This window comes from Jaculus jaculus, chromosome 5 (assembly GCF_020740685.1).
Source record: "Jaculus jaculus isolate mJacJac1 chromosome 5, mJacJac1.mat.Y.cur, whole genome shotgun sequence".
NCBI lineage: Eukaryota > Metazoa > Chordata > Mammalia > Rodentia > Dipodidae > Jaculus > Jaculus jaculus.
Window position 1 is genome coordinate 106,219,455 of NC_059106.1, and position 144,179 is coordinate 106,363,633.

Below are 144,179 nucleotides of genomic sequence, written 5' to 3' on the forward strand. Positions count from 1 at the left end.
CATAATCACGCTGAAAGTCATAATCCAAGTCACAGAAGGAGCCATACATCTCCTCTGCAGATCGTTTCACATCTGCTTTTCCTCGGTTCGCTTTGGCTCTGCAGCCAGATCTAAAACCTGGCCAGCGCTCATCCTCCCGTCCTCTCCTGCTACAGCAGCTAGGGCATTTCTCTCATCAACGTACTGGACAAAGGCAAAGCCATATGAACTGAACAGCCAACAATTTTGCCCTACTTTGAGAAGGCCTCCACATCAGACTTCTTGACTACAGGAGTGTTGAGATTCCCAATGAATACACGGGAATTCATAGAGCGAGGATCTTTCTTGTTGGTAACATTGCTAGCCATTTTCTTTGAAGATAAGGTTCCTCACAAAGCTGAAAAATGTAGCTGAAGATCAAAACAATCTCACAGAGTGAAAGAGACGGGATTCGACCCTGAATCTCCTGCTCGGGACGCCTAAGTGAAGCAGACTGGGCGGGCCAGAGACGCGCACACAACCGTCAGGACTTGTCTCTTCACAAAATCGGCTCCACCTTTTCTTAAAAAAAAATTAAAAAAAAATTCGGGCTGGCTTAGCGGTGAAGGAAGGACTGACTAGAGAGAGGGCTCCACAGTTAAGGAGCTTGCCTGCAAAGCCTGAGTACAATTCCCAGTATACACATAAAGCAGGATGCACAGCATGGCGCATGCGTCTGGAGTCTGTTGGCAGTGGCTAAGGCCCTGGCCTGCCCATTCTATCTGTCTCTCTTCTCTCTGCTTGCAAATAAATAAATAAAAACAGAAAAGCGGGGGGTGGGAGAGAAAAATTCTTAAATAGGGCATACTCGAACTTTCTGTTCTGCACTTAAAAAAAAAACCCTGGAACTGGAGAGATGGCTTAGCGGTTAAGGTACTTGCCTGCAAAGCCAAAGGACCCAGATTCAACTCCCCAGGACTGACGTAAGCAAGATACACAAGAGGCACATGCATTTGGAGTTTGTTTGCAGTGGCTGGAGGCCCTGGTGTGCCCATTCTCTCTCTCTCTATCTGCCTATTTCTGTATCTCTCTTCTTCTTTCTCAAATAAATTAATTAAGTTAAAAAATTTTAAACCCCACCTGTTTTAAAACAGCTAAAAGCACTTCTTTACTTTTTATTGACAATTTTCGTTCACGTACATAACATATTTTGATCACAATCCTCTCCCGTTACCTTCTTACGCCCCCCCCTCCATCCCCATTCCACTAAACCACTTATTTCCTCTTCTATTTTGATGTCTTTATTATTATTGGCCCTCTACCATCATCCATGATGAAACATTAATGGCCCCAATATTGTACAGGTCTTTTGTAGTAATGGCAGCTGTTATGAGGTCATGAATGCAACAGCCACTTTGTGTCCAGAAGACAATGTTCCAAAGCACTCTCCCATCCCCTGGCGTTCTCTGTACCCCCTTTCCCATAATGTTCCTTGAACCTTGAAGGGCATGATAGAAATGTCTCATTTAGTGCTCAGCCCTTAACAGTCACTTACTTTCAACACGCTGACAAATTTTGAGCCTCTCCAGTTGTCCCTACCATCTTTTTTCCCAAAAATTTATTACTTTTTTTTTTTTTTTTGAGGTAGGCTTCTCACTCTTGTCTAAGCTAACCTGGAACTCAGTCTGGAGCCAAGATGGCCTTGACTTCACAGCACTCCTCCTACCTCAGCCGGGATTTAAATCATAAGCCAACATACCTGGCATTTTTGCTTTTCGAAACCAGGACTCATATAGTACAGGTGGGCCTTCCTTGAACTCTGTGTGGCTAAAGATGGCCTTGAACTTGTGATCCTCCTGCCTTTACCTCCCAAGCGCTGGGATTACATGTGTTCAGGCTATGCCTAGCTTATATTTTATCTTTTAGAGACATGGCCTCACTATGCAGATCAGCTGGTTTTGAACTCTCAGTCCTCCTGTCTCAGCTTCCCCAGTAGCTGGGATTAGAGGTATGTGCCTCTGAGCCTGGCTTTCTTTCTTATAGTCCTTGTCACATGATGGAGGCCCTCTTGCTAGTAGAGTCCTGAGACAGCACAGGGCATCACATGGCAAGAGGAAGGAGTTCCCTGCAGGTGTAACTCTAATCCCACTGTGCACAGACCTCCCTATCTCATAGACACTGTGTCATGGCTCAGTTTAAAGCTACTAGATGTTATCTGTATCCAGCACTCTCAGATCTAGGTAAAGAAATTCCCTCATGTCCCCTATTGCCCACTCTTGGAAAAGCAACATCTTGTGGACCTAGGAACATGGTTGTTTTGTTTTGTTTGAGACAGGGTTTCACTATGTAGCTATGCAGATCATTCTAGCCTCCAGCTCAGAGATCCCTGTCTCTGCCTCCAAAGTGCAGGGATTACAGACATGCACCGCAGCGCCAAGCTCAGGGGCTTTTTCTTCTTTCTCCCTTCTGTTATGTGAAGACCAATGAGAAATTACAATCTGTGAAGGAAGTCAGCCTCCAGAGCAGTGAGCAGCAAATGTTTACTGCTTTTTAAACCACAGAGACTATGGTATTTCATTGTAACAGCCTGAATTCTGTAAGAAACAGAAATATGGTTTTTAAGCATATTTAATTTGGGGGCGGGGACGAGGGAGGGCTGGGGAGGCGACCTCCTCCCTCCACGATGCTGCAGAGGTCAGTCTGTTCAACAAGGGGGAACCGCAAGGCATTCTGTATGTTCAACAAATAGAGCTCGCAATGACTTCCCCAAAGGATGGCGCCATCTCCATTCTGGGTTCTGATGATGCCACCACTTGTCACACTGTGGTCCTGAGGCACACAGGGTCGACATGCCTGACACGGCATGATGGAGCTGACACCAAAACTGAGATTCCCTTGATCATGAATTCCATAAATTCCTTTTCTGACCACACTCAGTGTGGAAGCCTGGAAGTGCACCATGTGGGAGGCTCCAGTGATAATAGGCAGCTGTCACAGAGACTTACCATCAACTCCTTAGTGACTTTGACAAACAAGATGAGGATATTCATTTAGTGACTTGTGTGTGACAGAATTAAATGACTGCGAAGAAAATAAAAACCACTTTCCAGTAATTTCTGGTGACTAAAATTTTTTTTAAAAGAAAAAATATTTTATTTATTTATTTGAGACTGAGAGAAAGAGGCAGATCAGAGAGAAACAGTGCACCAGGGCCTCTAGCTACTGTAAAGAAACTTCAGATACATGTGCCCCTTTGTGCATACAAATATATAATAAAATAAATGAATCTCTTTTTTTTTTTTTTTGTTTGTTTGTTTGTTTGAGGTAGGGTTTCACTCTAGCTCAGGCTGACCTGGAATTTACTATGTAATCTCAGGGTGGCCTCAAACTCACAGTGATCCTCTTACCTCTACCTCCCGAGTGCTGGGATTAAAGGCATGTGCCACCATGCCCAGCTGAAATGAATCATTTTTATTTATTTATTTGAGAAAGAGAAAGAGGGAGAGAGAGAGAGAATGGGTGCACCAGGTCCTCTAGCCGAATCCCAGATGCATGTGACACCTTGTGCATCCTGCTAATGTGGGTCCTGGGTAATTGAATCTTCTGGCTTTTCAGGCAAGTCTCCAGCCCATGATTTTTTTTTATTTTTTAAAATATTTTATTTTATTTTATTTATTTATTTAATAGACAAAGAGGGGGAGAGAGAAAGAGGATGGGCGTGCCGGGGCCTCCAGCCACTGCAAACGAACTCCAGATGCATGTGCCACCTTATACCTCTGGCTAACATGGGTCCTGGGGAATCGAACATTGGGTCCTTTAGCTTTGCAGGCAAATGCCTTAACCACTAAGCCATCTCTCCAGTCCTCCTATGAATCATTTTTTTAAAGTCAATAACCAACACCTCATAAATTGGCACATGCCTATAATCTCAGCACTGGGAAGGCAGGAGAATTAGGGTCATCCTTGGCTACATAGTGAGCTTGCTGCTGAAAACAAACTTCAGAGTGAAACCCTACCCTGAGAAACCAAAATATTAAATAAATTAATTAAAAAATGGTAGTTATTAACCAAGTACCATTCTGAATGTCTTTTTAAAATATTTACTTTGAGGGCTGGAGAAATGGCTTAGCGGTTAAGCGCTTGCCTGTGAAGCCTAAGGACCCCGGTTCGAGGCTCAGTTCCCCAGGTCCCACGTTAGCCAGATGCACAAGGGGGCGCACGCGTCTGGAGTTCGTTTGCAGAGGCTGGAAGCCCTGGCGCGCCCATTCTCTCTCTCTCTCCCTCTATCTGTCTTTCTCTCTGTGTCTGTCACTCTCAAATAAATAAAATTTAAAAAAAAAATATATTTACTTTGAGAGCAAAAGGAGGAGAGAGAGAGACAGAATATGGGTGTGCCAGGACCTCTTGCCACTGCAAATGAACTCCAGATGCAGGTACCACTTTGTGCATCTGGCTTTATGTGGGTGCTGTGGAAATGAACCTGAGCATGCAAAGAAGCACTTTTAACCACTGAGCCATCTCCCAAGACCCGAATGTGTCTTTTATTCAAGCAAACTAGGTGAGAGTGCCAATATCCACTTAAATAGCAATTGGCTAGAGAGATGTCTCAGTGGTTGAGGCACTCGCTTGCAAAACCTAAGGACCCTTGTTTGATTCCTCAGTACCCACATAAAGCCAGATGTACAATGGGTGGCATGTGCATCTAATGTTCATTTTTGGAGTGTGTAGAGGCCCTAGCGTGCCCATTTTCTCCCTCTATCTCTCTCTCTCTCAAATAAATAAATAGAATATTTTAAAAATAGCAATCATTATTCAACCTGATGCTGTTTCACAACAAAAATATAATTTATGTCTGGAGAGATGGCTTAGTGGTTAAGGCACTTGCTTGCAAAATCTAAGGACCCATGTTTGACTCTCCAGATCCCACATAAGCCAGACACAAAGGTGAGGCAAGAGCAAGATCACACATGCCCACTAGGTGGTGCAAGCATCTGGAGTTCAGTTTCAGTGGCTGAGGCCCTGGTGTGCCAATTCTCTCTTTTTTTCTTCCTGTCTCTCTAAAAATAAATAAATAAATAACTTACATTTGTTAAACAGCCCTTCAAAGTTGTGAAGACTATTAATAAATAGCTGTATTTGTCATTTACTCATTATTCATTCATGTTTCTTGAAGTTCATTATAAGTCAGGCATATTTATCTATTTATTTAGAAGTAGGGTCTCACTCTAAGCCAAGATGTCCTGGAATTCACTTGGCAGTCTCAGGCTGGTCTTAAACTGATAGCAATCCTCCTACCTCTGTCTCCCAAGTGCTATGATTAAATGCATGCACCACCACACCCAGCCAGGCATATTCTTTTTGTTTTATTTTTTAAAACTTTTTTTATTGACAAATTTTGTTAAGTATAGACAAAACCCAGAATTCCCTCCCATCACCCCCATTGTCCCCTCATAAATTCACCCTCCATTGAATCCTTTCTTCTTTCCAATTAGTCTCTCTTCTCTTTTGATGTGTTCTCTGAAGGTTTTGTGTAGGTAGCATCAGCCATTGTGAGGTCCTGAATATTAAGGGCATTTTGTGTCTGGAAGACAGCACTATAAACAGTCCTCCCCTCTGTTTGGCTCTTACATTTTTCCTGCCATCTCTTCCATAATGGTCCCTGAGCCTTGGAGCATGTGATAGAGATGTCTCAGTACTGAATGCTCCACTGTCACTTCTTCTCACATTTTGAGTCACCCCAGTGGTCACTGCCATCTGAAAAGAGAAGCTTCTCTAACCAAAAGTGAGAGTAGCATTAACATATGGGTATAAACATAAATGGTTACAGGACAGTTTGGGGGGCATAAAATACCCATTTAGCTAGACAACAGAATAGTTACTCTGCTAAGGCTTATGACCTCTCCAGCCATAGGCTTTTAACTAGGTTTTTAGTACCAGGCATTTAGTCTCTCCTGTTGAACAGTCCTTCAGTCCAATCAGAGAACAGTTGGTTTCCCCCATAGCAGATATGCCGCCATTGCACCAGTTAACACATTTGGCCTGGTTAGCCAGCCATAAGGCTTGCAGGGTCCACTGAAATCAGGCATATTTCTAAGCCCTGAGATAAAGAATGAAATTTCTTGGGTTGCTTGCAATATAGAGGGAGGACAATCCACAAATAATGAAACATCTAGGGGCTGGAGAGATGTCTTAGTGGTTAAGGTGCTTGCCTGTGAAGTCTGAGGACCCAAATTTGATTCTCTAGGTCCCACATTAGTCAGATGTATATCGTGGTGCATGCATCTGAAATTCTTTTGCAGTGGATAGAGGCTCTGGCACACCTGTTCTCTCTCTTCCCCTCCATCCCTCTGTCTCTAATAAATAAATAAATAATTTTTTTTTTTTAAAAAGAAAGAAACATCTAGGGGGCTAAGGAAATGGCTCGGTCATTAAAAAACCTGCTGAGCCAGGTGTGGGTTAGTCTGAGCTAGAGTGAGACCCAACTTCAAGAAAACCAATAAACAAATAATTAAATAAACGGTTAAAAAGCCTGTTGTGGCCAAGCATGGTGGTGCACGCCTTCAATCCCAGCACTTGAGAGGCAGAGGTAGGAGGATCACTGTGAGTTCGAGGCCACCCTAAGACTTTATAGTGAATTCCAGGTCAGCCTGAGCTAGAGTGAGACCCTACCTCGAAAAACCAAAAAAAAAAAAAAAAAAAGGAAAGAAAGAAAGAAAAAAGCCTGTTGTATTTATAAAGCCTGCAGGTCTGGGTTAAGCTCCCCAACCACCCACATAAAGCTAGACCCAAAAGGTGGCAGCATCTGGTGTTCTGTGTACAATGACAAGAGGCCTTGACATGCACATGCACGTGTGTGCATGCACACACACACACACACATACACACATGTAAATAAATAAATCAATTAAAACTAAAGTAGGGGCTGTAGGGATGGCTTAGAGTTTAAGGGGTTTGCCTGCAAAGCCAAAGGACACAGGTTCAGTTCCCCAGGACCCATGTTATCCAGATGCTCAAGGGGGCGCACACATCTGAAGTTTGTTTGCAGTGGCTGGAGACCCTGATGCACCCATTCTGTCTCCCCCCCTCTCTCTCTTTCTCTCCACCTTCTCTATCAAATAAATAATAAAATAAAATAAATACTAAACAAAGAAAAGAATCATATACTTCCAGGTGTGGTAGTGCATGCCTTTAGTCCTAGTACTTGGGAGACAGAAGTAGGAGGATCACTGTGAGTTCAAGACCAGCCTGAAACTACAGAGTGTGAGTATGAGTTACTGGTAAACCTGGGCTTAAGTGGGACCCAGCCTCAGAAAAGAAGAAGGAGGAGGAGGAAGAGAAGGAGAAGAAGAAGGCAGGGAAGTAGAAGAAGATAGAGCCAATGTGATAGTATATTTATGTAGTCCCAATACTTAAGAGGTAGAATTAGAAGGATCAGGAGTTAAAAGCCAGGGCCGGGCGTGGTGGCGCCCTCCTTTAATCCCAGCACTTGGGAGGCAGGTGCAGGAGGATCATCATGAGTTTGAGGCCACCCTGAGACTACATAGTGAATTCCAGGTCCACCTGGGCTAGACTGAGACCCTACCTCAAAAAGGGGGCACTGGAGAGATGGTTTAGCAGTTAAGGCACATGCCTGCAAAGCCAAAGGATCCAGGTTCAATTCTCCAGGATCCATGCAACCAGATGCACAAGGTGGCACATGTGTCTGGTGTTCATTTGCAGTGGCTGAAAGCCATGGGTGCCCATTATATGCTTCTCTTTCTCCCTCCCTCCCCTTCCCTCTAATAAATAAATAAATTTTTTTCAAAAAGATCATAGTTGGGGGCTGGAGAGATGGCGTAGCGATTAAGCGCTTGCCTGTGAAGCCTAAGGACCTCGGTTCGAGGCTCGGTTCCCCAGGTCCCACGTTAGCCAGATGCACAAGGGGGCGCACGCGTCTGGAGTTCGTTTGCAGAGGCTGGAAGCCCTGGCGCGCCCATTCTCTCTCTCTCCCTCTACCTGTCTTTCTCTCTGTGTCTGTCGCTCTCAAATAAATAAATAAAATTTTAAAAATATTTTTTAAAAAAAAGATCATAGTTGGCCTCAGCTACATACTGAGTTCAAGGCTAGCCCTGGACTACATTGAGATTCAGTCAAAGAAGAGGAAGAATAATTAGAAGGAGGGAGAGGTGGAAGAAAAGGAAAAACAGAAGAATGCTAGGGAGATGGCTCAGGTGCACAAGCACGAGAATCTGAGTTTGAATCCCCAGTGTCCTTGTAAAAAAGCCAGGTGTGGGCTGGAGAGATGGCTTAGTGGTTAAGGCCCTTGCCTGTGAAGCCTAAGGACCCAGGTTCGATTCCCCAGCACTCATTAAGCACAAGGTGGCACATGTGTCTGGAGTTCATTTGAAGTAGCTGGAGGCCTTAGTGTGCCCATTCTCTCTCTCTCTCTCTCTCTCTTTCATAAATAAATAAATAAAATTTAAAAGCCAGGTGTAACGGCACATACCTGCAATCCCAGTGCTGTGGAGGTACACTGGGATTACACTGGGGCTTATTGGCTATTTTATCTAGCTAAACTCTAGACCCTGTCTCAAAAAAATTAGGTGGAAGCCAGGCTTGGTAGTGCATACCATTAATCCCAGCATATGAGGTAGGAGGATTGCCATGAGTTCGAGGCCATCCTGAGACTACAGAATGTGTTCCAGGTCAGCCTGGGCTAGAATGAGACCCTACCTTGAAAAACCAAAATAAATCAATAATAAATATGGTGGAGATAGCTCAGTGATTATATGGTGGAGATAGCTCAGTGATTAAACATATGTGCTGCACAAGCCTAATGACCTGAGTTCAGATCCCTAGAACCTACACAAGCCAACTACAAATAGTGCACACATATGTAAGCCCAGTATGCCTAAGGCAATGAGAGGCAGAGAGGGGATCCTGAATCGTAAAGCTTGTGGACCAGCTAATCTGGCATTCACAGCAGCAAACAAGAGAGGCACTGTGTCAGCTGAGATAGGCAGCAATAACTAGTATCCTGTGGTTATTTTCTGACCTCCACACATGCCATGGTATGTGCATGCCCATATACACATACACGCATGCACGTATGCACCATACACACATACACCATACATATGCACAATTAAGGTGAGAGAGACTGAAGAAGACACCTACACCGACCTCTAGCCTCCACACATATGCATGCACATGTGCACATATACATGCAAGCACTCCCTCACATGCACACACATCTACATCAAAAAGAAAAGACAAGGAGAAGATAAGAGAAACATAGACTATCATGCCATGATAACTATTATGAAGTAAAATGTCGGAGTACTAATACAGAGTGAGGGATACTTTAGAAATTGTGGTTCAAAAAAGCATCACTGTGAGGTTGGCATCTGACTTGATTTTTTTTAAATTTTTATTTATTTATTTGACAGAGAGAGACAGGGAGAGAATGGGTGCACCAGGGCCTCCAGCCACTGCAGACAAACTCCAGACACGTGCAGCCCCTTGTGCATCTGGTTTATGTGGATTCTGGGGAATCGAACCAGGGTCCTTTGGCTTTGCAGGCAAACAACTTAACCACCAAGCCATCCCTCCAGCCCTGATTTGATATTTTTGTTGTTGTTTATGAAGATGACATTTGGAAACACATTCTAATGGAGTGTGCAGTTATGGAGGAGAAGCTCACAGAAAGAGGAAAGGCCTTGTAACAGGAGTGGACTTGGCAAGCCTGAGGAACAGGGAGGCAAGTGTTGTTAGATCACAGTGAGGGAAGCCGAAAACATGAAGACATGAAGTGGGAGAAATAACTGGGGACTTGACCACATAGGCCTGTGTGCCCTAGGGAGGGCTTTAGACATTCTTCTGAAAGTGGTGGGACATTCCTGAAAGAGCGAGAGCAGGAAGTGGTATGATCTCACATACAGTCTCCAAGGCTAGCTCTTCTTGTTCTGTGTCAGAGGGAGAGCAAGAGGTGCAGGACAATGCCTATGAAAATGCTCCTGTAGGCTGGAGAGATGGCTTAGCGGTTAAGCACTTGCCTGTGAAGCCTAAGGACCTCGGTTCGAGGCTTGGTTCCCCACGTCCCACGTTAGCCAGATGCACAAGGGGGCACACGCGTCTGGAGTTCGTTTGCAGAGGCTGGAAGCCCTGGCGCACCCATTCTCCCTCTCTCTCCCTCTATCTGTCTTTCTCTCTGTCTGTCGCTCTCAAATAAATAAATAAAAAGAAAATGCTCCTGTAGGTTGCAGGTGTAAGATGAGTGTGGTGGCATTGACCAGTGGGGCTGGCAATGGTGGTACAAAGTGATTTGGGGTCAAGATCAATAGATTTTGTATGAAGAACCCAAGTAGCATTTGTTGACAGATATATAGGTTAAGAGGAAGAGAGGTCAGTAAGTATACAATGCAAGAAAATTTAAAAAATTATATGTATAGTATGGCCAAACTCTTTTTCTCTGTTTTTGGTTGCTTTTAACTTTTTAAAATTTATTTGCAAGCAGAGAGAGAGAGATAGAGAGAGAGAAATAGTGGGCACACCAAGCTCTCTTGCTGCTGCAGATCAACTCCAGATGCATGTGCTACTTTGCTGTCAATCAAGTAGCTTTAACCACTGAGCAATCTGCCCAGCCCTTTGGTTGCCTTGGAAACAGGTTCTCATGTAGCACAAACTGTTCTCAAACTTGATATGTAGCTGAGGATGGCCTTGATTGTCTGATCCTCTTGTTTCTACCTTCCTAGTAGTAGGATTATAGGCATGTGCCACTACACCTAGTTTATGCAGTGTTGGGGAATCAAACCCAGGGCTTCATGTGTGCTAGGCAACCACTCTACCAATGGAGCTACAGCTCCAGTCCTTTAAAAATGTTCTTAAATTATTTTGGTAGTAAGAAACAAGCATAGCAAAGTAGAAAAATAATCTTATAGAGGACACAGAATACATTGCAAAAAAGGTGGATGCTGGGCTAGGGATGTGGCTCAGTAGGCAGAGTGCCTGCCTGGCATGCATGAAGCCCTATGTTTGATCCCAGAACTACTTAAAACCTAGCATCATGGCACAAGCCTGTAATCCCAATGCTTAGGAAGTGGAGTCAGGAGGATCAAAAGTTCAAGGGTAAGGCTGGAGAGATGGCTTAGCAGTTAAGGTACTTGCCTGCAAAGGCTAAGAACCAGCGCTCAATTCCCCAGTACCCATATAAAGCCAGATGTACAAGGTAGCATAGGTGTCTGGAGTTTGTTTACAGTGGCTAGAGGTCCTGGCATGCCCATTCTCTCTCAAATAAATAAATAAAATATTTTTTGAAAGTTCAAGGTTATCCTCAGCTACACAGTGAGTTGAAGACCAGTTTGAGGCTACATGAGACCTGTTTCAAAAAGAAAAATAAAGCAAAATAAAAATTAAGTAACTCTCTAAGTCTTTATGAATATGGAGAAAAAATTTTAATGGATGCTGGAGCTAGGGAGATAGTTCAGAGGGTAAATGCTTGCTGTGTGAGCATGAGGACCTGAGTTGGGATCCTTAACACCTGTGTAAAAAGTCAGACATAGGGCTGGAGACATAACTCAGTGGTTTAAGGCACTTACTTGCAAAGCTTGATGCACGGGTTTTCCCCAGGACCCATGTAAAGCCAGATGCACAAAGTGGTATATGCATCTGGAGTTCATTTGCAATGGCAAGAGTGCCTGGTGAACTCTCTCTCTTTCTCCCCACCCCCCTTGTAAATCAAGTTTTTAAAAAGCCAGACATAGCTGGGCACGGTGGTGCACACTTTTTATCTCAGCACTTGGGAGGCAGAGGTAGGAGGATCGCCGTGAGTTTGAGGCCACCCTGAGACTGACCCTGAGGTCAGCCTGGACTACAGTGAGACCCTACCTTGAAAAAAAAAAAAAGCCAGATGATGACACCCACTTATAATCCTACTATGGAGGGAGTGAGGGGAAGCTACAGAGACAGGAGGATCCCTTGGACCTGTTCGCTAGCTAATCTAGATGAATAAGTGAGACCTTGTCTCAAAAAATAAGGTGAAAAAGCAATGAAAAGAAAAAATTCAAGCAAACCAAACCAACAACAAAAAATAAAGTGAAGGTCAGATCCTAGGACAGATGGTGGAGAATACTGGAGAGCACCCTGATACATCAATACATCTAGAAGGAGAGCTGACTGTCTATCATGAGATGGGTCACCTCTACCTCTCCTGCCCAGGCCCAGAAATCATTGCAGAGGAAGTGGTGACAGGAATACTGCTCTCACGGCTAGCCTGAAAACCAGCTCCAGGGAGATGGTAATGGATACTGTGGTCACTAAAATCTCATCAAAACAAATCATCACACACCTTTAATTCTAGCACTTGAGAGGTAGAGGTAGGAGGATCACCATAAATTCGGGGCTATCCTGAGACTACATAGTGAATTCCAGGTCAGCCTGGGGAAGACTCTATTTTGAAAAAAAAAAAAGAGTACAACTTTTGATTTAAAAAAAAAATCAATAAATAGTTGGGCGTGGTGGCCCTCGCCTTTAATCCCAGAACTGGGGAGGCAGAAGTAGGATTTGCTATGAGTTCAAGGCCAGCCTAGGACTACAGAGTGAGTTCCAGGTCAGCCTGGGCTAGAGTGTGTGATCTTGCCTCAAAGAAAAAGAAAACTAAACAAAAACAAAAACCAGGGCTAGAGAAATGGCTTAGTGGTTAAAGCACTTCCTGCAAAGCCAAAAGACCCAGGTTCAATTTCCCAGGATCCACAAAAAGCTGGATGCACAAGGTGGGGCATGCCTCTGGAGTTTGTTTGCAGTGGCTAGTGGCCTTGGCATGCCCATTCTCTTGTTCTCTATCTGCCTCTTTCTTTCCCTCTCTAATAAATAAATGAAATGTTTTTTAAAAAATCAATAAATATTTTTTTAAAGGTAAAGCTGAGTGTGGTGGCACATGCCTTTAATCCCAGAACTTGGGAGGCGGAGGTAGGAGGATCACAGTGAGTTTGAGGCCACCCTGACACTACATATTGAATTCCAGGTCAGCCTGGGCTAGAGCAAGACCCTTACCTTGAAAAACAATAAAACAAGATAAAGTAAAATAAAAAAATTTAAGGTAGAGAACAATTGAGGAAGACACTCAACATGGCTCTCTGGCCTCCACACACAGGAATACACACACACATACACACACGTGCCCACACACATGCAAACATGCATACATACACATATCACACACATGTAAAAATGGATGTTAATTGCATGAAATACAAATTACTTCTGAAGGTAAGAAAAGTAAGAGGCCACCGCAGGGGTAAGAGTCCCTGGTGCATCCCTCCTCCATTTCAGTAAATAAACAAGCAAATTCCAGTACCTAAAAAAAAAAAAAAAGAAAAGAAAGAAAAGTAAGAGGCCAGGGGCCATCCTGTAAATCCTAGGTCAGCCTGGGCTAGAGCAAAACCCTACCTCAAGACATCAAAAATAAAAAAAAAAAAAATTTAAAAAGTAAGAGGCCCTGAGACCTAAAGGAGATAGTAGTCTCTACTGAGGCTGGGGCTGTAATGGGTGGTGAAGGAAGATGGTAGAGTTAGTTACTTACTCCAGGTAGTGGGTGGATTGAGAGCTGAGCCTCGGGGCTCAGTGCTAGGTGGTGGGGAAAAAACCTGATCCTTGGAGAGGAGAAATTAGAAATTAGGCTCAAGTCCTGGTGGTGCCACTGTTGCACTGAGTTAATGTGACATGAGATAATGACATTTGTTAACCACTGTTTTTTTCAAAGTTAGGTCTCCTTCTAGCCCAGGCTACCCTGGAATTCACTATGAAGTCTCAGAGTGGCCTTGAACTCATGGCAATACTCCTACTTTTGCCTCCCAAGTGCTGTGATTAAAGGTGTGCACCACCATGCCTGGTTAGAGCCATTTTTTCTCAGATTTTTTTTTTTTTATTCTTTCAAATTTTGAGAGGCTATAGGTAAAGCTCAGTGACAGAGTGCATATCTAACATGCACAAGGCCTTGGGTTTGAATCCCAGCATAGCAAAAGTGAATAAATAGATAAATAAAAATTAAAGATAATAAAAAATAAACTGACCTCAGTGGTATCCTGAGCTCAGCTACAAGTTGTGTGCCAAACTACATATGAAACCCAGTCTCAACAAAACAAAACGATAATACATATTTTTAGCTTTGGCATAATGGTACATGCCTTTAATCCAACACTTGGGAGGACCATTGTGAGTTCAAGGCCAATCTGAGACTGGTGCAGGATTTGGGGGTTCAGGAGGAGTCTCCCAGAAGTTATGAAACGATTGATAAAGATGGACTCAAAGATAAGTTATGAATTAATAAGTTTATTTAGGGAGAAGTCACAAGTTGTGGGGTTTATTTAAGGAAGAAATCACAAATTGTGGGGTTTAGGAAACATACTTTCCTGTGGAAACACTGCATAGTTTATAAGGTTCATTTAAGAGAAATTGAGGTTTGTGGGAAAAAAACTGGAGTAGAGCCACAAGAATGTGCATTTAAGAGAAACGGAGACTTTTAAAGAGAGATTAAAGCTGCTGGCACAAGGAAAGTAAATCTAGGAGTTTGTGCGGAGAAGCTTGGGAAGAACCTGCACACTGTAGATGCAGAAACCAGAGGAAAATCGTGCGTGTAACCAGAGAGAGAAGTTAGCCCAAACTATAAAGCAGAGCGACAAGCAGTAAAGCCATCCAAACCAAGAAACAGTTTTATGCCCTGGGTGAGGGGGAAGCCAAACTCAGTGTAGCCTTGCAGCCCTAGTGAAGAGGTAGGAGAAGGAACAGAGAAGCAGAGCACAGCTGAGCAGACTGAGACAGGAAGAAGACAGAAGCCTTTAGGCAAGGGGAAGGCCAGATTGGCAGGTATAAATGAGGGCAGATCCCTGGCCCAACCTTTTTAGGGCTGTCTGCCTAGGTAGCGCTAAACTAGGCAGCAGGGGGCGCTGTAGATCAGTCTCCATCAGACAAGTTCCACTTTTGGCATGGCCTGTGGGGTGGCGTCTCATGGTTCTCTTTGAGCCTCAGCCTAGCTAACAGAAACTGCCTAAAAAAAGCTAGCTTTCTCCTATCCTCCCTCAAGACTACATAGTGAATTCCAGGTCAACCTGGGTTAGAGTGAGACCCTCTCCCCCCACGCCCAAAAAATATCCAAAATATTACTTGTTGACAAATCGTATTCACCAGAAATTTTAGTAGAAATTATACAAGAAAAAAAGCTGGCCGGGCGTGGTGGTGCACGCCTTTAATCCCAGCACTTGGGAGGCAGAGGTAGGAGGGTCGCTGTGAGTTCAAGGCCACCCTGAGACGACAGAGTGAACTCCAGGTCAGCCTGGACTAGTGTGAGACCCTACCTAGAAAAACCAAAAAAAAAAAAAAAAAAGGAGCAGGCGTCGTAGCCCACGACTTTAATCCAGCACTTGGGAGGCAGAGATAGGAGGATCGCGGTGAGTTCAAGGTCAGCCTGAGACTGCACAGTGAATTCCAGGTCAGCCTGGGCTAGAGTAAGACCCTACCTTGAAAAAACAAACAAAGCAGTAGGGCAAAGACTAGCAATTAGAAATTTAGGCTTCAGGAGCTAAGAGTGGTGGCCCTTGCCTCTACTCCCAGCACTGTGGAGGCAGAAGCAGGAGGGTTGCTTGTGAGTCTGATGTCAACCTGGGCTACATAGTTAGTTGCAGGCTAGTCTGAGCTACAGTGGACTTTGTCTGAGGTGGGGGAGGGCAGAGATTGAGAGAAACTCTAGGCTTGAGGGCTGGGAATGTTTTAGCTCCATGATATTTTTCCAGAACTGAAGCAATGAGATCGTTCCAAAGCACCTAAAATAATTACAAACTTTAAATCTAGTTTTGGACACATTGGAGGACTGAATTAGATAACTTTAGAATGATTGACAGCCCAGAATTTTGGATTTTAGCCATAATTTTTTTCACAATTATGTCTCCCTCTGCTGGCAAAATATAGTTTTACAGGGTAAATCCAAATCCTGTATTATTGCTTCTGGGAATTTGTAGGCCCCAGAATGAATGTCTTCTGTTTTCTTAGTTTAAAATCCTTTCATGGGGCTAGAGAGATGGCTTAGCAGTTAAGGCGCTTGCCTGCAAAGCCAAATAATGCAAGTTTGATTCCCCAGGACCCATGTAAGCCAGATGCACAAGGGGTGCATGCATCTGGAGTTCCTTTGCAGTGGCTGGAGGCCCTGGCGTGCCCCTTCTCTCTCTCTCTCTGTCTCTCTACCTGCCTATTTCTGTATATCTCGCTCAAATAAATAAAATATTGTTAAAATCTTTTCATTTATTTATTTTCAAGGAAAGTGAGAGAGAGAAGATGGAGAGAGAGGAAAAGGGAGAGAGAGAAGGGGCAGGCCAGGGCCTCCTGCCACTGCAAAGGAACTCCAAATGCATGTGCCATTTTGTGCATGTGGTATTATGTGGGTACTGGGGAATCAAATCCAGGTCATCAGGCTTTGCAAGCAAGTGCCTTAACTTCTGAGCCATCTATCCAGCCTTGTCTTCTTCGTTTGCTGGTAATGTGACTGCCACTGGGTCCTCACTGGAAAAAGATGCTGGTATGGGAATCCATAGGAGAAGAAAGGACTTGCATTATTAAGCCAGGTGTGGTGATGCATACTATCTGTATGTAATCTTAGCATGAGAAGCTAGAACAGGAGGATCCACAGTTTGAGGCTAAGACTACATAGTTAAAAAAAAAAAAAAAAAAAACTTTCAGTCAGGTGTGGTGGTGCACACCTTTAATCCCAGCACTTAGGAGGCAGATGCAAGAGGATCATCATGAGTTTGAGGCCACCCTGAGATTACATAGTAAATTCCAGGTCAGCCTGAGCTAGAGTGAGACCCTACCTCAAAAACCAAACAAACAAAAAACCACTTCCATTATCAAAGATGGCACTGTACCCAGTGAAGCTGTCATTCAAACTTAAACTGGGAAGCAGCTGATCTGCAATTTACCTCCATGGAAATTCAACCCATGGCGTGGGGGAAGGACTCCCAGAATAGCAGGGTTGGAGTCTTAGTGGCTAGGTTTAGTGGCTAGGTTTTTTACACACTTTTTTTTTATTTGAAAGAAAGTAAGAGAGAGAGCAAGCAGGGGAGAGAGAGGAGAAAGAGACAGAATGGACACACCAGGGCCTCCAGCCACTGCAAACAAACTCCAGATATATGCACCACTTTTTGCATCTGCCTTTATGTGGATACTGGGGAACCAAATTCTAGTCCTTAAGCTTGGCAGGCAAGTGCCTTCACTGCTGAGCAATCTCTCTAGCCCATGGTTGTTTGCTTGTTTGTTGGTCTGTTTATTGATTCGAGAGAGAGGCAGATAGAAAGAGAATTGGCATGCCTCTAGCCACTGAAAATGCACTTCAGATGCATGTGCTACCTTGTGCATCTGGCTTTATGTGGGTACTGGGGAATTGGACCTGGGTTGTAAGGCTTTGGAGGCAAGTGCTTTAACCACTGAGCCATCTTTCCAGCCCATGGCTGGTTTTTTTTGTTTGTTTGTTTGTTTATTTTTATTTATTTGAAAGCGACAGAGAGAGAGAGAGAGAGAGAGAGAGAGAGAGAGGCAGATAGAGAGAGAGACAGAATGGGCACGCCAGGGCCTCCGGCCACTGCAAACGAGCTCCAGATGCATGTACCCCCTTGTGCATCTGGCTAACGTGGGTCCTGGAGAATCGAGCCTCGAACTGGGGTCCTTAGGCTTCACAGGCAAGCGCTTAACCACTAAGCCATCTCTCCAGTCCTATGGCTGGGTTTTTAAAAATCATTTTCCTTCTTCCTCCTTTTTTTTTTTGTTCTTTGAGGTAGGGTCTCACACTAGCCCAGGCTAACCTGGAATTCATTATGCAGCTTCAGGCTGGCCTCAAACTCATAATAACAATCCTCCTACCTCTGCCTCTTGAGTGCTTGGATTAAAGGCATGCACTATTACACCTAGCTTCTTCTTATTATTATTAATTTTTATTTATGTAGTTTTTGTCTTTAATTTTCACTGACCTCTATACATATAGACAATATTATGCCATGATCCCACCACCCTACTTTGTCCCCCTCCCAAATCCCTCCTCTACTGAATTCTTTCTTCTTTCCAAGTACTCTCTCTTCTATTTTTTAACTTATTTTTTATTTTTTGTTTTTTCAAAGTAGGGTTTCATTCTAGCCCAGGCTGACCTGGAATTCACTATGTAGACTCAGGGTGGTCTTGAACTCACAGTGACCCTCCTCAGTGCCTCCTGAGTGCTGGCATTAAAGGCGTGCGCCACCATGCCCCACCCTGTCTCTTCTATTTAGACGTCACCATTTTCCCCCTCCAATTATGCAGGTCTTGTGTAGGTAGCATCAGCTGCTATGAGGTCATGAATGCCATGGCCACTTTGTGTCAGGAAGTAGGTTTGTGCAAGGAAGATAGTATTGCAAAGCACTCTTCATCTTCCTGTAGCCTTTACTTTCTTTCTGCCACCTCTTTGGCAATGGTCCCTGAGCCTTAGAGGATGTGATAGAGATGTCTCACTTAGTATTAAACACTCCACATAGTCCTTTGATGAGTTTTGAGTCACCCTAGTGGTCACTGCCATCTGAAAAGAGAAGCTGCTCTAACTGAAAGTGAGAGTAGCCTTAATGTATGAGCAAACAGAAGTATTTAGGAGGTAGTTTGGTGGGCATAATGTATCTCTGTATGACCTCCCAAGCCATATGTTTTTGATTAGGTTTTCAGTACCAGGCATGAATTCCCTCCCTGGGCTGGACCTCAAATCCAATCAGAGAGCAGTTGGTTTCCCCCATAACAGATATACCACCATTATACCAGTTGGCACATTTGTCCTGGGTAGCCAGCTATAAAACTTTCAGGGCCCACTGCTGGTTAATACACTGATGACTTTTCTCCCTCAACAGGCTGCATAGCTCTTTCCAGCATCATGTCAGCTAGTCAACACAAGGAGGCTTCCAGCTCAGCTCCAGCTTGATTTCTCAGTGACCTGCAGCCTAAGCATGTAGAGTCTTCAGCAGCAGGGTCTTACCATCTAGTCTGGTGGGTAACCAGGAGCTTGACAATAACTTGTATGTTTTGGGGACATCAGGGGCACTGAAATTTTCTTGTAACAATCAATCTATGGCTTCTGAGCACAACATTATCTACTTCCACAGAGTATTTCTGTACAAACTCTCTCTTTTCCAAGGAAGGGTCTCACTCTAGCCCAGGCTGACCTGGAATTCACTATGTAGGCTGTTTTGGTTCCTTTCCCTAGTTATTGCATCAGTTAGAAGTTTAGGGTCCTCCTTAAAAAAACAAGCTGGCTTCAAACTCACACTTATTTCCCTACCTCTATCTCACAAGTGCTGGGATTAAAGACATATACCACCATGCCTGGCTCCAAACTCTTTTTTCTAAAAATATTTTATTTTTATTTATTTATTTATTTGACAGAGAGAGAGAGAGAGAGAGAATGGGCACGCCAGGGCCTCCAGCCACTGCAAACGAACTCCAGACACATGTACCCCCTTGTGCATCTGGCTAATGTGGGTCCTGGGGAATCAAACCAGGGTCCTTTGGCTTTGCAGGCAAACACCTTAACCACTAAGCCATCCCTCCAGCCCCAAACTCTTTTTTTAACATATACATTATTTTGCTAGCAAAAAAGTTTATTTCCATATAGCTTATTCATAACATCATTTATTGTGATTAACTCTCCGCTCACCTTTCCTCTCCTCCATTCCCTCCCTTAACCCCACTTAGAGCATTTCACCCCCAGTATTCTGCCCTTCTACTTACCTACCTTACTCTCCCATTAAACCCTCCTTTCCCCTCCCTCCCTTGTGGCCTCTTTCTAGCTGCCTGGCCTCTACTACTGACTTACTCCAACTAACATACAGATCTAAACATTTGAAGTCAGGATCCACGTATGAGAGAGAACACGCAGTGCTTGACTTTCTGAGCCTCTTTTTTTTTTTTTTTTTTGTTTGTTTGTTTGTTTTTTGTTCCCTCCCCCCCCCCCCGCCCCCCAGGGCTGGGTCTCACTCTAATCCAGGCTTATCTGGAACTCACTTTGTAACTCAGGCTGGCCTTGAACTTAAAGTGATTTTCCTTCCTCACCCTTCTTAGTGCTGGTATTATACAGACAAAAGCCACCAAACCTGGCTTTTTTTTTTTCCTCATGTAACTCAGCTGGTTTTGAATTCTCTCTGGAGCTGAGGCTGACTTAGAACTTCTGTTACTCTTGCCTCCATCTCCCAAGTACTGGGATAACAGATGTACCACCATATGTGGTTTATTTCACTTTATTTTGGTTCCTTTCCCTAGTTATTTCATCAGTTAGAAGTTTAGGGTCCTCCTTAAAAAAACAGGGATGTTAATATTTCCCCTTTTTGCAGGACAGCTATGAGGGCCAAGCGAGGAGTAAGAGTGACACTACTTGGTTAAATGTGAATCACTCTACTAATATAAGGGTTTATTATTGTCCTTCTTTGTTTCACTTCATTATTTTTATAACTTTCTGCCCTACATGTCTTTTTTTTGGGGGGGGGTATTTTTTTTCTTTTCTTTTTTTTGAGGCAAGCCCAATGGACTTGACTTTTGTTATGAGAGAGAGCAAAAGTGAGAGAGACAGAATTGGCACATCAGGGCCTTAGCCACTGTATTTGAACTCTAGATGTGTGTGCCACCTTGTGTGCATGTGCAACCTTACACATGTATCACCTTGAGCGTCTGGCTTACATGCGCTCTGGGGAGTCAAATATGGGTCCTTAGGCTTAGCAGGCAAGCCTCTTAACTGCTAAGCCATCTCTCCAACCCGGGGGTGGGGTTGTGTGGTTTTTCAGTGTAGGGTCTCACTGTAGCCTAGGCTTACCTGGAACTCACTCTGTAGTCCTAGATTGGACTAGATCTCACAGAAGTCCTTCTATCTCTGTCTCCCAATTGCTGGCATTAAAGGAATGCACCACCATGTCCAACACTTTCCTTATTTAAAAAAATACTTTTATTTTTATTTATTTATTTGAGAGAGAGAGAGGGAGAGAATTGGCATACAAAGGCCTCCAGTCACTGCAAGTGAACTCCAGATGCATGTGCCACCTGTGCTTCTGGCTTGCATGGGTCCTGGGGAATTTAACATGGGTCCTTTGGCTTTGCAGGCAAGTGCCTGAACTGCTAAGCCATCTCTCCAGCCCAACTTTCTTAAAAATAAATCTGGGTATAGTGGCACATGCCTTTAATCCCAGCACTTGGAATGTGAAAATAGGAGGATTGCTGTGAGTTTGAGGCCACCCTGAGACTACATAGTGAATTGCAGGTCAGCTTGGACTAGAGTTAAGGAGTTTGCCTTCAGAGACATAGGACCTTAGTGCCCATGTAAAGCCAGATGTAGGATGTGGCACATACATCTGGAGTTCATTTGCAGTGGTGGAGGCCTTGATGTGCCCATGTTCTCTGTTTGTCTTTCTTCTATTTCTCTCTGCTTGCAAACAAATAAAAATATTAAAAAATGAAAAAAATTGGGTCAGATATGGTGGTTTAGGCCTTTAATGTCAGTATTGTGGAGGCTGAGGTAAAAGAATCACTGTGCATTGGAGACTAGCATGGGCTACAGAGTATTTCAGCCTCACCTAGAATGAGACCACGTCTCATTCCTATTCTTGAGAGATTTAACCCAGGGCCTTGTGTTTGCTAGGCAAGCACTCACCACTGAGCTCTATTTCCAGCCCTAAGTTTCTTTGTTTTTTCTGGAATTATATCACCACAGTAGTGAAATGTTGGTTATGTAGTGATCAGTATGAGTAATTGGTAATATTAAATGACTACCATGGATATGATTTTGTTACAGTGGTAAACAAGAATGGGAAACATTTTAATTCAATTTGATAGATAAATATATCATAAAATAATGATAAATAAAATCTATTGCAATTTTTAAAAGCCACAAACAAAACAAAAAACAATCAGACACAATGGCACATGCCTATGAACCTGACAGCTTGGGAGACTGAGATAGGAGAATTGAGAGTTCAAGGCCAACTTTGGATGTAATCCAAGACCCTGCCTCAACAAAGCAAAGTAAAATGGGCTGAGGAGATGACCCAGCAGTTTTTGCTTACAAAAGCAGTGCTTGCTTACAAACATGCCAGCCCAGGTTCAGTTCCCTAGTACCCATGTAAAGCCAGACACAAGGTGGCAAATGCATCTGGAGTTTGTTTACATTGGCAAGAGGCCCTGGATCTCCAAATAAATAAAAATATTTTAAAATGACAACATATAATAAAGAACAAACAGTGATACTAAGTCTTCATTGAGTAATAGGGAGGTTGACAAATATATATATATACATTATATATTGGTTTTTCAAGGTAGGGTCTCACTCTAGCCCAGGCTGACCTGGAATTCACTATGTAGTCTCAGGGTGGCCTCAAACTCATGGCACTTCTATCTCTGCCTCCCAAGTGCTGGGATCAAAGATGTGTGCCACCATGCCTGGCTTGATAAATAATTATTTACTAACAATTATACTGAATTATACAAAGGAAGGATCAGAGAAGGATGATGATAAGAACATACTACAGAAGGATATAACCTATATGAAAAAATCAAGACTTATCTTTTTCTTTAAGGGAGGACATGTTTATTTTGGTTCAGTTTCAGCAACTTCAACCCATGGTCACTTGGGCCTGTGGTGAGGAAATCATCATGGAGAAAATATGTGGCCAAGAGGGGAAGGGGATAGGGTCCTAATATACTCTTTAAGGGTATGCCCCAATGATATACCCCCAAAGTTCCTGCCATCTTTCAGCAGCACTGCCAGCTAGAGACCAAGCCCCTAACTGAGCATTAGGAAGACATCTAAGATGCAAATCCTAACAGCCACCAGTAACAAAAGGTAGCAGTTATATAGAGATCATTCTAAGAGCTACACCCAGAGAGTCTGTTCAGAGATGAGTGACAGGTATTCAAGCAAGGATGTATGTAGGGTGTACATGTCCTGAGCACAGGCAGGAAGCTCAGGGTGGTATAGATACAAGAAGCAAGGAGGTGAGCTATGCAGGGACATGGAAATGCCAGTATCTGCAGAATGCATCTTTCCAGGATCAGCACACAGCTGGCCATATTTCCAGGTAGCCTGGCTGTGCGTCTATCCCAGGAGCTCTTTCTCTGTCATGATTTGCCACAGCTCCACTGGAGGTGCCACCTTGAATGACTATTTTTATTTTTATTTATTTTATTTTTTTCTGGGAAAAAGAGGTTTATTTTGGCTTACAGACTCGAGGGGAAGCTTCACGATGGCAGGGGAAAACGATGGCATGAGCAGAGGGTGGACATCACCCCCTGGCCAACATAAGATGGACCACAGCAACAAGAAGGTGTGCTAATCACTGGCATGGGGAAACTGGCTATAAAGCCCATAAGCCCGCCCCCAACAATACACTCCCTCCAGGAGGCATTAATTCCCAAATATCCATCAGCTGGGAACCTAGCATTCAGAACACCTAAGTTTATGGGGGACACCTGAATCAAACCACCACATTCCGCCCCTGGCCCCCATAAACTGATATCCAAAAAATAACCTCAAAAAACCCATAATGGCACAGAATAAATATTCACACTGCAGTAGATGGCATTGGGCATAGCAAAGAAACATTCAACCAATACAAGATTTAAAACAACCAGGGCAAACATTTGTAGCTTCAAGTCCAACAACTCTAGCCAGTGTGAAATCTTTAAGTCCAATAATTCTAACCAGCAACAAGTCTCTGGCATTCCAATTCCGCCCCTCCAGCTAGGCTACTCACAGTCCTGGGAAACTTCATCGGGGCCAGCAGCTCCTCGGCAGCCATCTCATGGTCCTGGCATCTCCCCGGGGTCTCCACTGCAAGCCACGGTTCAACCTCATGGCCCCATGGGGTCTCTATGCAGGCAACCAGCAAACCTGCTTCACACTGCCCATGGCCATTTCCAAAACACAAGACCGTGTTGCAAACTCAATGACCCTCTTTCCAGCATTTCTTATACTCCACCATACCAGGTAGGTGCCAATTTGTTAATCCAGGGGGGATTAAAGCAGACTTTGAAGAACAGGACTCCTTGAGCACTCAGGCCCCTTCAAAAGAGTCTACATTATTCTTGTTGCCCCAGCGCAGGTTAGCTAGCCCAGTCTCAAAGGTTGTAATCTCTCAGTTGCAGCTGAACGGGCAACAGTTCACCCAAAGATTTTTCTTTTTGTGCCATATCCCTCTGCTCACACCAGTTCATTTCTACGCAAAGCAACCCTGCACAACTTTTCAGGACACAGGCATAACAGCAAGCTTTACATATACTACTAGCCCAGTCCAAGCAAAGCTCTTTCTCACCCTCATAAGCCAAACCTCACAGTCCATAGTTCTTACTGCATTCAGGTCTTGCAGCTCAGACCAGAATAGTCCATCAAGCTGTACTTACAGCACTGCAAGGCATCTCTTAGGCCAAGCTTTCAAATCCTTCCACATTCCTCTTGAAAATCAGCTCCAAAAGGCCAAAGCCACACAGTCAGGTGTCCAGCAGCAATCCCACTCCTCGGTACCACTTTACTGTTGCAGTCCAGTTTGCATTGCTGTTAGAAATCACCCAACCAAGAGTAGCTTCTGGGAAAAAGAGGTTTATTTTGGCTTACAGGCTTGAGGGGAAGCTCCACGATGGCAGGGGAAAATGATGGCATGAGCAGAGGGTGGACATCACCCCCTGGCCAACATAAGATGGACCACAGCAACAGGAGGGTGTGCCTATTTTTATTTTTATTTTTTTTTAGGTAGGGTTTCACTCTAGCCCAGGCTGACTTGGAATTCACTATGTACTACCAGGCTGGCTTTGCACTCCTACCTCTGCCTCCCAACTGCTGGGATTAAAGGTGTGTGCCACCATGCCCAGCTTTAGAACTATCTTTATTTATTGTTGGATTTTTAAGGTAGGGTCTCACTCTGGTCCAGGCTGACCTGGAATTCACTATGGAGTCTCAGGGTGGCCTCAATCTCACCACGATCCTCCTACCTTTGCCTCTCGAGTGCTCGGGTTAAAGGTGCGTGCCACCACGCCTGGCTAGAACTATTATTTTTGAGTGTGATGACACACACCTGTAATCCCAGGTTTTGGGAGGTAGAGGCCAGGGGATTGGGTGTTCAAGATCAGCTTCTGCTACATAATGAGTTTGAGTCTAGCTTAAGCTACATGAGACCATATCTTTAAAAAAAAATCCCAATATCTTTAGGAATTGAGATTCAAATAATGCATGGTAGCACAACTTTGTAATCTCACCCACACAAGAGGCTAAATCAGGAGGGTTGTAAGTTGAAGGCCTACCTGGACAACTTAGGGATATACTGTTGCAAAATAAAATAATAGGGCTGGAGAGATTGCATAGTGGTTAAGGCACTTCCCTGCAAAGCCAAAGGACCTAAGTCCAGTACCCATATAAGCTACATGCACAAAGTGGTGTATGTGTCTGGAGTTCATTTGCAGCATCTGGAGGTCCTAGCAGGCCCATTCTCTCTCTGTCTCTCTCTCCCCCTCCTTTTTTCTCTAGCTCTATCTCAAATAAATACATAAAATATCTAAAAAGTAAAATAATAAGGAGAATAGGGGTCAAATATACTGGCTGTGGTAATTAATCTTCATTGTCAACTTGACTGGATTTAGAATTACTACAGAGGGCTGGTTTAGAGAGATTAAAGTGCTTGCCTGCAAAGCCAAAGGGCTCAAGTTCAATTCTCCAGGACCCACATAAGCCAGATGCACAAGTTGGCACATGCATCTGGAGTTCATTTTCAGTGGCTGGAAGCCCTGGCAATCCCATTCTCTCTCTCTCTCTCTCTCTCTCCCTTCTTTCTCTAATAAATAAAACAATATATTAAATAAGAATTGCTGTGGAGGATGGGAGTGGAGGCATATGCCTTTAATCCCAGCACTTGGAAGGCTGAGGTAGGAGGGTTTATGTGAGTCCAAAGCCAATCTGGAACTATAGGTTAGCCTGGGCTAGTGTGAGACCCTGCTTACAAAGAAAAAAAAGCAAAAAACAACAAAAAAATACTATGAGCCGGGCATGGTGGCACACGCCTTTAATCCCAGCACTTGGGAGGCAGAGGTAGGCTCGCCGTGAGTGAGAAGCCACCCTGAGACTGCATAGTGAATTCCAGGTCAGCCTATGCAGGTGTTTCCAGACAACTTAAATAGAAAGGGAAGACTCACCCTAAATTTGTGTAATACTATTGCATGAGCTGGGGTCCTGAACTGAAAAATAAAAATAAATAAATAAAAAGGTGAAAGGGAGTGAGCAGAGCAATCATCTCTCTGCTTCCTGACTGCTGATGCAGTATGACCAGCTGCTTCACGCTCCTGCGCCATGCCTACTCCACCATGATGGATTGTATCTTCGAACTGTGAACCAAAATAAACCCTTCCTTCCGTAAATTGCTTTCATCAGGTATTTTGTCCCAACAATGAGAAAAGGAACTAATTCAATGGCACATGCCTGTGATCCTAGCACCTGGGAGACTGAGATAGAAGGATTGCTGTAAGTGTTCAAGGCTAGCCTGGATACAGTGGAGTAACGTGATCAAGAACATGTCTGTGGAGGCCAGGTGTGATGGCATATGTCTTTAATTTTAGGCTGAGGTAGGAGGAAACTGTGAGATTGTGGCCAGCCTGAGACTTCATAGTGAATTCCAGGTCAGCCTGGGCTAGAGTGAGACCCTACCCTTACCTAACACACACACACACACACACACACATACACACCACCCTTTAATCCCAGCACTGGGGAGGCAGAAGTAGGAGGATTGATGTGAGTTCAAGACCAGCCTGAGACTTCATAGTGAATTCCAGGTCAGCCTGGGTAAAAGCAAGACTCTACCTCACAAAACAAAAATACAAAAAAGAATTTGTCTGTAAGGGCTAGAGAGGTGGTTCAGAGGTTACAGACACTTGCTTGCAAGGCCTGGCAGCCTGGGTTCAATTTCTCCAGTGCCCATGTAAAGCCAGATGCAGAGTGGCACATGCATCTGAAGTTAGGTTGCAGTAGCAGGAGGCTCTGGTGTGCCCACTTATTTCTCTCTCTCCTTGCAAATAAATAATATATAAAAATACTTTTGCCAGGTGTGGCAATACATACCTTTAATCTCAACACTTGGGAGGCTGAGGTAGGAGGACTGCTATGAGTTTAAGGCCATCTTAAAACTACATAGTAAATTCCATGTCAGCCTGGGCTAGAGCAACACCATACCTCAAAAAAAAAAAAAAAATTTTTTTTTTTTTTAAAGAATATGTCTGTAGAGAATGGGTAAATGGGGAAAAGGGCAGAGGGAAGATAATCAGATTAGAGGCTATTGTAAGAAGCCAGGTCAGGAAAGATGATGGATCGGCCACGATATTGGGCATGGGAAGGAGAAGTAGGTAGATCTGAGAAATATTTTTTTCTCAATTTTTATTAAAATTTCCATGATTATAAAAAGTATCCCATGGTAATTCCCTCCCTCCCCCCCAACTTTCCCCTTTGAAATTCCATTCTCCATCATACCCCCTCCCCATCTCAATCAGTCTCTCTGAGAAATATTTTTAATTTAATTAGTTAATTTATTTATTTTGAGAAAGAGAGAGAGAGGCAGATAGAAAGATTGGGCACACCAGGGCCTCTAGCCACTACAAACGAACTCCAGATACATGTGCCACCTTGTGCATCTGGGCATCTGGCTTATGTGGATAGTAGGTAATCAAACCTGGGTCCTTAGGCTTCACAGGCAAAAATGCCTTATCCACTAAGCTATCTCTCCAGCCTAGTTTGAGAAATATTTAAGACATCAAGTTGATAGGATCTGGTGTTTGAATTAAAATGTTACAGTAAGGGAAATAGAAGTGCTCTTTACAAAGCTCTGTATCAGAGGATTGGATATGTAGGTCTGGAACTACAGAAGACATGGATTTAGAAATCATTCAGGAAAGAACTGCAGGGTGACACTGGAAGAGGACTCAGAGCCAAACCTTAGTAACTTCTGTTGCATTGTTGGGGTGGAGGGGGAATAAATGGTTGAGGAGACTAAGTTACCGGAATTCACAGGAGCCAAAGAAAGAAGTCTAGCAGATGGACACTGTGGTGGTTTGATCAGGTGTCCCCCATAAACTTATGTGTTCTGAATGCTAGGTCCCCAGCTGGTGGCAATTTGGGGATTGAATCCTCCCAGAGGCAGTGTGTTGTTGGGGGTGGGCTTATGGGTGTTATAGCCAGCTTCCCCTTGACAGTGTTTGGTACACTCTTCTGTTGGTATTGTCCACCTGATGTTGGCCAGGAGGTGATGTCCACCCTCTGCTCATGCCATCATTTTCCCCGCCATCATGGAGCTTTCACTCAAGTGTGTAAGCCAAAATAAATCCTTTTTTTCCCACAAGCTGCTCTTGGTCAGGTGTTTTCTACCAGCAATGCAAACCTAACTGCAATAGCCATAAAAGGCTTGGGCAGCAAGAGTTTGATAAAGAAGGGAGTGGATTGAAGGGGGCCCACTGGGGACTGGGGTATAGCATAGTTGGAAGAGTGCTTGCCTAACATACATGAAATCCTGTGTATGATCCCTAGCCCTCCATAAATGGGCTGTGGTAGTACACACCTACCACTGGGCTGGTAGAGATAAGATCAGAAGTTCAAGGTTACCCTGGCTACAGCCTGGGTAAAGGAGACCTTGAACTCCACATCCTCCTGCCTCCATCTTTCAAGGCATGGGATTCTAGGTAAGCACTACCATGCCTGGCTGGAGATGTTATTAAAGTTGAAGAGTTAAAAAATTTAGCCCTCTAGAAAATAATAATAATAATAATAATAATAATAAATAATAATGATGATGATGATGATGATGATGATGATGTTGGAAATGTTTGGTACAATTTCCATTCTATAAAGAAGGGCCTTGAGGTTCCAGATAAGGGCGTTCCTTCCATGTGGATCTCATAGAGGAAGGCAGCTCAGCTCATGATTCTACTCCAGTTCCACAGTGGACCATCAGTAAGATTCTGGCTTGGTCCTTGGACTTATGGGATGAAGTTACACTTCACCTGCATTTGAGAGGCAAAAATAGGAGAATCCCAAAGGGAAACAGTAAGCACAGACACGATCTGTCCAGGAGGTTGAAGGAAGTTAAGTCCTGTCAGACAGTGGAAGCCAGGCCACATGCCAACATCAAGTCCTTCGCATTGGCACAACACTTCATGATTCATTTCATCTGAGCCTTCCAACTCCAGATATTATGAGGTATTTCTCTCCTTGCGAACTTTTTTGCAAGTACATATATTTATGTGTGGTGTGGTGTATGCCATGTGTGTGTAGATATGCACATACCATGTGTGCATGTGTGGGGGCCAGAGAGCTTTGGGTATTCTTTCCTATTGATCATCCATGTATTACCTTGAGACAAGGGTCTCTCCCTCCACTTGGAGCTGTGTTTTATTTAGTGAGCAAGACCCAGCATCTCCAGTCTGCCCCCCTATGGACTGGGATTAAAACCGTGTGTGGCCACACCCAGCTTTTTACACTGGTTCTGGAGAGTCTCAGGTCCTCATGTTTAAGCAGCAAACACTTTTTTATTTTTTGGTTTTTCAAGGTAGGGTCTCACTCAAATCAAGGCTGACTTCAGCAAGCACTTTTAACTGCTGAGCTAACTCCACATAACTTGTTTTTTCTTTTTAAGACAGGGTTCTAGAATGTGTGCTCCTTGAGAACTAAACAATGTATCTCCTAGAATGGGCTTTGCAGCTAAGCAGTGCTAAAGGGGTGGGAAGGCATGGGTACAGGCAGCGCAGACTTTGGGTCGGCAGAAGATATGTAAAGCCGTGGTGGTATGGACCAAGGCCAGCATGCATGTGCAGACATGACAGAAGGAAGGTGAGAATTAAACCGTTATAGAGAAAGGAATGACATGGACTAGCAATATTTAGAAATTAAGCTCTAGGAGGCCTGGTGACGATCTGACATGTCCCTATCTGCAGGCAGACAGGAATAGTGGAAGACCGAGGATGGTGGTTGCTGAGGAAATAAGCGTGGGTGTTGCAACCTCAGCAGTCACAGGAGGGTTGTACGCAGGAGAGGGAGGGTCTCCCAGTCGCGAGGCTGGAGAAGGCATTACCAACCTGCCAGAACCCGGTTAACAAAGGCAGGACTACATTTCCCAGCATGCTTGGGTTCGGTGGGGTGACGGCGGGCGGTGGCTGCGTTGCACCCGACTGGTGGGCGCAGAACCTGGGTGGGCACCCGAGTCTGTCATCCCGGAGGGGTCGGCTGGGTGCTGGGGCGATGCAGCCCAGCCTCCCGCCCACCGGCCGCGCCGGGCTCGCGCCCCTCGCCCTGTGGCCCCGCCCCTTGCCCCACCCCAGCCGGGAGACTTAGCTGGGGCCGCAGCGCGGCGGCCGCAACATCACTCTCCCGCCGCTGCTCCGCCCCATCGCCTTCTGTTTTTCTCTCATTCTCCCATTCTCCCGTGGCGGCAGCGGGGAAGGAGGACGGGAGGCTGCAGCCGCCGCGCTGGCTGCAATGAATGATCCCCCGGCCGCGGGGAGAGGACTCAGGTGAGCCTGTGCTCCGGAGGGTCGGGCCGCCCAGGACCTGCAGTCCCCGGCCATGGATCCCTAGGGGAAGAAAGAGGGTGTGGAGAAGACATCTCTGCCTCCCACCCCCATCCTATTTCCATCTTCCTTTATTTCATTGTTGGCGAAGCTGTTTACGGCAGCGCTCCCTCTGCCCCGGCATGGGGCGGGCTCCGGGCACTGCCCTGAGGCTGGCGCGCTTGCCGGGGTATTCTGCCTGATTTTACCTCCCCAGCCGGTGCGCCAGGGACCGGAGACCGGTGGAGGCCCGGACTGCAGCAGCCTTGGGGCTACCTCTCAGCATCCCCACCCTAAGAGGCTGCATGCGGATTGAGAGCGGCGCCTGGGGGCTGGGCCGGCCCAGCTGATCCCGACCTAGAAGCCGGACAGGAAGACCGCCCAGGCTGCGGAGGGGCCGAGCAGGAAGGACAGAACGGCAAGATGGCCAGTAAGACCAAATCCAGCGAAGCCCTGAAGGTGGTGGCCCGGTGCCGCCCCCTCAGTAGGAAGGAGGAGGCTGCTGGTCACGAGCAGATTCTGACCATGGACGTAAAACTGGGCCAGGTGACCCTGCGGAACCCACGCGCGGCGCCTGGGGAATTGCCCAAGACCTTCACCTTTGACGCTGTGTATGATTCCAGCTCCAAGCAGGCAGACCTGTATGATGAAACTGTGAGGCCCCTGATAGATTCGGTGCTTCAGGGTTTCAATGGCACAGTGTTTGCCTATGGCCAGACGGGCACTGGCAAGACCTACACCATGCAGGGGACCTGGGTGGAGCCGGAGCTGCGTGGGGTCATCCCCAATGCCTTTGAGCACATCTTCACGCACATCTCCCGCTCTCAGAACCAGCAGTACCTGGTCCGGGCCTCCTACTTAGAGATCTACCAGGAGGAGATTCGGGACTTGCTATCCAAGGAGCCAGGAAAGAGGCTAGAGCTGAAGGAGAATCCTGAGACTGGTGTCTACATTAAGGACCTCTCCTCCTTTGTCACTAAGAATGTCAAGGAGATCGAGCATGTAATGAACCTGGGGAACCAGACCCGAGCAGTGGGCAGCACCCATATGAACGAGGTCAGCTCCCGCTCCCATGCCATCTTTGTCATCACAGTGGAGTGCAGTGAGCGCGGCTCGGATGGCCAGGACCACATCCGAGTGGGCAAGCTCAACCTGGTAGATCTGGCCGGCAGTGAGAGGCAGAACAAGGCAGGCCCCAACACTGGTGGAGGGCCTACCACACAGTCCACAGCTGGTAGTGGTAATGGAGGTGGTGGTAATGGAGGTGGCGGAGGCAATGGAGAAAGGCCTAAGGAAGCCTCTAAAATCAACCTCTCCCTGTCTGCTCTGGGCAATGTGATTGCTGCTCTGGCGGGCAACAGGAGTACCCACATCCCCTATCGGGACTCCAAGCTCACCCGGCTGCTCCAGGACTCTCTGGGGGGCAATGCCAAGACCATCATGGTAGCCACACTGGGCCCAGCTTCTCACAGTTACGATGAGAGCCTCTCCACCCTTCGCTTTGCCAACCGAGCTAAGAATATCAAGAACAAGCCCCGGGTGAATGAAGATCCCAAAGACACGCTGCTACGGGAATTCCAGGAGGAAATTGCCCGTCTGAAGGCCCAGTTGGAGAAAAAGGGCATGTTGGGGAAGAGGCCCCGGAGGAAGAGCAGCCGCAGGAAGAAGGCTGTGTCAGCCCCACCTGGGTACCCAGAGGGTCCTGTGATTGAGGCCTGGGTGGCTGAAGAGGAGGATGACAACAACAACAACCACCACCCACCCCAGCCCATCCTGGAGTCAGCCTTGGAGAAAAACATGGAGAATTACCTGCAGGAGCAGAAAGAGCGGCTGGAGGAAGAGAAGGCCGCCATCCAGGACGACCGCAGCCTGGTGAGCGAGGAGAAGCAGAAGCTGCTGGAGGAGAAAGAGAAGATGCTGGAGGACCTGCGGCGAGAGCAGCAGGCCACAGAGCTGCTTGCAGCCAAGTACAAGGTAAGAACTTCAGAGGACCCCAGCGGGAGAGGTCCCCACAAGAGTCTTGGCTGACAGGCTGTCCTTTGAGGGTTTGTGAACTGTCCTGAATTGCGGAATTGCCCACTGTCCTTGGAACGGTCAAATTACTGTGACACTGGGTACCCAGGCATACTTACATGCATGCATACATACCAAGCAAAGTGGTCAGGTGTGTTGAGCCAGTGAATGTGGGTGGTCTGATCTGCTGCTGTTCCATCTTCACAGGATAGGTCAGGCCTATGGGAAGGGCAGGTAGAACCTTACCTCTCTGAGTGTGGGTGCTCATTCCTGAGTGCTTCCTCCTGACACTTTGTCCTTCAGTAGCCTCTTCAGACCTCACGTCATATTAACAATATCTGACATTTGGAGAGCACTTAATAGTTTGTAAGATAACCCCATTTGTAGTGTCTCACTGGATCCCTATAATGGCCATTCAAGGTAGCAGTTCTTAAGTTCCCATCTTACAGGTGAGGAACTAAGGCTCAGAGAAGTGACAGGACCAAGGTTCCATATTAAAACGTGGCAGACCTGAGAGTGAAGAATTGAAAGAGTATGACGACTCTTTGATGGCAAGGCAGGACCATAAGTGACTTTTGCTTTGTGTAAAAATGGCCCAGTGGGCCATGGACTGGCAGGGCCAAACAGTGACAGGCCCACTCTACTTGGTGTCAATGGGAAGGAGATTCAAGTGGTCATGCAGGAGGTAAGGTGGAAAGAGTGCTGGGTTATACACCAGAGACCTGGAGTAGGCCTCCTAGGCTGCAGCTCACTGGGTGACCTGGTATGTTGTTTCCCCTTTCCTCAGGTTCCTTCTTGTGAAATAGTTTAGCATGGAGGATCAACTCCAATGTGACAATTCTATGACCTGTATTAACCTGAGAAACAAGCTAACTGGCTTGCATAATCAGACCTTCTTCTGATAATACCCAATTCCCCATTCCCCTGAGAGATGTCAGGGCCTCAGTGTCTTTCCCCTAAGAGCCTTCAGCCCTATGTGAAGCTAAGCTACTAAACCAATCACAGATCTGTGTCCTCTCTCTCTCTCTCTCTCTCTCTCTCTCTCTCTCTCTCTCTCTCTCTTTTTCTCTCTCTTTTAAGGCAGGGTCTCATGTATCCCTGGCTGGCCTTAAACTCACTGTTTAGTCAAGGATACCCTTGAACTTCTGATCCGCCAGCCTCTACCCTCCCCAGTGCTAGAATTATAGGCATTTGCCTCCACTCCTGGCTTTATGTGGCGCTGAGGATCAAACCCATGGTTTTTCATGCTAAGCAAGCATTCTACCAACTAACTATATCCATAGGTAGCAGATGCCTCAGCTCAACGTTCCAGGCATTTCCAGTTCCCTAGAGCCTTCATTGGAGGTTAGAGGAAGAGCACAGGGAACCATGAGGTTTACTTAGAGAGCAAAACACTGTCATTTCTTATTCATTCTTAGGAGTGTAGGCTGGGAGCAAGGAAGCCCAGCCCACACCCAGTGGAAGAGTGACAGCTGAGTCTTGTGCATTGTCTGTTAGGAATGTGCTGCTGCACCAGCGGTTCTGGCCTGGCTTGTTTAATATTTAATTTACCTTGTGAGCTCACAGGGTTGCTTCCTCAAGGGAAGGATCAGGAGTTGAGCACTGGTAGAGCCATCCTAGGAACAGCAGGATGTTAAGGCTATGCTGTTACCCTAGCCCTGCCTAGCAATCATGGAGGTGGGGAAATCTAGCAGGCAGGATGGTGGTCTTAAATCTTATCTGGTCCATCAGTCATTGGTTTCATTCCCAAGACATCTTCTGTCCCCTTAATGGGAGCAATGAAGCTAAGAAGAGAGGATAATGAAGACAAACACTTCAGGTGCCTGAGGAAATGGGTAGAAGGTCCAGAGTGAAGGGTTTTAAGAAAATGTGTATGGTCTGGAGATATTGCTTTAGTGGTTAAGGCACTTGTTTGCAAAGCTGAAGGACCCAAGTTCGATTCCCTAGGACCCATGTAAGCTGGCTGCAAAAGGTGACATATGTGTCTGGAGTTTGTTTGTAGCAGCTAGAGGCCCTGGCGTGCCCATTCTCTCCCCCACACCTACCTTTTTCTCTTTCAAATAAGTGAATAGAAATATAAAAATATTTATTTATTTATTTGAGAGAGAGTATGTACATGCAGGTGTGCCAAGGCCTCTTGCTGTTGCAAAGGAATTCCAGATACCTGTGTTTCTTTGTGCATCTGGCTTTACATGGGTACTGGGAAATCAAATCCTGGGCCAACAGGCTTTGCTGAGCCATTCTCAGCCTCAGCTGAAGGTTCTTGTTATTGGAAACTAGCTTTCTTCAGAAAGATTTTTGGATCTAAGACAATGTAAGGACACAGGTAATAGAAAAGTCAAGAGATCTAGGTGGCTGGATATAGTAAATAGTTTAGGCCTATAATCTTAGCACTCAGGAAGCAGAGAGAGACAGGAGAATCTCTGCAAGATGGAGGCCAGCCTGGTCTACATAGCAAGTTCTGGGCCTGCCAGGGTTAGACAGTGAGATCTTGCCTTTAAAAAAAGGCACTCTGTGTGTGGGGGGAGGGCACTGGAGAGATGGCTTAGTGGTTTAGACATTTGCCTGCAAAGCCTAAGGACCCAGGTTCAATTCCTCATTACTCACATAAGCCAGATGCATAGGTTGGCACATGCATCTTGAGTTTGTTTGCAGTGACTGGAGGCCATTCTATTTGTTTTTCTCTCTCTCTCCCTCCCTTCCTCCCTCCAATAAATAAATAAAATATTTTTTTAAAGGCAATCAGATTGAAACTGTACAGTGGCCTACACCTGAAGTTCCAGCTACTTTGATGATGGAGATAGGATACGAGCTTGAATCCAACAGTTTGAGGCCAGCCTGAGCAACTTGGTGAAACCCTGTCTCAAAAATGCCAATATATACATACAATCAGGGTAGCTAGTGCTGGGAATTTTTTTTTTTTTGAAGGTAGGGTTTCACTATAGCCCAGGCTGACCTGGAATTCACTAGGTGGTCTCAGGGTAGCCTTAAAGTCTTGGCGCTCCTCCTCCCTTTGCCTACTTACTCAGTGCTGAGACTAAAAGTGTGCACCACTACACCTGGCTATTTTTTTTTCTTTTTGTTCGAAGTAGTATCTCTCATGCTAGCCCAGGCTAACCTAGAATTCACTATGTAGTCTCAGGCTGGCCTTGAATTTACAGAATCTTCTTACCCCTGTCTCCCGAGTGCTGGGATTAGAGGTGTGCACCACCACGCCCAACCAGTACTGGAATTCTTACCCCAGAAGTATAACCCCTCTAAGCCTCGGGTTCCCTTTTGCTTTATAAAGAGAAGCCTGGAATATTTCCCCTGGGAGTGGGTGAAGTGGTCATTAGGCCCCTGCTTTTCAATGTAAGCTAAGGGCAGGGGAGCTTAGCCTGGGAAACTCTGGAGACTGAGTCCATATCCTGTGACTTCTATCACACTTATCCCAGGACAGTCAGCACTGAGTAAGGCCAGAATGAAGCCCAGACAGAGGACCCAGACTCTCCATGCAGCCACTTAGGCACCAGTGAGTTCAGCATTTGGCACCTCATGGTTCTGAGATGCTGGAAACAGTCCTGAGGGAGCAGCCAGTAGAGATAGCAATCCAATCCCACCTTTTTCCCAGGTTGCACTGATGGTGAAATGAGATTATAGCACTAGGGCATTTGAAATAGGTTGAAAGCACCAAAATGAATAGAATGACTTCTGTCTGCTAAGCAGAGGTCCAGAACTGACATCTTTGTTGTTAGTTTAACTCCTTCCTTACCCTGACATCCTAGCAGCATTGTCATATCCCTGCAGAGCAAGGCATAAAAGTCTCAGAGACCTCAGGAAGCAGGAGCTTGGGACCCTCCTAGAAATAAGCTGAGGTGTGGTGTTTTTTTTTTTTTTTTTTTTTTTTTTTCGGAGGTAGGGTCTCACTCTAACCCAGGCTGACCTGGAATTCACTCTGTAGCCTTGAACTCACAGCCATCCTCTGCTCCTGAATGCTGGGATTAAAGACATGCACCACCACATCCGGCTGCACTTTTGTTCCCTATTAGCAATTCACTTCTATCCCCACTTTCTAATTTAGGCTTCATCTCCACTCCCGTGTGCCATATCTCCTTCCTTCCTCCAGTTCACACTGTCCTTAGGGGCCAGCTAAGCGCAGCTGCAGTAACACAGTGCCTTGGTTTGCTGCGCCTGACTCATCTGACAGTCTGTCTTGCCTGCGGTGGCTCCCCTCAGTATATACAAACATCATGCCTGACTTCTAAAATCTCTTTATCTCCCCTTTTACTTTTACCACATTTACTATGTTTACTATGGGCCTTGGGATGCTAGGTGTACAGATAAGTGAGTTTGTGATTGTGACCAGCACTCTGTGTACCATTGATCATTAGCCAGCCACATACTTCTGTCATATCTTCGGGTGACTGAGGGGCTTCATAGCAATCTAGGCCTCTGAAGTAGGAGGAGTAACTGACATCACAGACACACAATGCTTAGTAAAGACTCAGCTATTTGAAACTGCAGAGAGAAAGCTCAAATGTTTGGGCATAGTACCCACACTGGCATGACTGGTGAGTGCATGTAGACAGGGAGAAGACCCCTCTCAACAAATTTAATTATGCAAGAAAATTTGTGTTTTTACTTTATTTTTTTATGAGAGAGCATGCATGGGGAGAGAGAGAGAGAGAGAGAGATGGAAAATTGGTGCACTATGGCCCCCAGCCACTGTAAACTCCAAATGCATGGCGCCACCAAGTGCGCATGTGCTACCTTGCATGTTTGTGGCGCCTTGTGCGTCTGGTTTATGTGGTTCCTGGAGAGTAGAACACGGGTCCTTAGGCTTTGCAGGCAAGTGCCTTAACTGCTAAGCCATCTCTCCAGCCCTAAGAAAATTTTTTTTTCTTTTTTTTAATTATTATTATTTTATTATTTATTTGAGAGTGACAGACACAGAGAGAAAGGCAGAGAGAGAGAGAGAGAGAGAGAGAGAGAGAGAGTGAGATGGGCGTGCCAGGGCCTCCAGCCACTGCAAATGAACTCCAAACACGTGCGCCCCCTTGTGCATCTGGGTAAGGTGGGTCCTGGGGAATCGAGCCTCGAACCGGGGTCCTTAGGCTTCACAGGCAAGCGCTTAACCGCTAAGCCATCTCACCAGCCCCTAAGAAAAATTTTAAGTGACTACTTTAATTTGAATTTTGTTTTTTGTTTTGAGGCAGAGTCTGTCTCTAGGCCAGAGTGACCTGAAACTTACTTTGTAGCTCATGCTGGCCTATAACTGACAGAGATACAGGGATTCCTACCTCAGCCTCTCCAGTAATGGGATTACTATAAAGTAATGGGTGGGTGCAAGCACCACACCCACCTTGAAATTAATAATAATTTCAAAACAATTTTCAAAACAATAATGTTTTGAGGGGTTGGAGTAGATAATTTCTAAAATTTTGATTTTAGTTACTTAAGAGGAAAGGAAGGTGTTTGGAGGAGACACAGGCTGCAGATAACACAAAGTGCAGGCAGAAAATGAGCAGTGGAACCAACCCAACATTGGGTTGATTTCCCAGGCAGTAAGTCAGGGGCTCTTGGCTAGAGCCCACCTTTCTCTGTGGTTATCGAAAGGAGACTCAAAAGGCACATTGGTCCAGTTTAGGTTTTTCATGCTGTGTGATGGCTGGAAGAGTGTTATCATATTGCCCTTGGTCATTTCCAGCCCTCAGATACATGGGTTTGGATGAAGTGACTTGTGATAATGTTCTCATTGTGAGCTGAGAACCAGGATCAAAGGCCTAGAGTTTAGATCAGGAGGAAGACTTTGATATTAACACTAGCCTGCCAGCCATTGTGCCTGGCCTGGGGCATTTCTTCTGGAGCTACCCAACTGGGGTTATGTTTGAGTGGATAAGAGAACTGTCCCTTTCTTCTTAGATCCAGCTCTATGCCAGTGTGGATGTCAGTGCTCAGAGGTGATAGGCCACCCCCACTTACAATTTGGTATATCTAGAATATTTATTTATCAGTCTATCTTTTTGGGGGGGGGGTTCAAGGTATGTATGGAATTCACTATGTAGTCTCAGGGTGGCGTTGAACTCATGGTGATCCTCCTACCTCTGCCTCCCAAGTGCTGGGGTTAAAGGCATGTGCCACCATGCCCGGCTGAAGCAACATATATGTGTATTTATATATGTGTGTGTATGTGTGTTTGTGTGTGTGTATTTACTTGCAAGCAGAGAGATAGAGAGAAGAGAGACATACAAAGAGTACACCAGGGTCCCCAGCCACTGCAGATAAACATGTGCCGTTTTATGCATCTGGCTTTACAGGGGTACTGGGGAAGCCAACAAGCATTGTTAGGCTTTGCATGCAAGTGCCTTAACTACTGAGCTATCTCTCCAGCCCTGAAAAGATCTTTTCTTTCTTTCTTTTTTTTTTTTTTTTTTTTTTTTGAGCTAGTGTCTCACTTTCGCCCAGGCTGACCTGGAATCCACTATGTAGTCTCAAAGTAGCCTCAAACTCATGGCAATCTTCAACCCTCTGCCTCCTGAGTGCTGGGATTAAATGTATGTACCACCACACCCAGTCCTGGAGCAGATTTTTATGTAGACCACCCAGGCTGGCCTAAAACTCACTAAGTAGTAGAGATTGGCCTTGAACTTTTGGTCTTCTAACTCCTAGATATTCCTAACAGAGACTTCCGGGCCTTGGTTAAGCTATTTCTATTGTACTAGGTAATGGACCTTCTTCCATTCTTCAGTGGACCAGTGGGAAAAATGCCAATGGTCATAGTAATAATAATGTTGCTGCTTTTTTTTTTTTTTTTAATCCCTGCACGCTTAATGTCAAACACTCTGATATGCTGCCCCTCTTTTTGGGGCATGTGTCTGTGGTGTGGTGGGTATGTAGTGGATGCATGTGTGCATGCCTACAGAAGCCAGAGGAGAACATCAAATGACCTCTTTTTCACTCATCCATATAATTCATTTTTTCAAAAAACTATTTTTTATTTTTATTTATTTATTTATTTGACAGAGAGAAAGAGTAAAAGAAAGAATGGGCACGCTAGGGCCTCCAGCCACTGCAAACAAAATCCAGACACGTGCTACCCTGTGCATCTGGCTAACGTGGGTCCTGGGGAATAGAACCTGGATCCTTTGGCTTTGCAGGCAAATGCCTTAACCACTAAGTCATCCCTCCAGAGCCATTCCTTTTTATTCCTTGAACTGGGGGTGCTGCTTTTTTTTCCAGTCAGACTGGCTGACCAGTGAGAGGCCCAGCAATTGTCCTATCTGTGCTCCCCACAGTGCTGGGGCTAAAGGCGTGCATGGCTGTGCTGAGCTATTTACATGGATTTTGGGTAATCAAGCTAAGGTGGTCTCAGGCCCTCATATTTGTGCAACAATCACTCTTACCTGCTGAACCATCTCCCCAGCTGTGGAGGTTTGATTCAGGTGTCCCCCATAAACTTAGGTATTCTGAATGCTATTCTCCCCAGCTGATGTTGATTACCAATTAAAGCTTCCTGGAGGTGGTGTATTGTTGGGGGCGGGCTTATGGGTATTATAGCCAGTGTCCCCTTGTCAGTGTTTAGCACACTGTCCTGTTGCTATTGTCCACCTGATGTTGGTCGGGAATGATGTCCATCCACCATGCTCATGCCATCATTTTCCCTGCCATCGTGAAGATTCCCCTTGAGCCTGTAAGCCAAGATAAACCTCTTTTTCCCACAAGCTGCTCTTGGTTGGGTGATTTCTAACAGCAATGTGAACTTGAGTGCAACAGTGAAGTGGTGCCGAGGAGTGGGATTGCTGCTAGACACCTGACTGTGTAGCGTTGGCCTTTTGGAGCTAATTTTCAAGAGGAATATGGAAGGATTTGAAATCTTGGCCTAAGAGATGCCTTGCAGTGCTGTAAGTACAACTTGATGGACTATTCTGGTTAGAGTTGAAAGATCTGAATGCAGTAAGAACTATGGACTGTGACGTTTGGCTTATGAGGGTGAGAAAGAGTTTTGCTTGGACTGAGCTGGCAGTTTGTGTGAGAAGCTTGCTGGTATGCCCGTGTCCTGAGAAGTTGTGCAGGGTTGCTTTGTGTAGAAATTAACTGGTGTGAACAGAGGAATATAGTACAGAAATAAATTCTTTGGGTGAACTGCTGCCCGTTCAGCTGCAATTGAGAGATTACAATCTTTGAGATTGGGCCAGTTGACCTGTACTGGGGCAACTGGAAGAATGTAGAGTCTTTTGAAAGGGCCTGAATGCTGAAGGAATGTCCTGTTCTTCAAAGTTTGCTTTATTCCCCACTGGATTAACAAATTGGCACCCTACCTGGTGTTGTAGAATATAAAAAATGCAGGAAAGAGGTCATTGAGTTTGCAACATGGTCTTGTGTTTTGGAAATGGTCATGGGCAGTGTGAAGCAGGTTTGCTGGATGCCTGCATGGAGCCATGAGGATGAACCATGCATGGATTGCAGTGAAGATGCCTGGACCACGAGATGGCTGCCAAGGAAAGCTGCATCCCGGTTGAAGTTTTCCAGGACTGTGAGTAGCCTAGCTGGAGGGGTGGAATTGGAACTCCAGAGACTTGTTGCTGTTTAGGATTATCAGAGACTTGTCATTGGCTAGAGTTATTGGACTTGGAGCTACAGAGTTTTGTGTTTGTTCTGTTTAAATCATATATTGCTTGAGTATTTCTTTGCTATGCCCAACGCCATCTTTTGCAGTGTGAATATTTATTCTGTGCTATTATGGTTTTTGGGGTTTTTTTTTTTTTTTTTGGTATTATGGCTCAGTTAAAAGATCTTGGATTGGGCTGGAGAGATGGCTTAGCAGTTAAGCGCTTGCCTGTGAAGCCTAAGGACCCCGGTTCGAGGCTTGATTCCCCAGGACCCACGTTAGCCAGATGCGCAAGGTGGCGCACGTGTCTGGAGTTCGTTTGCAGTGGCTAGAAGCCCTGGCGCGCCCATTCTCCCCCCCCCCCTCTCTGCCTCTTTCTCTCTGTCTGTCACTCTCAAATAAATAAATAAAAATAAACAAAAATTTAAAAAAGATCTTGGATTATGGGGATGTTTGGACATTATAGGAATTGATAAAAAAAACTATGGGGACTTTTAAAGTTGGACAAATGCTTTGCATCTTACATTGTGGATGGTTGTCAGTTTATGGAGGCCAGGGGTAGAATGTGATGGTTTGATTGGGGTAGAATGTAGTGGTTTGATTGGGGTAGAATGTGGTGGTTTGATTCAGGTGTCCCCCATAAACTGTTCTGAATGCTAGGTTCCCAGATGATGGAGATCTGGGAATTAATGCCTTCTGGAGGCAGTATATTATTGGGGGTGGGTTTATGGGTGTTATAGCTGGTTTTCCCATGCCAGTGTTTGGCACACTCTCCTGTTGCTATGATCCACTTTATGTTGGCCAGGGGGTGATGTCCACCCTCTGCTCATGTCATTGTTTTCCCCTGCCATCATGGAGCTTCCCCTTGAGCCTATAAGCCAAAACAAACCTCTTTTTTCTACCAGCTGCTCTTGATTGGGTGATTTCTACCAGCAATGCGAACCTGACTGCAATACTAACCCACTGACATGTTCTTATTTTTTGTTTTTGTTATTCGAGGTAGGGTCTTACTCTAGCCCAGGTTGACCTAGAATTCATTCAGGCTGACCTTAAACTCACATCATTCCTCCTACCTTGGCCTTCTAAGAGCTGGGATTAAAGGCATGTGTCACCATGCCCAGCCTTGTTCTTTTTCTTTTTAAATTTTTTATATTTAATTTATTTACTTATGAAAAAGAGAAAGAATGAGAACACCTGGGCCTCTAGTCACTGCAAACAAACTCCAGGTGCATGTGCCACCTTATGCATTTGTCTTACATAGGTACTGGGTAATCAAACCTGGATCCTTGGGCTTTACAGAGAAGTGCCTTAACCACTAAGCCATCTCTCCAGCACCCTGACATGTTCTTTATAATATACTGTTTTATTCCATCCTCTCAATAGCACCATGAAGCAGTACTGTTTTTATTTTGCATGTGACAATAAGGATCCTGAGGCAGATTAAGGAATGTCTCATGCCAAGAATGTGGTAGGCTAAAATTATGAGGCTGTGTGTGGCTGGTTCCACAGTCCATGGTCTTCCCATCCACATTGCAGCATCTGCTCAGAAAAGAAGGATTTATGCCAGATCTCTGGTTAATAGATCCCAATGGGAACTCCTGTCTCCTGGGATGCTTAACTCATCATTTCAGTAGTAAGGGCCCTAGGTTCAGTCCCTAGTACCAAAAGTGTACATGTCCTAGTTGAGGGAAATCTGGAGTTTATGAGATTTAATTGTATCCACTATTGTATTGGTAACCTGTGATTGGGACAAGTCTTCCTCTTGTAGTGAATATTAAGAAATGATCCAATCAGTAGATGCTCTGCGCACTATTTTCTGACTCACCTTGAAAGCAGTGGGCCAGGGGCCCAGGGTCAGCCTGTTCAGAAGAGAGGTAGTGAAGGATGGAGAATAATTGAAACTTGGCTAAGAGCCTAGAGGCTCTGTAACCCAGGATGACCCTCTGGGCCCCCGCAGTTACCTGTCCAACACTGGGGCTACTCAGTATGCATCCTTAGGTCACCTCCACTTTGCAGCCTGAATTTGCATCCCAGGTTTCTAGAACTCTGTAGAAAGCTATAAATGAGGGTAATAAAATATGGGTTGGTCGTGATGTTCATGCTTTGCTCACTGATGTAAAAGGGCTGACCTTTTTCTTTCTTCTTTTTTCTAAGTTTGATTAAGCATTTCTTGACAATCCCACCTTGTCTAGTACACAAAATTGGGACTAGAACACAGCTCACCTCACTGCCTGGCTGATATTTTTCCTAATTTCTAGTTGTTCTTTCTTCTAATGAGAGAATTCCTAGTACTTGAAACATTAGTCATTTATGTTGTATTTTGAGCTGTCCAAGGAAGAGACTCAGACACAATGTCCTGATTTATGTCCCTAGGGTAGAGAATCGCTGAAAATAGCACTATTCATCTGAAAATAGCCCTATTCATCCCCTCTTCTTCATCTCTCATTTCTTCTTCCCTTACTGCTGACTCCTCAAGACCCACAATCAGGGATCCTGAAAAGAAGAAAGAAGACTGATGGTAGACGTAGCTGTCATTTCTAAGAGACAGAAGCACGGTCTGTTGAACTGGTTGTTTTGTTTGGCTTTTTGCAGTATGTGTTGGGCACATACCAATGATACACCAAATCAGTGAATTACCATAATATTTACTTGTTGATTTTTTTTTTTTTCTTTCAGCGCTAGGGCTCAAACCCAGGCCTTTATACCCAGTCCTTGACTGGATTATTGTAATGATCATTTACCAAGCATTTTCATATCTGTTATCTAACTCACCCTTCTTACTCCAAGTCTGCAAGGGAACAGGTGCTCTCCCACTTTATAAATGAAACCTCTGAAGTCCAGAGGTCTGATGCCTTAGGCGTTGCAAGAGAGGGTGGCAGAGCACATGAGGGCAAACTGTCACTCACATGCCCAGTATATATATATGTATATTTTTTGAGGCAAGCCCAACATCGTGATGCATGTGCCACCTTATGCATCTGGCTTACATGGATCCTGGGGAATTGAACTGAAGGAATCCCAAGATGGGGACCCCACGCTCTGCCCGGATATGGTGACACCCCAAATCACTCACGAGAAGCGGTCTTGATGCAAACTGCAAGAGGATTTTATTCCAAGCGTGCTGGGGTCCACAGTCGTACACCACACAGGGGTACAGGACTGCAGAGCCCCAAATGCAGGAACGGGACAGTTTTTATAGGGTTTCTAACAAAGCCTGTGCATTGGACCAATCATTTTTTTAATATCAGGAGCCCGCAGGGTGCAAGCCAGTCAGTTTGTGCCACCCCATAGTTTCTAAGCCAATTAGTTTAATTTGTTCAAGCCCCTCGTGGACCAATCAGTCTCTTATGACCTTGGTGGTCAGCATTTGCGCAGGTCCTTGGGTGGGGGTAGCAGAGTGTGGTATCAGCCTCCTATGACCTTGGTGGTCAGCATTTGCGCAGGTCCTTGGGTGGGGGTAGCAGAGTGTGGTATCAGCCTCCTATGACCTTGGTGGTCTGAGGCAGGCTGCTACAGCTTATGGTGCAGGCTACTAAGGCTTACAGTGTGGGCTATTAAGGCTTATGGTGCAGGCTATTTACAGAAACCAAATAAGTGGTTCACTTCATTACTCATTTCCCATTCTTGAGGGCTATCTCATGCCCTTTTTACCTAGTTTTATATTAGGAGCGGGCTCTGATATAATGAGAAGAGGGATTCTTTACTTGCTTCCAACAGAGAGTAAAGCCTGGAGTTTGAGGTATGCAGGGGCCCGCTTAAGCTCCCTTTGGAACGTGATAGTATTTCTGGGCTTCTGAATTCTTGGGCCTTTCAGAACCAGGGTCCTTTGGCTTTGCAGGCAAATGCCTTAACCGCTAAGCCATCTTCTCCAGCCCAGACTGGCTTTTTTTTTTTTTTTTTTTAATGCGAGAGAGTGAGAGCAAGAGATATATTGAGAGAATTGGTGTGCCAGGGCCTCCAGCCACTGTAATCAAACTCCACACATGTGCGTCAACTTGTGCACATGTGCAACCTTATGCGCTTGTATCACTGTGTGTCTGGCTTATGTCAGACTTGGAGAGTTGAACATGGGTTCTTAGGCTTCACAGGCAAGCACCCTCATTACTAAGCCATCTCTCCAGCTCCCCAGTACTCATTATGTTACTCCACTATTGGTCATGTGAGTCCGTCCTTCCCATGAGCATTCAGGCTTTAGTCTTTCTCTGGGACTCATGATACTAACACTCTCCCTTAGCACATGGATCAAGCCCAAACCTACTTGTCGCATAAGAGTCCCAATAGACAGAAGTATCTTATGAGGTCGGCTTATTTTTTAAATGTTTGTTTGCTTGGTTTTTTGAGATAGGATCTCACTCTAGCTCAGGCACACCTAGAATTCACTATGTAGTCTCTCAGGGTGGCCTTGAACTCACTGGAGATCCTACTACTCTGCCTCTAAGTGCTGGCATTTAAGGTGCACCACCACACCCAGCTTGTTTGTTTCTTCAGGGAGTACTGGGAATTGAACTCAGATCCTCATGTTTGCAAGCACTTTACTAGCTGAGCTATCTCTCCAGCCCAGACTTCTTTTAAAAATATTCTTATTTATGAAAGAGAGAATATGGGTGTGCCAGGGCCTCTTGCTTCTAGAAATAAACTCCACACACTGCACTTTGTGCATCTGGCTTTATGTGGGTACTGGGGAATTGCATTCAAGTTCCTTTAGCAACTGAGCCATTTCCCCAGCCATGAGATAGGCTTCTGAGATAAGCAGAAACTACTTTAGCTAGACAGAAAGCTATGGTGCTTTGAGCTTGACTGATAGCTTGTGAGTCAACTAAGCTTGGGCAGGGAGCATGCCTCACTGGTAGAAGGCTTGCCTAGAATGCATGGGGCTCTGAGTTTAATCCACAGTGCTGCAAAAACAAAACTCAAAAACCAAACATCCATTGCTGATTTTCTCCAAGACATTTTCCTACCTGAACTCAGAGAAAAGCTGATGACTTAGAGTTAGAAAGCAAATGTTCAGATAATACCCTGCTCTGCTCAAGCAAATCACTTCACCTGTCTGACCTTTAGTTTTCTTTCAGGTCAAATGGAGACCACAATAGTGATATCATAAGGTTCTTCTGATGATTAAATAATATGCTTAAGGTAAAAGGAACCTGGTCCAGTGTCCAGCAAGTTGCAGTTGAGACTCCTATCTCCAACAGTCTGTCACAGAATAGCTGGCAGTGTTGGGGCAGAGTCTGTTTGGCTTCTCCGTCATGAGAGAATCTTATGGTCCCCAAAGACTGGCCAAAATTGGCTGTCTCCACTGTAGCTTTAAGATGAGTACTTAATGAGTACTGGGCCTTCTCCTCCCCTCCCCCCGTTCACACTCACACACTCTTTCTCTCTGCCTCTTTCTGTCTCTCCAATAAATAAAAAATGTGAAAATTATTTATTTACAAGCAGAAAGAGAAGGGGAGAGAGAGAGAGAGAGAAAGACAGAATGAATTAATAAGAGTATGACAGGGCCTCTTGCCACTGCAAATGAACAAACTCAAGATGCGTGCAACTACTTTGTGCACTGGCTTTATATGAGTACTGGGGAATCGAACCCAGGTAGTTAGGCTTTGCAGGCAAGTTCCTTAACCACTGAGGCATCTCCCCACCCCAAACTATATACATATCTATATCTATATGTGTGTGTGTGTGTGTGTGTGTGTGTGTGTGTGTGTGTGTGTTTAGGTAGAGTTTCACTCTAGCCCAGGCTGACCTGGAATTCACTATGTAGTCTCAGGATGGCCTTTAACTCACAGAGATTGCTCTACCTCTGCCTCCCAAAGGCTGGGGTTTAAAGGCATGTGCCACCATGCCTAGCTCCAAAAAAAATATTTTTCAAGGTAGAGCCTCACTCTAATCCAGGCTGACCTGTGAGTCGCTGTGTAGTCTCAGGGTGGTCTTGAACTCACAACAGTCTCCCCACATCTGCCTCCCATGTGCTGGGATTAAAGGTGTGCATCACCACACCTGACATCAAAAATATTTTTTATTTAATTTTTTTGAGGCAAGCCCAACAGACTGGCCTTTTTTTTTTTTTAATGCGAGAGTGACTGAGTGAGTGTGTGTGTGTGTGTGAGAGAGAGAGATTGGCACACCAGGGCCTCCAGCCATGGAACTCCAGATGCGTGTGCCCCCTTGTGTGCATGTGCAACCTTATATGCTTGTGTCACTTTGTGTGTCTGGCTTATGTGGGACCTAGAGAGTCAAACATGAGTCTTTAGGCCTTGCAGACAAGTGCCTTAACCTCTAAGCGATCTTTCCAGTCCCCCATCCAAACTATATTTAAAGAGAGTTTTAAGCCAGGTGTGGTGTCCCATGCCTTTAATCCCAGCACTCAGGAAGCAGAGGTAGGAGTATTGCCATGAGTTCGAGGCCACCCTGAGACATTGTGAATTCTATGTCAGCCTGAGTCTGAACTAGAGTGAGACCCTATCTTGAAAGACCAAAAAAAAAAAAAAAAAAGTTTTAAGACCTGTAAGCCCAGTCCTATGGTAAGTGAAGACTAGAGATTCTCTGGGGCTGTGTGCACGGTCAGCCAGTCTACCTTATATTTTAAGCATAATTGTAGAATTGAAAAATGATATGTGCATATGTAAAAAAAAAAAACTTGGGCTGGACATGGTGGTGGACATGCTTCATGCTTTAATCAGCACTTGGGAGGCAGAGGTAGGAGGATTGTCATAAGTTCGAGGCCACTCTGAGACTACATAGTGAATTCCAGGTCAGCTGGGGCTAAAATGAGATCCTACCTCAAAAAATCAAAAAAGGGGCTGGATGGGCTGAAGAGATGGCTTAGCGGGTAAGCGCTTGCCTGTGAAGCCTAAGGACCCCAGTTCGAGGCTCGGTTCCCCAGGTCACACGTTAGCCAGATGCACAAGGGGGCGCACGCGTCTGGAGTTCGTTTGCAGAGGCTGGAAGCCCTGGCGTGCCCATTCTCTCTCTCTCCCTCTATCTGTCTTTCTCTCTGTGTCTGTTGCTCTCAAATAAATAAATAAAAAATTAAAAAAGGGGCTGGAGATATGGCTTAGCAATTAAGGCATTAGTCTTCAAAGCCTAAGGACCCAGGTTCAGTTCCCCAGTAGCCATGTAAAGCCAGATGCACAAGGTGGAGCGTGTATCTGGAGTTTGTAGTGGCTGCAGGCCCTGGTATACCCATTTTCTTCCTCTCTTCCTCCCTCTCTCAGATAAATAAATAAGAAATTAAGAAAGAATAACTGTGATAATGAGTCTGAGGATTGCTCAATGGTTAAATGTGCTTGCTTGCAATGCAATCCCAAGGTTCAATTCCCTAGCCACCCGCTTAGAGCCTGATGGGCCTGCCTTTGCAACAGGAAGAGATTTTGGCATGCACACATGCACACACATGCTAATTTATAGATAATAAAAAATGATAAGCCAGGAGGGGTGGCATATGCCTTGGGATTAAAGTAGAAGTAGGATCCCAGAGTAGAAGAATTGCTGTGAGTTCAAGGCTATCCTGAGACTACATAGTGAATTCCAGGTCAGCATAGCCTAGAGTGAGACCCTACCTCTGGAAAAAACAACAACAACAACAAAAAAAATATAATGGGGGAGGGAGAACGATGAAAGAAACTTAATAACCATGGTAGGAAATAAGTGAGGTTTCTTATTTTACTTCTGAATTGATTTTAAGCAAGCACCTTTAACCTCCAAGCCATCTCCCCAGCTAAGGTGATTTTATTTATTATATATTTGCTTTACTTATTTACTTGTTTATGTACTTATTTATTTATTTAGACAGGATCCCTTGTAGTCCAGGCTGACCTAAAATTCAAGCTCATTATGTACCCCAGGCTGACCTTGAACTCCTGTCCTTCCGCCTTTACTTCCCGAATGCTTGGATTTATAGGCATGTATCACTCACTGTACCTGGCAAAATTTCCTTTCATTTGTCTTAAAAACTGCATCTTTTGGGCTGGAGAGATGGCTTAGCGGTTAAGCACTTGCCTGTGAAGCCTAAGGATCCCGGTTCAAGGCTCGGTTCCCCAGGTCCCACATTAGCCAGATGCACAAGGGGGTGCACGCGTCTGGAGTTCGTTTGCAGAGGCTGAAAGCCCTGGTGCGCCCATTCTCTCTCTCTCCCTTTATCTGTCTTTCTCTCTGTGTCGGTCACTCTCAAATAAATAAATAAAAAATTTAAAAAAATGCATCTTTCAAACTCCAGGTATATACTTATTCTGCCTGTGAATATTGAATGGAAACGTCTGGCTCTCTTCTTCTTGTAGACATTCTGAATTGTTCCCAGGCCTAGCCTCTTAACCTTTATTTCATCTTTGCAGTCTGAGGAGTCCTATTTTTCAACCTCTTACAATATCCCTGTGAAGTTCCCTGTTGCCCTCTCTGGTCTCGTTTGAGCCTCTGGAGACTCAGTAAGGGAACTGTACACAGTATTCCAGATTCAGCTGTATCATGGCCTATGCAAGGGGATAATGTGTTTTGCTTTCAAAAGCCTTCACTGAGGTGCCTGGTCAGCTGCTGCTGGATTTTTAGCTGTGGCAGCATATTAAAAACCAGTGTCTTCTGGGAGCAGTAAAGAATTACTCCTTCCCCCCTCTCCCCTTTCTTTTCTGGCACATAACTGATTGCCCACAGCTATCATTTAATGAGTAGTGTTAGGATCAGATAATTTTCATCAAATGGAGAATGGTAATTTTTAATTTTTTTTTTGAGGTAAGGTCTCACTGTAGCCCAGGCTGTCCTGAAATTCACTATGTAGTCTCAGGGTGGCCTCAAACTCATGGTGATCCTCCTACCTCTGCCTCCCAAGTGCTGGGATTAAAGGCATATGCCACCACACCCAGCTCCAATTTATTTATTTATTTATTTTTTGTTTTGTTCTTGGTTTTCTAAGGTAGGGTCTCACTCTAGCTCAGGCTGACCTGGAATTCACTATGTAATCTCAGGGTGGCCTCGAACTCTCAGAGATCCTCCTACCTCTGCCTCCCGAGTACTGGGATTAAAGGTGTGTGCCGCCACGCCTGGCTCAATTTATTTATTTATTTATTGTTTTATTTATTTATTTATTTATGTTTTTTGGTTTTTCGAGGTAGGGGCTCATTCTAGCCCAGGCTGACCTGGAATTCACTATGGAGTCTCAGGATGGCCTCGAACTCATGGCAATCCTCCTACCTCTGCCTCCCGAGTGCTGGGATTAAAGGTGTGCGCCACCACGCCCAGCTTCAATTTATTTTTTTATTTTATTTTTTTAAATTTTTATTTATTTATTTGAGAGTGACAGACACAGAGAGAAGGACAGGTAGAGGGAGAGAGAGAGAATGGGCGCGCCAGGGCTTCCAGCCTCTGCAAACGAACTCCAGACGCGTGCGCCCCCTTGTGCATCTGGCTAACATGGGACCTGGGGAACCGAGCCTCGAACCGGGGTCCTTAGGCTTCACAGGCAAGCTCTTAACCGCTAAGCCATCTCTCCAGCCCTCAATTTATTTTTTTATTAGAGAAAAAGAGGCAGATCAAGAAAGAGAATTGGCACACCAGGGCCTCTAGTCACTGAAAGTGAACTCCAGACACATGAACCACCACTTTGTGCAACTGGTTTTACATGGGTACTAGGGAATCAAAGTCAGATCATTATGGCTTTGCAGGCAAGAGCTGGGGAAATGGCTGTAGTGGTTTAAAAGCAATTGCTGTGCAAGCCTGATGACTGGAGTTTGGATCCCCAGAGCTCATGTAAATCCAGATGTACAGTGGCACACATCTGGAATCCCAAAGTTCATAGGCCAACTAATGTGACCTTCACAGTGGTAAAAAGTAAGAAGAGGGGCTGGAGAAATGGCTTAGCAGTTAAGGCATTTGTCTGTGAAGCCTAAGAATCTAGGTTCAATTCCCTAGGACCCATGTAAGCCAGATGTACAAGGTGGCACGTGTATTTGGAGTTCGTTTGCAGTGGCTAGAGGCCTTAGTATACCCATTCTCTCTCTCTTTCTCTCTCTCTCTGCCTGTTCCTCATTCTCTCTCTGTTTCTTCCTCTCTAAAATAAATAAATAAGTAAAAAGTAAGAAGACCCTATATCAAACAAATAGATAACTAGTACTCTGAGGTTGTCCTCTGACCTCCACATTGTGCTATGGCATGAGTGTGCCCATATACACACACACAATTTAGGGAGTTACTCATTTTCAGGGTTGCTTCAACCTTGAATAAAGGGGAGTCATGATGCCATAGTGATGGGGTGGGTGGTGAAATGAATAATGAAGGGCACAGGTGGCTGTGGTAGACATCATGAACAGCCCGCCACTCTCTGCTTGGCCTTATGTGAGGCTGGTGTGAGGCTCCTGCTTCTGCAATTCACTGGCACCTTGCACAGCCCCAGCCTCTGAAAACCCTTCACCTCTGTCCTGCTCTGTTCCCAGTGATGTGGCTCTCACAGGTGGCTGCCTGCTCCCCAAGTCTGACAGCACCCCCAGCTTTTTTTTTTAATTTTATTTATTTATTTATTTGAGAGCGACAGACACAGAGAGAAAGACAGATAGAGGGAGAGAGAGAGAATGGGCGCGCCAGGGCTTCCAGCCTCTGCAAACGAACTCCAGACGTGTGTGCCCCCTTGTACATCTGGCTAATGTGGGACCTGGGGAACCGAGCCCCGAACTGGGGTCCTTAGGCTTCACAGGCAAGTGCTTAACCGCTAAGCCATCTCTCCAGCCCAGCACCCCAGCTTTGAGAGTCCTTAGGCAAGTCAGCTGGTTCCACTGGGAAAAAATTCCTTAGTTTGCCTTCTATCCTCCTCATTTCATGATACCAACCTTCCAAGAGGCCTGAAGTGAGATCAGTGAGCAACCTGCTGCCCTGGTGTGAGGCAAGGGAGAGGGTGTGCTCTTACTGGCAGTAGTGACAATGCATTTTATGGAGCCAGAAGCACTACTGGTCTGTGCCAAGTACTCACAGGTCTTTCATATAGTTCTGGGCTCTCAGTGTGAATTGCTCCTTCTCGTTACTTATTAACTGTATGACCTGATGCTAGTCACTCTCAACATTTTTATTTGCTACATGAGGACATGAACAGTCCCTCTTTTAGAGACGGAGGAAGATAACAGTTGTTGGAGGCTTCCTTCAACATCAACAGTGTTCTGCACATGTTTATGGCGTTCTGATACATAGATGTGAGAAGTAAAGGGTGCAGCTTGCCATGGCCCCCAGCATAGTGGGTGGATTCAGAGCCTTTTGTGTTGTCTTGAATGCACATGCCACCTCTTGGGCCCTATTCCCCTCCAGATTTTGTAGACTCTCTTCCTTGAATTTTCCTTCTAATTTCCACATCAGCATACAATTACACCCTTGTTGTAGTCAGGTTCACATAGCTGGCAGAAAACACGTGACCAAGAGCAGCTTGTGGGGGGAAAAAAGGTTTATTTTGGCTTACAGACTTTAGGGGAAACTTCATGATGGCATGGGAAAACAGTGGCATGAGCAGGAGGTGGACCTCACCTCCTGGCCAACATCATATGGACAACAGCCACAGAAGAGTATGCTAAACACTGGCAAGGGGAAGCTGGCTATAACACTCATAAGCCCACCTCCAACAATACAATCCCTTCAGGAGGGCTTAATTCCAACTTGCCATCAGCTGGGCACATGGCATTCAGAACACCTAAGGTTATAGGGGACATCTGAATTAAACCACCATAGTCCTTTCCTGATGTCCAATTGGCAAGCTGTCTTCTTGAGTCAGTAATAGTTGTAAAGGCTTGGATGCCTGGTCATTATCTTTTTCTCCCCATCCTGGGACCTGGCTGCCAGGATTAGTTTGCCTTCTATCCTCCTCACAGGCATAGTGAACCAAGCAAAGAGATCAAGTGCTCTATAATCCCTCACGGGTTTCCTCTCTTTGCCTCCCATTGTCCACATTGGGAGCCTTGTACTGGGACTCCAGAGGCTGGAGGGGAAAACTCCGTTCTTACTGAGAGCCAAGAGACTCCCACCTGAGACGTACCTGTGTCCAGTCCTAGAATATCCACAGAGCAAAATCTGTGCTCTGTGGTCCTCTTAGGGGTGGATTTGGGAGGTGGAGGCAGGAGGATCAGAAATCTAAGGTCATCCTAGGCTACATAGTTTGAGTCCAACCTTGGTTGTATGAAACCCTATGAGAGAAAGAAAGAGAGCAAGAGAAGAGAGAGCATGCAGAGTCAGGTGTGGTGCCACATGTCTGCAATCCTAGCAGTCAGGAAGCAGAGATGAGAAGATCATCACAGGTTCAAGGCCAACCTGCTTAGTAAGTTCTACTTTACCCAGGGGTTACATAATGAGACTGTATCTCAAAGAAACAACAATAGGGTAGGAGAAGTGGTTCAGTAGATAAAGACACTTGCTTGAAAATCCTGAGGGCCTGGATTTGATTCCCCAGGACCCACATAAAGCCAGATGCAGCAGGTGGCACATGCCTCTGGTGTTCATTTGCAGCAGCAGGAGGCCCTGGTTTGTCCATACTCACTCTTTGTCTCTGTCAAATAAATAATACAATAATACATTTTGAAAAAGAAACAACAACAAAAAGGACCTATGTCTATAATCCTGACACTTAGGAGGGGGTAGAGGCAAGAGGATCTGCTCAGCTGTACTGCAAGTTCAAGACCACTCTGGGTTATGTGAAACATTGTCTTAAATAATCAAAAGGTCCCAAACTAGGGGTGCTGTGACTGTATTCAAAGACACCCTTCTGTCCCTAGGCCATGGAGAGTAAGCTGCTTATCGGGGGCAGGAACATCATGGATCACACTAACGAGCAGCAGAAGATGCTGGAACTGAAGCGTCAGGAGATTGCTGAGCAGGTAATGGTCTTAAGACATGTCTGGGTGGATTGGGCTATAAGCCACCATGGACTCAGGATCCTTGGATGACAGTGCTGAGAATCCAGCCCTACCACTCTGGATTCCATAGGTCTACTAGCCCAGGACCTTCCTCTAGAAGAAGGGGCCCTGCTGCTTGGTGGGTGACAGGAAGGGGTAGCTCTCCATGATGTCAGTCTCCACAAGGCACCTGGTCATGCCTGCTAATGCCATAAGGACTCAAGTTAATGGCCAACTGTATGGCTATTGCCTAAATCACTAAAACCACAGTTTGCTGGTTACCAACTACCTGCGGTGCTATATGAGGAAAGGAGGGTGGAACTTAGAAGTCAGTGTGATGGGCGTCTATATATACAGCTAAAGTATGCCCAGTCTTAGGGCTGAGATCTCCAGTCACAGACAAAGGCTTATCTATAAGAGCTGAGAAGATGGGTCCATGTCTAGGGTTCCACTTAGTACTGGGTGGAGCAGTGGATATAAGTAAGCCAGGAGGTACCCCTGTCTCCCTCCTAGCATCTGGGTTCCTGTGACAGTCAAAGTGAGCCAGCCTCTCTGCTCCTTTAGCTCTCCTCCAGTAGGTGCTATTCCTTAGAGATCCTCTTATCCTGCCTTGGCCTAGAAACGCCGTGAGCGGGAAATGCAGCAGGAGATGATGCTCCGAGATGAGGAGACCATGGAGCTCCGGGGCACCTACACATCCCTGCAGCAGGAGGTAGAGGTCAAAACCAAGAAACTCAAAAAGGTGAGGTGTGCTAGAGCAGGATGGGCCAGGGTGTGCTGAGGGTGAAAAGACTCTGTCCAAGAGAGTCACCTACCCAAGGGGCATGTGCATCAAGGTCCCCTCCCCACTGTTTATAAACTACCGAGCCCCTGCTATACTGTCTGGGAGGCAGGGGTCTGGTATCAGGGTGAAATAGAGCCTTTTGTCTTGATTTATAGGCTGCCAACTGTCACTTCTAGTATGAAGGTGCCATCTCCATAGACCTGGGTAACTTTTCCCTTTTCACTATCACCAATGAATCATAGCTTTGATAGCTGTGCCTGAAAAGGGAGAAGGGCCAGAGAATGTGAGAAGGCCTGAGAAGGAAACTCATGCCTGGGGAAGCTCAGGAAGGGAGAACAAGGTCCTCCACACCAAGTCAAGAGACAAGATTCTGGTCAGTAGGACTGTATGAAATCTGTGTACATGAGATGAGGGTCTAGGGTAGAAAGTAAGCAAGTTACCAGCTTCTATTCTGGAAAGAGTTTAGAGAGTCCCCAGGGCCCAGGGCTGCTGTTGTGGCTACCCGGAGCTGGGTAGGCCAGGCCCAGCCACTATGGCAGTTACCATGGTCACTGCTCACTGGGTTAGCAAGAAACAGGAAGGTAGTGCTGATCTCCAAACTCCACTAGGAGTGCGTTACCTTCACAACTTGTTCAACCTCCAACCCCAACCCTGTTTCTAAACAAGACTCAAGTCCTAGTTCCATTTTTCTGTTGATAGTTGTGTGACATTTTATCCAGTCTATGCCTGGGCAGGCTTCCTTCCTTCCTTCCTTCCTTCCTTCCTTCCTTCCTTCCTTCCTTCCTTCCTTCCTTCCTTCCTTCCTTCCTTCCTTTCTTTCTTAGTAATATTTTTTATTTATTAGAGGGAAGAAGGGAGGGAGGGAGAGTGAGAGAGAGAGAGAGAATGGGCACTCCAGGGCCTCTAGCTACTGCAAATGAACTCCAGATGCATGTGCATCTGGGTTTATGTGGGTTCTGGGGAATCGATCCTGGGTCCTTAGGCTTGACAGACAAGCGCCTTAACCACTAAGCCATCTCTCCGGCAACCCCCCCCCCCCCCCCACTGGGTTTCATCTACAAAAGGAGGATGTTAGACTGAAAGTTCTCTCAGGTCCCTTCCAGTTTGAACATTCTACGATGCTAACAGCAACTAAAGAGAGAGCAGGTAATGGCCACAGGCCCTAATGGGGGTGGGGATTAGAAGGAGCAGTGGACAACACACAACAGGACAGGGCAACACAAAGCCTTAAAGTAACCCATCTGATCCATAGGGAGTGGGGCAGCAGTGAGAGGCTCAGGCCAGGATCTTCAGCCTCATCCTGATCTGAGCCTGCAGCCCATGGGCCCCCCCCAGGGTGGTGACTGGGTCCTTTTGCCACACTGAGTAGCCTCTGAGCTGCACCTGTCCTCACCCAGCTCTACGCCAAGCTGCAGGCGGTGAAGGCGGAGATCCAGGACCAGCATGATGAGTACATCCGTGTTCGGCAGGACTTGGAGGAGGCACAGAATGAGCAGACCCGGGAACTCAAGCTCAAGTAGGGCTGGCTCCTCTTCCCGCTGGGGATCCCCATAATCTCCTTATACTCCTCAGGGCCTCTCTAAAAACTGCTCTTATACTAAAGGTCGCATCTCGACAGTATGCTCATTCATGCATCCTTATGTTTTTTGTTTTGTGGTCTTTTGAGAGAAGGTCTCATTCTGTAGCCCAGCGTGGGTGTCTAGAATTTGTAACAATTCTCCTGCCTCTGCCTCCGAGTGCTGGGATTACAGGTGTAGGCCACCATGCATAGTTTATATGACTTAAAAATAAAATATGTCTGAGGAAGAAGGGCTAGGCCAGGTCTGGAGATTGTTTGACTTGGATTAACTGCTCTTCCCCTGCCCAAGTGCATGATGGGTTCTGGTTAAATTGAACACTGAAGCCCTGAGCCTACAATCTTTGCATTAGAAGCAGTGGTTTTCAAGTTCCACTATTTCTTTAGGGATCTCTTCCCTCCCATATTTTGTTTTTCTACCTTCTCACTTGCCTCTACCACTGAGTCTCTCACTCCCCCCACTCCCTGTCTCTACCTCATTCCTGCTCCCCAGGTACCTAATCATCGAGAACTTCATCCCCCCTGAGGAGAAGAACAAGATCATGAACCGGCTCTTCCTGGACTGTGAAGAAGAGCAGTGGAAGTTCCAGCCATTGGTGCCTGCTGGAGTGTAAGTCTCTCTAGCCAGTCGTCTGGACCTAGGGACTTGCAAGCCCCCTCCTGCTGGGGGGTGGTAAGGGCTCGAGGCTCTGCCTACTGGGAGATAGATGTTGTGGAATCAGGGAATAAATAAGGGGATGCAGATGGAGGAAGAGCTTCGTAGCATATTTTGTAGGTGAAAAAAAAATCTCACCAGTCGGAGAGGAAAAGATTGTGTGTGTCAGTCATTTGACAGTTCCATTGATGCTAACATCTGGCCACTTCTGGTGGATATGAATTTGTGCACTTGTTTGTTACCAGAAACAGCAACCATAGTTAATACTTGCTAAGCTCTGCTATGTTGGACATTGTGAAAGATTGGAGTCAAAAGATAAATCGGGCTGGGAATGTAGCTCATTTGGTAGACTGCTTGCCTTGCAACAAGAAGCTCTGACTTTGATCTCCAGCATCACATAAACCAGCACATGACTATAATCCTACACTCAATGGTTAGAAGCACGAGGATCACAAGTTCAAGGTTATCCTCAGCTACATAGCAAGTTGAGGTCTGAGATACATGAGACCCCATCATGAAATAGATAAAGCAAAACCACAACTTGTGTCAAAAAGAACAAAGCAGTCTCTGTGGACAGGTTGGGAGGGATAGTGGTGGTAAGGGGACAATGTCACAGGATACTCCTTCCCACCCTATGGCTCTTACTATCTTTTTATCCCCTCTTTTACAATGTTCCCTGAGCCTTAGAAGGAGTGTTATAAGACTACTTTAATGGTAAACTCTCTGCAATCTCTGAATTTCTTTTTTTTCCCCCCCAAGGTAGGGTCTCGCTCTAGCCCAGGCTGACCTGATTTCACTATGTAGTCTCTGAGTGGCCTCGAACTCATGGCAGTCCTCCTACTTCTGCTTCTGAGTGCTAGGATTGAAGGTGTGTGCCACCATGCCCAGCTGTAATCTCTGAATGTCTGCTTTGAGCTATTTTGAGTATATTCAGTGTCTACTGACATCTCTCTGGAGCTGGTTGTCAGGCTAGCAGTGAGAGCAGCAAACATATTTAGATTGTCACTTCCTCTGTAATGTTTTGTGGGTCCAGGCAGATGTGATAGAGGTGGGTCATCTCATGATAGACAATCAACTATCTTTCTTGTTGTATGATGAATCTATGGCATTGTCTTTGTGGTGTTTTGAACTAGGCATCCCCTAAAACCTTGTGCATTCTGAATGCTTGATCCCCAGCTGGTGGCAAGTTAGGAATTGGAGCCTCCTGGAGGCTGTGTGTTGTTGAGGGGCAGGTTTATGAGTGTTATAGCCAGCTTTGCCTTACCAGTGTTTGGCACACTCTTCTGCTGCTATTGTCTATATGATGATGTTGGCCAGGAGGTAATGTTCAGCCTCTGCTCATGCCACATTTTCCCTTGTCATCATGGAGCTCCCACTTGAGCCTATAAGCCAAAATAAACCCTTTCTTCCTACAGGCTACTTTTGGTGCTTTCTGCCAGCAGCACAAAGCTAACCACAACAGTCCAAACTCCCCTCCAAAAAAAGAGAAACTGACCTCGCAGGGAATAACAATAACTCCACTAAGGAGGGCCCCCAGTGGATAGGGGGTGGAGAGAGATGATATAAGAGTATAACCTGCTTTGTGTGGTGCTGCACATCTTTAATATTCTGGCATTCCTGAGGCAGAGGTAGGAAGATCACTATGAGTTCAAGACCAGCCCAAAAACCAAAAAAAAAAAGAAAAGGGGTATAACATGACTAGCACCTGTTAGGGTCATACAATAAAATTCATAATTAAAAAATAGTAAGGGGTGCCAGGCATGGTGGCGCACGCCTTTAATCCCAGCACTGGGGAGGCAGAGGTAGGAGGATCACCATGAGTTCAAGGTCATCCTGAGACTACATAGTGAATTCCAGGTCAGCCTGAGCTAGAGTGAGACCCTACCACCAAAAAAAAAAAAAAAGTTAGGGGTCTAGTTGGAGGGAAGACAGGGACAGAGAAAGGAGGAGGCATAGGGGAAAAATAGAGAGAGGCAAAGTGACTATGATCTAATTATATTTTGTATAAATATAAAAATTATCAGGCTGGAGAGATGGATTAGTGGTTAGGACCCAGGTTCAATTCCCCAGGACCCACATAAGCCAGATGGTCAAGATGGCACATGCGTCTGGAGTTCATTTGCAGGGCTAGAGGCCCTGCCATGCCCATTCTTTCTCTGTCTCTTTCTCTCTCCCTCTTTCTCAAATAAATAAATAAAAATACAGTGTTTTTAAAAAACTGTCAAAAAATAGATGAGAGCCAGGTGTGGTGGCACATGCCTTTAATCCCAGTACTTTGGAGGCAGAGGTAGGAGGATTGCTGTGAGTTCAGGGCTACCCTGAGACTACAGAGTAAATTCCAGGTCAGCTTGAGCTAGAGTGAGACCCTACCTTGAAAAACAAAAAACAAAAAGCTGGAGAGATGGCTTAGTGGTTAAGATGCTTACCTGCGAAGCCTAAGGACCCATGTTCAACTCTCCAGGTCCCACATAAGCCAGATGCACAAAGTGACACAAGCATGCAAGGTCACACATGTGCACAAGGTAGGACCTGCTTCTGGAGTTCCATTACTGTGGCTAGAGGCCTTGGCGCGCCAATTCTTTCTCTCTCTCTCGCATTAAAAATAAAAGGGGAGCTGGAAAGATGGCTTAGCAGTTAAGTGCTTGCCTGTAAAGCCTAAGGACCCCAGTTTGAGGCTCGACTCCCCAGGACCCACATTAGCCAGATGCACAAGGGGGCGCATGCATCTGGAGTTCATTTGCAGTGGCTAACGGCGCTAGCACACCCATTCTCACTCGCTCTCTCTCTCTCTCTCTCTCTGCCTCTTTCTCTATGTCTGTCACTCTCAAATAAATAAATAAAAATAAGCAACAACAAAACAACCAAAACAAGTTAGGGCTGGAGAAATGGCTTAGTGTTTAAGGTGCTTCCCTGCTAAGCCAAAGGACCCAAGTTCAATTCCCCAGGACCCACATAAGCCAGATGTACAAGATGGCACGTATGTCTGGAGTTCATTGGAGTGGTTGGAGGCCCTGGTGTGCCCATTCTCTCTCTTCCCCTGCCTATTTCTCTCTCTGAAATAAATAAAGAAAAATAAAATATTTTATAAAAATATCAGTCTGGGGCTGGGTGTGGTGGTGCATGCCTTTAATCCCAGCACTTGGGAGGCAGAGGTAGGAGGATTGCTTTGAGTTCAAGGCTACCCTGAGACTACATAGTGAATTCCAGGTCAGACTGGGCTACAGCAAGACCCTACCTAAAAAAAAAAAAAAAAAAAAAGTCAGTCTGTTAGACTTGCCTCAAAAAAAGAAAAAAAATAGAAGAGGGACTAGTTGGGAAGAAGGGACTCAGTGGAGGGGCATACAAGAGGGAAAAATGAGAAGGTGGTGGGATTGAACCATCATCACAGTGTATTGCATAGATATATGGATGTTTGTTTTAAAGTTTAGAGCCGGGCATGGTGGCACATACCTTTAATCCCATTTGGGAGGCAGAAGTAGGAGGATCGCTGTGAGTTCAAGGCCACCCTGAGGTGACATAGTGAATTCCAGGTCAGCCTTAGCTAGAGCAAGACCCTACCTTTGAAAACAAACAAACAAAAGTTTTAAAATAGGGCTGGAGAGATGGCTTTGCAGTTAAGGTGCTGCTTGCCTTAGAAACAAGGACCTAGATTCAATTCCCCAGTACCCACGTAGGCCAGATGCACAAGGTGGTGCATGCATCTGGAATTCATTTGCAGTGGCTGGAGGCCCTGAGAGAAAAGTAAAATAAATAAATAAAAGTGAAATAAACCTAGCATGTACTGGGTTCAATTCTCTGTACCACCAATAAATAAATAAATAAATCATACATTGTCCAAACTTACACTCTGGGAAATACTGAGAAGTGATCAAATCCTGACCCAATGTTGGTGTGACCCAATATTTCTAGCCTCACTCTGAAGAGTAATCCACCCTCCCATTCTTTTTTTTTAATTTTAATTTTTATTTATTTTATTTTATTTATTTTTATTTTATTTTCTTTTAATTTTTATTAACATTTTCCATGATTATAAAATATATCCCATGGAAATTCCCTCCCTCCCCACCCCTACACTTTCCCATTTGAAATTCCATTCTCCATCATATTACCTCCCCATTACAATCATTGTAATTACATATATACAATATCAACCTATTAAGTATCCTCCTCCCTTCCTTTCTCTACCCTTTATGTCTCCTTTTTACCTTACTGGCCTCTGCTACTAAGTATTTTCATTCTCACGCAGAAGCCCAGTCATCTGTAGCTAGGATCCACATATGAGAGAGAACATGTGGCACTTGGCTTTCTGGGCCTGGGTTACCTCACTTAGTATAATACCTTCCAGGTCCATCCATTTTTCTGCAAATTTCATAACTTCATTTTTCTTTACCGCTGAGTAGAACTCCATTGTAGAAATGTGCCACATCTTCATTATCCACTCATCTGTTCAGGGACATCTAGGCTGGTTCCATTTCCCAGCTATAAATTGAGCAGCAATAAACATGGTTGAGCATGTACTTCTAAGGAAATGAGATGAGTCCTTTGGATATATGCCTAGGAGTGCTATAGCTGGGTCATATGGTAGATCAATCTCTAGCTGTTTTAGGAACCTCCACACTGTTTTCCACAATGGCTGGACCAGATTGCATTCCCACCAGCAGTGAAGAAGGGTTCCTTTTTATCCACATCCCCGCCAACATTTATAATCATTTGTTTTCATGATGGTGGCCAATCTGACAGGAGTGAGATGGAATCTCAATGTAGTTTTAATCTGCATTTCCCTGATGACTAGTGACGTAGAACATTTTTTTAGATGCTTATATGCCATTCGTATTTCTTCCTTTGAGAACTCTCTATTTAGCTCCATAGCCCATTTTTTGATTGGCTTGTTTGATTCCTTATTATTTAACTTTTTGAGTTCTTTGTATATCTTAGATATTAATCCTCTATCAGATATATAGCTGGCGAAGATTTTCTCCCATTCTGTAGGTTGCCTCTTTGCTTTTTTCACTGTGCCCTTTGCGGTGCAAAATCTTTGTAATTTCATTAGGTCCCAATGGTTAGTCTGTGGTTTTATTGCCTGAGCAATTGGTGTTGTACTCAGAAAGTCTTTGCCAAGACCAATATGTTGAAGGGTTTCCCCTACTTTTTCCTCTAGCAGTTTCAGAGTTTCAGGTCGGATGTTAAGGTCTTTAATCCATTTGGACTTAATTCTTGTGCATGGCGAGAGAGAAGTATCTATTTTCATCTTTCTGCAGATATATATCCAGTTTTCAAAACACCATTTGCTGAAGAGGCTGTCTCTTCTCCAATGAGTATTTTTGGCACTTTTATTGAATATCAGGTGGCTATAGCTACTTGGGCTTATATCTGGGTCCTCTATTCTGTTCCACTGATCTACATGTCTGTTTTTGTGCCAGTACCATGCTGTTTTTGTTACTATGGCTCTGTAGTATAGGTTAAAATCAGGTATGGTGATACCACCAGCCTCTTTTTTGATACTCAGTATTATTTTAGATATTCGAGGTTTTTTGTGATTCCAAATAAATTTTTGGATTGTTTTTTCTATTTCCATGAAGAAAGCCTTTGGAATTTTGATAGGGATTGCATTAAATGTGTAGATTGCTTTAGGTAAGATTGCCATTTTCACAATATTGATTCTTCCAATCCAGGAACAAGGGATGTTTTTCCACTTTCTAGTGTCTTCTTCATTTTCTCACTTGAGTGTTTTAAAGTTCTCATTGTATAGATTCTTTACTTCCTTGGTTAGGTTTATTCCAAGGTACTTTATTTTTTTTTGATGCAATTGTGAATGGGAGTGATTCTCTGATTTTATCCTCTGTGTGTTTGTTGTTAGCATATATGAAGGCCACTTATTGCTGTGTATTTATTTTGTATCCTGCTACATTGCTGTAGGTTTTGATCACCTCTAACAGCTTGCTAGTAGAGTCTTTAGGGTCCTTTATGTATAGAATCATGTCATCTGCAAATAATGATAACTTGATCTCTTCCTTTCCAATTGGTATCCCTTTTATGTGTGTCTCTTGCCTTATTGCTATGGCTAAGACTTCCAAAACTATATTAAATAAAAGTGGGGACAGTGGACACCCTTGTCTTGTTCCTGATTTTAGTGGAAAAGCTTCCAGTTTTTCCTCATTTAGTAATATGTTGGCTGTAGGCTTGTCATAAATAGCCTTTATTATATTAAGATATGTTCCTTCTATTCCCAGTCTCTGTAGGACTTTTATCATGAAGGGATGTTGGATTTTGTCTCTGCATCTAATGAGATGATCATGTGATTTTTGTCCTTCAACCCGTTTATATAATGTATTACATTTATAGATTTGTGTATGTTGAACCATCCCTGCATCTCTGGGATAAAGGCTACTTGGTCAGGGTGAATGATCTTTTTGATATACTCTTGTATTCTGTTTGCCCATATTGTGTTGAGAATTTTTGCATCTATGTTCATGAGGGAGATTGGTCTGTAATTTTCTCTTTTTGTTCTATCTTTGCCTGGTTTTGGTATCAGGGTGATGCTGGCCTCATAGAAGGAGTTTGGTAGAATTCCTTCTTTTTCTATTTCCTGGAAAAGCTTAAGAAGCAATGGTGTTAGCTCTTCCTTAAAAGTCTGGTAAAAAGCCGGGCGTGGTGGCGCACGCCTTTAATCCCAGCACTCGGGAGGCAGAGGTAGGAGGATCGCCGTGAGTTCAAGGCTACCCTGAGACTACATAGTGAATTCCAGGTCAGCCTGGACTAGTGAGAGACCCTACCTCGAAAAACAAAAAAAAAAAAAAAAAAAAAAAAAAAAAAAGTCTGGTAAAATTCAGCAGTGAATCCATCCAGGCCCGGGCTTTTTTTAGTTGTGAGATTATTGATAACTGTTTGGATCTCCATGTTTGTTATAGGTCTATTTAAGTGATTAATCTCATTTTGATTTAATTTAGGTAGGTCATATAGATCAAGGAAACCATCCATTTCTTTCATATTTTCATACTTTGTGGAGTATATGCTTTTATATTATGTCCCTGTGATTTTTTGAATTTCTCTGGCATCTGTTGTGATGTTACCTTGTTCACTTCTGATTTTATTAATTTGTGTCTCTTCTCTCTTTCTTTTGGTCAGCTTTGCTATGGGTTTATCAATCTTGTTTATCCTTTCAAAGAACCAACTCTTTGTTTCATTAATTCTTTGGATTTTTTTGTTTGTTTCTATTTCATTAATTTCTGCCCTAATCTTTATTATTTCTTCCCATCTACTGATTTTTGGTTTGCCTTGTTCTTCTTTTTCCAAGGCTTTAAGGCAAAGCATTAGGTCTTTTACTTGCAACCTTTCTAATTTCTTAATATAGGCACTTAAGGCTATAAATTTACCTCTTAGAACTGCCTTCATTGTGTCCCAGAGATTTTGGTATGTTGTGTTCTCCTTATCATTTGACTCTATAAATTTTTTGATTTCCTTTTTGATTTCTTCATTGACCCATTCATCATTTAGTAGTGTATTGTTTAGTTTCCATGATTTTGTGGATGCTCTATAGCCTTTATTGCTACTGATTTGTAGTTTAGTTCCATTGTGGTCAGATAGAATGCAAGGACTTATTTCAATTTTCCTGAATTTGTTAAGATTTGCTTTGTGTCCTAATATATGGTCTATTTTAGAGAATGTTCCATGTGCTGCTGAAAAGAATGTATATTCTGCAGCCTTTGGATGAAATGTCCTGTATATATCTGTTAGGTTGATTCCTTCTATGACCTCATTTAGTCCAGATGCCTCTCTGTTTATTCTTTCCCAGGATGACCAGTCAATTGATGAGAGTGGGGTGTGTTTGGTGTTATCTGTTACCTTAGTTCTAATAGTGTTTGTTTGATGAATTTGGGAGCCCCCATGTTAGGTGCATATATGTTTAGGATTGTAATGTCCTCCTGTTGGAGTGTGTCCTTAATAAATATAAAGTGACCTTCCTTATCTTTCTTTACTAACGTCAGACTAAAGTCTACCCTGTCTGATATTAGGATAGCCACCCCTGCTTGTTTTCTAGGCCCATTTGCTTGAAACACCGTTTTCCAACCTTTCACCCTAAGATAATGTCTATCCTTTGTAGAAAGGTGAGTTTCTTGGAGACAGCAAATTGTAGGATCCTGCTTTTTAACCCAGTCTGCAAATTTATGTCTTTTCGTTGGCGCATTGAGGCCGTTGATATTAAGAGATATTATTGAAAGGTGTGTATTTATGTTTGCCATTTTTGTGTGTGTGTGTGTGTTTCTGGTTCTACCTGCGCTCTCTTCTGTTAACTAGTATTTGAGTATTGCTTGTTTTTTCTAGGTTCCTTATATGTGTGCTTTTCCTTTTCTTCAGCATGGAGGATTCTATCAAGTATTTTCTGTAGAGCTGGTTTTGTCTTCAAATACTCCTTTTACCTGCTTTTGTCATGGAATGTCCTTATTTCTCCGTCTATTTGAATGGATAACTTTGCAGGATAAAGTAACCTTGGTTGACAGTTGTTATCTTTCAGAACTTGGAATATATCACTCCATGCCCTTCTGGCTTTAAAAGTTTGTGTTGAATAATCTGCTGTAATCCTGATGGGCTGGCTTTTGTAGGTAACTTGATTTTTCTCTCTAACTGCTTTCAATATTTTTTCTTTGGTGTGTGTGTTTGGAAGTTTGTTTATAATATGGCGAGGAGAGGCTCTTTCTCTGTTTTGTCTGGCTGGGGTTTTAAAGGCTTCCTGTATCTGCATTGGCACCTCTTTCCCAATTTGGGGGAAATTTTCTTCTATGATTTTGTTGAAGACACGTACTGCCTCTGGAGTGGAGTTCTTCTCCTTCTACTATGCCCTGAATTCTTATATTGGATCTTTTCATAGTGTCCCGAATATCTTTTAATTCCCACTCATACTTGTCTATAAGTTTGTCTTTCTCTTTGTTGGACTGCATTAGGTCTGCCACCTGGTCTTCTAGCTTAGATATTCTGTCCTCTCCCTCATCCATCCTACTGGTGAGATTTTCTACAGAGTTTTTTATTTCATTAACTGTGTTCTTCATTGCTAGTAATTCTGACTGGTTTTTCTTTATTATTTCTATTTCCTTATTTATGTCTTGTATTGCCTTCTTTATTTCATTAAATTGGTGTCCTGCATCTTCTTTGATTCCTTTGATTTCCTCTTTGATTTCTTCTTTGATTGTTTTGATGTGTTCTTTGACCTCTTTGAATATATTTATAATTATTCTTTTGAACTCTCTCTCAGGCATTTCCTCTAACTCTTTCTCACTGGAGGACATTTCTGATGCATCAATACTTTTAGGTGGATTTATATCATCTTGCTTTTTTTTTTTTTTTGATTTGACACAGGTTCCCACTCTAGCCAGGCTGACCTGGAACTCACTCTGTAGTCTATTGTTTTGTGCAGAGGAAAGTTATCAAGTTGGAATTTTATACATGGGGTGATTTTTCTAGGTTCTGTGTAGTTATATCATCAATGGGAAGAAAGAGGCTTGGAGAAGGAATGTGTTTTTCTTTTTATTTATTTATTTTTGGGATAGGGTTTTACACTAGTCCAGGCTGACCTGGAACTCCCTATGTTGTCTCAGGGTTGCCTTGAATTCATGGTGATCCTCCTACCTTTGCCTCCCAAGTGCTGGAATTAGAGGCATGTGCTACCACATCAGGCCTTATTTATTTATCTGTCATTTTTATTTATTTATTTATTTTGGTTTTTGAGGTAGGGTCTCACTCTGGTCCAGGCTGACCTAGAATTAACTATGTAGTCTCAGGGTGGCCCCAAACTCACAGCCATCCTCCTACCTCTGCCTCCAGAGTTTTGTGATTAAAGGTGTGCACCACCACACCTGGTTATTTATTTTTAATATATATTTTTAAATTTATTTGCAAGCAAAGACACATATGCACATAGACAAAGAGAATAGGTGTGACAGGGCCTCCAGCCACTGCAAACAAACTCTAGATACATGTGCCACTTTATGGACCTTGGCTTTACATAGGTACTGGGGAATCAAACCTAGGTCATTAGGCTTTGTAGGCAAGTGCCTTAATTGCAGATCCATCTCTACAACCCTGAATTTTTATTTTTATTTTATTTATTTACTTATTTTTTTGAGGTAGGGTCTCACTCTAGGCCAGGCTGACTTGGAATTCACTATGTAGTCTCAGGGTAGCCTCGAACTCATGGCGCTCCTCCTACCTCTGCCTCCCAAGTGCTGGGATTAAAGGTGTGTGCCACCATGCCCGGCATTTTTTTTTTTTAAATGTAAGAATTGCAAGAACAATGTAAAGAATTATCATTATACCCTGAACCAATTTTTTTGACTTGTGCATGTGTGTGTGCATGTATGTGTTCATACTTCTACGGGCACACTTTCTGGTGCAGGTGCACATGTGTGTGGTGCATGTATGTATAAGGGGTTGACATCAGGTGTCTTCCTGACACTCAACTGTATTTTTTTTTTTTTTGAGGTAGGGTCTCATTCTAGCTCAGGCTGACCTGGAGTTCACTCTGTAGTGTCAGGCTGGCCTCTAACTCAGAGTGATGCTCCTACCTCGGCCTCTTGAATGCTGGGATTAAAGGAGTATGCCACCACACCCAGCAACCTTATTTTTTGAGATAGGGTCTTTCATTGAAACTAGCTCTCACTAATTCTTGTTAGCCTGTGAGCCCTAGAACTCCACTTCCCCAGCACTGGATTATAGGTACATGACTTCTGTGGGTGCTAAGAATCTAAACTCAGGTACTTAAGTTTGTGTGGCAAGCAGTTTAGCAACTGAGACACCATCCCGGTTCCTTGGACCTTTTTTGTCTAAATTTGTACAAAACATTTTGTTTATTAGAGAGAGAGAGAGCAAGCATGGTGGGCACGCTAGGGCTTCTTGCTACTACAGATGAACTCCATACATGTACACCCCCACTTTGTGCATCTGGCTTTACATGAGTACTGGGGAATTGAACCCAACCTTACAGGGTTTGCAGGCAAGTGTTTTTAACCACTGAGCCACCTCCTCATCCTGAACCATTGTTTATTTTTATTTTTGTTTATTTATTTGAGAGGGAAAAAGGCCGATAAGGGAGAATGGGTGTTCCAGGGCCTCTAGCCACTGCAAACTAACTCCAGACACATGCGCCACCATGTGTGTCTACTTACATGGGTGCTGGGAAATTGAATCTGGGTCCTTAGATTTTGTAGGCAAGTGCCTTAACCACTAAGCCATCTCTCCAGCCTACGAACCATTTTTTAGAACATTTTTCTAGTTGGGCATGGTGACACATGCCTTTAATCCCAGCACCTGGGATAGTGAATTCCAGGTCAGCCTGAGCTAGAGTGAAACCCTACCTCGAAAAACAAAAACAAAACAAAAAAACTCTGTACCTCTTGTCTTTTTGTAGACATCATGACCCTGTACCTATATTTCCTAAGAATGGGGACATTGTCTTACATAGCCATAGTACAATGATTGACTTCAGGAAATCTTATATTAAGGCAATTCTATTACATTTTATTCATTTTTCCCCATTTCCCTAGTTGTGTTCTTTATTTCAATCTGCCTTTCCTCCCCACCTGAGATCCTTCATTACATTTTATTGTTCTGTCTCTTTAGTCCCCTATAACCTGGAACTGTGAAGGGCTTTCTGGGTTTTGTGGGGAAGAGCAGGGGGATGGGGTTTAGAGTCTTGCTCTCATGCAGGCTGACCAGGAATGACTTGGAATGTAGTCTCAGGCTGGCCTCAAACTCACAGTGATCCTCCTACCTCTGCCTCCCACATTCTGGGATTAAAGGCGTGTGCCACCATGCCCGTTTGTTTTTTGATGTATTTATTTGAGAGGCAGACAGACAATGGGCACAGTAGTGTCTCTTGACACTGCGAATGAACTCCAGATGCTTGTGCTACTTTGCGCATCTGGCTTTCCATGGGCACTGGGCCAGCAGGCACCTTTAGCTGCTGAGCCGTCTCCTCAGTGCTCTCAGGTTTTTTGTTGTTGTTTATTTGGTTGGTTGGTTCTTTTGAAGTAAATTCTCACTCTAGCTCAGGCTGACTTAGAACTCAGATCCTCCTACTTCAGCCTCCTGAGAGCCAGGATTAAAGGCATGAGTCACTGTACCCAGCCTCTTGTTTTTTGAAACTGGTTCTTATGTGTACAAACTCTTTATGTAGGTGAGGATGACCTTGAACTTGTGACCCTGCAACCTCCACCTCCTAAGTGTTCGGATTAGAGTTATATGCTACCATACATAACTTACGCTGTACTAGGAATTGAACCCAGGGTTTCATACATGCTGGGCAAGCCCTCTACCAACCGCACTACATCCCTAGCCCTCCACTATCTGTCTTAAGCAATGGAAGTCACTGGAAGAAAACAAAGCTCTCTTTGCCATTGGAAAACCTGAAAACTAATTTCTTAAAAGCTTCTGGCTTTAGCTTACCTCTATAATCTTTTCTTTTTGGTGTGTGTATGATGTGTGTATGTTCATATGTGTGAGTGCAGGTATGCATGCGGAAGTCAGAACTTTCAGATATCAGTCCTTGTGTTCCACCTTACTTTTTTTTTTTTCCCGAGGTAGGATATTGTTCTGGCCCAGGCTGACCTGGAATTCACTATGTAGTCTCAGGATGACCTTGAACTCATAGCAATCCTCCTACCTTGGCCTCCCAAGTGCTGGGATTAAAGGCACCAGCCACTATGTCTGGCCTTTGAGACAGGATCTTATGTATCCCTGACTGGTCTCCAACTCAGTATGTAGTTGAGACTGGCCTTAAACTTTACTACTGCCTTCATCTCCCAAGTGCTGGGATTGTAGGTATGGGCCACTAAACCTAGTTTCCCTCTTTCTTCCCCCGACCCCTTTGGTTTTTTTGAGGTAGGGTCTCGCTCTAGCCCAAGCTGACCTGGAATTCACTATATTGTCTCAGAGTGGCCTCAACTCACAGTGATCCTCCTACCTCTGCCTCCTGTGTGGTGGGATTAAAGGTGTATACCACCATGCCCAGCTCTTTCTTTCTTTTCCTTCCTTCCTTCCTTATTTTTTTAAAAATAATTTTATCAATTTATTTGTGATTAGAAAGCAAGAGGGAGAGAGAAAATAGGTGCACTAAGGCCTCTTGCCATTGCAAACAAATTTCCAAGTGCATGTACCACTTTGTACATTTGGCTATAGGTGAGTACTGGGGAATTGAAGCCAGGTCAGCAAGCTTTGCAATCAAGAGCCTTTAACTGCTGAGCCACCTCTCTATCCCCTCTCTTTTGTCTTTCTTTTTTTTTTTTCTCTCTCTCTCTCCCTCTCTCCCTATCCCCTTCCTTTTGCTTTTCCCTGTGCTGAAGATTGATTTTATTTGTTTTCCTTTTTTGAGACAGGGTGTTTGAGACAAGGGTAGCCTGGGCTGGCCTTGATCTTCCTGCCTTAGCCTCCCAGTGCTGAGATTATAGAAGTGTTTCACCATGCTGCCATGTCCAGCTGAAACAGATATTTATTTATTTATTCACTTATTTGTTTTAAACCAGTGGCAGTTAGAATAAAGTGAAACAATTCACCATCATTGAATTCCCAGTTAGGATTCTAAGTCCACAGCCAGTCTGAAGGCAGCCTAATGAAACAAAGGAGTTGCTGGTCAGGAGAGTCCCCAGACTCTTCCCCATCTCTCCTTTCATAGTTGAAGGTTGAAGCAGGAAGTCCTGAGCATGACATCCTCATGTAAGGAAACTCTGGAGTGTGAGGCATGGTAAGTATCTCCCCCTCCCCTTCAGCACTAGTTCCTGACATTTGTAACATGACCAAAACAGGGCTGAAAGGCACTCAGAAAAGCTGTCTCTCCAGAGCATATTTAACTAATCAGAGCATTATTCCAGTTGCTCAACTCAAGTGTGAGATATTTTGCTTTACTGTGTCCTCTGGTATTCTAAGATGAGAATATTGAAGACTGTGACACCTCAGGACCCATGTTCAACTCCCCAGATCCCACATAAGCCAGAGGCATAAGGTGATGCAAGTGTTCAAGGTCACACATGTGCACAAGGTGGTGCATGCATCTGGAGTTCAACTACAGTGGCTAGAGGCCCTGGCACACCAATTTTCTCATGTATACACTCACTGTCACTCTCATTGTCTCACATTTAAAAAGGCCAGTCTGTTGGGCTTACTTCAAAAAAACATTATTTATGAGAGTGAGAGTGAGAGAAAGAGAGAGAGAGAGGGAGAGGGAGGGAGAGAATGGACACACCAGAGCCTCTAGTCACTGCAAATGAACTCCAGATACATGCGCCATCTTGTGTATCTGGCTTATGTGGGTACTGGAGACTCAAACCTCAGTTCTTAGGCTTTGCAGGCAGCTTGGTTTTGCATTTGAACTCAGTCTTGCTATGTTATCTCAGCATGCCTCAAACTTTGGGCCTCAAGAGATGCTCCCAAGTAATTGGACCATATGCTATTATGCTATTACACTTGACTTCAGGAAGCTTTTTTTTTTTTTTTTTTTTTTTTTTGAGGCAGGGTCTCACTCTAGCTAAAGCTCTTGACCTGGAATTCACTGTATAGACAAGGCTGGCCTCAAACTCACAGTGATTCTCCTACTTCAGCTTCTTGAGTGCTGGGATTGTAGGTATGACAACCACACTCAGCTGAGAAAGCTCTTTTAGCCTCTCTGAACTTAAGTTTCTTCTTTGATAAGGTGGAGGTAATAATGCATGCCTTGCAGAATTATTGAGATTGACAAAGGTTCCAGAGAAACCAGGCTGCCTCTGTTCCTTAGAAGTCCTATTCAAGGACAGTTTGGTTTATGCTTTTGTTTTAGATTTAGATTTTTTTTTTTTTTTAGATTCAAACTCCTGAGTTTTGTGGCTAAATTTTTTAAGACAGGTATTCATGTAATCCAGGCTAGCCTGGAACTCCTGATCCTCTTGCCTTTATCCCAGACTAGCCTAATTGGTGAGTTCCAGTCAAATAAGAGACCCTGTTTCAAAAGAAGTTGCATGGGCCAGGTGTGGTGGTGCATGCCTTTAATCCCAGCACACGGGAAGCAGAGATAGGAGGATCGCCATGAGTTTGAGGCTACCCTGAGACTACATAGTGAACTCCAGATCTTCCTGGGCTAGAGTGAGACCCTACCTTGAAAAACCAAAAAAAAAGAGGTGCATAGTTTATCAGAGGATGATACCCAAGGTTGTCCTATGGCCTCCACATACAAACACCTGCACAAACATGTGCATACAACCCAAATATATGCAAGCATGTACCCCACCCCCTACACAAATACGTGCAAAAAGCACTGACAGTCTCTGCTTTTCCATTGTGTGGATTTTCTTTGTGTGTGTGTGTGTGTGTGGTCTTGTTGTGTTTTGCAATACTAGGGATTGAACCTAGGCAAGGGTTCTACCCCTGGGCTATATCCCCAGCTCTTTCCTCACTTTTTTTATTTTTAGGAAAAGAGTTTCAGGTAGCCCAGGATCTTGAACTGCAGATCTTCCTCCTCAAGAAAACAGGGCCTGGGTTGATGGCTGAGCAGTTATAAGTGTTGGCTTGCATGCTTGTTTCAGCAGCACATATACTAAAATTGGAACTATACAGAAAAGACTATAATGCATAGCCTTTGTGTAAGGATGGCATGCAAATTTATGAAGCATTCCATATTTTCAAGGTGTTTTCTTGCAAAGCATGCTGGCCTGGGTTCAATTTTCCAAATAAAGCATAATGTGGTGCATGCTTCCAGAGTTCATTTGCAGCAGAAAGAGGTCCTGGTGCACCCATTTTCTCTCTCAACTAAGTTAAATAAGATTTTTTTTTAAGAAAACAAAGAAAACAAAGCTGGGCATGATGATACACACCTTTAATCCCAGCACTGGGAGGCATAGGCAGGAGGGTCGCTATAAGTTCAAGCCCACCCTGAGACTACATAGTGAATTTCAGGTCAGCCTGAGCTAGAGCGAGACCCTACCTTGGGAAAAATAAAAATAAAAAGAAGGAATGGAAAAAATAAGAAAACAAATTCAGGGCCGGAGAGATGGCTTAGCGGTTAAGCACTTGCCTATGAAGCCTAAGGACCCCGGTTCGAGGCTCGGCTCCCCAGGTCCCATGTTAGCCAGATGCACAAGGGGGCGCACCCGTCTGGAGTTCGTTTGCAGAGGCTGGAAGCCTGGCGCGCCCATTCTCTCCCTCTCCCTCTATCTGTCTTTCTCTCTGTGTCTGTTGCTCTCAAATAAATAAATTTTTAAAAAATTAAAGAAAAAAGAAAACAAATTCATTCTAATATCTCTTCTTCCCTAAGCAGTAACAGCCAAATGAAGAAGCGGCCAACATCTGCAGTGGGCTACAAGAGGCCTATTAGCCAGTATGCTCGGGTTGCCATGGCAATGGGGTCCCACCCCAGGTACAGGGTAAGAAACTGGGAAGGAAAAGCCAGGAGGGCAGAGAAACCTAGTGGGAAGGATGCTCACAGCCTATACTTCCTCTAAATATCCCATAACCTTTGTGATTCCCCGAGATTAACTGTGTGCCTGGTATACGCTGAGACTGATGCTCACATCAGACATATTATCTTACCATAGGCTGAAAATATAATGTTTTTGGAGTTGGATGTATCCCCACCAGCTGTCTTTGAGATGGAATTCTCTCATGACCAAGAGCAAGACCCTCGTGCACTACACATGGAGAGGCTTATGAGGTTGGACAGCTTTCTGGAAAGACCTTCCATGTCTAAAGTGCGAAAGTCCAGATCCTGGTCAGTACTATTGTGGTCAAAGTGAGCCTTAAACTTAGGCAGGAGGACTTCATGGGCCAGCCAAGGTTGATAAGAGTTTGGGTTATACCCAAAGGGGCTGAAGGGGAGGAAAAGGAAGATCCTTAATTTCTGTCTCTTTTTTTTCTCTCATCTCCCCCTTGGGCCACCTCATTGCCCTTCTCCAGGTGCCAGAGTCCTCAGCGGCCTCCACCTGCCACCACACATGCCTCACTGGCCTCTGCTCCTCTGCACCCCGCAACAGTGGTGGACCATGATTGACAACCTTCAGTTAGGCTGCCCATCTGATATTCAGGACAGCCAGCCCTGGCTCATTTCATCCACCACTTGGTGCGTGTATGTGTGGTGTGCATGCATGTATGCATGCATGCGTGTGCACGTGTGTGTGTGTGTGTGTGTGTGTGTGTGTGCTCGTGCACGTGTGAGTATGTGTGTGAAGGGGCAAGAATTTGGCAGATGGCATCTCTGCCTGCTCTGTGCCTCCTTTATTTAATTCATGTTATTTATTTGTGGAGCTCAGTTAGTGAGGAGAGATGTCCTCATCTGAGCTGTCTGGGCTTCTGTGGTCACTGTATAGCCTCCTTTTCTCCTGGCTGGGGCCCCCCAATCAGACTTCAAGCTCCTCCCCATGTCAGCTGCACCTGGAAGGGAAGGTGACCAGTGCCTGAGAAGATAGTACTTTAATACCCATCTCATTCTGTAGTCTCCTTCTTTTCCTTCCCTGATGGTGAGAAGCCCCTAAACACTTTCTGGTACTGGAAAACTGCTGGGAGACCACTGAGGAAAGAGGCATCCTGTAGTATTGGGTGTGTGCTCATGGTGGACTGATCCTCCTTCTCCTCTTTGTGGGCTCCAGATAACCTCTTCCATCCTTGAGGGCACTTTTCCAAGGATTTCAGTGGCCTCACTAATACTCGACCCATGCTCTTCAGCTTTGGCAAGAACTCACAGCTTTCATGCTCTGCTTCCTTGCCCACTTCCAGCACCCTGGGATGAGGACTATGAGCCAACCAGTTGTTGCCACCTTGGGAACTGCAGGAGATGCAACAGTGTTGAGACCACATAGACTATCTTCAAGGGAAGTCCCTCCTCTGATACCTTTGTTGCTGGCCCCTTTGGTGAACAAGCTATCAATGAACTCCCCATTTTTGAGATGTGACTTCTTCCTGCTTTGATCATCATTCCCGGCAGCTGCCAGACCTTGGTCCATGGTGGGAGTGATGAACGTCATTCTGTCTCTGGCTAGATGAAGATACCAAAACGTGTGGTTCCCCTTCATGCATCACAGGAAAAAGAGACCCAGGCACAATCTTTGAAAGATTTGTCAATTACTCCATTTCTTAGTCACATTTTTGAGAGCACTATTTTGTTGAAAATTGATCCATTCTTTACTACTGTACAAATTGGTCCCTCCTCATCTTCATTATGACAGCCCAAAATGTCTTCAGCTATTCCAAGTGATAAGTAAAGTTCCATCCAAAAGAAAAGTTAACTTTTATTGCCTTTTTTCCATGTAAGACAAAAAGGTTCCCCCTTTTTTTGGAGACTGGGTTTTACTATGTTATTCTGGCTAATCTGTCAAATGCTAAGCATGCACCCCCACTTCTGGCTTGACCCTTTATTATATTGTATTTTTGTAGAAAAAAATTAAAAAATATTTTATTTTTATTTATTTGAGAGAGGGTGGGGGAGAATGGGCATGTCAGGGCCTCCAGCCACTGCAGATGAGCTCCAGATGCAGGTGCCACATGGTGCATCTGGCTTATGTGGGTCCTGGAGGATCAAACCAAGGTCCTTTTGGCTTTGTAGGCAAGTACCTTAACTGCTAAACCATCTCCCTATTTAAAAAAAAAAATTGAAACAAGGTCTCACCCTAGCCTAGACTGATCTGGAACACACTCTGTAGCCCAGGTTAGCCTCAAACTCAGAGCAGTCCTCCTGCCTCAGCCACCCAAGTGCCTGGACTTCAGGCATGAACCACTATTGGCATGATTCTTTTTTTTTTTCTTTCTTTTTTTTTTTTTTTTTTTTTGGTTTATTGAGGTAAGGTCTTGCTCTAGCCCAGGCTGACCTGGAACTCCTATGTAGTCTCAGGGTGACCCTGAACTCATGGCAATCCTCTTACCTCTGCTTCCCAAGTGCTAGGATTAAAGGCATGCACCACCACACTCGGTGATTCTTCATTTTTTTTTAAAATTATTTATTTATTTATTTGAGAGCAACAGACACAGAGAGAAAGACAGATAGAGGGAGAGAGAGAGAATGGGCACACCAGGGCTTCCAGCCTCTGCAAACGAACTCCAGACACGTGCGCCCCCTTGTGCATCTGGCTAACGTGGGACCTGAGGAACCGAGCCTCAAACCGGGGTCCTTAGGCTTCACAGGCAAGTGCTTAACCGCTAAGCCATCTCTCCAGCCCTGCTTCTTCATTTTTAAAATATCTTTACACATATGCAATCCCACAAAATTGCATATAGTCAATTGGAGTCTGAGGCAGAAGTATTGCCATGAAAATGAGGCTAGCCTGGGCTATATAGTGAGTTTGAAGCCAGCTTGGACTATATATCTCAAAAAAATTGCCTAAAGTTACCTTATATTGTAATTTAAACTAAAATTGTCAAGGTCTATTCCACAGCTATAGTAGAGTCCTTCCTTAAGTTACTTTCCTGCTAGCTCTCTAGGAATTACACCTATGTCTCCTTGCTAGGCAAGGGCTTTATCACTGAGCTAAATCTCCAGCTATTTCTGTTTGCAGTCTGTTTGTTTGAGACTGGATGTCATGTAGCCACATTGGCCCCAAACTGGGTATATGGATGAGGATGACCTTGAACTTCTTATCTTCCTGCCTCTACTTCCCAAATGCTGGAATTATAGGCATGTACCACCTTGCCTTTTGTTGTTGTTGTTTGTTTTATCTTGTTTATTTGAGACAGGGCCTCAAAATATAGCCCTGGCTAGCCTGGAGCTGTGCAGACCAGGTTGCCCTCAAACTTGCAGCACTTCAGCCTCTAAGTGCTGGGATGCCAGACATACACTACCAGATGTGACCCTTCTTTTTTCAGGCCTTGGATAAATTAAAAAGATGTTGATAAAATCAGGCTTGGTGGTAAATGCCTTTAATCCCAGTACTCAGGAGGTAGAGGTAGGTAGATATCCATGAGTTTGAGGCCACTTTAAGACCACATAGTGAATTCCAGGTTATCCTGGGCTAGAGAGCAAGGTCCTACCTTGAAAACCCAAAAAAAGTAAAAGAAAAAGATGATGAGCGCACAGTTTCTTATATAAGGAATTGTAATTTCTGTAGCAAACACTTAATAATATATGATCATATATTGGTTGAAAAATGGGAATTCTGTAATACTAAGGATCATAACTTCGAATATATGGACTTACTTTTGAAGTTTAAATTTTGGGGGCCAGGTGAAGAGGTAAATGCTAAGAACCAGCAAGGAAGTTAGGATAGCAGAGGCCTGAATGATGCAAGTCTTCTGTCCATAGATCATGAGCAATTCTGTCGTTTTTATAAGTTGTAAGAATGACAGAGCTGCAGAAGTGCGGTGTAAGGTCATTCTTTTCAGAAATAATTCTTACACTGCTCATGTTCTTCTCTGAGGATCAGCTGCTGTCTTTTATGCTGTAATTATTGGACTAGATGATTGAGCCACTGAATTGCTATTTGCTCCTGTCCTTCAAGGAAGTCTGTTTTCATAAAAGCGCAAGAGATTATTTAATTCAGGATGCATATCAAAAGTTCAGCTTTATCTGGGACAGGAGTTATGTGTAGAAATCTCCCAGGTGACCTGGGCATTGAAGGGTCTTTAGTGAGTGGTGTCTCCCACTGACCTCCTTCTTATTTGTGGATGAAGCTGCATGTGTGACCCCATTCATTACTTGGATACAAGGAATCTACATCGTCTTATCACTTACCTGCCCCTCACAGTCTTAGAGCACAATATACCCCACTTTACTACCCCAGTCTGAGTAGTCCTGAGGAGGAGCTCCTGCCTGTGGTATTGTGTGTGTGTGTGTGTGTGTGTGTGTGTGTGTGTGTACCTGTACAGGAGGCACTGCACTCAGTGTAATATATTCTGGAAACAGGGCCACCAGATGTGGCTGGATCTTAAGCTCTGTCTCTCCTTTTGATGTATCAAACATTTGATTGACAAAAGAAGGGCCTTGAATAGGACCAAATTTCCATGTCTATTGCAATGGTCTTTAATGAGGTTAATGCAGTGGCCCGTTCTTGTCATTCTATACATACGACTATAAGGGACATATGTAATATATAAATATATAAATATATATACATAAAGCATTGCCCCATCCCCTTGGTGTAGGATGGAGGCCTCTCTGTTGAGTAGAAATGCACCCCAGCTCAGTGCTGTAAGCAGCCCTCAGGCCCCAGCCCTGTTCAAATTAATACAGTTGACAATAAAGGAATGAGTATTATTGAGAGTTGCTTGCTGGCTTCTCTTTTCTTTGTCTCTTCCTACGTATATACCCTTTTTCATTTTCTTCTTTCTCTTTTGGGATTTTCCTGTAAGGATTCAAAAGTATTTGGAGGTTACCTGCAGTTATCAGAACATTGGCAAAGAAGTGACTATTCAATAAAAGTATATCCATTATGGCTGGGGGTGTAGCTCAGTTGCAGAGTGCAAAACAAACAATAAATAAATAGATACTAATCTGTCCAGTAGGGCTTAGGAGGCAGGTCCTCGGCTCTCATGGGAGGCCTATGGCAGCTGCTAGTAGTTCTAGCTAGCAGTCTCCAGCCAGCTAGTTCTAAACTATTATCCCACCTCAGAACTACCTGGCGAGCCCAGTGTGATGGCTGCACTCCTTTAGGAGAATCACTATGAGTTCAAGGTCAGCCTGAGGATACAGAGTGAATTCCTTGTCAAAGGACCTAGAGAAGACTGCCTCAAAAACAAACTGGTGGTTTCCAGATTAGCTATCAGGGACTAGAACAGGAAATGGTTCATGGAAAGCATACATGTGTGCCTGGCATGTGGTGAGAGCTAAATTCAAATAAAAAGCTATCTTTCATACTTGGTTGTCGCTCAGTGGTAGAGGATGTTTATCATGCCTCAAGCCCTGCGGTCTTAAGAACAGCACCATGAAACAAACAACAAATATAAAAGACTTGCCTGCCTGCAATCTGGAGGCCTCAGAGGAGGTGAAAAGTAGTTATCTAAGCCAGGTGTGGTAGCCCATGCCTTAAAGCCCAACACTTGGGAGGCTGAGATAGGAGGATCACTGTGAGTTCAAGGCTACCCTGAGACTACATAGTGAATTCCAGGTCAGTCTGGGCGAGAGCAAGACCCTACCTCAAAAAGAAAAAAAAAAAAAAGAAAAGAAAGAAAGAAAAAACGTAGTAGTTACCCAAAGCCTGATACCTTAATTCCCAAGGAAATGCTAAGGCTCACCTGATGCAGAAATACCAGTGACTAATTGTTTTGGTTCTGAGGCTTTCTTAGAGAGACTTTCTGTTCAGTGCCTCCAGCAGGCTCCCAGCTGGATGGTTCCCCTGTGTAGAAAACATTTGCAGGGTGTTACACTGAACCCTTTACACACATCAAGGTTGTGTATTCATCCTGGGTGGTGTCCAGAGAAGTGTTAGGGAAATGAACAAACTCAACTAACAATACAGTAATGAAGTCGGATTTCCTGGCCCCCTGGCCCCAGAACCCATATTCTTTTCTTCTGTGGTACACTACTTCTCTAGCCCATAGTTATTATAGGCAAATAGCCCCTTATATGTTTCCAAAGTAACAAAAGGGCTGGAGAGATGGCTTAGTGGTAAAGGCGTTTGCCTGCAAAGCTTGAAGACCCAGGTTCAATTCTCCAGGTCCCATATAAGCCAGATGCAAAAGGTAGCACATATGTCTGAAGTTCATTTTTAGTGGCAGTAGGCCCTGGCATGCCTATTCTCTATCTGCTTCCCTGTCATTTTCTCTCTCTCAAATAAATATGGAAAAATTTTTAAAAGTACAAAAAAGTTTTAAGTAACAAAAGCCAGGGATAGAGTGATTAATCTTCATGGACATGGTAGGAGACAAGGCCAGATTTCTAGACCTCCTAACCTGGGTTTATTTTTGTGGTTCTATTTATGTTGATAAGGAAGCTGCAATGCTTCACCTCTTTCTCCAAGATTGATCTAATCCTCACAGACTCACTTCCTTCTATTCTTAGAGCCTACTGGTAGAATGGGTGTTTAAATTTTTTTTTGTTATTTTTATTTATTTATTTGAGAGAGACAGAGAGGGACAGAAAGAGGCAGATAGAGATAGGGAGAGAGAATGGGCACGCCAGGACCTCCAGCCACTGCAAACAAACTCCAGACGCATACGCTCCCTTGTGCATCTGGCTAACGTGGGTCCTGGGGAGTCAAGCCTCAAACCAGGGTCCTTGGGCTTCACAGGCAAGCGCTTAACCACTAATCCATCTCTCCAGCCCTAGAATGGGTGTTTATTAGAACTCTGGACTACAACTGATTCACTTGCTGTATTAGTCAGGGTTCTCTAGAGGAATAGAACTGCTAGAATGAATTATATTAAAAAGGGAATTTATTGGATTAGTTTATGGTAGTTGCAGGCCTGAGAATCAAGGAACCCGGCAGCTGCATAGTCCATGTGGCCAGATGTCTCAGCAGTCCCAATCCAGCACTGAAGGCATGGAGGCTTCCTGAGGAGCTGCTGGATTTCAATCCACGCAGGTCTTCAGTTGACACTGGCCCTCAGTGTGCACTGGTCTTCAATCCACACTGGAAGGCAGCAAGCAGCTCTGGCAGCCAAGTGGAAGGAAGGAAGGAGCTCTTTTCACCCATAGCTTCCTTATATAAAGTCCCCCTCTGAGAGGGGTCTGCCCCTCTAGGGGAAGGGCTCACTCTGGGGAAAGGACTCCCTCCTTCAGTGAATCCTTTCTGGAAGTAACCTTGGAGACCCACCTGAAAGGGATTCCTAAACAGATCAAGTTGACATCACCTTACCTATCACAAGCCCACCCAAACCATATCTCCTTACGTCATACTTAATTTCCAAATAAAAACAGTTAACAAGCTCATAATTCTTAGCATGGTATAAGTATCCCATGTACAACCAGAAACACAAAATCTTCCCCCAGCACAAAGCAAGGTTCCTTGAGGAATGCTAAGCCTCTAATATAATAGGTCTAATATAAATTTAACAACAGTTAACTAGTCATAATCTAAATATTGGTGTAGATATGTACAAACACTATCAAGGTAGGACAAAAACGTGGTAATTACAGTCCTCATTTCTGTAACTGGTCACGTGGCTTTAGCTGGTATCGGCAACTACATTCTTCTACCACCCATTCTGTATTTCCCCCACCTTCAGCAAGCACCTCAGCTGGACCTGGTTCAAAATGGTCTCCAAAATCCAAATAGGCCCACTAGACATTGTGCTTCTTTCTTAGTGGTAGGAGGAGCCAGGTACAACAATGTATCCTTCACCTTAGAAGGACTACATCTACATACCCCATACCACTGAACTCTTTACCTGGAGGGGTAACCCATACCTTCATTCCTGAAGGATCTCAGTCATTTATCATACAACCTCAATTGGGTTGTTGCAGTTGTCCAGTGACTTTGGTAACAGGGCATAGTAACACCAAGAGATACCCTAAAGGATGTCCTGCACTCCAGATGTACTCTTTCTTACCTCCATTGTGCAGGAGCAGCCTGATTTTCTCCTGGTAGTCTGGATCAATCACCCCTGCTATCATTGTAACTCTTCTCAGCCTCTTCACTCAAGGGCATCAGGATCCCAAAGTGGCCAGGGAGAAGTCTTAGCTTCTAGTTCAATGGAATATTTTTTTGTGCCTCCTGGCAAAAGCACTCCCCCTCTGGCACCATGACCTCTATGCCAGCAGAGTATAAGGTTGTGGAAACAGGAAGCAAAAATTTAGCTAATGGGTCACTTGGTAAGTGGGACCATTCCCATTTCCACCTCTTGATTCCTGGACCTGTGAATGCAGGCTATAGGAGAAACAGTACCATATATAGGACGCTGATTCAGAGCATATGCAGCCTGCTGGAGGACACTCCCCCAGCCCTCCAAGCTATTGCTACCTAGTTGGCACTGTAGCTATTTCTTTAAAAGCCCATTCCACCATTCTATCAAGCCAGCTGCTTCAGGGTGGTGGGGCACATGGTAAGACCAGTGAATTCCATGATTATGAGCCCACTGCCGTACTTCCTTGGCTTGAAGTGAGTTCCTTGGTCAGAAGCAATGCTGTGTGGAATGCCATGATGGTGGATGAGGCATTCTATAAGCCCACAGATGGTGGTTTTGGCAGAAGCACTACATGCAGGAAAAGCAAATGCATACCAAGAATAAGTGTCTATTCCAGTAAGGACAAAACGCTGCCCTTTCCATGATGGAAGAGGTCCATTGTAGTCAACCTGTCACCAAGTTGCTGGCTTGTCACCCCAAGGAATACTTCCATACCAGGGGCTCAGAGTTGGTCTCTGCTGCTGGCAGATTTGGCATTCAGCAGCAGCCATAGCCAGGAAGTCCATGTTGTTGGGCCCATGTATAGCCTGCATCCCTGCCACAATGGCCACTTTGTTCATGGGCCCACTGGGCAATGACAGGGATGGCTGAGGAAAGAGGTTATCCACTATCCATAGGTCAGGTCAGCTTATCTACTTGATTATTAAAGTCATCCTTTGATAAGCATTAACATGGGACACAAGTATCTTTATATGCTTTGCCCATTCCACATACACCTTCCCCAAGTGTCCTTCTCACCAACTTTCCAACTGTGCTCCTTCCAAGTCTCAGACCATCCAGCCAAACCATTGGCCACAGTCCATGAATCAGTGTATAACCACACATCTGGCCATTTTTCTTTCCAAGCAAAATGCACAACCATGTGCACTGCCCAAAGTTCTGCCCATTGTGAAGACTTCCCTTCACCACAGTCCTTCAGAGTTGTCCTAGAAAGGGGCTGTAATGCTGCAGCTGTCCACTTCTGGGAGGTGCCTGCATAATGTGCTGAATCATCTATAAACCATGCCTTTGTCGTCTCCTCCTCAGTCAACTGATCATAGGACACATCCCATGATGCCATAGGTGCATGCTTGGGAACAAAGGCATTGTAACAGGAGTAGCAGCCATAGGCATTTGGGCAGCTTCCTCATGTAACTTACTTGTGTCCTCAGGGCCTGCTCAAACTCTATCACATTCCTACTTGATGATCGATTGCTGCTGTGCATGTCTGACTTTATGGCCTGGTGGGTCAGATGACACCCAGCTCATAATGGGAAGCTCAAGTCACATAGTAACTTCATGGCCCATTGTCAAATGTTCAGTTTCCACTAAGGCCCAATATCAGGCCATGAGCTTTCTCTCAAAGGGAGAATAATTGTCTGCAGATGATGGTAGGGCCTTGCTCCAAAGTCCCAAGGACCCCTGCTGTGATTTACTTATGGGGGCCTACTAACACCTCAAGTACCATTGGATCCACTGGACTATATGGCCCAAGGGGCAGAGCAGTCTGGACCTGTTGAAGAGCCTTTTCTTGTTCTGGGCCCCACTGAAAACTAGTAGCTTTCTGAGTCACTTGGTATATGGGACAGAGTAAGACACCCAAATGAGGAATGTGCTGTCTCCAAAATCCAAATCGTCCCACTAGACATTGTGCTTCTTTCTTAGTGGTAGGAGGAGCCAGGTAAAACAATGTATCCTTCACCTTAGAAGGATTATATCTGCATACCCCATACCACTGAACTCCTAGGAATTTCACTGAGGTGGAAGGTCCTTGAATTTTGAATGGATTTATCTCCCATCCCCTGATATGCATATGCTGTACCAACAACTCCAGAGTGGTTGCCACCTCCTGTTCATTTGATCCAATCAGCATAATGTCATTGATATAATGGACCAATGTAACACCTTGTGGGATGACAGGTCAAGATCCCTGAAAACTAAGCTATGACACAGGGCTGGAAAGTTAATATAATCTTGAGGTTAAACAGTAAAGGTGTACTGCTGACCTTGCCAGCTGAAGGCAAATTGCTTCTGGTGGTCCTTAAGGACAGGTATGGAGAAGAAAGCATTTGTAAGATCAGTAGCTCCATACCAGTTACCAGGAGACGTGTTAATTTGCTCAAGTAAAGAAACTACATATAGTACAGCAACTGCAATTGGAATCATCACCTGATTAACTTTCTGATAATCCACTGTCATTTTCCAGGATCTGTCTTCTGAACAAGTCAAATAGGAGAGTTAAAGGGAGATGTGTGGGAACCACCAGCCCTGCATCCTTCAAGTCCTTTAATATAGTGGCATTAATTTCTGCAATCTCTCCAGGGTGGCTATACTGTTTCTAATTCACTATTTTCCCCCATGGTAGAAGCCTCAATGGCTTCCATTTGTCCTTTCCACTCCACAAGTCAGGGAACCAATGTCAGGGTTCTGCCAACTCATTTATAAGTATATCTATCCTAATTGTGCATTCTGGGACTGGGGAAATAATCACAGGGTGAGTTTGGGGACCCACTGTCAGTCTAACATTTGCCAAAACTCCATGGATCACCTGACCTCTGTAAGCACCTACTTTAACTGAAGGGTCATGATGCTGTTTGGGGTCTCCTGGAATCAATGTCAGTTCAGAGCCAGTGTCCAAGAGACCCTGAAAGGTCTGATTATTTCCTTTCTCCCAGTGTACAGTTACCCTAGCAAAAGGCCATAGGTCCCTTTGAGGAAGGATAGGAGTAAGCTTAATACTGAAACTTTTGGGGGTTGTAGGAGGGTCCTTCCTCAAGGGGACCAGGCCATCCCTTCAATCAAGGAGCTCAGAATCTGTAAACTGGCTATATCTGGAAACTGGTTAAGAGGCCTTGATTCTCTGTTGCTATAATTCAAACTGGCCTTATGTTCCTTTACTCAGGAAATTTTCTGCTTATACAGATTAAGCAGAAGCTCAGTAGGCTTCTTATCTATTTGACTTCTAGGAACACCATGATTAATCAGCCAGTGCCAAAGGTGCATATAAGTCATACCCTTATGTGCATTATTTTGCCTAGTCTGTCTATTATGAAAAACATGCTCACCTCACCTTTGGTGATGCAGTGCTCCCACTTGGCCCTTGTTACCCCAAGACCCAGTTAGACCTATTATATCTAAGTCACCTAATACAGCAGCTGAAGCTCCCACTGTGATGTCTTCTTTACATAAAAACAAATGATTTGGATTACATCATTAGAAAAATAACTTTGAAGATATATTTTGCTGAAGGGAAAACTGAGAACAATTTTATGAATGGGATGAACATTCTCCAGTTGATTGACTACCTGCTGAAATTTGAATGTTAACATTACCCATCTGGTACAGTTACCTAGTGATATATCTACTCTCACAATATTTCAACATGCTTGTCTTGATTAAAGAATTCAAAGTGGAGTACTGCAAACCTGATATGGATAATAAAAAGAAAAAGACAAGGACAAATGAGATGATAGGATGGCACAACCTAGTGGTCGATCAGGGCACAGCACTTGAGGAGCTGGGTCATCATCATCTGGAGTTTTAATGGTTGGACCTAACTTTAGGGTTGGAAAAAAAATTACATGTGGCAATTACACAAAAATTAGATGTGGCAAAATACACAAATAAATATGTGGCAATTAAGCTGGAGCCCATGAAATCCAGAGCACTGCAGCTACATTTGGACTACAAATTCTACAAGCAGTTAGGATCTGGAGATGGCACACCTCAAGTTTACTATTTTGGCCCTTGTGGTAAATACAATGCTATGGTGCTGGAACTGTTGGGACCTAGTTTGAAAGATTTATTTGACTTGTGTGATAGGACATTTCCTCTGAAAACAGTTTTCATGATAGCTATACAACTGATTTCTCGAATGGAATATGCCCATTCAAAGAACATGATATACAGATATGTCAAACCAGAAAACTTTTTAATAGGACAACCAGGAACTCATACCCAGCAAGTTATTCATAGTATAGATTTTGGTTTGACAAAAGAATATATTGATCCAGAGACAAAGAAACATATACCATACAGAGAGCACAAGAGCCTTACAGGAACAACTGGATAAACACACATTTAGGAGAAGAACAAAGTAGAAGAGATGATTTAGAAGCCCTAGGTCACATGTTCCTGTACTTTCTGAGGGGCAGTCTTCCTTGACAAGGCTGACACATTAAAAGAGAGGTATCAGAAGATTGGAGATACAAAGAGAGCTACACCAATACAAGTGTTATGTGAAAATTTTCCAGAAGAAATGGCAACCTACCTTTATTACGTAAGAAGGCTAGATTTTTTTTTTTTCAAAAGCCAGGATATGATTAGCTAAGAAACTTTTGACTGACTTGTTTGTTCATAAGGGATATATGCTTGATTATGAATATGACTGGATTGGCAAACAATTGCCTACTCCAGTGGGTACCATTCACCAGGGTCCTGCTCTATCATCAAACAGAGATGCACATCAGCACAGAGGTAAGATGCAGCAGTCCAAAACCCAGGTTGTAAGTTCTACAAATGGAGAGTTAAACATGGATGACCCCACTGCAGGGCATTCTAATGCCCCCATCACAGCCCCTACAGAAGTAGAGGGGATGGATGAAACCAACTGCCAGAAAGATTTAAACATGTGGCGCTGCTATATTTTCCAAACAAAGGAAAAGGAAAACCATACAGTATCACAAATGACTGTGGAAATGGGAGGATCATGGGGAGACATTGACGTGTTCATCTGCTGTCTGAGGATTAGAATCATCTCTGTAATGACCTGTATATTTTCAAAGACACAGTCTTAGAAATAAAAAATGTCAACAACAAAATGAAGTTTCATACTTCAGTTTGTTCTTGTCTTAATTTCATTTTTGTCCTAGTTTAATGTTTATGGAAGCTTTAAAGTTTTGTCAAAACATGAGCGCTTTGCCCATCAGTGAATGGAATGGACCAGCGCAGTGCTATTGATGTGTACAGCTTTGTAGGACAGTTTTCAGAAGCGCTTCTCCTAACTAATTATATACCTAATTTGATTTTTTTATGTCTTCTGTAAAAATATAATCAGACAAATTTCTTCCCAGTGGACTGTACAATGAGTAAAATGATTGCCCAAATACTGAAAACAATGCCTTGAGAAGTTCCTGATTTGTGACATGTGCATCAACTTCACAGTGACTCATGGTACTGTCCTTTAGAAGTCACGTTAACATTCTTTGTGAAGTCATGGCACAGCCACTGCCCAGCGATACTGAGAAAAGGGCCATGTGGGGTTGGCAGAAGCTGGTGAGCGGAGTGATAAGAAGTCCAGGAGAGCAGCTTCTGCCTCAGAGTTCGCAGGTCTTCCCACAAGCTACTGAGCATCTTCCCATCTCTGAGCAGACATCAGAATGACACAGAGAATGGGTGTGCCAGGAGCTCCCACCACTGCAGTCTCCAGATCCATGTGACACTTAGTGCATGTGGCTTTATCCTGGAAAAGAAAACATCTGCAAAAATGAACCCATGTGTCACTGGAAACAACACTACACAGCCTTCCATGCAGGATGTGTTCCAGCAGAGTGGAGATGGAGTCCCCAGTCCCATTCCTACAGGGGCAGAGAAGTGCTTGCGGGACACCCCTGGGACCTCGGGAGTGAAGGCGAAGGACTGTGCAGGAACGTGTGGCACACAGCAGATGAAATCCACGGTGGTGATGAAGGATGGCCTGGCATCCAGATTTGAAAACGGAACTCCATGTGCCATGAGCACTTCTGAGGATCCACCTCTGACAGAGAGTGAGCCTGATGGTTCTGATCTGGAGACTGAAGTGGACCCTGAGTTGTACCCAGGGGAGGAAGATTCATATGTACGGAGCAAGTCGGAACTGACACGTTCTGAAGGCCCCCTTGGATCACTTGAATGGTGCCCAGTGCCCCCTGAAGAGTTGACTAAGGCATTTGATTTCTGAAGAAACAACTCAGAAAACCAAGAAACAAAGGAAGAACTGCAAAAGAGGTGGGCACAATGGCCCATGCATGTAAGCTGAGCTTCCAGGATGACTGAGGTGGAAGTGTCACTTGCCTCCAGGAGTTTGAGTCAAACCTATCTTAAAGAACTAACCCTGTTTTATAAAGGAAAACAGCAATTAATTCTTAAATGTAAAAGTTCTTTTATGTAACTCCTTTTATATAGACTTTGAAAAGGATCCCACCCAATTCCATAATAAAACAGAAATGGATATTCTAAAAAAAAAAAGAAGTCCAGGGTCTAATGAGCTCTGCTGTTGCTGCACCACTATGTGCAGTACGTGTTCAACAGTGGGAAAAAGCACTTATATTAACAATGAAAATATTTGTATAATATAATTTTATGCTTCCAGATAATAATGTATGTTAGAGAGCAAGAGTTGAATATTTTGAAACTGATGTATGTTGGAGTTTAAAGAACTACACTAAGGAAAGGAAAAAAAATGTGAACGTTGTTGCAATGTGTAAGGTTGAAGCCTAAGAAAGTCCAATTGTAGCCTACTGCTAAATGGTCACATTCTCCCCTGAGGAGAAACTTTCCAGTGTGCCATGAAATGGTGTCTCTTTAGTGTTTTGGTCTGTGATTAAAAAAAGAAAAGGCAAACTTCCACTAAGATGGCAGCATAGGAACCATGCCAAAGCAGCCTAACGGAGAAAAAGCTAAAGAAAACCCAGCAAAATACACACTTTTACTAAAAAGTGAGGAGTATGAGAAATTAAAACAGCATCAGAGAAGTAGGAGAGCCCCAGAGCATCCAGAGCCCACACAGGCAGGCTGAAGCAGCTCCAGCAGCAGAAGCAGTGGTGGAAGCTGCAGCTCCAGCTCCAGCAGCAACAGCAGTGGCTCCAGCAGTGGTGGCTACAGCAACAGACCCAGCAGCGGCACCTTCAGCAGTGGCAGCAGCAGGTCCAGCAGCGGCAGCTTCAGCAGCAGCAGTGGTGGGTCCAGCAGCAGCAGTTTTAGCAGCAGTGGTGGACCCAGCAGCATCAGCTTAAGCAGTAGCAGCAGCAGATTCAGCAGTAGCAGCAGCGGTTCCAGCAGTTGGGGTGCCAATCTGCAGGGCCACAGTTGCCAGGCTTGGTTTTCCCCACAGGAAAAGCCAGTGCCCAGCTCCAGAAAGCAGAACAGTGGTCCAGTGACCCAGCAAGCCTACTTAACTGAGACCAAAATCATCCAAAAAGGTAACTGGGATTGCACCAGGGAAGAGTCTCAGTTGGTCACAAGCTGACTTGGAACCCTCAACAGATAAGAAATCTTAACCTCTTTGTTGATAGAGGATCTGGTTGTTATAACACCTACTCTTGCATAAATACTTAGTGCTGTTGTTGATTGAATGTGTTCAGATTTTGTTAAATTTTAGAATCTACCTGTACTTTGTTCCATTCGGCCTACTTGAATACTCCCATAGCAGGCAAACTCAACCCCTAGGAGCACTTTCCTAATATTCTGATAGTGCAAAGAGCCACAGTTAACATGTTAATCTCCTACACTGAAGATATATAACATCAGATCAATTCATACAGCTAAGAATACCCAGCAAACTAGAAAATCAAAGCATTAACTTAATCCAAGATGCAAAAATATATACATTATAACACAAGGAACACCAAAAATCAAAACAATATAAATCCACCAAAAAGTATTAATGCATAAGAAATGACCTCCAGTGAATATGAGTTGGAAGAAATGCCTGAGAAAGATTTCAAAAGAATGATTGTAAATATGTTCAAAGAAGCCAAAGAGCAAATCAAAGGAATCAGAGAGGAAATCAAAGGAATCAAAGAAGATGCAGGACACCAATTTAATGAAATAAAGAAGGCAATACAAGACATAAATAAGGAAATAGAAATAATAAAGAAAAACCAGTCAGAATTACTAGCAATTAAGAACACAGTTAATGAAATTTTAAAAACTCTGTAGAAAATCTCACCAGCAGAATGGATGAAGGAGAGGACAGAATATCTACGCTAGAAGACCAGGTGGCAGATCTAATACAGTACAAGAAAGAGAAAGACAAACTAATAGAAAAGTATGAATGCAAATTTCAAGATATTTGGGACACTATGAAAAGATCAAACATAAGAATTCAGGGCATAGTAGAAGGAGAAGAATCTCACTCCAAAGGTATAGTAGGCGTCCTCAACAAAATCATAGAACAAAACTTCCCCCAAATTGGGAAAGAGGTGCCAGTACAGATACAGGAAGCCTTTAGAACCCCAGCCAGACAAAACCTGGAAAGAACCTCTTCTAGCCATATTATAATCAAACTTCCAAACACACACACCAAAGAAAAAAATATTGAAAGCAGTTGGAGAGAAAAATCAAGTTACCTACAAAGGCAAGCCCATCAGGATTACAGCAGATTACTTAACACAAACTTTAAAAGCCAGAAGGGCTTGAAGTGATGTATTCCAAATTCTGAAAAATAGCAACTGTCAACCAAGGCTACTTTATCCTGCAAAGCTATCCATTCAAATAGACAGAGAAATAAGGGCATTCCATGATAAAAACAGGCTAAAGGAGTATTTGAAGACAAAACCAGTTCTACAGAAAATACTTGAAAGAATCCTCCAAGCCAAAGAGAAGGAAAAGCACACACATAAGGAACCTAGAAAAAACAAGCAATACTCAAATAGTAATTAACACAAGAGAGCAAAGGTAGAACTGGAACCACAAAAAAAAAAAAAATGGCAAACATAAATATACAACTTTCAATAATGTCACTTAATATCAATGGCCTAATGCCCCAACCAAAAGACATAGGTTTCCAGACTGGATTAAAAAGCAGGATCCTATAATTTGTTGTCTCCAAGAAACTCACTTTCTACAAAGGATGGACATTATCTTAGGGTGAAAGGATGGAAAATGGTGTTTCAAGCAAATGGGCCTAGAAAACAAGCAGGGGTTGCTATCCTAATATCTGACAAGGTAGACTTCAATCCAACGTTGGTCAAGAAAGATAAGGAAGGTCACTTTATATTGACTAAGGGCACACTCCAACAGGAGGGCATTACAATCCTAAACATATATGCACCTAACATGGGGGCTCCCAAATTCATCAAACAAACACTATTAGAACTAAGGTCACAGATAACACCAAACACAGTGGTAGTGGGTGATTTCAACACCCCACTCTCATCAATTGACAGGTCATCCCAGGCAAAAAGAAACAGAGAGGCATCTGGACTAAATGAGGTCATAGAATGAATGGAGCTAACAGATATATACAGGACCTTTCATCCAAAGGCTACAGAATATACATTCTTTTCAGCAGCACATGGAACATTCTCTAAAATAGACCATATATTAGGACACAAAGCAAATCTTAACAAATTCAGGAAAATTGAAATAATCCCTTGCATTCTATCTGACCACAATGGAATCTCACTAAAAATTAATAGCAAGAAAGCTATAGAACATACACAAAATCATGGAAACTAAACAATACACTACTAAATGATGAATGGGTTAATGAAGAAATCAAGAAGAAAATAAAAAACGTTTTAGTCAAACAATAATGAGAACACAACATACCAAAATCTCTGGGACACAATGAAAGCAGTTGTAAGAGGTAAATTTATAGCTTTAAGTGGCTATATTAAGAAATTAGAAAGGTCACAAGTATTCGATCTAATGCTTCACTTTAAAGCCTTGGAAAAAGAAGAACAAGGCAAACCAAAAATTAGTAGACAGGAAGAAATAGTAAAGATTAGGGCAGAAATTAATGAAATAGAAAAAAAATTTCAAAGAATTAATGAAACAAAGAGTTGTTTCTATGAGAGGATAAACAAGATTGATAAACCCTTAGCAAATCTGACCAAAAGAGAGAAGAGACACAAATTAATAAAATCAGAGATGAAAAAGGTAACATCACAACAGATGCCAGAGAAATTCAAAAAATCATAGGGACATACTATAAAAGCATATACTCCACAAAGTATGAAAATCTGAAAGAAATGGACGAGTTCCTTTATTTATATGACCTACCTAAATTAAATCAAGATAAGATTAATCACTTAAATAGACCTGTAACAAGCATGGAGATCTGAACAGTTATTAAATATCTCCCAACTAAAAAAAGCCCAGGACCAGATGGATTCACGGCTGCATTTTACCAGACCTTCGAGGAAGAGTTAATACCGTTGCTTCTTAAGCTTTTCCATGAAATAGAAAAAGAAGGAATGCTACCCAACTCCCTGATACCAAAACCAGACAAAGATAGAACAAAAAAAGAAAATTACAGACCAATCTCCCTCATGAACATAGATGCAAAAATTCTCCACAAAATATTGGCAAACAGAATAAAAGAATATATCAGAAAGATCATTCACCCTGACCAAGTAGGCTTTATCCCACAGATGTGGGGATGGTTCAATATACACAAATCTATAAATTCCTAAGGCATTCTTCATGGAAATAGAAAAAAACAATCCAAAAATTCATTTGGAATCACAAAAAACCTCGAATATCTAAAATAATACTGAGAAACAAAAATAAGGCTGGTGGTATCACCATCCCTGATTTTAACCTATACTACAGAGTATACTACATACTACATACTACATAGTATACTACATAGTAACAAAAACAGCATGTTACTGGCACAAAAACAGACATGTAAATCAGTGGAACAGAATAGAGGACCCAGATGTAAATCCAGGTAGCTATAGCCACCTGATATTCGATAAAAATGCCAAAATACTCATTGGAGAAAAGACAGCCTCTTCAGCAAATGTTAATAAAAATTGAGAAAAAGAAAAGAAAAGACTCCCAGTGATTAAAAAAAAAAAAAAAAAAAAAACCTGGGCTGCTCTACTGCCCTGTACACAACTTGTATTCAACCTTGCTAGTTCTCTGGAATTTTACTACTCCTTAAGGTAATTGTGATCATTGGAAAATGCTTTGTTAAGGATGGTCAGATGCTTTGAAGTGCCTGCATATGGACAAAATAACTGTTGTGGAAAAAGGAAGTCCCTTCCTTTTTTCATGTATGCTTTGTTGTAAGCCATGAAGACACAGATACACTTTTGTCATAGTCTGCTAGCCAGTATTTTCAATAAGAGTTTAAAGGTCTGGCTAGAAACTTAGATGATCATCAGGTCTTGTTTTCATTTGTGACTCGTCACTTCTTCCATGTGTCTTTACATGTGTAACTCCAGGTATGCTTGTTTATTTATTTTTTGTCTCAAAGTAACATTTAAAATATATGTTAAAGTAAATGAATCCACATTTTTTACTTCATTGTTGAATTTACAGGTATTTAATTGTATTTTGTAATTTATTTTTCTTATTAGCCAAAAGTTCAATGCCTTTTTTTTTTTTTTTTTTTTCCTTCAATGAATTAGGCACCCACATGAGCATTACAGATCAGGACATCGTTATTATTGTTGCTTTGAACTGTAGGAACAATCTTTTCTTGATTTTAAAGACTTACACTCAGCCTACAAAACATTTGCTTTATAATTTGTTCAACAGTTTCCATTCTATCTGTTTGAATACCTACATGATGTCTAAACTACAGAGTTAAATACTGAGTTTTTAGTTTTGTATGCTTTGAGCAAGATAGATGGATGTTTTGGCCATTATAATGTGAAACCACTTCTTTACAGTATTTGACCAAATTTATGTGTCTATGATATTTGTAAATACGTGTGATAACTGTATTTCTTTTTTTTTTCTTTTTTTTTTTTTGGTTTTTCGAGGTAGGGTCTCACTCTGGTCCAGGCTGACCTGGAATTCACTCTGTCATCTCAGGGTGGCCTTGAACTCACGGTGATCCTCCTATCTCTGCCTCCCGAGTGCTGGGATTAAAGGCGTGTGCCACCACGCCCGGCACTGTATTTCTTTTTTAAGCCTATTTAGTTTTATTTTCAGTAGGATTTTTTGGACTGTACAATGTTCATATGATCTGAACTGTTTATACATAAGAAGGTTATTAATCCAATTATGGACTTAAATATTTAAAAAAGATAAATACCCTTATTTGCTGCAAAGACCAGTGTGTAGGACCTTTGCTTTTTAGCAATATTTTTAAGTGCTCCATTTTAATGCCTGAGAGTAAGTCTTTGGTAACACAAAGTGGTTAGTAATAGGCAATGCAGGTATGTTCAGGTTAAGCCACCAGTGTTTTGCATTTTTATGCTTCCTTTTTGTCAACACTAATGAATTCAACATTGCCTGAATGTCTGAATCCTGAAACATGTCCCTGTTTAAAAGTATGTAACTGAAAAAGAAATTAAAAATAAAGGTAGTTAAAAAAAAAATGATTGGGCACTTTAAACATGCTGGTACTCCCCTCACAAATATGTTTCTTATAGTCTTAGTGAAGAGCACATCTTTTGGATGCCTCCATTATGGGGGCAAAGATGAGTTTACATGGCAAATCCACCCTGGCATTCCAAGTTCTCTGGACCTTTTAATGTCTTCATCAACATGAAGTCAAGGGACAACTGTAGCTCATTCACAGTAGGTCATCTTTGGATCCATGCTTCAGCCAACCAATCAACTTAACTCATGGCACCTCTTCCAACTGCACAAGTTGCGGTGCTAAATCTAAAATCTCTGCTCAATTGGCCCATTTCCATAAATTCAGCCTGATCTAATCTTATATCCCTTCCACCATCATCTCACACCCTTAAAATGCATTTCCACACATATTTCCCATGCTTCTGCCTGTACAAGTTAGAAAACTCCTGAAGTTCTTTAGGGGTGTACCTCACCTCCTGTTGTGTCACCCTTTCTATCTCATGTTTAGGGTCCTGTCTAGCCTTACACCTTGTTATAGACCTAGAGGCAAAGATGGGCATTAAGGAGCATCAGCACCTCCTGTTGAATCCTCAGAGAAAGAGGGATTAATTCCCTCAGGCAGGGGTGGGGAGGGTAATACTTCAGGATGTGGAGGTGGGGATACAACTGCTGCTAAGGGAGGGGAGGTCATATTTTCATGCAAAACAACTTCAGAATCTGATAGTTCAATGTCCCCAGATTCTTCCGGGTCTTCCCACACATCCCCAACAAGTCAAAGGATCCCACTCTTTTCCAATCAATGCCCCCTTTAATTTCTGTTAGCCAGTGAGGCTAGGATTTGAATTTACATTTCAAGTTAGCCAATCTTACAGTGAGAGCTTGGGTTTGGTTTTCTGCAATTTGAGCCCTGTTCTGGCTAGAGAGGAGACTCTCCTCGAGGTCACCCTTAGACGCCTTCAGATCATGTATGTGGGTCTTAAGCTTGGAATTTTCCTTTCTGAGCTTCTGTTGTTCCCTCAATAGTTTGTCCAGAGATGCAGTCCAGAGATACAAAACAGTTTGTTTTGCTTAGTATTTCAAAGTCTTTCTAATTTTTTGCCGCTGGCTCGACCGATCTTTTTGGTTGAGTCCACGTCACTGAAGGACTGCAAGCCGGCAGTACTACCCCCTCTGTGCCCAAGGAGGACTCTACCCACCTCCCTATATACCTACCCCCACGCCAGAAACTGTACCACAGGTGGGCACTGCCAATCTGGACTCAGAGTAGGACAAAGGGATGATAAGGCCTCCCCATACATGGGCCGGACCGCGAGACAGGCAGACTCCACCATGATTGTGCTGCCTTTAGGAGCAACCAGTGCCCCAGATCAGGAGGGCTGACAGTATATGACCCACATCCCTTTTTCCACTGGTAACATATATAACCGGAAAATGCAAAATGCCAAGTTCTCAGAACCACCCCCCCACTCTCCCACCCCGCGCCCTGATAGACCTATTAGACTCTATAATGATTACCCACCAACCCACATGGGACAATTACCAACAGCTTTTGTAGGTGTGCTTCGTGACTGAGAAAAGAGAACAGGTGCTAGCCATAGCCTGATAGTCGGTTCTAGGGCCAAATGGCCAGGGCATGGCAGTTCAGGCTAACACTGATGTGGCTATTCCTTTGATTTGTCCAAACTGGGACTCTAACAACCCTGCAGGTAAGGAGAGGCTGTGCAGGACTTAAGGGAAGTTAATAAAAGAGTAGAGGACATTCACCCCACAGTGCCAAATTCATACACCCTGCTGAGCAGCTTGCCACCTGAGCAGGATGTCTATACGGTGTTAGATCTTAAAGATGCCTTCTTCAGCCTGCCACTGGCTTCAGCTAGTCAACCCTTGCTTGCCTTTGAATGGAGCGACCCGGAGCCTTGTTTCAATGGACAGCTGACCTGGACTAGGCTACCACAAGGGTTTAAGAACTCACCCACCATCTTTGACAAGGCACTCTATGAAGACCTGGGTGAGTACCAGCAGACACACCTCCAAATAACCCCCTATAGTATGTTGATGACCTCCTGTAGCTGCCCCAGACAAAGAATCCTGTCATTTGGTGGCTGGCACTTTGCTCAGAGAATTGGACTGGATGGGATATTGAGTGTCTGTGAAAAAGGCACAGCTCTGCCAAAGGGAGTGACGTACCTAGGGCACATACTCAAGCAGGGACAACGCCTGATGTCTCATGCCCAGAAAGAGATGATCCTCAGTATCCCTGCTCCCAAAACCTGACAGCAAATTTGTGAGTTCTTGGGCTCAGTGGGATTCTATAGACTCTGGGTTCCAGGATTCATGGAAATTGCTAAACCTCTGTATGAGGCCGCAAGGGGGCAGGAGAATGCCTTGGACTGGACTCCAGAGATGGACAGAGCCTTCCACCAGCTCAAGGAGGCACTCCTTAAGGCCCCAGCACTGGTTCTACCAGACATCTATGAACCTTTCCACCTGTATGTGGATGAAAACAAAGGCATAGTTAAGGGGGTGCTGACTCAAACTTTAGTCTCTTGGAAAAGACCAGTAGTCTATCTGTCCAGAAAGCTGGACCCAGTAGCACAAGGATGGCCAGCATACCCGCACATTGTAGCAGCCACTGCATTACTGGTTAAGGATGCAGATAAGATTACTATGGGACAGGAATTGATCATAATTACCCCACATGCCATCAAAGGGATTCTCAAGAATCCCCCAGATTGACAGATCTCTAATAACCGACTGGTGCATTACCAGTCAGTCTCTGCTTCTGAACCCACTCTGCATCTGATACCACCCTTCCTCAGCCCTCAATCCAGCCACTTTACTGCTGTACCCAGACCAGGACATCTCCAAAATGTGAGGTTGGATCTGACATACATCCCTTGGCCAAATGCAGAGGTGGACTACTTCATAGACAGGAGCAGTTTACACACAAGATGGAGTCAGGCATGCAGGTGCTGCGGTAGTAACTCTTGACTCTGTAGTATGGGCCTCTGCCCTACCACCCTGGACTTCAGCCCAGAAGGCTGAACTAATTGCCCTGACTCATGCCCTTAAAATGGCCAAAGACAAAATTGCAAACATCTTCATGGACAGCCAATATGCCTTTGCCATGGCTCATGTCCATGGGTTCATCTATAAGGAAAGGGGGCTGCTCATGGCAGAAGGAAAGAACATCAAAAATAAAGATGAGGGCTGGAGAGATGGCTTAGCAGTTAAGTGCTTGCCTGTGAAGCCTAAGGACCCTGGTTCAAGGCTCGGTTCCCCAGGTCCCACGTTAGCCAGATGCACAAGGGGGCGCACACGTCTGGAGTTCGTTTGCAGAGGCTGGAAGCCCTGGCGCACCCATTCTCTCTCTCCCCCTCTATCTGTCTTTCTCTGTCTGTCACTCTCAAATAAATAAATAAAAAATTTAAAAAAAAAAGATGAGATCCTAGCCTATTAGAGGCTATATTAGAGGCTTCTCAAGAAAGCCACTGTCCATTGCCCAGACCATCAAAAGGGTGAAGATGAAAAAGCAAAGGGATACAGACTGGCCAATGAGGCCACAAAAGAGGCTGCACTAGACTCCACAGCCATGGCCTTGGTGGCTATGATTCCACCAGGGATCCCTCTGACCCCCTCCTACCCATCACAGCTCACAAGATAAGGAGGACTTAACCAAATGCCAAGGACTCTTTTGAAAAGAAGGATGGCTCCATACAGCTGAGGGCTGAATAATTCTCCTTTCAGAATTTGCTAAACAGCTCATTCATTAGATTCATCAAAATACCCATCTGGGTCTTAGGAAACTTAAGGAGCTGCTGAGAAATTCCAACTACAAAAATTTCCCCCTAGGGCCCTTAGTGAATGAGATCATTTCCCACCACCCTACCTGTAAGGCAACAAATCCCTTGACTGTAGGACAAAAGGCCCCAGGAAAACGGTTATGTTGACAGAGACCAGGGGCACACCAAAGTCAAACTGGGTTTATATGGATACAATTACCTTTCAGTTCTTGTAGAGACATTTTCAGGCTGGGTGAAGGTGTTCCCCACCAAGAAAGAGACTGCCACCATAGTGGCTAAGAAGCTGCTAGAAGAAATCCCCAGGTATGGACTGCCTTCATTGTTGGGATCTGATAACGGACCTGCCTCCACATCTCACATAACACAGTGGCTTGTTAAGATTGTGGGGACACATTGGAAACTTCACTGTGCCTACCATCCCCAGAGTTCAGGCCAGGTAGAGAGAATGAATTGGACCTTAAAGGAGACCTTAACTAAATTAACCCTAGAAACTGGTGGTGACTGGGTAGCCCTTCTTCCTTATGCCCTGTATAAAGCTAGAACCACCCCCGACACTCTAGGCCTAACTCCCTTGAGACACTATATGGAAGGCCCCCTCCCCTTCTGCCTAACCTTCAACATGAGATCCTTGCAGAATTTGACTATCAGAAATTGCTGGAATCCTTACAAGCTCTCCATAACGTCCAAAAGAATATTTGGCCAGATATACACTAAATCTATGAGTCACAGAAGGTATCATAGTGCTGGAAAGATGTGACTGGAGTACTGAGTAACATCTCGATCACACCTTCCAAGGCTCAGGGTCTAATGCAGAACAGGTGGCGGAAAGAATGTAAGAGCCAAAGGAAGGGTAGGACTCCTTACAACGTGCTCCTCCAGACACAAAATGGCCTGCATATCCATGACCTCACAGTGCCTGACACTACATACACAAGATCATCATAAGAGGAGGAAAAGATCATGACAGCAAAATAAAAGAGAGACTGATTGAGATGGGGAGGGGATATGATGGAGAATGGAATTTCAAAGGGGAAAGTGGGGGGGGGATTACCATGGGATTTTTTTGTTTTTGTTTTTGTTTTTGTTTGTTTTTCAAGGTAGGGTCTCACTCTTGCTCAGGCTGACCTGGAATTCACTATGTAGTCTCAGGGTGGCCTCAAACTCTCAGCGATCCTCCTTCCTCTGCCTCCTGAGTGCTGGGATTAAAGGCATGTGCCACCACGCCCGGCACAACCATGGGATATTTTTTATAATCATGGAAAATGTTAATAAAAATTGACAAAAAAAATCTATGCCTCAGTTCCCCTCCTCACCCCCGTTGCTTTGAACCAGGTGATGAAATCTGGATTAAGAGACACAATCACAAGACTCTCGAGCCACACTGGAAAGGCCCTCACATGGTAAGCTTGACCATGCCCATAGCCATGAATGTTGATGGAGTCAGAACCTGGATACATCACTCCCACATCAAACCTGCAGGATGAGAGACCACTCAACAGTTGCAACACTGATGGGAGAGGACTCCTGATGACTTGACTCCAGAAGGATGGAGGATTCAGTCCCACCCAACAGACCCAATAAAGCTAAGACATTACAAATCCTGATCTTGATCTTCACTATGGGTTTGGCCCTCACTGGACCTAACCCTCATGAGCCATATAACCTCACATGGGTTGTTACTAACATGGCTACAGGACAACTGTTAATTCCACATCCCACTCAGCTCAGGAACTTGGTTCCCTGGCATAACATTTGACTTGTGCACAATGACTGAAGGGGATTTGGGTACCTATGCTGAACTCCAATATTGCTACCACCCACGTGGGCACAACATGACACACCCCCTTCTATGCCCAGGAGGGTGGGCAGGAGATCCAAGTCTCAGAAAACCAAATGTGGAGAGGGGGATGGAATCATTCTTTTATGAAAACTGGGGCTGTGAGTCAACAGGAACAATCTTTTAGGACCCCCCCCACCCCCAGTTAAGGAAGACGTCATTATAGTTAAACAAAGCCGAGGGTCAGAGTCACCAGGATGGGGATATGGACTGCACCCCAAGCTCTACTCAAATGGTCTCAGTGGAACATGTGCTTTTAGTACATGTAATCCAATCACTATTAAAGTTTACCCCAAAAGGTAAAAAAGCCACCAACTAAGGAGCAGAAAACACATGGGGACTATGGTTCTGTAAACCAAATAGTGATTTTGGGATATTATTCACCATTCAGCTCCTAACTCAAAAGATAAAATCTGGGGACTTCTGGTTAAGATGGTAGCGTAGGTACCACGCCAAAGCAGCCAGGGGGGGAAAAAAGACCAAAAAAACTCAGCAAAATACACACTTTCACTAAAAAGTGAGGTGTATAGGAAATTGAAGCAGCAGCGGAGAAGTAGAAGAGACCCAAGCATCCAGAGCCCACACAGGCCGGCAAAAGCGGCCCCGGCAGCTCTGCCAACCGCGGCATTGGCGGCGGCGCACCAGAAAGCTGCCAGGCTTGGCTCCAGCCGCAGGAAAAGCCAGGTGCGGGAGCTTCCCCTACATTGGAGCTCTCTGCAACTCAGGAAACGTGAAGGGAGAGCGGCAGTGAGCAACAGAGGAGCAGACTGCAAGGTAGAAGAACACATGGAGCAGCGAGAGAACCAGAGCAGCTGCTGCTCCCTCCCCTCCCCCACCACCTGAGCCCAGCTCCAGTGAACAGAGCAGCAGTCCTGGGACCCAGCCATGCCAACTTGAGCTGACAGCGGGACCCAAGCAGGAACAGAGTCCAGGAGCAACATCAGTGACTCCAGCACTAGTAACAGCAGCCCCAGCAGAAGCAGACCCAGGAGCGGCAGCAGTGGCAGACCCAGCAGCAGCAGCTTCAATGGCAGCAGCAGCAGTGGACCCAGCAGCAGCAGCTTCAGCAGCAGCAGTGGCTCCAGAAGTAGCAGCTACAGCAGCAGCAGCAGCAGCAGAGGCAGCAGCAACAGTGGGCCCAGCAGCAGAGCTTCACCTGCTGACAGACCCATCAGAGGCAGCTTTAGCAGCAGCAGTTCCAGCAGCCGGGGTGCTGATCTGCAGGGCCACAGTTGCCAGGCTTGGTTTGCCCCACAGGAAAAGCCAGTACCCAGCTCCAGAAATCAGAACAGCAGCCGATGACCCAGGCAGCAACTTGACTGAGACGAAAATCATCCAAGGTAATTGGGATTGTACCAGGGAAGGGTCTCACTTGGTCACAAGCTGACTTGGATCCCTCAATAGACCAGAAATCTCAACCTCTTTGTTGATAGAGGATCTGGTTGTTATAATAACTACTCTGGCATACATACTTGGGGCTGTTTTGGAATGAATGGGTACAGTGTTTAGGTAACTTTTAGAATCTACCTTATTTTATTCCACTCAGCCTACTTGAATACTCCCATAGCAAGAAAACTCAACCCCTAGGAGCACCTTTGTAGATACTCTCAGAGTCTTAAGAGCCAAACCTAACACCTTAAGCTCCTACCCTTAAAATATATAACATCAAATCAATTGATACAGCTAAGAATACCCAGCTAGCTAGAAAATCCAAGCATTAACTTAATCCAAGATACAAAAATATATACATTATAACACAAGAAACACTAAAAAGCAAGACAATATAAATCCACCTAAAAGTATTAATGCATCAGAAATGACCTCCAGTGAGAACGAGTTAGAGGAAATGCCTGAGAAAGATTTCAAAAGAATGATTGTAAATATGTTCAAAGAAGTCAGAGAACAAATCAAAGGAGTCAAAGAGCAACTCAAACAGGAAATCAAAGGAATCAAAGAAGATGCAGGACACCAATTTCATGAAATAAAGAAGGCAACACAAGACATAAATAAGGAAATAGCAATATAAAGAAAAACTAGTCAGAATTACTAGCAATGAAGAACACAGTTAATGAAATAAAAAACTCTGTAGAAAACCTCACCAGTAGAATGGATGAAGGAGAGGACAGAATATCTAAGCTAGAAGACCAGGTGGCAGATCTAATACAGGCTAACAAAGAGAAAGACAAACTTATAGAAAAGTATGAGTGGGAATTTCAAGATTTCGGGACACTATGGAAAGATCAAATATAAGAATTCAGGGCATAGTAAAAGGAGAAGAATTCCACTCCCAAGGCATAGTGGGTGTCTTCAACAAAATCATAGAAGAAAATTTCCCCCAAATTGGGAAAGAGGTGCCAATGCAGATACAGGAAGCCTTTAGAACCCCAGCTAGGCAAAACCTGGAAAGAACCTCTCCTCACCATATAATAATCAAACTTCCAAACACACACACCAAAGAAAAAATATTGAAAGCAGTTAGAGAAAAAAATCAAGTTACCTACAAAAGCAAGCCCATCAGGATTACAGCAGATTATTCAGCACAAACTTTTAAAGCCAGAAGGGCTTGGAGTGATATATTCCAAGTTCTGAAAGATAACAACTGTCAACCAAGATTACTTTATCCTGAAAAGTTATCCATTCAAATAGACAGAGAAATAAGGTCATTCCATGACAAAAGCAGGTTAAAGGAGTATTTGAAAACAACACCAGAAAATACAGCAAATACTTTATAGAATCCTCCATGCTAAAGAAAAGGAAAAGCACACACATAAGGAACCTAGAACAAACAAGCAATACTCAAATACTAGTTAACACAAGAGAGCACAGGTAGAACCGGAATCACCAAAAAAAAAAAAAAAAAAAAAAAGCCAACAAAAATACAAACCATTCAATAATATCTCTTAATATCAATGGCCTCAATGCCCCAATGAAAAGACATAGGTTTCCAGACTGGGTTAGAAAGGAGGATCCTACAATTTGTTGTCTCCAAGAAACTGACCTTTCTACAAAGGATAGACATTATCTTAGGGTGAAAGGTTGGAAGATGGTGTTTCAAGCAAATGGGCCTAGAAAACAAGCAGGGGTTGCTAACCTAATATCTGAAAAGGTAGATTTTAGTCCAACGTTAGTCAAGAAAGACAAGGAAGGTCACTTTATATTGATTAAGGGCACACTCCAACAGGAGGACATTACCATCCTAAACATATATGTACCTAACATGGGGGCTCCCAAATTCATCAAACAAACACTATTAGAACTAAGGTCACAGATAACACCAAACACAGTGGTGGTGGGTGACTTTAACACCCCACTCTCATCAATTGACAGGTCATCCTGGGAAAAAATAAACAGAGAGGCATCTGGACTAAATGAGGTCATAGAAGAAATGGACCTATCAGATATATACTAGACATTTCATCCAAAGGCTGCAGAATATACATTCTTTTCAGCAGCACATGGAACATTCTCTAAAATAGACCATATACTAGGACACAAAGCAAATTTATACAAATTCAGGAAAATTGACATAATTCCTTGCATTCTATCTGACCACAATGGAACTAAACTACAAATCAGCAGCAAGAAAGGCTATAGAGCATCCACAAAATCATGGAAACTAAACAATACACTACTAAATGATGAATGGGTCAATGAAGAAATCAAGAAGGAAATCAAAAAATTTATAGAGTCAAACGATAATGAGAACACAACATATCAAAATCTCTGGGACACAATGAAGGCAGTAATAAGAGGTAAATTTATAGCCTTAAGTGCCTATATTAAGAAATTAGAAAGGTCACAAGTAAATGACCTAATGCTTCATCTTAAAGCCTTGGAAAAAGAAGAACAAGGCAAACCAAAATCAGCAGGAGGGAAGAAATAATAAAGGTTAGGGCAGAAATTAATGAAATAGAAACAAACAAACAAAAAAGAACAATCCAAAGAATTAATGAAACAAAGAGTTGGTTCTATGAAAGGATAAACAAGATTGGTAAACCCTTAGCAAAGTTGACCAAAAGAAAGAGAGAAGAGACACAAATTAATAAAATCAGAGATGAACACGGTAACATCACAACAGATGCCAGAGAAATTCAAAAAATCATAGGGACATACTATAAAAGCATATACTCCACAAGGTATGAAAATCTGAAAGAAATGGATGATTTCCTTGATCTATATGACCTACCTAAATTAAATCAAAATGAGATTAATCACTTAAATAGACCTATAACAAACATGGAGATCCAAACAGTTATCAATCATCTCCCAACTATAAAAGGCCCAGGCCCGGATGGATTCACTGCTGAATTTTACCAGACTTTTAAGGAAGAGCTAACACCATTGCTTCTTAAGCTTTTCCAGGAAATAGAAAAAGAAGGAATTCTACCAAACTCCTTCTATGAGGCCAGCATCACCCTGATACCAAAACCAGGCGAGATAGAACAAAAAAAGAAAATTACAGACCAATCTCCCTCATGAACATAGATGCAAAAATTCTCAACAAAATATTGGCAAACAGAATACAAGAGTATATCAAAGAGATCATTCACCCTGACCAAGTAGGCTTTATCCCAGAGATGCAGGGATGGTTCAACATACACAAATCTATAAATGTAATACATTATATAAACGGGTTGAAGGACAAAAATCACGTGATCATCTCATTAGACACAGAGAAAGCATTTGACAAAATCCAACATCCCTTCATGATAAAAGTCCTACAGAGACTGGGAATAGAAGGAACATATCTTAATATAATAAAGGCTATTTATGACAAGCCTACAGCCAACATATTACTAAATGAGGAAAAACTGGAAGCTTTTCCACTAAAATCAGGAACAAGACAAGGGTGTCCACTGTCCCCACTTTTATTTAATATAGTTTTGGAAGTCTTAGCCATAGCAATAAGGCAAGAGACACACATAAAAGGGATACAAATTGGAAAGGAAGAAATCAAGTTATCATTATTTGCAGATGACATGATTCTATACATAAAGGACCCTAAAGACTCTACTAGCAAGCTGTTAGAGGTGATCAAAACCTACAGCAATGTAGCAGGATACAAAATAAATACACAGCAATCAGTGGCCTTCATATATGCTAACAACAAACACACAGAGGATGAAATCAGAGAATCACTCCCATTCACAATTGCATAAAAAAAAAATAAAGTACCTTGGAATAAACCTAACCAAGGAAGTAAAGAATCTATACAATGAGAACTTTAAAACACTCAAGCGAGAAAATGAAGAAGACACTAGAAAGTGGAAAAACATCCCTTGTTCCTGGATTGGAAGAATCAATATTGTGAAAATGGCAATCTTACCTAAAGCAATCTACACATTTAATGCAATCCCTATCAAAATTCCAAAGGCTTTCTTCATGGAAATAGAAAAAACAATCCAAAAATTTATTTGGAATCACAAAAAACCTCGAATATCTAAAATAATACTGAGCATCAAAAAAGAGGCTGGTGGTATCACCATACCTGATTTTAACCTATACTACAGAGCCATAGGAACAAAAACAGCATGGTACTGGCACAAAAACAAACATGTAGATCAGTGGAACAGAATAGCGGACCCAGATGTAAGCCCAAGTAGCTATAGCTACCTGATATTCGATAAAAATGCCCAAAATACTCATTGGAGAAAAGACAGCCTCTTCAGCAAATGGTGTTGGGAGAACTGGATATATATCTATAGAAGGATGAAAATAGATTCTTCTCTCTCTCTCTATGCACAAGAATTAAGTCCAAATGGATTAAATACCTTAACATCAAACCTGAAACTCTGAAACTGCTAGAGGAAAAAGTAGGGGAAACCCTTCAACATGTTGGTCTTGGCAAAGACTTTCTGAACACAACCCCAATTGCTCAGGCAATAAAACCACAGATTAATCACTGGGACCTCATTAAATTACAAAGATTTTGTTCTGCAAAGGACACAGTGAAAAACAGCAAAGAGGCAACCTACAGAATGGGAAAAAATCTTCGCCAGCTATATATCTGATAGAGGATTAATATCTAGGATATACAAAGAACTCAAAAAGTTAAATCATAAGGAATCAAACAAGCCAATCAAAAAATGGGGTATGGAGCTAAATAGAGCATTCTCAAAGGAAGAAATACGAATGGCATATAAGAATCTAAAAAAAATGTTCTACGTCACTAGCCATCAGGGAATTGGAGATTAAAACTACATTGAGATACCATCTCACTCCTGTCAGATTGACCACCATCATGAAAACAAATGATCATAAATGTTGGCAGGGATGTGGAAAAAGAGGAGCCCTTCTACACTGCTCTGGTGGGAATGCAATCTGTTCCAGCCATTGTGGAAATCAGTGTGGAGGTTCCTAAAACAGCTAAAGATTGATCTACCATATGACCCAGCTATAGCACTCCTAGGCATATATCCTAAGGACTCATCTCATTTCCTTAGAAGTACGTGCTCAACCATGTTTAATGCTGCTCAATTTATAATAGCTGGGAAATGGAACCAGCCTAAATGTCCCTCAACTGATGAGTGGATAATGAAGATGTGGCACATTTATACAATGGAGTTCTACTCAGCAGTAAAGAAAAATGAAGTTATGAAATTTGGAGAAAAATGGATGGGCCTGGAAAGGATTATACTAAGTGAGGTAACCCAGGCCCAGAAAGCCAAGAGCCACATGTTCTCTCTCATATGTGGATCCTAGCTACAGATGATTGGGCTTCTGCGTGAAAATGAATATACTTAGTAGCAGAGGCCAATAAGTTAAAAAGGAGACATAAAGGAAAGAGAAAGGAAGGGAGGAGGATACTTAATAGGTTGATATTGTATATATGTAAGTACAATGATTGTGAAGGGGACGTAATATGATGGAGGTTGGAATTTCAAAGGGGAAAATGTGGGGGGGTGTTTAGGGAGGGAATTACCATGGGATTTTTTTATAATCATGAAAAATGCTAATAAAAATTTAAAAAAATTTAAAAAGTAAAAATGAAAATAAAAAATATATAAAATTCGGGCCTGAAGTACCACTTGGCCCAACCCAGTCCTGCCACCCATTAAAATGTCACTACAGGAGCAGGACATGGTGCCTACTGAAAGGCCCAACCTAACAAATAAGCCTATGGTGACTTATATCCCATCCAGGAGTGTTACCTCAAGTCAGGAGCCCCAACCCTGATCTGGCCTTTTGGACTTACTCCGGGCCACCTATCAAGTGATAAATAACTCTAGGCCTGAACTCACTGATGACTGCTGGTTCTGCTTAGATGCAAGGTCCCCTATTGTAAGGGAATAGTCATCCTTGGAAATTACATCACCTCTGAGGATAATGGGGTCTGCTGCTGGTTGAAGAGAATGGACTCTGCATTACAGGGATATAAATTTGTCCCCCATACCCATAGACACCTATGCCACACCACCCAAAAAGCTCTAAGTCAGAAGATGTACCTCATCCCTCCAGATGATGCTTGATGAGCCTGGTCTATTGGGTTGACACCTTGTGTTCATACTCCTAACCATACTGGTAGATTCTGTGTGCTGGTCCAACTAACTCCTAAGATCCTTTATTATTCAGGTGAAGACATGGAGACTCAACTCCTTACTCTCCTGACCAGAAGATCAAAATGGGTGGCAGTCACTGTTCCCACCCTGCTAGGGCTCGGTGTTTCTAGGGCCACTGGAGTGAGCACCTCGGCCAAGATAAAAATTATAAGGCCCTAAGCCTAGCAATAGATGCTGATCTATCTGAGCTAAAAAAAAAAAAATGTCCACTTCACATCTTGAGACTTCCTTATCTTCACTAGCCGCACTTACCCTTCAGAACAGGCATGGACTAGACCTCCTGTTCCTCCAACAAAGCAGACTACGTCTAGCCCTAAGAAAACAATGCTGTGTTTATGCTAACCATTCTGGAATCATCAAAAAATCAATGTCTCTAATAAGGAAAAGATTATAAGATAGAAAAAAAGAGACAAAAATCTGAAAGCTGGTATGAAACCTTTTTTAATTGGTCCCCTTGGCTCACAACCCTCCTTTCAGTGGTGGCAGGGCCCCTGATGCTGTTGCTACTCACCCTCATCTGTGGCCCTATATCCTTAACACGCTCATAAGGTTTGTCAAAAAACGTGTATCTCCTGTTCAACTTATGGTATCAAAGTCCCAATATCAACCCCCAGACCCCTCCTAAGGATTTGAGATGGAACCTACCTCAAGTGGGGAAGGAGAGGATCAAATTTGCTCCTGTTTACAGCTAGGCCTAAGTTTCAGTTTCCAGGAGAAGCAGGCAAGACTTCTGGGAAAAACCATGAACAAAGGGCTATTAATCAACAGTGACCCTGACATGTGGCTGGGGAAGATAACTGCCCAGGGACCCAAGTTAGTTCCTGCAATACCTCTGGACTATGACCAAAAAAAAGGACTTGCCCAAGATACTGGGCTCCAGGGCTGAGTCAGTTCCTGAAAAGTCTCTAAAACACATCTAAACGTGTCCAAGGATGTAAAATCTGGGCCACAACCAATCAAATGTAACTGTTGCTTGCTTAACTAATTACATTAGAAGACGACCTAACCCTCCTAAAATTCCCCTAGCTGTGCTTAAAAGGGGCCTGCATGCTCCTCTCAGGATCACCATTTTATATGAATGGTTGACCCCTGCATACTGGCTGATTCTGCAGAACAAATGCTCTTTGTTTTTACATACTATTTGAGTCCTGGTCTTCAGCAATTCTCGGACCCTTACAGTAGAGACCTGACATGTGAACAAACGTTCCCTGCAATAGCCATATGAATGGGTGATGGTGAAAACAAAGGTATTCTCCTAAAAGATAATGGTGGGCTGGGGATATTACTCATTTGTAGAGTGCTTGTCTAGCATTCAGGAAGCCCTGAGTTGGATCCCTAGCAACATAGAAAACCAGGCATGGTGGTGCATACCTACAATCCTAGTACTTGAAAGGTGGAGCCTAAAGAATCAAAGTTCAAGGGTAGTATGGACTCATGAGATACTGACTAAAAAAAGGAAGGAAAAAAAAAGAAAGATGACTGGTGCTAGGAAGGAGTGTGACTCAGTGGTAGCATACACCTAACATATGCAAGACTGGATCCTCAGCACTGCAAATAAAAAAGATGACAGAGTTGGAAAGTGGAAGGGGATTAGCAGGAGGGAGTGAGCCAATAGGGTTGTGGGAAAAAAATAGTAAGAAAAGATGAAAATACATTATGTAGATGTATGAAAATGTCACAATAAAGCTCATTACTAAGTAGCATTAATATACACTAATAAAAACAAGAGGAACTGGAGAGACGGCTCATTAGGTGAAGTGCTTGCCATGCAAGTATGAAGATGAGAGTTCAGATCCCCAGCACCTACATAAAAAAGGTTGGACGTGGGCTGGAGAGATGGCTTAGCAGTTAAGACACTTACCTGCAAAGCCCAAGGACCCAGGTTTGATTCTCCAGGTCCCAGATGCACATGGTGACACATGTATTTGGATTTCATTTGCAGTGGCTACAAGCCATAGTGTGCCTATTCTCCCTCTGTGTGTGTGTCCTTTTCTCTGTCATAAATAAATAAATACATTTTTTTTAAGGCTGGACATGTAAGCCCAGCACTGGAGAGGCAGAAAAGGAGAATTATTGGGTCTTGCTGGCTTGTTTGTCTAGCCAAATTGGTAAGCTCTGGGTTCAATAAGAGACCCTATCACATGAAAACAAAGTATAGAACAATAAAGAAAGACACCTGCTGGGTGTTGTGACTCACACCTTTAATACCAGCACTTGGGGAACTGATATAGAAGGATCACCATAAATTTGAGACCATCCAGAAACTACATAGTGAATTCTAGGTCATAGCAAGACCCTACCTCAAAAAACCATAAAAACTAAGACACCTAATGTTTGTCTCTGGCCTCCACACACATATGCCCACATACACTCAAACATACATATACACATGCACATAAGTCACAATATATTCATATGCAAAATATAAAATATGCACATAGCACTCAAACAATGTAGAAGGTGAGGACTAACATTTGAGACTGTGCTCTGACCTTCACAGGTACGCCATGGCACATGTGCACTTGTGCACACACACACACAGCAGCTGGTCTTGAACTTGCAGAGATACTCATACCTTAGCCTCCTGAGTGCTGGGAATAAAGGCCTGTGCCACTTCTTCTCTTGGCTTCTCTTCTTGTCTTGTCTCATCTCGTCTCTTCTCTTCTATTATCTCTCATCTCTCCCTTTCTCTCTTCACTTTCCTTCCCTTCTTTTAGAAGAGTCTAGGCTTCCGGGTATTTTGGCATGCACCTTTAATCCCAGCACTCTGAAGGTAGAGGTAGGAGGATCACTGTGAGTTTAAGGTCAGCCTGGGACTACATAGTGAATTCCAGGTCAGTCTGAGCTAGAGTGAGACCCTAACTTGAAAAACCAAATATGAAAAACAGAAGAGTAGCCTAGGCTGGCTTTGAGCTTGCTTATGTAGTAGAGCATACCTTGAATTGACCCATCTGCCTCCACCTCCTCCTCTAGAATTATGGGCGTGTGCCAAAATGCCTTTCTTCTTTTAAAAATTATTTGTATTTAGTTATTAGACAGAAAGAGTGAGAGAATGGGCATGCTAGGGCCTCTAGCCACTGAAAATGACCTCCAGATGTATGTGCCACATGTGTATCTGGTTTACATGGGTACTGGGTAATCAAACCTGGGGACTTAGGTTTTGCAGATAAGCACCTTAACAGCTAAGTCATCTCTCCAGCCCCTTATTTTCTTTTATTATTTTTTTAATTTTTAAAACTTTATTTATTTGCAAGGAGAAAGAGAGGGAGGGAGGGAGGGAGGAAGGGAGGGAGGGAGAGAGAGAGAGAGAGAGAGAGAGAGAAAGAGAGAGAAAGAGAGAGAAAGAGAGAGAGAAGGGAGACAGACAGAGAGAATGGGCATGTCAGAGCCTCTAGCCACTGCAAATGAACTCCAGATGCATGTGCCCCTTGCGCATCTGACTTACATGGGCCCTGGGGATTTGAACCTGGGTCATTTGGCTTCACAGGCAAATACCTTAACAGCTGTCATTTCCCCAGCCCCTTATTTTCTTTTTAAATCACTTCTTCATTTGTTTGTTTGTTTGTTTTCAAGGTAGGGCCTTACTACTGTACTAGCCGAAGCTCACCTGGAATTCACTATGTAGTCTCAGGGTAGCCCCAAACTCATGGTGATTCTCCTACCTTTGCCTCCCAAGTGCTGGGATTAAAGGTGTGTGCCACCTCCCCCAGCTCCTAAATCACTTATTTTCCCACTGTGAGCTACTGAGAATGGGAGGTGGTAGTAGGAAGAAAGGGAAGGATGGAGGGAAGGGATGAAGAAAGGTAGGCACAAGGCTCCACGTGAAAAGGCACTAGCAATTGTTTTTGCTAAAAATCATCTCCTCCTCTTTTGGGTCCACAAGGTAAATAAAGGCAAAACAAAAGTCTGGTACCTCTGCCTTTATTATGTGTCTCCATTATCCTGGGTCACCTGCTCACCTTTGTAGGCTGGTACTTTAATCACTAAAAAACTGTCTGTCCAATTGACTTCCTCCCCTTTCATGGGTGAAGGTACAGAGATAAGTCATACCTTAAATCTATAGTTACCTTGGATTCTGGGAAACAAAACCTCCCCCATAGATGAAGGGAATTTTTGTCATGAGAAGTCTACATCCCAGAATCCCAGAGCAAAAGTAGCCATTGTGTAAGAACAAGATTGATCCCATCAAGTGGTTACACTGTGTTGTAATTACCCTCTCATTACTGGAACAAAATGCCTGGTGAAAAGCAGCTAATGTGAACAAATGTTTTTGTTTTGACTTACAGACTCAAGGGGTAGCTCCATGATGTCTGGGGAAAGCATGGTGTGAACAGAGGCTGGACATTGCCTCCTTGCCACAGCAGGTGAACAACAGCAGCAGAAGAGTGAGCCAAATTCTAGCAAGGGCTAGCTATAATACCTTCTCTGAACAAAAGGGCTCCTTCTTCAAGGCTCCACCTCCCAAATTGCCATCATCTGGGAAGAAAGCATTCAGAACACATGAGCTTATAAGGCACATCTGAGTCAAACCACCACATTCAGCTCTTGGGCCCCAGAAGCTCATGACCATCCTTGATATAAAATGCAATGCATTCAGCCCAACTTTAAAAGCCCCCAAAGTTTTTTCAATCCCAATACTGTTCAAACATCCCCATAGTCCAAGGTCTCTTAACTGTGAGCCTGTAAAACAAACAGAGTGAACATTCACACTGCAAAAGATGGCATTGCAAAGAAAGATTAAACAATGCAAGTTGTAAAACAGGGCAAATAGCAAATCCTGCAATTCCATGTCCACCTAAGACCCACAACAAAGTGTCTAGGGTCTCTGGGGTTCAAATTCCACCACTCCAGCTAGGCTGCTCACAACCCTGGGAACAATCCATTCCAAGCTGACAGCTCTCCATAGCAGTCATTCCATGGTCCGGGCATCTCAATAATTTTGTGGTCTTTCTACTGTAACCCCAACCCACAGTTTATCCTCATGACTCCATCGGGTCTCCATGCAGGGACTCCAACAACTCTGTCTCACATTGCCTAGTGGCCATCTCCAATAAAACCCTGTTATAAGCCAGGCAGGGTGGCACACGCCTTTAATCCCAGCACTGAGGAAGCAGAGGTAGGAGGATTGCTGTGAATTTGAGGTCATCCTGAGAGTACATAGTTAATTCCAGGTCAGCCTGGACCAGAGTGAGACCCTACCTTGAACCCCCCCCCAAAAAAAAAACCATGTTGTACGACCAATTATAAATATATATATATAATTTTTTTGAGAGAGAGACAAAGACAGCAAAGACAAAGAGAGTAGGGATATCCAGGGCCTGCTATCACTGAAAATGAACCTTATATGTGCCACATTGTGTATCTGGCTTTACGTGGGTACTATGGAATCAAACCCAGGCCATCAGGCTTTGTAAACAAGTGCTATTAATCACTGAACCATCTCTACAGTTCCCAATGACCCTTTCTTTCCTATATTTGTTATATTTCCATAGAATCAGGTACACTACCAAATTGTTAATCCAATGGGGAATAAAGCCAACTTTGGAAAGGAAAAAGCTTCAGCATTCTTGCTACCTGTGATGGCTTGATTCAGGTGTCCCCCATAAACTTATGTGTTCTGAATACTAGATCCCCAAGTGGTGGCAGTTTGGGAATTGGAGCCTTCTGGAGGCAGCGTGTTATTGGGGTGTGCTTATGGGTGTTAAAGCCAGCTTCCTCTTGTCAGTGTTTGGTATGCTCTCCTACATCTATCTGATGTTGGCCAGGAGGTAATGTCCATCCCTCTGCTCATACCATTGTTTCCCCTTCCACCATGGAGCTTCCTCTCAAGTCTGTAGGCCAAAATAACCCCTTTCCTCCTGCATGGTGCTCTTGGTCAAGTGTTTTCTGCCAGCAACGCTAAGCTGACTGCAACACTCCCTACTTTCCAGAGCCAGCATTCTCCCCAGCATCCCAATGCAGAACAGCTGGCCCAATCATAATGGTGGTAATCTGTCAAACGTCTGCAGCTGAAGCGGCTGCCATCTGCAGACTGGTCTTTCATTTCTTTGTGTGCCATATTCTTCTGCTTACACAAGTGTGTTTCTTCTAAATTCAACCCTGCTCAAGTTCTTAGAATATGTGAAGAGCAGATCTAGCCTCTCACACAAACTTCCTCTGGTCCCATCCAGACAAAGCTCTTCCCCTCATAAACCAAGCCTCACAGTGCGCAGTTCTTTCTGCATTTAGCTCTTTCAACACTTTGCCCAGAATTGTCTATCAAACTCTGCTTGTAGTACTGCAAGGTATGTTAGTTCAAATTTTCAAAATCCTTCCACATTTCTTCTACAAATCAGTTCCAAAAGACCAAAAACAACACAATCAAATATCTAGCAGTAATGACTCCATTCCACTGGTATCAATTTTCTATTGTAGTTACCTTCTCATTGCTGGGACAAAACACCTAACCAAAAGCAGCCAATTGAAGGAAAGTTTTTATTTTGGTTTACAGTCTCAAGGAGAAGCTTCATGATGGCAGGAGAAAGTGTGGCATAAGCAGAGGCTGGACATCACCTTTGCCACAGAGGTGAATAACACTAGCAGGAGAGTGAGCTGGACTCTGGCAAGGAGAAGCTGGCTATGACATCCCACAACTCACCCCAAGCAACAACACACCTCCTCCAACAAGGCTTTACCTCCAAAATTGCTATCATGGAGCAAGTATTCAAAACAAGTATTCATGGTGGACACCTGATACAAACCACCACATCAGATAAGGACTTCTTTGACACTCTTGTAGAACCAGAACTGAAACAATAATCAGGTAGGCCACAGCTTGACCAGGACTGCAGAATTGTAGTTCCCTCTTGCCACTTGTTTCAGTTTTTCCTATGTTTAAGCCTAATATTCATATCAGTATCCTGAAGATGGATTTGGGCTCACTGGATGCCTTTAGATGTACCTTTTCCAAATATGGCCACACCAATTAAATCCCCTCTTTCTGCTTTGTACCTTTAGTTGGCATATTGGAGATGAATGGCCAAACCTAGCATTTGGGGGCTGCCAGGACCCAGGATTTTCCCATAAAAATTCTGGTAACATAGGCACTTGAATTTAGTTTTGTTAGGGTAGACTGAGATGATCTTAAACTCTTGATTTTCCCTCTTTCTTCTCTACCATGCCTGGCCACTTTTTTTTTTTTTTTTTTTTTTTCCCCTGAGGTAGGGTCTAGCTCTAGCCCAGGCTGACCTAAAACTCATTCTGTAGTCTCAGGCTGGCCTTAAACTCACATGATCCTCCTACCTCTGACTAGTGCTGGGATTAAAGGTGTTTACTACCATGGCCAGCTCATCTTTATTTACATTAATTAAAAATTTTTTGGTCCCGGGCCGAACGGGCGCGCAGAGCCGCTGCGCCATGGATCCGGACAACAGCCCGCGGAAGATCCAGTCCACCGTCCCGCTGCTGGAGCCGCACCTGGACCCCGAGGCGGCCGAGCAGATTCGGAGGCGCCGCCCCACCCCTGCCACCCTTGTGCTGACCAGTGACCAGTCATCCCCAGAGATAGATGAAGATCGGATCCCCAACCCACTTCTCAAGTCCACTCTGTCGATGTCCCCAAGGCAACGGAAGAAGACCACACGGACCACACCCACAATGAAAGAACTCCAGACAATGGTTGAGCATCACCTGGGGCAACAGAAGCAAGGAGAGGAGCCTGAGGGAGCTGCTGGAAGCACAGGGACTCGTGAGTCCTGCCCACCTGGGATCCCAGACACAGGAGCAGCGTCAACGCTGGGCACCTCTGGGACAGCACAAAAGCCTGCAGAAGCCACCACCCCCAAGATTTGGGAGTGCTGCACTGCGGAACCCAACTCAGAGGACCCTTCATCCCAGATGCCACCACTGGGTTCCCACGGAGCCAACTCGGTCTGAGAGGAGGAATCCTGGGATTGCCACTGCGATTTGCAACACGTGGACACTGGATGTTTCTAATTTCTTCACTTTTGAGGGAAAGAAACCCTGTTTCTAAAACATGATAAATTTGATGTTAGGTCAAAAAAAAATTTTGGACTGAACCCACGACCTCCCACATAACAAGCACATATTGCATCAGTCCCTAATTTACCTGCCTTTGAAAATGAGGACAAGTTCTCATCCAGCCAGAGTTACATAGGGAGTTCCTGTTGCAAAATACAAGCAAACAAGCACAGGGCTGGAGAGATTGCTCAGTGGATAAAATACTTGCCATGAAACCTTGAATGTCTGAATTCAGATCCCAGAACCCACATAAAGCTGGACACTGTAGCCTGAGCATATGTAATCCTAGGGCAACATTGTCAAGACTGGAAGCAAAGACAGAAAAATCATCCAGAATTTCAAGGGTCAGTTAAGTTGGTGAACAAGAGGATGTGTTGGGCTGGAAAGATGGCTTAGTGGTTAAAGCACCTGTGAAGTCTAAGGACCCAGGTTAGGTTCTCCAGGTCCCACATAAGCCAGATGCACAAGGTGGCTATAAGCCCTGGCATGCCCATTCTCTCTCTCCCTCTTCTGTCTCAAAAATAAATTAAAAAAAGAGGATCTGTGTCAAACAAGGTGTAGAATTAAGACCAACACCTGTGGTTGCCTTCACACCACCACACATATGCTGTTGCAGAAGTGCACCAACACTCATACACTTGAAAACACACACACACACACACACACACACACACACACACACACACATCAATGAAGAAAGAACTGGGCCTTATATTTGGCCAGCCAGGCCAAATGAGTCAATGGGGTGCAATAGTGGCACATCTATCATGGTGGAAACCAACTGCCCTCTAACTGGACTAGAGGCCTGCTCCATGGGAAGGAACACATCCCTGATACTGAAAACTTATAACAGGGGTAGTCATGAGCCCTAGGGGTATAATGTCTGCTGCTGTCTGGCTAAATGTATATACTATGCTTATCAAACTGCCCAGTAATTACTTCTCTTAATGTTCTGTAGGGAGCTAATGCAGACGCCATTACAAGATGGCGCTGGCTTCCTGCCAGTCTTGAGGTAAACAATTCCTTATTTAGGCAGCGTCTTGGCACCAGCCTCGCTTGAGGTTGCGCATGCGCTTGACGCACCTTGTCCCGAGCCTATCCCGTGGCTCCTGTGGGCGGGTGAGCCTATGGCAGCCAATCAGCAGGCACCCCGTAGTATTCTGCCCTATAAAAGCAGCTACACTCCTGCGCCCCTCGCCCCTCGCCATCAGCTTTCCTGTTAACCAAGAGGCTCTCCAATAAAGTGTGATCAAGAAGGATCTTCGTCTGGTGGTCGTTCTTCTCCTGCAGGACAGGGGGCTCGCCCCAATGTTCATACCCTTATATTAATGCTACTCTCACTTTTGGTAGAGAATCTTCTCTTTTCAGACGGCAGTGACCTTGGGACAACTCAGAAGGTATCATGGTGCTGGAAAGAAGTGACTGAAGTGCTCAGTACTACAATATCTCTATCACACCTTCCAAGGCTCAGGGTCTAATGCGGAAGAGGTGGCAGAAAGAATATAAGAGCCAAAGGAAGGGTAGGACTTTTTACAATGTGCTCCCTCCTGACACAAAATGGCCTGGGTATACATGGCCTCACAGTGCCTGACACTACCTGCATAAGACCATCATAAGAGGAGGAAAAGATCATGACACCAAAATAAAAGAGAGACTGATTGAGACGGGGAGGGGATATGATGGAGAATGGAGTTTCAAAGGGGAAAGTGGGGAGAGGGAGGGTTTTACCATGGTATAGTTTTTATATCATGGAAGTTGTTAATAAAAATTTGGAAATAAATGAATAAAGTTCAAATGAAAAAAAAAAAATAAGGCACTGGGGATTTAACTCAACTGGTAGAGCTCTTGCCTACCATGTATAAAGACCTAAGTTCATCCTCAGCACTGCAAAAAACAGACATGGTGCTGGTGCACACCTGTAATCCCAGAATTTAGTACTTGGAGGCAGGAGGCCATCCTTAGCTATATAGGAGACCTCCTCTCAAAAGAATAGGAATCTGGGCATGGTGCTGCACTTCAGAAACAGAGATGGGAGAGTCACTGAGTTTAGGGCTAGCCTGGGCTGGAGTGAGACCCTGTCTTAAAAAAAAAGGAGGAAGAAGAGGAGGAGGAAAAGAAAAGACAAGAAAAGAAAGGGAGGGAGGAAAGCAGGAATAAAGAAAAGAAAGGAGGAAGAAAAAGGATATAACTGAGAAAGTTATCCCAGGATGTCACATAAAAAACACGGTATTAGTGGTGGGGAAATTGCTCAGCGGTTAAAGGTTGCAAAGCCGTGCAGCCTGCATTTGATTCTCCAGTACCCACTAAAGTCAGATGTACAAAATAGTGCACGTGTCTGAGTTCATTTACAGTGGCCCTAGGCCCTGGAGTGCCTGTTCTCTCTCTTGTTCTCTCCTTGCTAAATAAATAAAATAAAACACATCATTAAAAGGACAAAGCTCTGGGCTGGAGAGATGGATTAGGGGTTAAGGTGCTGTGGTGGTTTGATTCAGGTGTCCCCCATAAACTTAGGTGTTCTGAATGCTAGGTTCCCAGCTGATGGAGATTTGGGAATTAAGGCCTCCTGGAGGGAGTGTATTGTTGGGGGCGGGCTTATGGGCTTTATAGCCAGTTTCCCCATGCCAGTGTTTGGCACACCCTCCTGTTGCTGTGGTCCATCTTATGTTGGCCAGGGGGTGATGTCCACCCTCTGCTCATGCCATCGTTTTCCCCTGCCATCGTGAAGCTTCCCCTCGAGCCTGTAAGCCAAAATAAATCTCTTTTTCCCAGAAGCTACTCTTGGTTGGGTGATTTCTACCAGCAATGCGAACCGGACTGCAACAGGTGCCTCCCTGTGAAGCCTAAGGACTCAGGTTCGATATCCCTATCCACCTAAGCCAGATGTACAAGGTGGGATCTGGAGTTCATTTGTAGTGGCTAGAGGCACTGGCACACCCATCCTCTCTCTTTCTCTCTCTCAAATAAGTAAATATATAAATATAAATATAAATAAAAATATAAACAAGCCAAAAAGGACAAAGCTCAAAGAGAAGTAAAGTGGCCCAACATTAAGAAGATGCTTAGCAATGGTAACTTGACATTCAAGTACACATACCCCAGACCTCCAGGGATCTGGCAGCCAAATCAATAAGAGTTGACCTTTAAATTCTTTTGGCTGGTATAAGAATTCCTTCCTCCTTCTCTTCCTTCCTTCCTTCCTTCCTTCCTTCCTTCCTTCCTTCCTTCCTTCCTTCCTTCCTTCGTTTTCAGTAGCAAGAGACTCTGGCATGCACATGCACACACACATAGTACAAATAAATACACTTTTTAATATTTTTTATTTGTTTATTTAAGAGAGAAAAAGAAGCAGATACACACAGAGAGAGGATGGGCATGCTAGAGCCTCTAACCACTGCAAACAAATTCCAGATACATGTGCCACCTAGTGCATCTGGCTTCATGTGAGTACTCGTAAATCAAACTTGAGTCCTTTGGCGTTGCAGGCAAGTGCCTTGACCACCAAGGAATCTCTACAGCCCAAATAAACCTTTATTTTTTAAAGAAATTCTATGTCATCTGTGAAAAGAAAAAAAAAAACTGATTCTCTGCTTTTATTATTTAAGTATTTAAAAATTTTAAATTTAATGACAAACCCCTTCCCCCCTGGAATTATAAACAATCTGCTAGCCTTGGCAGGAATGATTTGTGTTTCAGATACCTTCTTCCACACCTCAAGAACATTCTCAGTTCAGCAATATGACAGTTGCCATTTATGTGCAGAGCAGATTGCTTCATTCATCATTCTTGCAGACATCTGGGCTGCTATCTGCTACAGTTTTAACAATTTATGCCTCTTTCTGCATGTCAAATTAAATCCATATGTTGATTGCATTTTGTTAGGCTAATAAAAAAACAATAAAAATAAATCATTGCAAAGACTGATGAGATTCAGCCTTCCTGCACCTGCCCTGGCTGTCCATCTGATGGAGGAAGGGGACGCCAAGGAGCAGCAAGGATTCTCTTACCAGCAGGCCTGCAAAAAGAAACACATTAGCATTGAACATGTAAAGCACTCAGGAGGGCAGAAGTGAAGAGAAACAGTCTCCTGACCATCCCTCAGTTGGTGGTGTGAGTGAACCTTTCAGGCTAGTGCTAGGGCAATGCCCCTGAGATGTCCAAGTGGCAGGAAGGTCCACCCCTTCAGCAGCCACACACACAGATAAAACACCCTGTAAGAATTTCTCCTGGAAGAACTTCTCCTCTTGCAAATAATCCCACTTTAGTTACTCAGTGATGGACCATAATAAATTTATCAAGCATCAAAAAGGGGGGACTAGAGAGATGGTTCAGCATTAAGGCACCTGTCTGCAAAGCCTAACAACCTCAGTTTGAATCCCCAGTTCCTGAAAAACCAGATGCACAAAGTGGCTCATGCATCTGGAGTTTGTTTGCAGTGGCAGGAAGCCGTAGTACACCCACTCTCTCTCCCTCTCTCTCTCTCTCTCTCTCTCTCTCTTACTCCTTCCCTCTGCTTCCAAATAAAGAAATATTTTTTTGTTTTATTTATTTATTTGAGAGTGACAAACAGAGAGAGAAAGAGGCAGATAGAAAGAGAGAATGGACGTGCCAGGGCCTTCAGCCACTGTGAACAAACTCCATATGTGTGTGCCTCCTTATGCATCTGGCTAATGTGGGTCCTGGAGATTCAAGCCTCAAACTGGGGTCCTTAGGCTTCACAGGCAAGCACTTAACCACTAAGCCATCTCTCCAGCCCAGTAAATTATTTTTTTTAAAGACTGAATGGGATAAACTGATTTCAGCCTTTAGTGCACTAGGCAAGAGTTACTCATCACTTAGAAAACTCATGAATTACCTCTCCCAGCAACTAGAGGTCTTGAGACCAACAACCAAGTCCCACATCTCCAGAGAGAGAGCAGTGAGCTCTAGGTCTGCCCCACACGTTTGCTTTACTGTGGAAAATAATTCTGAGGAGCTGTTGAAAGCCTGTATTGCTTCCCAGGTGCAGTGGGGGGGGGGAGATACAGGAATTTAAAAAGTGAGCTAGAAATGAAGATGGATATGATATCCAAAACATATCTTTGGGCTGGAGAGAGGGCTTAGCAGTGAAGGCATTTGCCTGCCAAGCTAAGGACCCAGGTTCAATTCCCCAGGATCCATGTAAGCCAGATACACAAGGTGGCACATGAGTCTGGAGTTCCTTTACAGTGGTTGGAGGCTTGGAGGCCCTGGAACACCCATTTCTCTATATATATATCTGTCTCTTCCCCACCCCCTCTCCCTTCACCCCACTCAAATAAATAAAATAAAATAAATATTTTTTAAAAATCCAACAAACATACCCACTCACATACATACCCATACATTGTACAAAAGCCATGTTACTGACTAGAAAATGAAATCCACTTGGGGAATAATTGACAATGTTCTTCACTTCATCAGTAAAGTAAAGGAAGAAAGGGAACATCATTCATTCATTCATAAATGTAATACATTACATAAACGGGTTGAAGGACAAAAATCACATGATCATCTCAATAGACGCAGGAAAGCATTTGACAAAATCTTCATGATAAAAGTCCTACAGAGACTGGGAATAGAAGGAACATATCTCAATATAACAAAAGCTATTTATGACAAGCCTTCAGCCAACATATTACTAAATGGGGAAAAACTGGAAGCTTTTCCACTAAAATCAGGAACAAGAGAAGGGTGTCCATTATCCCCACTTTTATTCAATATAGTTCTGGAAGTCTTAGCCATAGCAATAAGGCAAGAGACACACATAAAAGGGATACAAATTGGAAAGGAAGAAATCAAGTTATCATTATTTGCAGATGACATGATTCTATACATAAAGGACCCTAAAAACTCTACTAGCAAACTATTAGAGCTGATCAAAACCTACAGCCATGTAGCAGGATACAAAATAAATACACAGCAATCAGTAGCCTTCATATATGCTAACAACAAACACACAGAGGATGAAATCAAACAATCACTCCCATTCACAATTGCATCAAAAAAAAAAAATAAAGTAGCTTGGAATAAACCTAACCAAGGAAGTAAAGAATCTCTACAATGAGAACTTTAAAACACTCAAGCGAGAAATTGCAGAAGACACTAGAAAATGGAGAAACATCCCCTGTTCCTGGATTGGAAGAATCAATATTGTTAAAATGGAAATCTTACCAAAAGCAATCTACACATTTAATGCAATCCCTATCAAAATTCCAAAAGCATTCTTCATGGAAATAGAAAAAACAATTCAAAAATTCATTTGGAATCACAAAAAACCTTGAATATCTAAAATAATACTGAGCAACAAAAATAAGGCTGGTGGTATCACCATACCTGATTTTAACCTATACTACAGAGCTATAGTAACAAAAACAGTGTGGTACTGGCACAAAAACAGACATGTAGATCATTGGAACATAATAGAGGACCCAGATGTAAGCCCAAGTAGCTATAGCCACCTGATATTCGATAAAAATGCCCAAAATATTCATTGGAGAAAAGACAGCCTCTTCAGCAAATGGTGTTTTGAAAACTGGATATATATCTGCGGAAGGATGAAAATAGATTCTTCTCTCTCGTCATGCACAAGAATTAAGTCCAAATGGATTAAAGACCTTAACATCAGACCTGAAACTCTGAAACTGCTAGAGGAAAAAGTAGGGGAAACCCTCCAACATATTGGTCTTGGCAAAGACTTTCTGAATACAACCCCAATTGCTCAGGCAATAAAACCACAGATTAATCACTGGGACCTCATGAAATTACAAAGATTTTGCTCTGCAAAGGACACAGTGAAAAAAGCAAAGAGGCAACCTACAGAATGGGAAAAAATCTTCGCCAGCTATATATCTGATAGAGGATTAATATCTAAGATATACAAAGAACTCAAAAAGTTAAATAATAAGAAATCAAACAAGCCAATCAAAAAATGGGGTATGGAGCTAAATAGAGCGTTCTCAAAGGAAGAAATACGAATGGCATATAAGCATCTAAAAAAATGTTCTACATCACTAGTCATCAGAGAAATACAGATTAAAACTACATTGAGGGCTGGAGAGATGGCTTAGCGGTTAAGTGCTTGCCTGTGAAGCCTAAGGACCCCGGTTCGATGCTCAGTTCCCCAGGTCCCACGTTAGCCAGATGCACAAGGGGGCGCACGTGTCTGGAGTTCGTTTGCCGAGGCTGGAAGCCCTGGCACGCCCATTCTCTCTCTCTCCCTCTATCTGCCTTTCTCTCTGTGTCTGCCACTCTCAAATAAAATAAATAAATAAAATTATTTTAAAAAAAACTACATTGAGATTCCACCTCACTCCTGTCAGATTGGCCACCATCATGAAAACAAATGATCATAAATGTTGGCAGGGATGTGGAAAAAGAGGAACCCTTCTACACTGCTGATGGGAATGCAATCTGGTCCAGTCATTGTGGAAATCAATGTGGAGGTTCCTAAAACAGCTAAAGATTGATCTACCATACGACCCAGCTATAGCACTCCTAGGCATATATCCGAAGGACTCATCTCATTTCCTTAGAAGTACGTGCTCAACCATGTTTATTGCTGCTCAATTTATAATAGCTGGGAAATGGAACCAGCCTAGATGTCCCTCAACTGATGAGTGGATAATGAAGATGTGGCACATTTATACAATGGAGTTCTACTCAGCAGTAAAGAAAAATGAAGGTATGAAATTTGCAGAAAAATGGATGGACCTGGAAAGGATTATACTAAGTGAGGTAACCCAGGCCCAGAAAGCCAAACGCCACATTTTCTCTCTCATATGTGGATCCTAGCTACAGATGATTGGGCTTCTGCATGAAAATGAAAATACTTAGTAGCAGAGGCCAGTAAGTTAAAAAGGAGACATAAAGGGAAGAGAAAGGAAGGGAGGAGGATACTTAATAGGTTGATATTGTATATATGTAAGTACAATGATTGTGAAGGGGAGGTAATATGATGGAGAATGGAATTTCAAAGGAGAAAGTGGGGGGAGGGAGGGAATTAACATGGGATTTTTTTATAATTATGGAAAATGCTAATAAAAATTTTAAGAAAAGAAAATATTGAAAATGATATGACTCCAGACTCCTGTACACCCTCCCCCCTTTACCCACCCTTGCTGCCATACCCACCTCCTGATCCTGGCTGCATCCCTCGGGAATCACACTGCATGGACCAAAAGAATCCTAATATGATAATCCTCCCTTGTCAGAGGCCCCCTCTCCCCTCCTCCTCAAACAACCACTCAACCACTATGCGAGCTCAAGGATACCAATAGAAAAATATATAATCAGGAAATCGCTGCCTTTCATGTTAATGCCCAGCCAACTCTGGTTCAGCCCCTAGAGTGTAATCCATACTAGGCCAATAACCTTAAGAAACTTAGGCAGGAAGTCAAGGAGGATGGAGTCCATGCGCCATGGACTAAGTCCCTCCTCCAAAGCCACCAGGGTTCCCTTAATACCCCACAGGATTGCCATGATATTTGCTGATCCTCAGTGCCTAGCCCTCTTTTTCTTCAATGGGAGACCCTTTATAGAGATTAATGCCTCCAACAAACAAGGAAAAACCAAACCCAAGAGGATATCACCTGGGGCTATGATGCACTGTTTGGACAAGGTAATTTCTCTATGAGAGTCCAACAGACCACACAACCACCAGGTTACTTTGATCAGGTCCGCTTCTGCACCCTCCAGGTGTGGGACAGATTGCCCCTCCACCCCCATGACAATACCTCTTCTCTATTATTCCTCCACCAAAAACCAGAAGAAACACTTCTCAACTTCATTTTGAGAACAAAAACAATTTAGAAAGAAAAATTCCTGACTTAATTGCCAGGGACTTTCTCCCTAGAGCAGAAGGTCATTTGGGAAGGCATGACTTCAGAATGCAGGGCAGCCTGCTAAGGTCTTAAAGATGAAGGGGGGGGGGGAGATGTTTCAATTGTGGGGAGAAAGGACATTGGAAAGGAGAATGTTCCCACCACCCAGCTGTTAAGGGTCCAGGTGCCCCTGGCTCCCTTCCAAAAACAGTTTTCCCTAGATGTCACAAGGGATACCATTGTAAAAGAGATTGCTGCTCTACGTTTGACAAAGATGACAAACCCCTAGAACCTTTAAACTCTAAAAGGGGCAACCCTCAGCCCAGCCAATATGAGGGAAGACCCATAATGCACAATAGGTAATAAGCACTTTAGAGGGGGCCCACCCAAAGCTAGCGTTAGAAATAGGAAGAAAAATCTTTAAATGTCTGACACTGGGGCAGTCAAAACAATTCTAAAGCAATCTGAAGTTGCCCGACATTGGGAACTAATTTTGGGGCCTCAATTAATGGGAATAGATGCCCCTCACAGGCTTACAAAACCAAAGAAGGCTTTAAGTGAAAGGGCCCACATGGAACTACAGGTCTCATCTGATCCCTAGTGGCTGATGTCACAACTAACCTGGAGGCCCTAGATGTAGTTATTGCCAGTAATATAGAAGGAGAATGCATTGAGATAAAAGACTATGAGAGACACCTTCGTCGATGCCATCCCCAATCCTAAAGGCCACTGTTTAGTATGAAACTCCTTCCTAGAGTGGCTCTCTGATGAGCCAAACTGGGTCGAACAGTGGCCTCTGCCAAAGGAGAAACTTGAAATCCTAAATCAGTTAGTAACAGAACAACCCCAACTTAATCACATCCGCCCCTTGCAAAATCCATGAAACACTCCTGTGTTTGTAATTTGAAAGGGCTCAGGAGGATGGAGGCTACTACAAGACCTTAGGGCCATTAATAAAGCCATGCTCATTTGGGGAACCCCTCAGAGAGGACTGCCCCTTGTGTTGGCCATTCCAGCCAACACACCCTACTTGCTATTGATATTAAGGATTCTTTCTTTTCTATCCCCATGCACCCCCAAGAATGACAATGCCTTGTGTTCCAAGTCCCCTCTATCAATAATGCAGGACCTACCAAATGCTTTAAGTGGGTGGTTCTGCCCCAAGGTATGGCAAATAGTACTACTATATGTCAAGAAGTGGTTGCTACAGTGTTAAAGCCACATTCAAATCAAGGCCTGAATATCTATCATTATATGGATGACATCCTAGTATGGAAAGACTCCTCCACCTCACTAGCCAAGCTAGGAGATCAATTAATACCTCCCCTCACTGGGGCAGGCTTTAAAATTGCCCCAAATAAGGCTCAACTTATCCCACCTATAACTTTCCTGGGGAAAGAACTCTCCCTCACCTCCACCTGGCCTCTTAAACCCACACTCTCCTTTCACCAGTAGCTTACATTGGCCTCGCTTCATAGCTTTCTGGGGAACTTCTATTGGCTCTGACCATGGCTTCCTATCCCCAATAGTGATTTGCAACCCTTATTTGATGTATTACAAGGTGACAAAGACCCATCCTCCCCCCACTTCCTAAGCCCAGAGAAAAAACAGGCATTAACCAAGATTAATGACATATTTTCTTTTTTTTTTTCCCCTTAAATAAAAATTAATTAATTTTTTTTTTTTTTTTTACATATTAAGAAACACACAGTTTGGCTAGGCATGGTGGCACACACCTTTAATCCCAGCACTTGGGAGGCAGAGGTAGGTGGATTGCCATGAGTTCGAGGCCACCCTGAGACTACATAGTGAGTTCCAGGTCAGCCTGGACCAGAGTGAGACCCTACCTTGAAAAAAAAAAAACGAAAAACACAGTTACAGTTTGTAGGATCAGCATGTATTTCTGGCTCAAAGTTTTGCTAGTGTTTTCTGTGGAAGGAGGGAATAAAAGTTAAATTTAGCTCTAAAAAACAAACAAAAAAAAATACAAAGTAATGCAAGCAGTAAGGTCTGTTCAGGCAACACGGCCTCATTCTCTCTCTCTCTCTCATGAATCTAATACTACTGGTTTCCTGCTTGAGTGTGGGAGAAAACTTCCAACTGGGTTAGCATGTGCTTCCCTAAATCATCCTGAGTGTACCTTGGCTCACCCAAAGCCCCAACTTCCTGTTTGCCCCCATGGCTGGTGAGCAGTTGCTGGTTGGCCTTTGGGCTCCAGTAGGACAGGAGAGACTCATGGCTGCATTCCAGCACCACCCGCTCAGTGGCAGAGTGACCTAGCAGCTGCTCAGTGACATTGGGACAAATGTATGGGGCAGTGAGGTGATGACACAGTACATACATCCTGAATGGCTAAATCAAAAGCAGCACCTGGGTCTGGAGAGATGGCTTAGCAGTCGAGGGGCTTGCCTGCGAACCCTAAGGACCCAGGTTCGATTCCCCAGTTCCCACATAAACCAGATGCACAAGGTGGTGCATGTGAAGATTAATGACATATTTTCTGATATGGCACTTTCCCAGTACTCACCATACAAGCCAATTCAGCTTATGATATTCAACTCCTCCCCATCATGGAGTGCTATACCAACCCCAAGGAGTTCCAGAATGGCTCCACACCTCTATTGGCAGTGTCCCATGTATATTAATAAAGATTGATGCATTTGTGGCCATGATCAAAACTGTGTGGGACTGGGCTCTCCAAGCCTTGGACAAAGAACCTGACACTATCATAAGCCCCTTCTCCCTCGCCTACATAGAATGGCTATGCAGGAACCACTCCCAATTTGCCATCAGCCTAATAGGCTTCCCTGGTCAAATTGACAACCACTACCCTAATGAAAAATGGATTCCTGCAATACCCCTTCTAAAATGGCTCCCACCCTGCCTTTAAAAAAAATTCCTGGAGCCCCCCCCTCTTTTTATAGATGGGAGAAGGAGGGGAGCAGATCTCCCACCATCATTTTTAAGGAACTTCCTGACAGATCCCCATAATATAAGGAACTATATGTCATCTATCTGGCACTCTTTGAGGGAGAAGGCCCCTTTAATCTCTTTTCAGATAGCATCTATGCTGTTACTCCTCTGGCTTGCTTGCTCATATATCCGACTAAATGAAAATCCTCTTTCACTGCTACTAATAAAAGTCTACAACTTCATTTGCAAAAGACACCTCACATCCCTTTGTGCATCACATAAGGTCTCACAGCCCTTGGCTTGGCCCATCTTTTATCAGCTCCTCATTTAAAGCCTTTTGCTTGCAACAGAAAATTACTCACCACACAGGAATCCCACACAACCCTCAAGGCCAAGGCATAATAGAAAGAACACACCAAACACTTAAAAATATCAGCTTAAAAAACAACAACCTACCTACCTGTCTAACCTCCAAGTGGCTATGGCGTTGACTATTTTTAAACATCTTTAATACATATGAAAGCTCCCAATACCCACCATCACCCTTCGCTGGAATGCACCAAAGCTGCCCCCCATCCTGGTATAATGGCAAGACCCCCTAAATGGAAAATAGAAAGAGACAGACCCCCTCCTCACTACAGGGGGAGGATTTGCTTGCATTTTTCCACAGGATCAACCCAAACCTATTTGGATACTGGCCAGAAATGTCCGATTCAACCCCACTGACCAAGGAGATGGCCCATCTGAGACTATAAGAAAAGAGACAAAAACACCTCCCCTGCCAACACCACTGGAATCAGAAAAAGAAGACTCCCTGGAAGGATGTCTATGAGCTCATGAACACAGCTCAAGCCAAGTGGCCCCCACAAGTCCACCTCTTGGTTATCTTGCTCACGGCCCTAACACTTCTAAACTCCAATATAAATGTTTCCCTTGCTCACTATGTTGGGGAAACCCCCTCCCCGGCCACCCTTGTAGTCCCCCTCCCAGGCGATAATTGGCATTTTGAAGCCTGAGAAACCTATCAAGGGGTAGATAGATTTGTCAGCACAGGAGACTGTCCTACACAGGGTTGTCAGAACCCTATCACCTTCCAACTCCATCCCAGGTCTATAGTTTGCATAGACAGCTATGCATGCTTTGCTCACGGCCAAACTAATAAAGCCTGCCTTAAAGACACAGACTATTATGGAGGGTGCCCATATGAGTACTGTACCTTTGAAGAACTTAGAGTTGCTGATGACATGTGCACCCTCACTATACAAGACCCCCGGTATGAACAATGGAGGGCTGGGGTAACAGGAAAACTTTGGACTAATGATACACTTAGTTCCCTGCTGGTTCTCTTCATGTCTTTAGAAACTATATTTCTTCCCCCTGCCCAGAACAAGCTAACCATCACATTCTCTCACAGCAAAGGCAGATCATAACAAAAATAAGGTCCATTGGGCCTGGAGAGATGGCTTAACATTTAAGGCATTTGCCTGTAAAGCCAAAGGATCCTGGTTCAATTCTCCAGAACCCACATAAGCCAGATGCCCAAGGGCACATGCATCTGGAGTTCATTTGCAGTGGCTGGAGACCCTAGCAAGACCATTCTCATTCTCTCTCTCTTTCTCTCCCTCTTTCATACACACACACACACACACATATATATATATATATATACACACACACACACACACATACACACACACACACACACACACATATATATATATATGTAATAAGGTCCACCATAACTTGGATACAATATATCCAATATGTGGCTGATCTCCTGCCCTTGACTAGTCACCCCAATGCTTCTAATTGTTTATTTTGTGTATCCCCTACCTGTCCCCTTTTAACCACAGTCCCCATCATTGCTACTGCAGACAACCACACATCTACAGCTAACTACTCCCAACCCTGCCTTACTGATATTCCCCTCTTTGACCCCAATCAGGGCATGTCTCTTTGCCTCTCCAGCTCCAAGCCAAACAGAGCCAAATGTCTCCTCAATGTTTCAATAACCAAACTTATTTGTGTCAAGGCACCTGCTCTCCTATGGTGTAAAGGAGTCACCACCTCATGCATGAATGTTTCCTTTCCACTTATTGTTCCCCTCTCTTAATCGTTCCACAGGTGTATCTCTATGAGAAAGAAGAGGCAGCCTACTAGCTCCATCTGTGCCAACCAAGAGAAATTTTCATCCCTCTGCTGGTGGGCCTCGGCATAGCACTGTCCCTAGGTGCCTCCTGTGTGGTGGGAGCCATTCTTGTCCAAACCCACCAATTTGTGGGGGACTTCCAAAACAAGCTTGACCAGGCCATGATATCTACTACTAACAGCCTTGAATCTCTTCAGAGACAATTGAACTCTCTTGCAGGTGTAGTGCTCCAAAACCTTAGGTCTCATTATTGCTGAATATGGGGGGACATGCATGCTCTTGGGAGAAGAATGTTGCTTTTCTGTTAATGAGTCCAATATTATTGACCAAAATGTTAAAACTCTCAAAAAGTTCTGGAAGGAGGTGTTTGACCACTACAAGTCTGATGACCCCGCCACCTGCTTCTCTAACCCCTTAGTCACTTGGCTTCTCCCCTTCCTTGGCCCCCTCCTTGCTGTAGGAACCCAACAACAAATAATTAACATTGCTAAAGTTGTTACCAATCGGGTCCTCATGCACCACCTAGCTCTATCTGGACCTATGGTAAATTATAAGGAACTCACTTAGGATGATACTGCCCCATTATAAAAACAGAGGAAATTGTTGGGCACTGCCAACCACAAGCTGGAGCCATCAGGAGGCAGGCTTGAGCTGTTGAATGTAACAAAGGGCCCTGGGATGTGGAGGTTGTAGCAGGCCTAGGCCCCAGTAATCTCACTCCTGTCCTGAGGCTGGTAAAAGTGGGGTCACTCCCTCTTGGTGAGGCGCAGCATGCCTTACCCCAACAACCTCGTCCAGAGATACTGGTGAATTGGGCCACTCCCTTCCTCAGGCCTGGGACACCTGGACATTCTGATAAGCCTTAGGCTTCACTTTCCTTATGGCCCCATGACCTTGTGGCCTGCTGCCCCAGAAAGCCTTTATATGGCAAGAGCTAGCTGCCATCCTACAGCTGCAGTCCTCCTCTATGTGACTTAGTTTTTCCTGCCACTGCTTAAACCATGTGACCCTCTTCTGCTCAATCCATGTGTACTGAGATGACATCAGTAAGCAGCCTTTAAACTCACCAATCCCCTTAGGACCTGTGTCCCTTCCCACTCACAGCTGCTTATAAACCTATGTCCCTGTTCAATAAACAAGCTATTCTCTGAAGCATTTTCCTGGGTGTTTCTTCCTGTTGCACTCACATGTGCTCAAGACCCTGCACTGAAAGTTGCCTTAACATCTCCAGGTACCCCAGGAGACACACCATGTTGCTGGGATGAACTTTCAAACAAGACACAGTTTATGGGAGGAACAGGGTTAATTTCAGGCTTAGAGATCCAGGGGAAGTTTCATAACGGCAAGAAAGAAAGAAAGAAAGAAAGAAAGAAAGAAAGAAAGAAAGAAAGAAAGAAAGAAAGAAAGAAAGAAAGAAGGAAGGAAGGAAGGAAGGAAGGAAGGAAGGAAGGAAGGAAGGAAGGAAGGAAGGAAAGAAAGAAAGAAAGAAAGAAAGAAAGAAAGAAAGAAAGAAAGAAAGAAAGAAAGAAGGAAAACCTAGCACCAAAAGCAAGAGCAAAAACTGGCAGCCAAACAGCAGGAAACCTAGGCAGAACTAAAGATTGCTCGCTACATACCTTAAGCTGGAATTCCATATCTGCCACCAAACACACCTTAGGGCTGGGCTCTGCCAACATCTGCCTACAGTGACATCTCTTCCAGCCAGGCAGCTGGAAATTAAAGATATAGCTTTAATAAAACATTTGAGAGCAGGACATGGTGGCACATGCCTTTAATCCCAGCACGGGGGAGGCTAAGATAAGAGGATTTCCATGAGTTTGAGGCCACCCTGAGACTACAGAGTGAATTCCAGGTCAGCCAGGGCTAGGGAAAGACCCTACTACTTCAAAAATGCAAAAAAAAAAAAAAAAAATATTTTGTGTGTGTCCTTTGGGAAACATAAATTCAAACTACCACATGCTGACCCTGGGCCCAAGAATCATAACCATCTGACATTGTAAATTGTATTCAGTCTGACTTCAAAGATCCCAGTAGTCTTTACCAACTTAAGATAGTTCCAGAGTTTCAAGTTTCATCTGAGATCTAAGACACTTAACTGTGAATCTGGTAAAATCAAACAAGTTACATGCTTCCAATATATAGTAGCACACAGAAAACATTTCCATTGCTCTAAGGCATAACAAGATGACAATGGACAAATGCAAACTCAACAACCATTAGGCAAACATCTTCAGTTCAAGTCTGGTATCCATAACCAGTGACCAGTGAAAAGTTTCTGCACTTTCCAATTATGTCCCTCCAGCTAAACTAAGTATTTACCAGGGAGAACCTCCATCCTGAGTCAATAGCTCGACATGGTAGCCCTTTCACAATCCTGGTATATCCAAAACATCTTCAGATCTCTATTGCAAACCATGACCCATCTTCAATTCCATACACTAGCCTTTCCAGCCTTTAAAAAAGGAATATCCTGGACTGGAAAGATGGTTTAATGGTTAAGGTGCATGCCTGCAAAGCCTAAGGATGCAGGTTTGATTCTCCAGGTCCCATGTAAGCCAGACGCCATGGTGGCACATACATGTGGAGTTTGTTTGCAGTGGCTAGAGGCCCTAGCATGCCCATTCTCCCTCTCACTCCCTCCCTCTTTCTGTGTCTCTAATAAATGAAAAACTAATAACAAAAATCTTTAAAAAACAAACAAACAGCTATTTCCTGTTCCTATGCCTTATCTTAGCAGAGGCTGCCAGAACTGTGTGCCCTTCATAACTCACTCCATTCATTTTTCATGCTTCTGAGATCAATGCAAGACACAGTTGTGTTAAATTGTGACCTTGAAGAACAGGTTCTTTCCTTTCTAAAGAGTTTGCATTCCTGCTATCTAGTCTGTCTGGGGTGTTAACAACTCAGACATTCTTTGTATTGTTTTAATGTAAAGCAACTGGACCAACCTTAATCATGGTACTATCTCCTTAGCAGCTTCAGCAACCAGTCTCAGTGCTGGTAAGTTTAAACTTGCTTGAGTTTTTCTAAACTTAAATCTTAAATTTCTTAGTTCTATATCTTTAGCCAAGCACATCAGTCTATTACAAATTTAACCTTTATCAAACTCTCTGGGCATGGACAGCAGAATGCAGCCAGACCTTATGCCAGTAGCAAAGTTCTGTTTGGCCTTTCCTTTCCCTTTGAAAGTTTATAAGCACAACCTACAAATACAATTCTCTCTGCAGTTAGCATTTTCAAACTGTCACAAAAATAGTCCTTAAAACTTACCACTCTGAAAGGCATAGTCAGTTGCAAGTACCAAGTTCATGTCCATTCTTCCAGAACAAAAGTTCCAAAAGACCAAAATCTACATGGTCAGATTCATCATGAAGCAATAACCCATTCTCTGGTACCAATTTCTGCTGTAGTCATCTCCACGCTGCTGGGATGAATCTCCAAACCAGACACAGTTTATAGGAGGATCAAGATATATCTTAGGCTTACAGATCAAGGAGAAGTTTTCTAATGGTCAAAAAGAGAAGAGCTACCACCAAAATCAAGATCAAAACTTGGCAAACAGCAGGGAACCCATGCTGAGCTAAGACTGCTCTCTGCATACCTTAGGCTGGAATTCCAGATCTCCCCCTAAACACTGTGTACACAGTGACAACCCTTCCAGCCAGGGAGCTGGAAATCCAAGTTACAGCTTTCTTTTTTTTTTTTTTAAGAGTATGGATATGGGCTAGAGAGATGGCGTAGCGGTTAAGGGCTTGCCTGTGATGCCTAAAGACCCCGGTTCGAGGCTCGGTTCCCCAGGTCCCACGTTAGCCAGATGCACAAGGGGGCGCACGCGTCTGGAGTTCGTTTGCAGAGGCTGGAAGCTCTGGCGCGCCCATTCTCTCTCTCTCCCTCTACCTGTCTTTCTCTCTGTGTCTGTCGCTCTTAAATAAATAAATAAATAATTTAAAAAAAAAAAAAAGAGTATGGATATACCATGGTCTCTTGCCACTGCAAACTAATTCCAGATACATGCAACACTTTGTATGTCTGGCTTTATGTGGATACTAGGGAACTGAACATGGGCTGGCAAGTTTTGTAAGTAAGTGCCTTTAACTCCTTGAGTCATCTCTTCAACCTCTCAAGTTATAGCCTTTATAAAACATTTGTGTCTAATGGGGAACATGAATTCTAATGACCACAGCCATCTTTTGAAATGTGAATATAGACATTCTGTACTATTGGTTTTGATTTTATAGGCTCATAGTTAAGAGACTTTGGACTATGGAAATATTTGAACAGTGTTAGGCTTGATATAAACTATGGGGATTTTGAAGTTGAACTCTCATATGTGGATCTTAGCTTCAAATATTTAGATTTGTATGTTAATTGGAATAAGAGTCAGTAATAGAGGGATGGTGGTTTGAATGCAAATGTCTCCCATAGACTCAGGTATTTTTTTTCTTTAAAAAAAATATTTTTTTGAAGAAAGCCCAACAGACTGAGGTAGGGTATCACTGTAGCTCAGGCTGACCTGGAATTCACTATAGAGTCTCAGGGTGGCCTCAAACTCATGACAATCCTCCTACCTCTGCCTCCCAAGTGCTGGGATTAAAGGTGTACACCACCACACCCAGAAGACTGGCCTTTTTATGATGAGTGAGAGAGAGAGAATTGGTGCATCAGGTCCTCCAACCACTGCAATTGAAATCCAGATGTGTGTTTCCCCTTGTGCACATGTACTATATTGCATGCTTACGTCCCTGTGTATCTGATTTACATGGGGCCTGGAGAGTCAAACAGGAGTCCTTAGGCTTTGCAGACAAGCGCCTTAACCTCTAAGCCATCTCTCCAGCCTTTAATTTTTTGAAAGACAGAGAGAGGATAGATGGCACACCAGGGCCTTCTAGCCACTGCAAATGAACTCCAGATGCATGTGCCACTTTGTGCATCTGGCTTTCAGAGGGCACTGGAAATTTGAACCTAGGCTGTCAGGATTTGTAAGCAAGTGCCTTTAACTGATGAGATATTGCTGTAGTCCCCAACTCAGGTATTTTTGGTTAAACTTAAGTCTCCAACATGCAGAGCCCTGCTGGGGGAGGAATGTCACTGGGGGCAGATATTTCATTTTTGTTTTTTGCTTTTCAAGGTAGGGTCTCACTCTGGTCCAGGCTGACCTAGAATTCACTATGGAGTCTCAGGGTGGCCTCGAACTCACATCATCCTCCTACCTCTGCCTCCCAAGTGCTGGGATTAAAGGCGTGCGCCACCACACCTGGCTTGATCTTTCATTTTTTAAATTGTTTTTGAAGTAGGGTCTCATTGTAGCCCAAAATAACCTGAAATTCACTGTGTAATTTCAGGCTGGCCTGGGACTCACAATGATCCTCCTACCTCAGCCTCCCTAATGCTGGGATTAAAGGCATGCACCACTACCCCCAGCTTGGGGACAAATCTTCAGTCCAATCATACTGAGTATATAGAGAGCCCATTTGAGCTCTGGATGCTTGTGCTTACTGGTGTTCGTGTCTCTCTCTCTTTCTCTCTGCTTCTCTGTTGTGGATACTGAAGTGAGCCAGCTTCTTTGCCATGACATAGCTTCCACTGGAATCTCTAAGCCTGAAATAAACCCTTTCCTCCCATAAGAAGCTTCTGGTTAAGTGTTTGTCCCAGCAATGATAAAGGAACCTCAACAAGAGGCTAGGAAGCTAGAAAGGGGCTATCAGGGAGGAAGGAGAGGGGAAGACTTAAGGAAAGAGTGTAGTAGATATGTAAGTAGAGGGGTGGAACTGTCTAAAGGGGAGGTCAGTGGAGGAGATGAAAGAAAGGAGGGTGTGGAAGGAGGGTTAATCAAAATTTAAGATGTTTCTGCCATGGTGGCACACACCTTTAATACCAGCACTAGAGAGGCAGAGGTAGGAGGATTGCTGTGAGTTCAAGGCCACCCTGAAAATAAGAATAAACTCCAGGTCAGCATGAGCTAGAGTGAGACCCTACCTTGAACCCCCCCCCCCCGCAAAATTAAGATGTTATGAATAGCACACATGAAAACCTACTTCTTTGCTAGTCAAATATATATGTATATATCCCTGAAACATTACAGGCTATTGCTAAGGCTCTTGGTTGCCCACCAGATCTAGATGGTAACACCCTATTGTTGAAAACTCCACTTGATTGGGCTGCAGGCCACTGAGAAATCAATCTGGAACTGAGCTGAAAACCTCCTCCCAATGCTGTAAAGAGCTATGCAGCATGCAGGCTTTGAGGGAAGAAAATTTATCAACAGTTTTAACCAGCAGTAAATGCTGTAAGCTTTATGGTTAGCCAGCCAGGCTAAATGTATCAACTGGTGCAATGGTGGCATGCATGTCTGTTATGGAGAAACCAACTACTCTATGACTAGATTTGAGGACTGCTCCACAGAAGGTGAATTCATGTCTGATTCTGAAAACCTAGTCAACCATAGTTGAGGAGTTTATGATCCCTAGTTGGGAAACTCCTACTAGTGTTTGACTAAATGCATACCTTATACACACCAAATACCCTCTAAATACTTATGTTTATTACCATATATTAATGTCATTCTCACTTTTGGTTAGAGAAGCTTCTCTTTTCATATGGCAGTGACCACTGGGATGACTCAAAACTCACCATGATGTTGAGAAGAAGTGACAGTGGAATGTTCAACACGAAGTGGGACATCTCTATCACACACTCTAAGGCTCAGGAACCATTGCAAAAAGAATGTGAGGAAGTTGGGTGTGGTGGCACATGCTTTTAATCCCAGCACTCAGGAGGCAGAGGTAGGAGGGTTGCCATAAATTTGAGGCCACCCTGAAACTACATAGTGAATTCCAGGTCAGCCTGAGCTAGAGTGAGACCCTACCTTGAAAAACTTAAAAAAAAAAAAAAAGTGAGGCTGGAGAGATTGCTTAGTGGTTAATGTGCTTGTCTGTGAAGCCTAAGGACCCAGGTTCAATTCCTCAGTTCCCACATCAACTAGATGTACAGGGTGGTACAATGTCTGAAATTCATTTTCATTCCCTGATGTGCCCATTCTCTCTCTCATAATGAATTAATATATTAAAAAATATTTCAGAGCCAAAGTAAGGGAAGGAGTGCCTTACAATGATATCATCCAGACACAAAATGGCCTTGATATTCATGACCTCACAGTGGCTGACACTACTTACACAAGACCTTCATAATGAGGGGAAGGATTATATCAAAATAAAAGAAAGACATTTGGAAAGAGATCCCGTGAGATTTGGATGGGATTATCATGATTTATTGTCTATAATTATGAAGTTGTCAATAAAAAAATAACTTTTCTCCCATTAGCTGCTTTTGGTCAAGTGCTTTGTCCCAACAATGAGAAGGTAACTACAATATCATATCTGGCATTTTATGTGGGTACTGATGAGCTGAACTTAGGTCCTCATGCCTATGTGACAAGTACACCATCAACCATCTCCCATATACCTGGCTTTTTTTTTTTTTTTCCCAAGGTAGGGTCTTGCTCTAGCCCAGGAAGACATGAAATGCACTCTGAAGTCTAAGGCTGACCTCAAACTCACAGTGATCCTCCTACTTTGGCTTCCCAAATTCTGGGATTAAAGGCATGTGCCACAATGCCTGGCTGCCTGGCATTTTTTATGTGGATTCTGGGGATTAAACTCAGGTTCTCATGCAGGTGAGACAAGCACCTTACCAGTTAAACTATATCTTTAGCCTGACGCGTTACTTTAAAAACTAGACTTTAAGAAGACTAGGGAGAAAGTTGCATTTATTGTTGCTATTATTATTATTATTATCATTTGAGGTAGGGCTTTGTTTTAGCCCAGCTGACCTGGAATTCACTATATATATCCAGAATTTGGAGGTAGAAGTAGAAGTGATGAGGAGTTCAGGGTTAGGATGGCAGAGTAGTTGCCAAGCCAAAGCAGCCTGGGGGCAGGGGAAGAGGTAGGAAAATACAATACACCCTTTTACCGAAATGTAAAGGTGTTTAAGGAATTATTAACCGCAACAGAGAAGCAGAAAAGACCCAGGGATTCTAGAAACTACACAACTAGCCAGAATCAGCTCCAGCTGTGGATCTAATCGTCTGCTGAGAAGCACTCCTCAGTTGGCCCTGCCTGAGCCAGTATCAGCAGAACTGTGGTAGAAGAAATTTAACAAATGATACTCTAAAACACAGTTTCTATTGTACAAGCCTTTGCCTGGGAGACAATATGACCCTGAGTCCCTTCTCTGGCTATATAGCTGCACTTTGTTTGTATATTATCTGAATTATGTAAACAAAGACACAAATATATATGAACCAATAGCTCTATGTTCTACATGTATACTTTTTTTTTGTTTTGTTTATGAGGTAGGGTCTCCCTCTAGCCCAGGCTGACCTGGAATTCACTAGGGAGTCTCAGGGTGGCCTCGAACTCATGGCAATCCTCCTACCTTTGCCTCCTGAGTGCTGGGATTAAAGGCATGCACCATCATGGCTGGCTCATCTATACTTTCTTATCACTGATTTATTGCTAAGGAATTTTTTGTTTGTGCCCACAAATCATATAACCTTAGAAACTTGTAACCCACAATAATGAAAAGAAAGAAGTGGGGTTGGTGGTGCATGCATTTAATCCTAGCACTCAGTGTTGTGCCAAGACCCCTGACCAGGAGCCAAGACCCCTGGTCACCCAGGAGTCACCTAGAGGACCGCCACAGAAGCCGAGACACTCGAATGTAAAAGCAACAGGTTTCTTTTAATGTCAAGCTTAAGCAGGGACTCAACCCACACAGACCGATGCATCGGGAGTGGGAGAGAGCCCCGACCTTCTAAAAGTAGGGGTTTATAAAGGAAAAGAGTGGGAAGGGGGAAAAGGGGTTACATCACATAGCATCTTTTAAAATGATTGGTTCCAAGAAGGTGCGCATGGGAACATTTCTAGTTGCTCATCTCTGGTCAGCAGACTGCTTGTAGATCCTCTTTTGCAAGGGGTCAGAGGCCCCCACAGCTAAGTATTTCTGGAATGTCCTGTTGAGCAAGTGAGCATGAGTTACAGAAGCAAAGGTCGGCACTTTAATCAGTTAGTTCCTTATCTGAGCCGAGCCGGGATCCTCCTTTGTTCACAATGGTTTGTCCTACAATGGCAGTGTCATTGTTTAATTAGTTATGTGTTATTTCTTTTTGGTCTCTCATTTCCCCCTCTCTATGTGTCTTGGGGAGCCTATCTAGGGTCCCTATTTGAGTGTTTAAATATCTCCTGTATCTATGTTGGTTGTCACTGGTTGGTAGGAGTAATTTCTTTGTACCATCAATTGGATGGTGCCTAGCCTTTTCATAAACTGTACCAGCTTATTTAAAATACAGGGGCTGAAAGTAAGCAACAGTAGTAGGATGAGTAGGGGTCCTAGGAGGGTGGATATCAAGGTAGTGAACCAGGGGGAGTGATTGAACCATGATTCAAACCATCCTTCTTGAAGTATGCGTTCACGTTGCTGCTTCTCTAATCCCTCCCTTATTTTAGTCATTGATTTTTTAATTACTCCAGAATGATCAACATAGAAGCAACATTCTTCTCCTAAAGCTTGACATAGTCCCCCTTGTTGTAGAAGGAGTAAATCTAAACCCCTTCTATTTTGAAGAACTATCTCCACTAGGGAAGTAAGTGGCTCTTGTAAATGGGAGATTGACTTTTCTAATTATTGGATGTCTGAGTCTATTGCTATTCTGAGGTTGGTGTACTGTTGGTTCTGAGTCACTATGGAAGCTATTCCCGTTCCTGCTCCTGCAAGTCCCAAACCTAGTAGTAAACTAAAAGTTAGGGTGGTAATCGGCTCTCTTTTTGTTCTGATTAAGTCCACACCAAGATAGCAGTTCATCTCTTTAGCTGAGTAGTAGGTTATTTTAGGGATTAATCGTACCTGAACACAGGAATCCTCAGCAGTGGTTAGCACAGCTGCATTTCAAAGGCCCAAGAATCCAGAAGCCCAGAAATATTATCACGTTCCAAAGGGAGCTTAAGCAGGCCCCTGCATACCTCAAATTCCAGGCTTTACTCTCTGTTGGAAGTAAGTAAAGAATCCCTCTTCTCATTATATCAGAGCCCGCTCCTAACATAAAACTAGGTTAAAAGGGCGTGAGATATCCCTCAAGGATGGGAAATGAGTAATGAAGTAAACCGCTTATTTGGTTTCTGTAAATACCCTGCACCATAAGCCTTAATAGCCTGCACCATAAGCCTTAGTAGCACGTACCATAAGCCATAGCAGCCTGCCTTAGACCACACTTTGCTACCTCCACCCAAGGACCCGTGCAAATGCTGACCACCGAGGTCATAGGAAACTGATTGGTCCATGGGGGGCTTGAGTAATTTAAACTAATTGGCTTAGAAACTATGGAGTGGCACAAACTGACTGGCTCACACCACACAGGCTCTTGATGTTAAAAAATGATTGGTCTAATGCACAGGCTTTGTTAGAAATCCTATAAAAACTGTCCCATTCCTGCATTCGGGGCTCTGCAGTCCTCTACCCCTGTGTGGTGTACGACTGTGGGCCCCAGTGCGCTTGGAATAAAATCCTCTTGCAGTTTGCATCAAGACCGCTTCTCGTGAGTGATTTGGGGTGTCGCCATATCTGGGCAGAGTGTGGGGTCCCCGTTTTGGGGGTCCTGCATTGGAGGCTTGTCTGGGATCTGAAGGCCCCCCACACACCCGAGAACTGACTTAGAGGTAAGGGGGACCCCCTGGAGTGAATGTGTGCCAGCTGGTGTTTTTTGTTCTGAGTATCTGGTTTCTGGGATGCGCACTTTTGGTTTGGTTTGATTTGCAGCCATCCTCTCGGGCCGTAAGGACCAGAGGGCCGTGATCAGCAGACGGGCTAGGAGGATCACAGGCTGCCACCCTGGGGTCGCCCTGGGAGGTGAGGAGAGCCAGGGATGCCTGGTGGTCTCCTATTGTCGGTTAGAGGACTGAGGTCTATTGTTAGAGCGGAAGCTTCCTCCTTCGCGGCTGTCCGATTCTTTCGCCTGCTTGTGGAAGACGCGGACGGGTCACTGGTGTCTGGATCTGTTAGTCTCAGTTGTGTGTGTTGTTGTTCTTTGTGTCTTTGTCTATAGTTCTGTTATGGGACAGACGGTGATGACTCCCCTTAGCTTGACTTTTGACCATTGGACTGGAGTTAAGTCTAGGGCCCATAATTTGTCAGTTGAGGTTAAAAGGAGACCCTGGCAGATGTTTTGTGCCTCTGAGTGGCCAACTTATGAGGTCAGATGGCCATCAGAAGGAACCTTTAATTCCAAGACTATTCTGGCTGTTAAAGATATTATTTTTCAGAATGGACCAGGCTCCCGTCCCAACCAAGAGTCTTATATCATCACATGGAAGGATTTGGTGGACAACCCCCCGCCGTGGGTTAGGCTGTGGTTGAATAAACCAAGGAACCCAAGTTCCAGAGTCCTAGCTCTCGAAAATGAAAAAAAGCCCTCTCCTGAGGGAGCCAGACCTCCCCCTCACATCTGTCCCAAGATCAAGGAGCCCTCGGCATGGCTGGAGACTCAGCCTGCCCCTCACCCCCCTTACCTAGTCCCAGGGGCTGAGGAAGGGCCCTTTGCCCTTCCCAAACCTCCGCCCCCTGCCCTTCCCAAACCTCCACCCCTCGCCCTTCCCGAATCTCTGCCCCTCACCCATCCCAAACCTCCACCCCCCACCCTTCCTGAAACTCCGCCCTCCGCCCTTCCCAGGCCTCCAGCCCCCCACCCTTCCCGAGCCTCTGCCTCCCGGCCTACCCAAGCTTCCTCCCTCCGCCCCTCCTGAGCCCCTGGAAATGGGAGGGTTGGCCGCAAGGACACGGAGCCAGAGAGACGCTACCCCAGAGGGAGCAGACAGAATTGTAACACTGCTGCTACGCGAGGTAGGTCCTCCCATGCTGGGGTGCCAAGTACAACCCCTCCAATATTGGCCTTTTTCCTATGCAGATCTTTATAACTGGAAAGCTAAACACCCCCCTTTTTCAGAGGAACCGCAATGCCTCATGGGGATGGTGGAATCTCTTATGTTTTCTCATCAGCCTACTTGGGACAATTGCCAACAGCTGTTGCAGACACTTTTCACAACTGAGGAGCAAGAGAGAATTTTAATAGAGGCCAGAAAAAACGTCCCCGGGGCTGACGAGCGGCCCATGCAGCTGCAGCATGAGATAGACATAGGGTTCCCTCTGACTCGCCCTGTTTGGGACTACAATATGGCTGAAGGTAGGGAGTGCTTAAAAATCTATCGCCAGGCTCTGGTGGTGGGTCTCCGAGGTGCCTCCAGAAGGCCCACCAATTTGGCCAAGGTGAGAGAGGTGATGCAGGGGCCAACAGAATCTCCCTCAATGTTTCTTGAGAGGCTCATGGAAGCATTTAGGAGGTTCACACCCTTTGACCCCACCTCTGAGATTCAAAAAGGCTCAGTAGCATTAGCTTTCATAGGACAGTCAGCTCCTGATATCAGAAAGAAACTTCAGAGATTGGAGGGATTACAGGAAGCTGAGCTGCGTGATTTAGTAAAAGAGGCAGAAAAGTTATATTACAAAAGGGAGAAAGGGGCTGGAGAGATGGCTTAGCGGTTAAGCGCTTGCCTGTGAAGCCTAAGGACCCCGGTTCGAGGCTCGGTTCCCCAGGTCCCACGTTAGCCAGATGCACAAGGGGGCGCACGCGTTTGGAGTTCGTTTGCAGAGGCTGGAAGCCCTGGCGCGCCCATTCTCTCTCTCTCCCTCTCTCTGTCCTTCTCTCTGTGTCTGTCGCTCTCAAATAAATAAATAAAAATTTAAAAAAAAAAAGGGAGAAAGAAGAGGAAAAGAAGCAAAGAAAAGAAAGAGAGAGAGAAGAACGCGAGGAGAGACGTGAGAAAGAGAGAGGAAAGGGAGGATAGGCGCAATAGACGACAAGAGAAAAATCTGACAAGGATCCTGGCTACAGTGGTGGGAAAAAAAGGAGAAAGAGAGAGAAATATTCGAAAATTTAGGACAGGCCCTAGGCAGATAGGGAACCCGGGCAACAGGACCCGACTTGATAGAGATCAATGTGCCTGTTCCAAGGAGAAAGGGCACTGGGCAAGAGACTGCCCTAAGAAGAACAGCAAAAGACCTAGGGTCCTAACCCTTGGAGTAGATGAAGACTAGGGAGGATGGGGCTCGGACCCCCTCCCTGAGCCCAGGGTAACTCTGAAGGTGGAGGGGATGCCAGTCGAATTCCTGGTCGACACTAGCGCTGAACATTCAGTACTCTTGCAACCACTGGGAGGACTAAAAGATAAAAATCCTGGGTGCTACTGGACAACAGCAATATTCATGGACTACCCAAAGAACCGTTGACCTGGGAGTGGGACGGGTAACCCACTCATTCTTAGTCATTCCCGAATGCCCAGCACCCCTCCTTGGTAGGGACCTATTAACCAAGATGGGTGTTCAAATTTCCTTCAAATCAGAAAAACCAGAAGTGTCTGCTGGAGGTCGACCCATCACCGTGTTGACTCTCCAACTAGATGATGAGTATCTATTATACTCTCCCCCAGTAGAGCCTAATAAAGACCTAAAGCCCTGGTTAGAACAATTTCCCCAAGCATGGGCAGAAACTGCAGGCGTGGGCTAGGCAAAACAAGTACCCCCACAGGTCATTCAACTAAAAGCCAGTGCTATGCTGGTATCAGTCAAACAATATCCCATGAGCTGAGAGGCCTGAGAAGGAATTTGGCCCCATATCCTAAGACTGATTTAACAAGGTATTCTGGTACCAGTTCAGTCCCCTGGAACACTTCCTTACTGCCAGTTAGAAAACCCGGGACCAATGATTACCGCCCAGTACAGGACTTGAGAGAAGTCAATAAAAGAGTACAGGACATACATCCAACTGTCCCAAACCCTTACAACCTTCTTAGTGCCCTCGCACCAGAGCAGATTTGGTATACAGTGTTGGATCTAAAAGATGCTTTCTTCTGCCTAAGATTACATTTGGACAGCCAACCTCTTTTTGCCTTTGAATGGAGAGACCCAGACACAGGAAGGACTGGGCAGCTCACCTGGACTTGTTTGCCCCAGGAATTCAAGAACTCCTCAACCATGTTTGATGAAGTCCTACACAGGGACCTAGCCAATTATAGAGTTCAACACCCCCAGGTAACCCTCCTTCAATATGTTGATGACTAACTCCTGGCAGGAGCTACCCAACAGGACTGCCTAAAAGGTACAAAAGTGTTACTACTGGAGCTGACTGACCTTGGTTACCAAGCCTCAGCTAAGAAGGCTTAAATATGCAAAAGAGAGGTAACATATTTGGGGTACTCCTTGCGGGATGGACAAAGATGGCTGACAGAGGCACGAAAGAGGACTGTAGTACAAATACCGGTTCCAACTATGGCCAGACAAGTTAGAGAGTTCCTGGGTACAACTGGGTTCTGCAGACTATGGATCCCAGGGTTTGCAACCCTAGCAGCCCCCCTCTATCCACTAACTAAAGAGAAAGGAAAATTCACTTGGACCTCTGAACACCAGGGGGCGTTTGATGCAGTCAAGAAGGCACTGTTAAGTGCGCCTGCCCTAGCCCTCCCTGATGTGACCAAACCATTCACCCTTTACGTAGATGAGCGTAAGGGGATATCCCGGGGAGTCCTAACCCAATCCTTAGGGCCTTGGAAAGACCCGTTGCCTACCTATCAAAGAAACATGACCCTGTGGCTAGTGGATGGCCTGTATGTCTAAAAGCCATAGCGGCAGTGTCCACGTTGATCTAAGATGCTGATAAGCTAACTCTAGGGCAGAGGATAACTGTCATTGCCCCCCATGCCCTGGAGAGCATTGTCTGGCAGCCCCCAGACTGATGGATGATTAACGCCCGTATGACTCACTACCAGAGCCTGCTCCTCACCACAGGATAATGTTTGCCCCACCTGCCATCCTCAACCCTGCTACCCTTCTGCCTGAAGAAACTGATGAGCCAGTGACTCATGACTGTCATCAACTGCTGGTTGAGGAAACTGGGATCCAAAAGGATCTTACAGATGTCCCACTGACCGCAGGAACATTAACCTGGTTCACAGATGGGAGCAA

The 144,179-nt window shown here is 44.0% G+C and overlaps 2 protein-coding genes, 1 non-coding gene and 3 pseudogenes across 5 annotated transcripts; 4 read left to right on the forward strand and 2 right to left on the reverse strand.

Annotated features, from left to right (window-relative positions):
* Positions 1-347, reverse strand: part of LOC101594585 — a 1,664-nt pseudogene extending 1,317 nt beyond the window's left edge.
* A 29,945-nt stretch (positions 348-30,292) lies between these two features.
* Positions 30,293-75,406, forward strand: Kif3c (kinesin family member 3C). 3 transcript variants are annotated; one of them, XM_004663739.2, is made up of 9 exons: positions 30,293-32,514; positions 53,866-53,967; positions 54,605-54,727; positions 56,167-56,285; positions 56,839-56,955; positions 73,268-73,376; positions 73,548-73,720; positions 73,906-74,068; positions 74,595-75,406. In XM_004663739.2, exons 1-8 carry the CDS (start codon positions 30,964-30,966, stop codon positions 73,997-73,999), a joined length of 2,388 nt encoding a protein of 795 aa, XP_004663796.1. In that variant the 5' UTR covers positions 30,293-30,963; the 3' UTR covers positions 74,000-74,068; positions 74,595-75,406. The 3 variants fall into 3 exon arrangements, with proteins under 3 accessions (XP_004663796.1, XP_045006161.1, XP_045006162.1); XM_045150226.1 differs by having other exon boundaries at positions 74,722-75,406; XM_045150227.1 differs by having other exon boundaries at positions 73,271-73,376.
* Positions 72,527-72,637, forward strand: LOC123461197. Its single transcript, XR_006637502.1, has one exon. It is a non-coding gene; the product is annotated as a U6 spliceosomal RNA (small nuclear RNA).
* A 5,595-nt stretch (positions 75,407-81,001) lies between the features above and the next one.
* LOC123460692 lies at positions 81,002-85,137 on the reverse strand (annotated as a pseudogene).
* Positions 85,138-85,390: 253 nt separating this feature from the next.
* On the forward strand, positions 85,391-86,442 carry LOC101607078 (annotated as a pseudogene).
* Positions 86,443-114,586: 28,144 nt separating this feature from the next.
* On the forward strand, positions 114,587-115,109 carry LOC101607370 (protein phosphatase 1 regulatory subunit 1A-like). The gene has a single exon (XM_045151023.1). It carries the CDS (start codon positions 114,591-114,593, stop codon positions 115,107-115,109), a length of 519 nt encoding a protein of 172 aa, XP_045006958.1. The 5' UTR covers positions 114,587-114,590.
* Positions 115,110-144,179: the final 29,070 nt, after the last annotated feature.

What these genes read in the sequence shown, in the direction of transcription:
- LOC101607370 (XM_045151023.1), top strand. Translation starts at nt 114,591, where the DNA reads ATGGATCCGGACAACAGCCCGCGGAAGATCCAGTCCACCGTCCCGCTG.
- Kif3c (XM_004663739.2), top strand. Translation starts at nt 30,964, where the DNA reads ATGGCCAGTAAGACCAAATCCAGCGAAGCCCTGAAGGTGGTGGCCCGG. An exon ending in AAACCAAGAAACTCAAAAAG is followed by an intron (nt 54,728 to 56,166) that starts GTGAGGTGTGCT and finishes GTCCTCACCCAG; the next exon opens with CTCTACGCCAAGCTGCAGGC. An exon ending in CCATTGGTGCCTGCTGGAGT is followed by an intron (nt 56,956 to 73,267) that starts GTAAGTCTCTCT and finishes TTCTTCCCTAAG; the next exon opens with CAGTAACAGCCAAATGAAGA.